Source organism: Bubalus kerabau, chromosome 18 (genome assembly GCF_029407905.1).
Source record: "Bubalus kerabau isolate K-KA32 ecotype Philippines breed swamp buffalo chromosome 18, PCC_UOA_SB_1v2, whole genome shotgun sequence".
In the NCBI taxonomy this organism is placed as follows: domain Eukaryota; kingdom Metazoa; phylum Chordata; class Mammalia; order Artiodactyla; family Bovidae; genus Bubalus; species Bubalus kerabau.
In genome coordinates this window covers 37,022,789-37,153,126 of record NC_073641.1, presented here as the reverse complement: position 1 = coordinate 37,153,126, position 130,338 = coordinate 37,022,789, and the positions used below count along the sequence as shown (strand labels likewise).

The 130,338-nt window shown below is 38.7% G+C and overlaps 1 protein-coding gene across 3 annotated transcripts; it reads right to left on the bottom strand.

The window, feature by feature from the left end:
- Positions 1-9,458: 9,458 nt before the first annotated feature.
- Positions 9,459-109,124, bottom strand: FYB1 (FYN binding protein 1). Of its 3 annotated transcripts, XM_055554739.1 has the most exons (18): positions 107,948-109,124; positions 56,863-57,019; positions 46,053-46,099; positions 43,689-43,708; positions 43,190-43,224; positions 42,081-42,201; positions 39,334-39,493; positions 38,691-38,835; positions 33,409-33,431; positions 32,298-32,364; positions 31,148-31,285; positions 29,504-29,529; positions 27,770-27,836; positions 24,510-24,600; positions 23,366-23,528; positions 14,739-14,772; positions 12,344-12,375; positions 9,459-11,557 (listed from the first exon to the last, which is right to left on the bottom strand). In XM_055554739.1, exons 1-18 carry the CDS (start codon positions 109,080-109,082, stop codon positions 11,535-11,537), a joined length of 2,484 nt encoding a protein of 827 aa, XP_055410714.1. In that variant the 5' UTR covers positions 109,083-109,124; the 3' UTR covers positions 9,459-11,534. The 3 variants fall into 3 exon arrangements, with proteins under 3 accessions (XP_055410714.1, XP_055410712.1, XP_055410713.1); XM_055554737.1 differs by lacking the exon at positions 31,148-31,285; XM_055554738.1 differs by lacking the exons at positions 12,344-12,375; positions 14,739-14,772; positions 31,148-31,285.
- Positions 109,125-130,338: the final 21,214 nt, after the last annotated feature.

Genomic DNA, 130,338 nt, shown 5'->3' with positions numbered 1-130,338 from the left:
TTGCCATCTCTGCTTAATATCTTCTGCTTTTGTTAGGTCCATACCATTTCTGTCCTTTATCGAGCCCATCTTTGCATGAAATGTTCCTTTGGTATCTCTCATTTTCTTAAAGAGATCTCTAGTCTTTCCCATTCTGTTGTTTTCCTCTATTTCTTTGCATTGATTGCTGAGGAAGGCTTTCTTATCTCTTCTTGCTATTCTTTGGAACTCTGCATTCACATGGGCATATCTTTCCTTTTCTCCTTTGCTTTTTGCTTCTCTTCTTTTCACAGCTATTTGTAAGGCCTCCCCAGACAGCCGTTTTGCTTTTTTGCATTTCTTATCCATGGGGATGCTCTTGATCCCTGTCTCCTGTACAATGTCATGAACCTCATTCCATAGTTCATCAGGCACTCTATCTATCAGATCTAGTCCCTTAAATCTATTTCTCACTTCCACTGTATAATCATAAGGGATTTGATTTAGATCATACCTGAATGGTCTAGTGGTTTTCCCTACTTTCTTCAATTTACTCAATGCTAAATTTTCTCTTTGTCATCTGTTTTGTAATGAAAAAGAACCAACAGTGTTTCTAGTTTCTGACTACTTTGTGCCCTAGTGATAGTTTTTATGTCTGCCTTCCTTCCATCTTTTAGTGTTCAGGAAACAGATGGAGAAGTATGTATCAGATGCACATGGAAAGCAGGTTATCACAGTAACAAGAACTTGGGTGCAAAGTGCAAGCCTCAGTGGCCATGTAACTTTAGAAAAGCACGGATCATCTCTGAGCCTTGTTTCTTCTAGTTGAATGAGTCAGATGTAGGACTGATGACAGGTTGATGATGTAGGTTGATAGGGTTGATGTAGGGTTTAAATGGGACAAAGCTCATAGCACTCAGTTCAGTCTAGCACATGTGAAACTTTCAATAAATGCTAATGAATGGTGATGATAATGACAATGCAGCATATATATACTGAAAAAGTTGGCTTAAGGTTCAACATTCAGAAAACGAAGATCATGGCATGCAGTCCTATCACTTCATGGCAAATAGATGGGGAAACAGTGTAAACAGTGGCTGACTTTATTTTGGGGGCTCCAAAATCACTGCAGATGGTGATTGCAGCCATGAAATTAAAAGACGCTTACTCCTTGGAAAGAAAGTTATGACCAACCTAGACAGCATATTAAAAAGAAGAGACATTACTTTGTCAACAAAAGTCCATCTAGTCAAAGCTATGGTTTTTCCAGTAGTCATATATGGATGTGAGAGTTGGACTATAAAGAAAGCTGAATGCAGAAGAATTGATGCTTTTGAACTGTGGTGTTGGAGAAGACTCTTGAGAGTCCCTTGGACTGCAAGGAGATCCAACCAGTCCATTCTAAAGGAGATCAGTCCTGGGTGTTCTCTGGAAGAACTGATATTGAAGCTGAAACTCCAGTACTTTGGCTACCTGATGCGAAGAGCTGACTCATTTGAAAAGACCAGGATGCTGGGAAAGATTGAAGGCAGGAAGAGAAGGGGATGACAGGGGATGAGATGGCTGGATGGTGTCACCGGCTCAATGGAAATGAGTTTGAGTAAACTCTGGGAGTTGGTGGTGGACAGGGAGGCCTGGCGTGCTGAGATTCATGGGGTCGCAAAGAGTCAGACACAACTGAGCGACTGAACTGAACTGAAGTCAATCACATACATGCTGCTGTTGCTGCTGCTAAGTCACGTCAGTCGTGTCCAACTCTGTGTGACCCCATAGACGGAAGCCCACCAGGCTCCTCTATCCCTGGGATTCTCCAGGCAAGAGCACTGGAGTGGGTTGCCATTTCCTTCTCCAACGTATGAAAGTGAAAAATGAAAGTGAAGTCGCTCAGTCGTGTCCAACTCTTAGCGACCCCATGGACTGTAGCCTACCTTATATGTAATTATCTCACTCTTTTAAACAGTGAGATTGGATGGCTTTACCATTTGGATGAATGTATAAAAGACATAGAATAATAATAAATAGGCTTATAATGAACATTCACCTTTAACTGCCTCTCAGCTTATTTACCCAGAGTACATTTGGTGACAGATGATGCTGTTGTTGAACTGATTCAGGGAGCTGACAGGACCCTGACAAGCCAGGACAAACCCTTAATGACGCGAGGAGGGCTTCCTTTAGCATTTGGTTCATAAAATACACACTTTTGTATCCCTTCCAATTTGATGAGAGAACCACCATTTCTGGAGAAAATTGATTTCTGATCTATTCTTGGTAAATTTTACTGGCAGGTACACCCATCCCTCAGCTACTTTAAGAAGTGACTGCTGTAAAAAAGAGTCCAATAATGCCATTTACATGGATGAACCTAGAGACGATCATACTAAGGTATGACGCAAACGAGCTTATCTACAAAAAAGAAACAGATTCACAGACAGAGAGAACAGACTTGTGGTGCCAGAGGGTGGGTCAGGGGAAGGTTGGACTCAGAGTTTGGGACTAGAAGATGCAAGCTATTGTACATAGAATGGATAAACAGCAAGGTCCTCCTGTATAGGGAACTATACTCGATATCCTGCAAAAAACTATAGTAGAAAAAACATATAAAAAACGGAATCGCTTTGCTGTACTAACACAACATTCTAAGTCAACTATACTTCAACAACAATGAAAAGGATTGTTAAGTGGCTGCTGAAGTTCACAGCTGTACCTCACTCCAGGAGTCACCCTCAGCCCGAAGGAACAATGTTCCCCCGAGATGCATTGGAGAATGAGATTGGGAGAGGAGGAAGCCTCTGGTAGCCAAAGACTGTTTACAGGGGAACAGATCCCAGATCTGTTGCTTCAGTGAGGGATGAGCACTGTTCCAGTGCTTCCCTGTGGCATCCAGCTGAGCCTGGGCTGCACCTGTATCCGTCCGTGTCTTTGCCTGCCTTCTTTTCCTGCACTATCCTGTTTCCTTTTCCCTTACAGATTTCTCCTGGGAGATCTCCCTCAACAGAAACCTCACAGAAGAATTCCAGTCTCAAGTTCTGTTCCCAGAAGACCCAACTTAAGAAACCTTCCTAGTAAGTCTACCTTGATAGCCATGTTAGGAACAGGAGAGATTCTTGTCTTCTTTCTCTTCTAGACAAATGCACAAAAAACTTTATATGTCCTTGAATGGTTTGGGGTTTTGGTTTTCCAGTCCTGTATGTTTATTTAGTTCTTGGAGGTTAGTACCCAGCATAGCTTAGCATACCTCTTTTACACCTATGCATATTAAAGACGAGAAACCAAAAGAAAACTTTGGTCCCCTGAGGTGTCCAGGTGGCAACAGCATTTCAGTGCTTTTCTTAACGCAGCTTCTATCATTTAGGGTGAAACTCCAACAAGCATATCATATTAAAGTACAACAACCTGACTTTCATCATAACTTTAAAGTTTACTTTCAATAGTTCTGCTAGCAATATGATGGTGAGGGAAGCTTCAGTAGCTCATGGCATGTGTTTGTTAAATCATAAATTTGAAAGGGAAGAGAGAATTTACATGCCTGAATAAAATTCTTCATCAACTTAAAGTTTTGGAAAAATATTAACAATATTCCAGAGATCTATTTCCGAGAACTAAGATAAGAGGGTTGACATTGGTGGTCATAGAAAGTATTTCTTTGCTCACTTTTGTTTATAAGAATCTGATCACAAATGAAGAAAATAGCTTATATTAGCAATTGAATATCATTCTCAGCTGGGCAAACCCCAAACCACAATTTTAACTAGATTTCCATTCCAGGACATGGCATTTGCAGTATATCAGAGGCTAAGGAATTTGTATGCGGCAACATTAGTTTTTTTATGATTGTATTCCAATTAGACCTCTCAGTGGCATTTAGTGTTATAATGGAATCTGGCTGTAACAGACACTAAATAAATTTAGTTCAGCATTTACACAAAAAGTCTCATCACTGGCAAGTTGGGTAGCCCTACAGTGGCTTGCGTTCCATCTCGTTGATTTCCCATCATAAATGGCTGACATTGCAGATGGACCACATGGGCCAAATCTGGCCCGTAATAATTTGGGATAATAATTAGGGTTAATTTGTTAGGTCTGAATAGTGCTTTTAAGAAAACTTGAATCAAAAGTAAAAAAAAAAAACCCTAGGAAGTATATAAACCTTGACATCACTTCTTTTGAAAAATTGAAGACTGTTGACACCAGACTCACAATCCATGAGATTTGAGTCATATATCAGGAGCGCCCAGGTGAGGATCAGATGTTGCTGTTCAGTTGTTCAGTCATGTCCGAATCTTTGTGACCCCATGGACTGCAGCATGCCAGGCTTTGCGGTCCATCACCATCTCCTGGAGTTTGCTCAAACTCATGTCCATTGAGTTGGTGATGCCATCCAACTATCTCATCCTCTGTTGTCCCCTTCTCCTCCTGCCTTCAATTTAGCCAACCATCAGGGTTTTTTTTTCCAGTGAGTCAGCTCTTTAAATCAGGTGGCCAAAGTATTGGAGTTTCAACTTCAGCATCAGTCCTTCCAGTTCAGGGTTGATTTCCTTTAGGCTTGACTGGTTTGATCTTGCAGTCCAAGGGACTCTCAAGAGTCTTCTCCAGCATCACAGTTCAAAGGCATCAATTCTTCAGTGCTTAGCCTTTTTTATTGTCCAGGTCTCACATCTGTACATGACTACTGGAAAAACAATAGCTTTGACTATACAGACCTTTGGAGGCAAAGTAATATCTCTGCTTTTTACTACACTGTCTAGCTTTTCTTCCACGGAGCAAGCATCTTTTAATTTCATGGCCGCAGTCACTGTCCACAGTGATTAAACTCAAATTGGGAAATTGGAGGAAAACAAAAAATGGATTGATTACACATGAGTGGACAGTGTGTATATGTGGGGGAACCATAAAGCAAGGAGCAGTACCCTAGAACTAGTAATCTTAGGGAGTGACTACAGTCTTGGAGGAAGGAGAGGGAGAAACAGTGGAGCCAGGGAGGCAGCATGGTGGAGAAGCCTGTCTGGCAGAGCTGTGACTTCTTATGAGGGACACAACGAGCTTGTGGACAATGCCTCAGGGAGGAAACCACAGGAATAAATAGCTAAAGTTTACTCTCTGTCCCTCTAAGTGTCTGCTAGTGCTCCTCATCAGCTGAATGAAGCTACAAGTCAAGGGAGCAGCCCATAAAGGGTAGTCCTGAGGGACACAGAGCAGAATGGAGAAGATTGGAGCAGGGATTTGGATGTCCAAGTAGGAGATACTCGGTATAATAGCAACTCACCCCTGTAAACAGGGGATTCCTCTGTAGCTCAGTCAGGAAAGAATCTGCCTGCAATTCAGGAGACCCAGGTTCAATTCCTGGGTGGGAAAGGTCCCCTGGAGAAGGAAATGGCAACCCACTCCAGTATTCTTGCCTTCAACCCACTCCATGGGAGATCCCATGGACAGAGGAGCCTGGCAGGCTATAGTCCATGGGACAAGAATCAGACATAGCTTAGCAACTAAACCACCACCACCTGTGGACAGAGCTTATATTCCACTGTTTGCCACAGTCCCCACCATTCCTTATTGTCCTCATACCAAAGATAAGTATCAGTTGCCAGTGATCATCATGTTGACATCATGGTGTTTCTTACAGAATAGAACCATTTTTCTATGTCTCTGTCAAAAGTGAGCAAGGAAAGATAGAAGAGCAAATTCTTCAAGAGAACTTAAAATATACAAATATCTATCTATACATTTTTTTATCGAGAAATATTGCTAATGTGTTTAATATGTAAACAAAATACACATTTGTCTTTCATATATATCCATGCACACATACATACCTTGACTGCTTTACTCATGAGGTCAGGTTTCCTATTCTTGGTAGCACTCTGATTTTTGTATTGGGAAATTATCTTCCCACCATTGAATATAGTCTTGGTTGAGAGGATGATTTTTGGTGACTTTCTTTAAATTGGGAGTCAAAGAAGTAAGAGCCTCCCTGCCCCCACCACGTAAGCAAGTACATGACTTAAACACAGTCAATGGATTTCTCTCTCTAGGGACTTTGATTCCATGAGTGATTCCATGAGTTATGCAAAGGCAACAGTTAATTTATGTTGCTTGCAGCCAGGAACTCTGAATTTTTATCTAAACTGGAGTAGGAAAACCATTAACAAGTTGGCCTTTAAACATGCCTTTAAAAAAATTATTTAGTTAGTCATTTTTGGCTGCGGTGGGTCTTTGTTGCTGAGCACAGGCTTTCTCTAGTTACAGCGAGTGGGGCTGGTCTCTAGATGCAATGCACAGGTTTTTCCTTGTGGTGGCTTCTGTCGTTGTGGAGTATGGGCTGTGGGCTGTAGGCTGTAGGAGCTCAGTGGTTGTGGCACACAGGTTTAGTTGCTCTGTGGCATGTAGGATCTTCCCGACCAAGGATTGAAACAGTGTCTGCTGCATTGCAACGCAGACTCTGAACCTCTGGACCATCAAGAAAGCCCCCTTTTTGACATTTGGAAAACTCTTCTAATTCAATAAGTTGTGAAGACACTTACAGAGGAATTGTTGCATGTGGAAAACCTCCCAAAGATGAGAGGTACCTGTTGCACATTCATTATTTTGCCAAATTTGCAGTTAAAGCTGAAGACTGTGACTATGCCCCAGTATACTCTAGGGGACCAAACACACAGCCTAATATTTTCCTCAGTTAAATAGAGTGAAAACTGTCACTGAATTGGAAAATAGACTTGCTGTTCAGTTGCTAAGTCATGTCCCACTCTTTGTGACCCCATAGACTGCAGCATACCAGGCTTCTCTGTCCTCCACTATCTCTGGAGTTTGCTCAAATTCATGTCCATTGAGTAGGTGATGCTATCTAACCATCTCATATTCTGCCTCATTCTAAAGAAAGTGAAAGTGAAGTTAAGTCGCTCAGTCGTGTCCAACTCTTTGCGATCCCATGGACTGTAGTCTACCAGGCTTCTCTGTCCATGGGATTTTCCAGGCAAGAGTACTGAAGTGGGTTGCCATTTCCTTCTCCAGGGGATCTTTCTGACCCAGAGATCGAACCCAGGTCTCCTGCATTACAGGCAGACGCTTTACCCTCTGAGCCACCAGGGAATCGTAAAGAAAGGTGAGCACCAAAGAATTAATGCTTTTGAATTGTGGTGCTAGAGAAAACTCTTGAGAGTCCTTTGGACTCAAGGAGATCAAACCAGTCAATCCTAAAGGAAATTAACCCTAAATATTCATTGGAAGAACTGATGCTGAAACTCCAATACTTAGGCCACTTGATTTGAAGAGCTGACTCATTGGAAAGACTAGATGCTGGGAAAGATTGAAGGCAAAAGAGAATAGATGCTTCTATTATAAAAACCAGGATGACTACCTCCCTAGGTGTTTTCAGTTCAGTTCAGTTCAGTCGCTCAGTCGTGTCTGACTCTTTGCAACCCCATGAATCGCAGCATGAGATATCAAATAAAAAAAGATGTCCACCCTGTAACCTGAAACTCAGATGTAGGAACTGGACCTGGTTGAGACATTAGGTTTATTTATTATTATATTATTTGTATTTATTGTGTTAAATCTTAAGTGTTTCAATGTTACTTCCAAATTTGTTGGTGTTGTTTAGTTGCTAAGTCATGTCCGACTCTTTTGTTACCCCATGGACTATATCCTGCCAGGCTCTTCTGTTCATGGGATTTCCCAGGCAAGAATACTGGGTTGGCTTGCTATTTCCTGTTCCAGGGAATCTTCTCAACCCAGGTATAGGAGTATAAAACAAGTAAGACAGATCTTTTGAGAAGTTCTGCTTAATGATGAGTCATTGGACATGAAAAGTGAAGGAGCAGAAGCAGAGAAACTTTTGGGTTTTGAGCTTGAGTGAATGGATGATTGATTTGTCATGGAAATAGAACCTGTAGGAGGAATCATCAGCTGAAAAGGGAAAAGAGGATGAGTTCAGTTTTGAGTCACATGAGTTAGAGATACTTGTGGGATATCCACAGACCCTTGACTTGAGAGTAATTGTAGCAGATACCAGACTGCGGTAAGTCGAAGATTGAATATAACTTGAGAATGTAGTAGAGGGTGAATAGGGGCCAGCGCTTCACATTAAATTCATATTTAGAGTCAATAAAAAATTGATTGAAACCAACAAGAATATATTGTATTGCACAGGGGATTGTACCAAATATTTTATAATAATTATCAAACAATAATTTAATAACAGATTATATATATATGTATAACTGAATCACTTTGCAGTACACCTGAAACTAACACAACATTGTAAATCAACCATACTTCAATTAAAGAAAATTGATTGAAACATTTCTTCACCAGATATTCTGATTCAGTTGATCTGAGGAGGATGTGTATTTTTACAAACTCTCCAGTGCTACAGTGGTCAGTGCAGGTCTTCTGGAAAGCAAACACCAAGATGGAGTGAAAAATGCAGTAATATGGGAGAGCGGGGAGGGGCAAATACATGTGTCAGAGGAAATGGGAGGAAGGCAGGGAAGGCTGGAGGAATCAACAGGGAGCAAGGCAAGTCTGAACCCAGAAAGGGAGGAGGAAGAGATGGCTGGGGCAAAGCATCTCAGAGTGCTATGATGGTAAGGAAGGGTTAGCCAGGCTGCTGGGAGGTTTTGTATCTTTCAGGAACAGGCCTGCCACACTCAATTGCTGGGTACATAGGAGCAGTCTGTCGGAAGGCTGGCATTGGCAGGACTGGGGCCTTTGGTTAATTAAGCTGTCTGTGATTTAAGGTCCATGAGGCACATTTTCCTGGCTCCCACACATACACTACTTTTGTGGGGGGGGCCATATCTCATGTGAGGGTCTTTCTTCCTTGACCAGGGACAGAACCCAGGCCCCAAGCATGGAGACCTAACCACTAGACCACCAGGGAATTCCATATATACCATACCATTAAAAGACAACAAGGTGAGGAAAAGAAGATAGAACAGACTGTAGGTAGAGGGGTATTTGGATGGTAGGCAAGATTTCCTGTTTTTCAAGCAGGAAAGACTTGGGTATGTTTGTAAGCCTAAAGGAGGGAATTTGCATAATGGGAGAAAAAGATAGAAAAGAGGAAATGTAGGAGGGAAAAAGGGATGGGGAAGAAGTGAGACAGGGAGGTTGAGAATGAAATAATTGTGAAAGAAGAAGACTCCAGAGAAGGCAGGAAAACATGAGATAACAGGTTGTGGCTTTGACTCTGAGTGGTGACATCTTATTTTCTGGGTTAGTGTCTGGATATGGACCAAGGCTTCACCTTGTAGGATATTTGAAGCATTTGCACTTGGTTATCTCAATTTCTATCACAAAACAGGAGGCGGCTATCAGGGACATCAGTGGTGGAAGGTTTGGTTTGAACCCGAGGTATCCCATCCTCTGAGGCCGAAGCCAAAAGAGGAAAGAATGGGCTCAAACACAGTCTTATACAGATATGGGATCAAGTTATGGGACAGAAAGCCTGCTAGCCTTGATGTCTCGATAAGCAGGAGGCAAAGTTATCTGTGAAGGTATTATTTATTTGTCACTCTTCTCACATGACAAAATTCCTTATGTAAAACCAAAACAGAAATAATATTTAGTATATTAAAATTAATACTTCAGATATTTCCTTTATATTAAGGCAATTACCTATTACATAAATGTTTCACAGGCATGTATCTGTTTCTTTGTATATGAACCAAAATTCTAAACGATTCTCTTGATATAATTTAGCATTTTTAAAACTGACATTGTCTTGAGTTTATACTATTCTCAATCAGAAGAAAAAATTACTGGAAACATTCTGTCAGTGTATTCTGTATAGTTGTTACCTGATTTAACAAACAAAAACCACATTTGGATGATGTAATTTTATCTGGTTTTAAAGTAAATTCATCACATGAGCAAATACTGTCTCTCCCTATCAAAAATTAGACATCAAAATATTTCATAATTTGAAGGGGTCTTTTAAGATCAGTGTCTTCTAATCTGGGGGCCTCAGACTCCCAGAATGTATACATGGAACGATAATAGTTGATGATCTATTTTTACATTTCAAAGTGCCTAATAGAAACCCCACTTAACCCATATGAAGACTTTGAATTCCTTTACAATTACTTGGAATTATTTCAATTCAGAGGGGCCACTCTTCAGACTCTCCAATGGGTGGGCCTTTGCAATATTAAAACATGGGTAATACATTAATCATTATTTCATCACTGAGTTTTAAAAGTCAGGAAAAGCTTCTAAAGCACAGGGCTAGGGCAGAGGAGGATTATAGAAGTTAACTGATAGTGAAAACATTGGGAAAAACTAACTTAGTCCAATCTTGAAATTTGCAAATGAGATAACTATTAATAGGAGGATTAATAATTTATCCAATATCACATCAAGGTTCATTAATAGCAGAGCCAGCGTTAGGATTTGCTCAATTCATTTTTTGTTTGTTTAGTCACTAAGTCCTGCCTGACTCTTTTGTGACCCCATGGGCTGGAGCCTGCCAGGCTCCTCTGTCTATGGGATTTTCTAGGCAGGAATACTGGAGTGGGTTGAAGTTGAAAAAGTTTCCTAATATACTTTTTTCTTGGGTTTTAGGTCTCTTCAGTTTGTGTCATGTTTAGTGTTCTTAGCATTTGGAACCCAAATGATTCACATTTTGTTTTGGGGTTGTCTTTGGTTGAGTATGTACTGATATGAAACACCCCAGCCCAAACGCTAAGATTTATTAATTTGTATCCCCTCTGTTGGCTAACTTTCCAGTAAAGTGGTTTAAAGTTTTTTCCATGGAGGTAATAGAAAAACAAAAACCTTTAAAAGAGCCTTCATAGCAAAGAGGTACATTAAAGGCTAGTTACTTTCAAACTTCATTCTTCATAATTTTAGGATAGTCTTCATTCATATCCACTCTAGTTACAATAGAACTATAAACAGAATTATACTGTTAGCATACAGTTCTACAAAAAGAAAACATTTTAGACTCTTCCACCGTTTTAATCTTAGGTATGTATAGGAATTGCATACCTTCTCATCAAATAATTAAAACATATTCACAATTAACAAATAGAGACAAACTTTATACAAAAGTTCCACTACTACTATCGTTTTTAAAAACATTTAACCCACCAATAAGAGAGGAGACAGCCCTGCCTTTTAAAGGTTGGTAATTTGAATGGAGAATATAAGATATGATCATCAGAAGTACAAACAATAGTTTTCCCTCTTAGGAAAAGTCTAAAAATTTCCTTCCTTATATTTTTTGTTTTTCTTCATATTTCTTTAGACAACACAGTCATTTCTTCTCAAATGATTTTTTTAGGAAGAGTTGTCTATTGATGGACTCAAAGAAGTGCCTTCATGGTAGCTGAGGCAGAACTGGGTTTTTAACATTTCTCACATCTCATAAATACAGTCTTCTAAGACGTTGATTAGGCAGAGCTATCGCTTTCCAAGGCCAAAATTTCAAGATGTATGAAAGGAAGTGGAATTTTTTGACAAAAGTACTAAGTAGCTTTGTGCATTCATTTTCTACGATACTCGGTAAGACAAGCCAGTTAAAACCCAGACTTCACATTGATGTCAAATAAACGTAGCAGAAGGACCAAAACTGAGAGCTAGTCATTGTCATAGATGCAACCTGAAAGAAGGAAACAAATTTAAATTAGTTACACAAAATACATATTCTCTAAGTGTTCATACATTGGAAATTGTAAATGATTCATACTCTCCTGGTTTAGGATTAAGAAAAAGTAGAATTGGCTCACTTTATGAAAAAGCAGTTAAGTGGAAGGCCATATGTTTATTTAACACTCATTGCCTAGTATACTTTTCCAAACAAAGTTTCTGGACAAATCTATTCTCTACCAAAATGAGACTCAGGATTATTTAATCTGAAACTTTATTAAATATGCTTTTTAAAAGTAATTCTGGATGAGGCTGAAAATATTAGGCATCAGTAAGAATCGTACATTTAAAAGGAGACCAAAAGGAACATTACACTATGCTTCATTTCAGGTGAGATTAAATTTTTAGATCGTAATTTAGAAGTGTTCAATGCTTAGATAATACTAATGAGTAATACATGTTATGAAATATGTACCTATTTACTGTCCAAGCACAAATATTTCTTGTGGGTAAAAGCAATCCTTATTAAGATTCATGGTCTAATGAAAAATTCACTAAATATTTTATTCTTTTATTTTTCAAAGGAAATAAAGAAGAGATTTTTCTCTTGATTTCCAGTCATTTACAAAAATAAATTTTTAAAAATTATACCAAGGTATTTACATTTCCTAACATTTTCAGATAATTCAAATTCTGATCAGATTGGAAGGCTCTTATTAATCCAGTAAGCTATTTCCAGTATTTGTAAGAACAGTAAATTCACCATTCTTCCCTGTGGTGGGTGCCACATGAGACTTACCATCAGCAATATCATCATAAATCTCTCCATCACTGTTAAGTAGAAAATAAATTTTACTTTAATGAAATAATCTTCTTAATATTAAAGTAACATTAGGTTAAAAGTTTAATAACATTATTTCATGTGATACAAGGCATTTAAGGATGAGAAGTATTATGATGATGAGTATTATGTGTTATACATTTATAGATGGGAAGAAATTTCATATACATCTGCATCTCCTTTTATTGACTTAATCTAATCTTCTGTTTCATTCTTACACACACATGCACACACACAAACTTATTCCATATCATAGACATACAGAATAGTGAAAACATGCCCCAAGAACACAGACCATGCCTTATTCATCTTTCAGTTGAACTATAAGCCTAGCATATATCTGTCCTTGGTTAAGAAATGTTTGTTGAACCGAACAAACTGAAAAATCAAAGCACAGTACTCTATTGGGGGCCCTCATCGAAAACTCTGATGAATTCTTTATGTTTGTTAATTCAGATGTATACTACTTTCATGTGAACTTCAAGTGTTGAAAGAAATACAAAAATATTTGGCATAGGAAATGGGTGTATCATTTTTACAATGTTTCTAATTATAACTTGTAAATATTAATTAAAAAATATATAAGTATTGGTTACAAAATTAGCAGCCAGGATATGGTTCATAGGTGATTCTTATGCTACATAATTAAAAAAAATGTTTGTGGTTATAGGCAGCATCCCTAATAATAGTTTGTGACTTTTACACATTTTAGGTTTTATCTGATCCTGAATCTTTGTGACATATTCTATTCCACACACACACTGAGTCCCTCCTATGTACCAGGAGATTTATAAGACATAGCCTTTGTTTCTAGAAGCTTATAAGGTAATGGAGGAGACAATGGCATGCAAGTAATTAAAATAGAATTATAAATATTAATAGAACCTTGAAATGGAGGACACGGTTTTGAAGTGCAGAAATGTGAGGTGGGTTTGTCACTTAGTCCAGACCTACTCTTGGTTCCTGTACTACCTTTGTGCATTTAGAAGCAGCAGGCTTTTCAAATTGCTGCTAACCATGGCAGATGCCGTGAGTTCCCTCTGTCTTCTGTTTGAATCCTTTTTCTGAGATTGAGGAAGGATTTGGCTAATGGAAATTTGATACAAATGCAAAGAGGACAGATTTTTTCTACCGTTCATTCAATAAACATTTATTAACTGTTCACCTCAATAGATGGTAAAGCAATAATTACTTGAGAGTACACTTTCTGAATTCTCTCTAAATCATCCTGTAATAGTCACTGATGAAGATGTGGTCCCATCATGTCACACATTCTCTCCTTGAAATTTGTATCTTTCGTAGAGTAAAGCCCATTGAGAAGTCCAATGCCTACTACTGTGATTAATGCTCTGAAGAAAACAAAAGCGTTATGATTATTTTTCTCTTGATTCTTTCCTAGTTTGCTGACAGAGCACTTAACCTTCACTTGTCTCTTTCTGATGGTGTCAGGTTGTTTATGGATACAGTTTGTGAATCCTCCTTGATTTCTTAATTATTCCGAATTCTGTAAATCTCCGGATTGGTGTATGACCTACTGTGGTAATGGAGCTCATTTCTTACACTGGTTTACTTGGAACAGAATCTTATAACATTGGTGGGGGGAGGGAGAGGGGAGTGTGCCTCTGTTAGCTCTAGTACCAGACCGTGACAATGTCCTATTCATAAAAATAGGAGAATCATTGACCGCTATCTTTTCTTTTTGGCATGCTTCCAAAAAAGGCAACTTAATATTCTATGATGCATGGCATGAATAAACAAAAGCCCTCAGTTAGGAGCCAAACTATAAGCTGTTAGCAGGTGATATTTGTACCTACTCTGCAGAAGCTATTGATCTCTGATCAATCCAATCAACTGCATTTTTGTTTTGTTTTGTTTTTTTATGGTTTTTTTTTTTTTTTTTTGGCTGTGAGGCATGTGGAATCTTAGCTCCCTGATCAGGGATCAAACCGATACCCCCTGCATCGGAAGGTGAAATCTTAACCACTGGACCGCCAGGGAAGTCCCTACATTTCACTAGCTACGTTAATAGCTAGTGAAAAGCAAAGTATTAATGAAAGTGCTAGCAATTTTGACCTGTATCCAATGTTTGCCATGTCTGTCTCCAATGAATGTATAAAACCAGCAATGGTATACTCATGAATGAGAAGGGCTCCTCTTTTAGATTTAAAAGAGTGACACTTAAAACTAACTTCATTACGGATACTACCATATTGACATTAGTATAGAGTATTGTTTTAAAATTTATTTATGATAGTTTAGTAGATTATGTTATTTAAATGATATTAGGAATCCTTCCTAAAGAAAAGAATATCATTCTTTTTGAAAGTATAGTAGGAGGAGAAAATAGGCTTACTTGTCCACCAAGTAGCTCCGAAGGACATAACCATCTAAGAAAGAAAAAGAAAATATATTTTATTAACAATATAAACTTGAAAACTCTCTGCTATTTTTAAAGAAATTGAAATAGAATTTAATAATTAAAAGAATATCATATAATATATTGAATAATTATATCTATCTCAATATGACTCATTTTTATGTGTCCACTTTTCTCTTTTTTCTCTCTCCTGTTTTTCACCATTTACAATATTTCCTCCTTCTCCCTTAAATTAAAAACCAATATTTTCTTTTCTAAGCTACTGTATGTTGTAGCCCAAGCTTCTTTCACAGTTTAATCTATTTCTTCAAGGTGTTGCCCATGTGGCACAATTTTAAGACTTTATTAAGCATAATTTCTCTAGTTACAAGAGTAGGTCACGGGGGTGTGTGCTTAGTCATTCAGTCATGTCTGACTCTTGGAGACCCCACGGACTGTAGCCTGCCAGGCTCCTCTGTCCATGGGGGTTCTTCATGCAAGAATACTGGAGTGGGTTGCATGCCCTCCTCTGGGTTGGATCTTCCCAACCCAGGAACCAAACCAGGGCCTCCTGCATTGCAGGTGGATTCTTTTATCAGCTGAACCACAAGGGAAGCCAGGTCATGGGTAGGGATTTTAAATATCTCCAGGTCTAAGACTTAACTTTTCAATTTTTTTTTTTAAACTGAACAGTCAAAATTATATTCTACTCCCCTTTCAGATCCACAATCTAGTGGTTACTTGGGGGAGTGTGCATTCGAAAAAGTTTCAAAACAGCTCTCTTATAATCAGTGTGAAAGATCTTCCACTATTGCTTTTGCCACTTGACAGAATGTCAATGTTTGTATTTTCATCTTTCATGGAACAAATAATTATCAGAAGAACAGATATCAGAGATTCCAGTGATTCCTCTGTTAAATAGAAAATAGACATTTTATACAGGAAAGCAAATTATTTTTTTCCACTTTATTTTTGCCCCTCTTGAGCAAAATACTCCTAAGAAAAAATATGGACTATTTTTCACAAGAAAGCGTCTGCTGACATCTAATTAATTTACTAACCTTTATAGCTGTTAGTTTTGTGTTAGCACCTCGTCACTATTGCATGCTTGCCATTAGTACCGTTTATAGTTTTGCCAATCACCATCTAAATAATTTCTTTCACTGAGTCAATTTATTGGTTTTGCTCCACCTCAGATCTGGTTTTAGGTTCTAAATCAGAGTAAATGTGTAAAAAATGACAAAGCAGGAAGTTCATAAACGAAAATTAATACCAATGCTAATAAACTTACTTAGACATATTAATATCATATTGCCACTGACTTAACATGCAAAAATTTTAAGTTAGAATCATATAACTGAAATTGTGCATTAAAATTTAAGGAAACAAACTTTCCCTTGAAATATTCCAGGGTAAAAATACTCCACCAAATATTCTGTCAAAGGATTCACCACTTTTTGATAAATATTTTAATCCAATTTTTTATCTTATTTTATAAGAGTCATATTTGGAAAATAAAGAATCAAAGTTATCTTTGAATTGCTGTAGCATAGAGGTAATGAAGCATGTGTCAAAATGATAAAAACAGACTAAAGTAATATTTTTTTTGGAATATGAAAAAATTAGACCACGTTATATCTTCCATTTTATTTCAATTATGGCAGATGTGGAAAAGTTAATATAAAGGTCATCTAAAATTAATATCTATGATCCTTGGGTTGCCTTTGATTCCACAGTTCTTTCGTTTCACATTAACAAACTTAAAAAAATTTAAGGTTGGACATCATCCATTTAGCATGATTTTTAAAGGGGGATAAGCTCATCTTTAACAAATTCAATTCTCTGTGTGTCTCTCAAAAGAGAAACTCTGCAAATAACAGACTTTTAGAACAAACTGCAGATTTTGTATCAGGGTTCCAATAGTGGAAATCTGTCTTTACCTGTACCTGTGTTTAGGGCTAGCATAAAGTGTGAACCATTTCTACAGACAGTAAGAGTCATAAACTTTATTTTTTCGTTAGTTAAAATTGATGGTTATGTTTTCATTTTTAATTTTCTCTTAAAACAAATTGGAAAATAAAACAATACAAGTTAAGTGTTCCCATGATATTCATATTTAAATTAATAATTTAAAAATAACGACTGAAGCCTTCAGTGATGAAGTCATGATGAAGTCAATCTCTTTGTTAGTTGTCTGGGCTTTGTAAAGTATCTGAACTAAAATTAGAATGTAGACAATTAGAGAAATATATAAGAAATAAAATATTGCCATAGATTGGAATTATTCTGGCATCAAATATATTTGTTGTCATTTGTAAAAAATATTTAGAAAGTCAAAAGAAACTAAATCCAAAATAAAGAATATAATCCTCATTTTGGAAATTAAAGGTTTTTATTTTCCAGTGCTAGAGGAGCCTGGCAGGCTACAGTCCATGGGGTTGCAAGAGTCAGACATGACTTAGCGACTACACCACCACCACTATAGAACATCTATTTTTTAAAAAACTCAATTATGCTAAAATTGTGTCAACATGGATAAAACACTATCTGTAATTAGGTGTAAAAGAGTCCTTTCAGTGATCAAAGTTAATAACTCATAATACAGTTTAATTACCTAATCTCACAAAATTAATTATAAAAAATATATTTTCTTAGCTTCTCAAACCTCTATTACATTTCCTCCTGTATCTTGTCTGTTCAAGAGTTCTAACCACATTTCTTTTTGAGGAAAGCACTAATGTTGTTGCTGTTTTTGTAGTTGTTAGAAACACAAACATCAATGATTGGGAACATTATTTGAGAGCAAACATATTAAGGGGTTGGAGCAGGGTTGGTCCTGTGCGGCTCTATTTTAGTTCCCTGAAATGATGTGATCATTTGGGGCTCGTTAGCTATAAAATCAACATTAAATAGCATTTCTACAGGGTGAACAACTTTTAATACAGCGTAGGTTTTGCTGTCTAGTACCTTTAAAAATCTCTGCTAAAACTTCATTATATTAGAAGCATGATTCCCGACAGTGTCAAAACAAGTGTCTTACCATGAATTTTTATACAATCTCTCCATTATAGTTCCTAGAAACAAATTTTTGTTTGCAGTAGAAAATGTTCTCTTTGCTCACATGTTCCACGTACAACCATCATAGGGAACATTAATGAAAAATACAAACAAATGAAATAAACAGGAAAACTCACCGTAGTTCTGAAACATGCAGAGGAGCTGCTGTGTTTAGTTAGTTCTATAATATGATGGACACTGGCACACCAGGGAGTCTCATATATCATATGAGATTATTATTTGGAAACTTCACATTCATAGAGCAGAACATAGAACACAGTGGCTTGAAACAAATGCTTTGAAATATGTGGTGGGGTAGAGCTAGTTACAGAGAGGGCAATGGCAACCCACTCCAGTACTCTTGCCTGGAAAATCCCATGGACGGAGGAGCCTGGTGGGCTGCAGTCCATGAGGTCGCTAAGAGTCGGACACGACTGAGCGACTTCACTTTCACTTTTCACTTTCATGCATTGGAGAAGGAAATGGCAACCCACTCCAGTGTTCTTGCCTGGAGAATCCCAGGGACGGGGGAGCCTGATGGGCTGCTGTCTATGGGGTCGCAGAGAGTCGGACACGACTGAAGCGACTTAGCAGCAGCAGCAGAGCTAGTTAAGGAAGTCACACCCACCCCCTATACACGCCCGTTAATTTCTTCCCCTAACGTTTACTTGGTACAGGGCAGATGTGTCCTAGAACTAATGATTGACCTTTCCGAAAGGCATTGTGAATATAAAATTACCAAGGATATGCAAAGCCGTCTTTGGAATAAAATGAAAGAGATCATTGTTCTAATATTTTCAAATTTTTTACTCAGTAAAAATGATGAATTGTATTATTTCCTTATCATTTCATTTGTTGTAAGCAAGCCCAGAAATAAAGTTAAATGTACTCAATTTGGCCTCATGCAGTTTAAAAACAATAAAGTCACATTGCATACTTTTACCCAGGCAAGTGAAACAATGTCCAATTTCAAGAGAAAATGTTCATAGTGGAATAGAAATTAAAAATGAAATGCAGTATATAATACTAAATATAAATTATTATCCTAGTGTTTCCTCTCTTTTTCTCTCTCTACTTAGTTTTAGGGTTTCAAATCAGATGAATTATTAAATTTCTGAATAAAAAATTTTTTCTTCAGTTAGCATGTGTTGTTTTAAAATGGAAAACAAAATTACCGAAGCAAAGAAATGATCAATTGGATTGGGGACATTCAAAGTACCTTTAAAATTCCCCTTCCTTTGATGCCCAAAGGAAATGGAGAACATTTTGACCACAAATACTTCATGTCTCATTCCACACATTTTTGTAGGAAAATTTTCTCTGGTGACAGGAGGTGGGAAAACTCACAGTTTATGAGACATTGACTTGAGGAAAATGCACAAATATTATCAAGAAATTCTAAACATTTGGGAATGTGCTATCAAATATATATCTAAGATCTCAATGCCTCTACAATATGCTCTTCTACAAGTCTGTGGCTGAGACTTTTTCAAATGTGCTAATGCCAGTAAAAGTGGCTTGTGCTCTACCCCACAGTGAGAAGGGATTACTGTTCATGCTTTAGCCTTGGATTTCTATCATTACAAATTATGTTTAAGTAAACTATGGTTTTCTCTCTCTCTCTCTCTTTTTTTTTTTTTTTGCCAGATTAAAAATGAATAGAAAGTAAGGAAAATGTTAGGATCACCATGGTGCTGGATTGCAAATGCTATTACTGCTAATTACATGTAGAAAAATGAACGGAAAGATTTAGAGTTTCTCAAATGATACACAATAAGTGAACGGAATCACACAAGAGAACCTGTGTCTTAAAACAAGTTAAACTATTCTACAGACTTCTTCCCACAAATGTCAGTATGTCAGATTTTCATCTGGTTAAACAATTGCAGTCTCTAAATTCTTATACTCAATTCAGCGAGTCCCAAACAAGGTATCAGGCAGTGTAGAATGTGTTGGCAATACAATGTTGAGAACATTTCGTTGAAGTTACTCTCAAACTCAGAGTTTAATAAGAGTAATATGTTGTTAAAGCAGTAAGGACATTTGCAGCAGTAACAGTAGTGGTATGGTGGAGCAAGGGAGAGATTAATCGTGTTAGGGAGGAGGGAGTGAGTGTGCTTCCAATTTTAGATGACAACTGGTTTGTTTTTAATAGATAATTTATGGGCATTCCAAATAGAATAAAATAGTATAGAAGGGTGAAATAGCACGATTTACTCAGGGAATGACAAGTCAGTAGTCTGTATTTCTGAAGTACAAGCTACAAATGGGAAATAGTTGAAGAGGGGAAGGCTAGACCATAAAGGATTTTATATACTAACCCTAAAGACTTCATGTTTTTTAAAAAATAATATTCGGTACCAGTGTGGTGAGTGGAATGGCTGAGAGTAATGGTAAGGGACACATATCTTTTGAAAGGTTATTGGGATAATTCAGTGAGGGAGGGTTAAAGCCACACAGCACCTGTCCCAAATCCTATAGTGATATTTGAGGAATGGATCAGAAATTAAGAAAATTAAAAACGTCAAGGATTCAGTTCAGGGAAAGAATAACGAGCAATTTTGGAAAAATTAAGAAAGATAAGAGATTTGGGGAAATAAAAGGGAAATGAAATAAATCTGATCATTGAATTGTGGAATAATGCAATTGAAGATGCTTTTGATGGCCCTCTCATATACTTTCACCCTCATGATTTCAGGGATTTGTGGTTCAACTTGCAACTGATAGTAATTGCATTTTCTATTTATTTACTGATGACTTTTTTTTTTCTGGCTTCCAGAACTTTCCTTGTCTGCTTTCTCAGTGTCCTGAATGACTGGTCACATGTCCAGGGGTAGGCTTCAATTCCTGATGGCCAGGAGTTGATGTATAAATACCCCTATTTGTTTCCCACCGGATGGGATAACACTGCTGCTTGAGCCTGCCAATGCAGAAATAAGAGATGTGGGTTCAATCCCTGGGCCAGGAAGATCCCCTGGAGGAGGGCATGGCAACCCACTTCAGTATTCTTGCTGGGAGAATCTCATGGACAGAGGAGCCTGGCAGGCTACAGTCTACAGGGTCGCAAAGAGTAGGACACGACTGAAGCAACTGAGCGTGCAAGCTGCACCTACCCAAGTGATGCATCTTTTTGATAACAAGGTTTTGTTAGCTGCCTTCTCTTCCCAGTCTACTCTGCCACTTGCTGATGGGAGTTTCCCAGACTCACCTTCCAGCTGGGGAGGCCAAACTAAGACAAAGTCCAGGCCAAAGAAAGTTTTTAAATAAAAAACAACTAGTACACAAGATATAATAAGATGATTTTCATTCTGTTTGAGATGAACCCCAAACCACCAAAGAATTGAATTAGTTATTTGTGAGCTTGGGAACTGCAAACTGCATTGGTCCTACACCAGGAAAAAAAGAAAAAGAAAAAAGTAACAAGGAACGCTTGGTTTTATCATGTAATGTTTTCACTTCTCATTTTTAACAGATGATACATTCTTAAGAGGATGGGAGCCCTTTGGTATTCATAGTAGTATTTAGAATGATTGATGTCCAAATAAAAAATGACAGCAGATTACAAATTATCCCTGAATGGCTGCTGCTTTTTCTCCTGTTTAAGGTCTGTTGATTCCTAGATAGGAGTCTGCTCCAAATTTCTGTTCTTGATGCTGAATCTACGTCTGCCCATCTGTATCTATACATGCTTGTTGCTGAGGTCATTTACATCCTGTTACTCAGAGTCTGTTCTGTGGACTAGCAGCATGAATTACGTGAGACCTTGGGGAAACTCCTCACCTCAGATCTACTAAATTAAAGTCTACATTTCTAACAAGATCTCTGAGAAGTGCATGTACTTTTAAGTCTAGGAGCATTGCTCTAGATGGGGTCTGTTGTTAAGGACAGGAATCTCTGGACAGCAGGTCAAAATAAGCCTGAAATTTGTTCTCTGGAGAAAGGTCCATATAACAAGCATTAGAACAATTGTCTGTTGTGAAAAATGTGACATAATTGGAAAAGCAGAGGGAAAAAAACTATCACTTAGGCCCATCACCCTGCGCATGTGTGGATGCTCATTCCCTTCAGTTTTGTCCGACTTGCTGTGACCCTATAAACTGTAGCCTGCCAGGCTCCTCTGTCCATGGGATTCTCCAAGTAAGAACACTGCAGTGGGTTGCCATGCCCTCCTCCAGGAGATCTTCCTGACCCAGGGATTGAACCAGCGTCTCTTATGTCTCCTGCATTGGCAAGTGGGTTCTTTACCTCTAGCATCACCTGGTAAGCACCCCCCTCCATCACCTTAATCAGCCATTATTAGCATTTTAGTTTCATTTACATATTTTTAAAACATGGCTGTAAAGAATTCCCATCCTTTATTAAGCAGGCTTCTTATTTCTATTACTAATGGATCATAAGCATTTCCTCATGTTATCATAATCATCCTGGAAAATATTCAATTTGGTATATTCATCATAACTTTAATAATTTAAAAATATCGAGCATTTAAAAAATATTTTGGCAGCCATTTAAAGCATGCAGTTATCCGCATTTAAGGCTATTCCTTAGGGTGTGTGTTCACAAATCCTGGATTGAATGGGGGTATTCTTTGTCTCCTGCAGCTCTGTCTTCAAATTATCTCCTGTGACCTTCTAGTCTTAACATTACATACCCCTGCCTGTTATCCTTTGTACCCACATTCCATTTTTCCCTTTAACAGCCAACCACACCTTGTCCATAAAATTTTAGATCCATTTTCCCCACCCTTGAGTCACTGTGTTTTATTCTTAAAAGATCCATTTTGGTTCCTGTTCCTGAGTCACCTCCCTGTCATTAAAATTGAACTCAGACTTTTCCGTGCAGACTTACTGGGCTGATATGGGACAGCCAGTCTGGCTATTCAGTTTTAAATATAGGACAACATAATTTTGACTTACTCTCCCTGGACTTTAAATGAAATAAGCTACCTTTTAAAATTGGACAAAAACATTTCCATCTGTCAGCTTAAGTAGCTGTCAGAGAGGAAAGGACTGTCTTGTATTTATTTGGAAGAGTAGGTTATATTAAATGTGCCAAATAGGAAATGAAAACAAGTGAATTTGCAAGGTAGGAAAACGGGAAATGCTAGGTGTGACATATGAGATATAATTTTAAAACCACACCAGAGCAAGAATCGCTCAATTCTTTAGCACAGTGATTCTCACTTTAGTGTACATAGGAACAAACTAGGGAAGACTTACAATCTCTGTCTGACCCCCAGAGTGCATGACTTAGCAAGTCAAATGTTGGGCTAGGGTATTGCAACTGTGATATTCGCAGTTTTCTGATGCTGGGGGTCTGTGGGACCATATTTCCAGAAACACTAATTTGGCATTATCTTTGCAACTCAGTGCCAAATATAGCAGGTGGGAAATGAAAAAAATTAAAATGAAATACAGTGATTCCAGCCCAGCAAGATCTCCAGTTTCTTAATGTGAATTTTCCAGAATTTACAAAGCATGGAGCAAAAAGTTTAGAGTGATCACTAAAACTTGTTTAGTTGTTAAATGCTGGAGCATCATATTTCTGAAGAGTAAGTAGTGACTTACATTTTCCTTCTTCATTCCTGCAGAGAACTTTTGTATCATCTGTGTTTTGTATAACTTCCAGGGATTCTCCAGGCTTTATCTGTAGATCTCTGTTGCCCCACTTTTTAGAAGATAAGGAGGGTGCAACTTTGGTGGAATAGAGGACTCTAATTTCACCATCATACTAGAAAAATAAGGGAAAACATTTATTATTGATTGATGTGTATTATTAAAGTAATTTACTTATTGACAGACTTATTAAGAAATTTTGTTAAAAATTTCAGCAAAATTTCAAATTTTGTTAAAAAAACTAGTTCCTTATTATCTTTTCAAAAGATAACATAAGAAGATTAAAGAAAACTTTTTTGGAGAAAAATCACTTGCAACCTCACCAACCTAATATAATAATTATTTTTAAATTAAAAAATTTAAGATGTACATGCGTTGACTTGTCACCCTCATTTTCTGCAAGATGATTACAATCAAAACTTCAATTCTATTGGTTCGATCACTTTACATAATTACCATTTCTTCTTTGTAGTGAGAACACTTAAGATGTACTCTCTTAGGAATTTTCAAGTATGTAATACAGTAATGCTGACTATAATCACCATGCTGTAATTAGATCCCTAGACTTATTCATCTTATAACTGAACATTTGTACCCTTTGACAAACAGCTCCCCCTGCTCTCCACCTCTGGTAACCACCACTTTACTCTCGGTTTCTGTGGGTTTGGTTTTTTTAGATTCTACATATAAATGATGTCATAAAGTATTTGTCTCTGCCTCTTGTCTGACAATTTACTTAGCATAATGCTCTTGAGGTCCATCCACATTGTCACAAATGGCAGGATTTTCTTGTTTTTCACGATTGAATAATATTTCATATCTCTATATATATCACATCATTTTTAATCATAATATTTTAGCTTACTTTCTTATTGAGTTTCAAAGGACAGCTAAATTTAGATGATTACCACAGTATGTATATTGGGCATGTACAAGAGTTTCTTAATTTCTTATAGGAATAAATCTAAATCTAAAACAAAGTTTGTAGAAAATAAAGGGGTTGTGATGGATAACTGTGATATTGATAATTACACAGAAAATCATCAGTTTTTTCATTAGGGCTTTGAACTTTGTATGATATTTAAATGTAACATACTTTAAATTTTTTCCTGAAGTCTTTTTCTTCTTTTTCTTGCTTTTTTAGCTTCTTAGGGTCTTTTTCTTCAGCTTTGGTCTTGGCTCCTTGACTGGGATGCAGAACATACATAAAACAGCATTTAGTTTCAAAACATAAAAAGAATAGTGTATAATGGAGAATTCATAGCATTACATTTCTGTTAAATTTCATTTTCAATTCATTATTTTTCTTAGAAATCTAGTACATTCACTGTGATAAATGATGACTTTTCTTAATGTAGAATATTCTTCAAGAGAGTACAGGCTGAGTTAAAATGGAAGCTTGAGATTATCATGTTGAACAATATAAAATGACCAAAGTATAGTTACATTGTTACATATCAGCAATTTCAGATGATCCAACCTATTCTTGAATCCCCTATATTTTCAACCCTTCCTAGATAATCAAGTGGTTTGGCTAATGTCATAGAAAAAACTTTTTAAAAAAGGAATATTAAAAAAAAAAATTGACCACACCATGCAGCTTGCAGGATCTCAGTTCCCTGACCATGGATTGAATCCGTGCCCCAGCACTGAAAGTGCTAAATCTTAACCACTAGACCATGAGGGAATTCCCCCACAAAGAACACTTTTTGAAAGACTGATTTTCATGGCTTAAAAATTTATCTATATATTAATATTTTTATATCTACTTAAAATGAAGCCAGGGTTGTATCTCATGATACCAACTAGAGTCAATTACTATAAGAGAAGTGAACTGGTCTAAGGTAGTGATTCTCCAGCCTGGACACAAATAGATCACCTGGGAAGTTTTTTAAAGATACCACTGCCCTTGTCTAAATCCTAGAAATTTTAATTACATTAAATTAATTAAAAATTCTAATTAATTAGTTTGAGTGAGGTCCAGGTACCGACACACATATTTTAAAAGCTCCCAGGTGATTTAATCTGCAACAAAGGTTGTGAACCATTCCCCAGGATTAAATATGGTTGTTAGGAAAAGGCTGTGAATCTCTGTAGAAAGGAATTTTAAAAAGCAGAATATTTGTGAATAATGACAGTTTTAAACACTGATATTAATTTTTGTTTTGATTATCTAAGATAAAGCTTTGTAACTGAGCTATTTAAAATATTTGAGTCTTAATTTTTCAATCTTAAAATTGATTTTATTCACTGGGAAGTGAATTAGTATACACTGTCCTGCCCTAAGTTCTGTGTTGTCCCTCAGTGCCTTCTGTCTGCAGGCTTCCCTGGTGGCTCAGTAGTAAAACATCTGCCTGCTAATGCAGGAGACACAGATTCCAACCTTGGGTTGGAAAGATCTCTTGGAGAAGGAAATGGCAACCCATTCCAGTATTCTTGCATGGGAAATTCCATGGACAGAGGAACCTGGTGGGCTACAGTCCACAGGGTAGGAAAGAGTCGGACCCAATTGAGCACCTAAACGATACAATCTTCTGTCTGCTGGTGTCCTGGGCAGTGATGGAATCCCTGGCCCAGATAAGTACACTGGAGCAATCAGAACACACATGAATGTTAAAAAGGCCCCACAAGTTCTCTTTAAAGATAATTTATTGAAATTTATTTTTAAAAATGCAATGCTATTTTAGAGAATACACAATTGTCTTTAACTCTGAAAACAAGCAATGGGAAAGAAAATAGTCCATATTGCATAATGTTGAATCAGCTGGGGCTTATTTTGCTTAAAAAAAAGGGCCAATGGATGACTCTGGGTTCCTAGAGAGCTATTTAGTGGAATGTGGTGGCATTTCTACAGTAATATTAAACACAAAAATGCATTTAAAACTGTCAGGGATAGAAGTGATTTCCCTATGGGGAAGACTATTAGATTTTCTTTTCACGGAGCACTAAAAAAAGAATGATTCTCCTTTCACATTTCTGGTGTGTTTTGCCTGTAGAACTTGATCTTCATATATAAATAACAACATATTTCCCCCTCAGTTTCTTTGATCTTTACATTGCATCTTGTTCCGTAAAATTAGTTTAACAATGTTGGTAAAAAATAAATATTTACTTAGAGTTCACTCATGCATTTTTTTGGCACCCCACTCCAGTACTCTTGCCTGGAGAATCCCATGGATGGAGAAGCCTGGTAGGCTGCAGTCCATGGGGTCGCTAAGAGTCGGACACGACTGAGTGACTTCACTTTCACTTTTCACTTTCATGCATTGGAGAAGGAAATGGCAACCCACTCCAGTGTTCTTGCCTGGAGAATCCCAGGGACGGGGGAGCCTGATGGGCTCCCATCTATGGGGTCGCACAGAGTTGGACACGACTGACGCAACTTAGCAGCAGCAGCAACAGCAGCAGCATGCATTTTTTACCAGTACAGCTCAGAAGACACCACTTATTATATTCCACTGATGTTACTTTCATCCTTTAACTGATCAATTCTGAGATCTTTTTATTCATCTTTCTTTTTTCTTGAAAAAGTTAAAGGTATTCTTGCTTTTAGCGTGTATCAGATCATCTCACATACTCACTGGAGTACAAGAAAGCATTCTACCATACTACATTCTATTTCAGAAGAATTTTCAAAAGGTACTCCTCTAGTATTAACTGATTTTAGATTTTCTTACAGTTTTTGTCTAAAATTAAATTGAAGCCTTAGGGAAACTAAAGAATATCACTATTCACTGTTGACTGCTTTTGTTGTTGTTGTTAGTTTGAATGGAATCTTTGAGAATCTGATGCTTTTGTAAAAGTATGATATAACTTTTAAAAGTCCTTTCAAAATACAATTCTTGCTCTCATTTTTTTCACAAAAAGAAAACAATCTTCTTGAGGAGGACAGAGGAGGTTTGAAGCAGGTGGGTTAGGATTTGAGATACAAATTAAGCAATGTCTTCAAGACAAACAATGTTGGGGAAAAGTAAAAATAAAGGGAGGGGATGAATTAGTGAGATCAACTGCTATCAGGCTTTCAGATATTTTCCCAGTGAATGAGAGAATAAATGAACGTAGACATTGGTGAGTCACAGGGCAGAGGATGACCAGGGGACCAGAAGGACCACTGGAGAAGCGGGGAGGGGAAGGGAGAAAAGTGGGGGAAGGGAGAGAGAGAAAGAGGAGGAGGACCTGGGCTATCCATCCATTCACAAACCTGGCAGAGACGGCAGAGCTGGGACCAGGGAGAGGAGAACAGAGCCAACAGGATGGCACATAATACAAACACACCCCATTGGGGTTTTATCCAGTTGAATGTTCTTGAACTGTCTGATTTTCTTTAGTTCACTGTAATGAGAGCATTTTAATTACCTTATCTCTATTGGGGGAGGAGGGAAATCAGAGGCATCCACATCGTCATAAACTTCATCTCCCATGTCTAACAAAAGACAGAATAGCAAATGGTGAAACACTGTTAGTGGACATTTTGATATGAGCATTCAGTGATATTTTTAATATAAAGGTTGTTTTGAGGACAACAAAATAATTTTCCCCAAGGTCTCTGTACATTTCTCCTGGAGGCATCATCTATTCTTTAAAGGGGAAAGATTTTTCTCTTCCTTGATGCATGTGTTAAAATTCCCTCAGCAACAACAGTGACAATGATTATAACTACTGTTATCAGGGAAAAGCCCTCAAGTAGCGACTGAGATTATTTGAAGATCCACAAGTATGATGAACGGCAGGATCAGTTGATTGCTGACAAACAAGTCAATATTTCTGGCCATCGGCAGCAGGTAAAGATATTTAAAAAGCACTCAAGAAACTTACCTTTGGGGTGCTATGATAATAGCTATCATTTTACTTATATGGTTATGTCTTTGCCTATGTATCTATTTACATATCTATCGATTTGTCTATAACTCTTTTTTACTCACTGATATGTTCTTCATTAACTTTTACCTTATAGTAATATTACCTCTGGCACTACCTGAAAATAAAAGATGCTTGGGATACCCAAATGTTTTGAGAATCAGTATTGGAGAAGGCGATGGCACCCCACTCCAGTACTCTTGCCTGGAAAATCCCATGGATGGAGGAGCCTCATAGGCTGTAGTCCATGGTGTCGCTAAGAGTCGGGCACACTGAGTGACTTCACTTTCACTTTTCACTTTCATGCATTGGAGAAGGAAATGGCAACCCACTCCCGTGTTCTTGCCTGGAGAATCCCAGGGACGAGGGAGCCTGGTGGGCTGCCGTCTATGGGGTCACACAGAGTCGGACACGACTAAAGTGACTTAGCAGCAGCAGCAGCATACCTAGTCTTTGTGGAGCTAAGTTTCTTGAGTACTTTTTAAAAATTATAAGTTAAGATATAAGTTCATCATCAGTTATTAATCAATTTGAGCTACAGCCTTACATATTTTCAAATTGTTAGATGAAAACAAAGTCAGATAAACAGTCTGGAAGAATAGATTGTGTTTGGTTTGCTTTTTCAATTTATTTATAAATTAAAATAAACTTGAAAGCCTCTGAATATTCTTGCAAGACATTTTATTTTTTTCAAAGAAAATTTAAGAAAAATCCTTTAAGTCTCAGCAGGGGTAAAAAATAAGATGATCAAAATTGTACAAAGAAAAAACTATTTTACATTTAGCAGTGGAAAAATTTCCAAAGGCAATATAAATGATACCTTTTTAAAAATCATAGAAATTTAGATTCAGAAAGATCTTGGTTGCACATAGTGTGGCATGTGTTTAGAAATCTTTTTGCAGAAATCTAATACATCAAACTCTGACTAAATTGGGGTGGGATCCATGATTGTTGGGGCCCATCTCTACTCACTCGTCCCTTTCTCCATAGTGATCCTGTGACTGGAAGAACAAATCACTGAAAGTTAAAAATTTCCTTTTCCCACTATTTTACTGTTGAGAACCTGTGAAACTGACCATCCCAGGTGCAGTTACTTGACAAAGTTACACAATTTATTATTTTCAGAGTCAGGACTTTAATTCAGATAGCATGACTAAAGCAATTGCTTCTGCTACCCTATCTGCAAGAAGTGAGATATAAAATATATTAACACAATTAGTTTTTATTACTTACCCACTTGTTTAGGAGGAGATGGGAAACTGGAAAGAAAATGAGAACATAATTATTTAGGAAAGGCATGAATAAGTAACAGCCTTGAGGCTTATAAAGGCTAATTAATCTGTTGAGTATTATTCCTTTCTCATCCTCCATTTCTCTGCTGAGTCCCAAGTTTTTGTCAATCAATTTGGAATTTAGCAAGACTTTTTGTGAACTCTGGTATTGGCCAAACAAATCAAGAATCATGACATCCAGTGGTTTATTTTTCTCACAGCCATTGGACCAATGTTTTTGAATTTGTTCTATGAAGTTTGGGCATATTATCATACCAGAGTAAATGAAATGGTCTAAATATTTCGGAGTCATTGCAGTGTAGCTCCGGACGAAAACTGTTTGTTTGACTCAAAGAATAGAAATGTAGAGTCACAACAAAAGTCACGGGAATCTTCATATGACCATAATATTGTATGGTCATATGAAGATCATAGTATGACATAATATTGTTTGATAGTATGTACATATATATCCCCAAACAGAAGAAAGGTGAATAAGAGAGGAATATCCACTGAAACTAGAGAGTGAGAACTTATTAATAGATGTGATTTGAAATCAGGATTGGATGACTTTTAGTTGCAACAGAAAAAGACCTTTGTTTTTATTACTTTCTGAACTTTAAACACACATATACACGTAACTGGAAGAATGGTGCACAGTTACACTAAAGTGTGAGAAGTCATTAGTAAAAGTGATTTAAAATCAGAATTAGCTGGTGTGTTATTGAGCAAAAAAAAAATTTGCTTTTATTTCTAAGTGAGGACTACATTTGAGTAATGATACATGAAGAGAAGATTTGCTACGTTTACTTACAATTTTAAGTATCTCGTTTATTGAGTGTTGTTTTAGTGTCTCACAAAAGGATTTAAAATTAGGTATTCTATGTGTAATTGACATCTTATAAAGACTTCTGTTAAAATGTGGTGAGTCTATTAGCGTATATAAAACAATGAAAATTTGAGTGTACTTAAGGTCCTTCAAATTTATACACATGGAACTTATGCTAAAGGATTATTTTTGTATAGAAAGATAAAATGTATGCTTTAGTCTTATTTATACAAACTGAAGATACTTAGAAGAATTTTAATATAGGACAAACATGTAATTCAAGTGGAATTAATATATCATTATTGTGAAAGTTACAAAGACTTTAGATACTGTACTTAGAGAAAAGAAATTCCAAATTTTGTCCTTTTTTTTCTATAAATTAACTTTTAAAAGAGAATGTATATTTTGAATAGTCAGTATAAAATATTATATAGTAAAATGTAGTGTTGGAATTCTGACCTTTTAGATGTGATTTACAGCTTAAAAAAAGGTCCTACTAAATGGAGGGTGAGTGTACGCATGTGTGTGTGGTGTGTGTGTGTGTGTGTGTGTGTGCATGTTTGAATGGAAAACAAAATGATGTATATGATGATTTTATGTAAATGCATGACTTTAAAAGTGACACAATAAATGAGACTAGAATGACTAATGGAAAAACACATTAAAATTTCTTAAGACTGTCAGAATTTGGTTATCGGTTATAAAATATTAGTAGCATTTGATGAAATTATTAGTGTAGTTATTGTGCACTGGATTTGGTGGTTGGTTGACTCTTACGATGGACCTTCATCATTGTCTGACTCAGAGTCTTTAGGTTTCTCTCGTATACTTTTCTTTTTGTCATCTTTTCCCTTTAACATCTTCAAAATCCCCCAGGACCAGGTGTTACTCTTCTCTTCAACCTGTAGCGTGGAGCTTTGGAGCATGCAGGCATTGATCAGATTTTTTATAATTATACTGTGTTGATCATTCAGGCTGTAAGCTACTTATTGTATTCAACAAGCTGAAGCTATTAAGTTTATAAGTCATGGTCTTTGGATACTGCTGCGACTAGGTAAATAGTAGGCAAGTTATTTTCTCCTATTTGGTAGATTTCTTAAACCTTGTTTCTTAAACCAGTGAGCTGAGTCAAAAGTTTTAAACATCAATTTAGCTTTGCTATGATTAAAAGTAAGTTGTTATTAGATTAAAATTTTAAAATATGTATTTAAATTTTAAAATGCACCACTTCAAAAGTTTAAACACCTAAAGGATTAAGTTTTCAATATTGCCACATACAGCCACAGATAAACATATGATCTCAATTTATTTGGATTGATTACAACTATGATTATTAAACAAGGGCTTCCTTGGTGGCTCAGACGGTAAAGAATCCACCTGCGATGCAGGAGACCTGGGTTCAATTCCTGGGTTGGGAAGATCCCCTGGAGGAGGGCATGGCAACCCACTCCAGTATTCTTGCCTGGAGAATCCCCATGGACAGAGAAGCCTGGCAGGCTACAGTCCATGGGATCCCAAAGAGCTGGACACGACTGAGCGACCAAGCACAGCACAGCACATGATTATTATCCAAAGGCTAGCCATGCAACTATAAACTTTCCAGAGATTGTCACAAAAATGAAGTATTGATTGATAAATAAATGATTGGGAAAAGTTTGAATACTTGTAACCCTTACCCCTTTTCCATTTCACTCCTTTTGACATAGTTGTCAAGGTTCCAAGTGGTATATTCCAAACAATATACCACTTCATTTGAAGTGTGGTATAATTACAATTCCTCATTTGCCATTGCTGTTAATTAAACATTTTTGGTTATGTAACAGGGAATGCTACTTTCTGCTTTTTATTCTAACTAGAAATCAAAACTAGTGACAATTTCAGTATATACAATACTTTGTAAAGAGGCAATTAAGCTGATTATTCTTACCCATCAGCAGCATCCTCCTCTTCTATCCCATCATAAATATCATCATCTGGGGGAGGTGGGAACATCCCTTCATGTGAATTAAGGGGAAAAAATCTGTTAATTTTGTAATTTGGTCACAAATGCTCACTCAAAATTTGGTAATAAATGTCTTATGCAGAAATAAGATGTAGAAAGCATCTTATTTTCATATCAATTATTTAAATTAAAATAGCTTTATTTTCCCACTCTTACACAGAGGTAAATTAATTTTTTAACATTATTTTATAAGGAATTCTTAAAAGTGAACTGTAATAATATGAGGGATGATATAGAATACTGTGCACTGGAGGTGACAGAGTGGGGGAAATAACTGAGAAAAAGTAAAATTAAACAGAGGATGGAGTTAAAATTTATTGTGGAAAAAGAAGGGAAAAGTTGATAAGAAAAACTTAATTAATACTAAGGAGAGATTCAGAAAAAAGCATTGATCAAGATGTAAGTAAAGGAAAGCAAATGAAAAGTGACTCTAAGCATTGATGGGAGCTGGGACAAAGAAAAGAATGGAAGGTGACTTTTTCATTTCTTTATTTTAAAAAAGTTAAACCCTTGCTTGATTTGTTATCCTATGTTTGCTATTTGACAAATATTTATTTAACAAATGTTTACTGACTACCTTCTTTGTAAATATATGTACAATAAAGTTGAAATTAGATTTTTAAGATGATAATTTCAGCACTGCCAGGTAATAGCAACCCTTATTTTGTTGATGGGATAATGAGAAGTCTTTAGGAGTCATAGCTATGGTGACTATGTAAGGTATCATCTAAATAGGGACATTTCTGAAAGGGAAGGGAGATACTACTAGAAATTGTGCTCAGACAACTGCACAAATCAAGACTGCCCTGGGCACACTGGAAGTGGAATCACCCTATGACCCATAACGTGGAAGAAAGAAGTGACTTGCTCAGGGTCACTCAGTGGCCAGGACTGGACTCCCTGTTGTTGATTCCCAGTCTATTGTTCTTTCTACCACATTAAGATCCTCCTCATTATTTGCAAACAAGAGCATTTTGTCATTAATATACACAAGAACGTCAAAGACTTGAGAAACTGATAAAAGCGTGTAGCTTACCTCCACTTCCACTCTGACTGTGGCTAGGAGAAAAAGAGTAGACATTAATTGATACATTAATTATTTAGCTATCAGGAAAAGAAGTACATATTGAGCAGTTAAATGAGAGAAAAAATAACATTCCAGTCAACAGTTATCAGGATGTTATTTACAATTGTCAAGATATAAAAACAACCTAAATGTCCACCAACAGATGAGTAGATAAAGAAGACGTAGTGTACACACACGGTGGAATGTTATTCAGCCATAAAAGAAGAACGAGATTTTGCTATTTGCAACAATACCAGTGGACCTGCGGGGTATTATATTTAGTGCAATAAGTCAGAGAGACAAATATTGTATGTTGTCACTTATATGTGGAATCTAAAAAATAAAACGAATAAATATTACAAAACAAAAAGAGACACAGATATGGAGAACAAACTACTGGGTTACCAGTGTTGGGGTGGGGATGGGAGTTTAAGGATTACAAACTACTATGTATAAAATTAATAAGCTATAAGGATATATTGTACAGTATTGAGAATATAGTCAATATTTTATAATAACTTTAAATGGAGTATAACTTATAAAAACATCGAATTACTTGTATACCTGAAACTAATATTGTAAATCAGGTACTTTTAATTAGAAAAAAAGTTATTAGATGTTATATGTGAAAAGGAAGAAAAATTGTTCCTTATTGTAATAGATGAGTAGTAACAAAGCAAAAAACAAAACAAAACTAATAAGGATCAAGTGAGATTCAGTACTCCATAAAGTTTTCTAACCAATGATATTGTTTATTTCTAGCATTTTACCATAAGGCAATTTTCAGATTATATAGTATTCCATCACTCCATAGATGGATTTATTAAAAAAAGAGAATATTATTCTAGAATTGTTACTGCATTAAATTCAATTTCCTCTCAATACCTTATAATTACAGCATTTAACTCTTAGTCCAATAGGATTACATTTTTTACAAAGGGAATACTTAAAAAAAATTTGAAATCCTATTCGTGAGGCCTTTGTAGAGTGTAGCCCCTAATTCTCTAAATCTCTATTTCTTTCTATAACATTCTATACCTCCCCTCTTTTAAAATTGTTTTCTTGCCTGTTTCCCCACTAAACTGTGAATTACGTGAAAGCAAAGGAAGTCATCTAGTTCATTTTGCAGAAAAAAAATTGAGGCTCTGAGAAATGAAGTGATATGACCATGTCCACTTTTGATTAACTGAAAAAATGAAATAATCTCAGTGTCCTGCTTTCCTGTATGGACGACGTCATTTTTACTTCACCTCGCTGTGCCCTCTGTGTCATCATTTTTGCCTTTTAGATAATCTTCCAAGAACAGATATCTGATATTACAATCGTATAGTATGTTTATACATCATATGTGACCCTTAACCTTAAAGTCACAATAACTTTAAAGTCTACTGCTAATCTAGAAATAAAAAGTACTTTCACTAATGGAACTTTGGAGAAAAACATGCTATAAATGTCTTAATATACAAATAGAAGTGATTTTTGATGAAGCTTAAGTATATTCGCTACTTGCTTACAAACTGTTTTCACACCCACTGTCTTCAACACTTTCCTCTGAGCATGAAGCAAGCATTTAGAATTATGAGAAAAACTGCAAATTGGGGTTGGCTGCCACTTCTGGCAAATACAACATATTCCACCTCGGAGATTTCATATCCAATTTCCAAAGAATTGGGTGATCACAATCAGGAACAAAGCCACTATATATTATTTGATTTCTAGAGCAGTTCTTCATTTTCTCTTTGGAATATAAACCATTGATCTGGTGAGCCAGAGGGAAGGAAGGAGAGTGTGAGAAAAGACAAGGAAAGAGAAAGAGGAAAGGAGAAATGGCAGGAAAAAGGTTGGGAAACACACCTAGAAGAAGAGTTTTTTATATGACGAAGGAGTGGTATTTGCACTTGTAATTTCCTTTTGTTCAACTTTTCATTTTTATTACAAAAAACTGCTTCATTGAGAAGAAACGGAGAAGTACAGCTGCCAGGATCTGCGCTTTTTAAGCCTCCTGTCTGCTCTCAGAGTGTGAGGTATACAGTTGGTTTTCCTAACCCTGGAGAAATTGGGAAAGAGCTGGCCAAGAACCTCCTGATAGGAGCCAGGAGGTATATGGGGGAGGGAGAGGAGAGGCTGGTGCTTTCTCTTATTCTTGCTGGAACAAGCTGCCAGCTATACTCAGCATCTTTCCTTGTTCTACTAAGGACAAAGCACGTTCTGTTACAAGAACTCTGCCAGCAGCAGCTGTAGTTTCAAAAAACAAAACAAAACAACTTGTGTAGAAGTGATGTCTCTTCTTCCATTTTCTTATTAAATATGCATAAAGAACAATCAGTTCAGTTCAGTCACTTAGTCGTGTCCGACTCTTTGCGACCCCATGAATCACAGCACGCCAGGCCTCCCTGTCCATCACCAACTCCCGGAGTTCACTCAAACTCATTTCCATTGAGTCGGTGATGCCATCCAGCCCATCTGATCCTCTGTCGTCCCCTTCTCCTTCTGCCCTCAATCCCTCCCAGCATCAGAGTCTTTTCCAATGAGTCAACTCTTCGCATGAGATGGCCAAAGTACTGGAGTTTCAGCTTCAGCATCATTCCTTCCAATGTAATAGATGCTAGTAAATATTGTGGTGCTATACGTGTTTAAATTATTAATCAGTAGAGCTATATACACTTCCTCTAACCCCGTTTTATTAAACAGAAGATTGCGTTTCTGCTACATGTTTACTAACTGGAGATGTCTTGTAGAGTTGTGGTATGTAGGGTGGTGGTGGTTTAGTCACTAAGTTGTGTCCTACTCTTTGCAACCCCTGGACTGAATGTAACCTGCCAGGCTCTTCTGTTCATGGGACTCCCCAGGCAAGAATACTGGAGTGGGTTGCCATTTCCTTCTCCAGGGGATTTTCCCAACCCAGGGCTCAAACCTGGATTTTCTGCATTGGCAGGTGGATTCCTTACTGCTGAACTATCTGGGAAGCCCTGTGGTATGTACAGACTAGTTAAAATGGAAAAGGTAGTAGCATTAATTTGGGAAACAGTCGCTTATTATGAAAATAATGCTTTATTTTAAGGATATCATCCCTTTTTTGTGGATTTATTTATTTTTTGAGTATTTTCATCAGTGTGTATATATATATATATATATATATATGCTGCTAAGTTGCTTCAGTCGTGTCTGACTGAAGACGGCTCTGCCGTCCCTGGGATTCTCCAGGCAAGAACCCTGGAGTGGGTTGCCATTTCCTTCTCCAATGCATGAAAGTGAAAAGTGAAAGTGAAGTCACTCAGTCATGCCTGACCCTTAGCGACCCCATGGACTGCAGCCTACCAGGCTCCTCCGTCCATGGGATTTTCCAGGCAAGAGTACTAGAGTGGGGTGCCATTGCCTTCTCCAATATATATATACATATATATATATGTATATATATATATATATATATATCACTGCTGCTGCTGCTGCTAAGTCGCTTCAGTCGTGTCCAACTTTGTGCGACCCCATAGACACCAGCCCACCAGACTCCCCCGGTCCCTGGGATTCTCCAGGCAAGAACACTGGAGTGGGTTGCCATTTCCTTCTCCAATGCATGTAAGTGAAAAGTGAAAGTGAAGTGGAGTTCTTTAATTCCAAAATAAGAGAAATTGTGTGTGTTTTTGTTTTTTTTTTTAAGATAAAAGACAAAAATAAGGTATAGTGAAGTAGTTCAGTCGTGCCCAACTCTTCGCAACCCCATAGACTATAGCGTGCTGGGCTCCTCCATTCATGGGATTTTCCAGGCAAGAATACTGGAGCGGGTTGCTGTTTCCTTCTCCAGGGGATCTCAGGCAGACTCTGCCATCTGAGCCACCAGGGAAGCCCAACATAAGGTATATATGCTGATAATATACATGGTAAGACACACTCATGTCCAGAAAATTCTGTAACTCTCAAAATATGGCCATTTGGAACTCTAAGATCAAATTTGACATTTGCTAACTTCAAAATAGGTCAAGGTGTTTCTTATTACTAAGGTCAATTTACAATCTGTAAACTCCAGTGCATACATGGCATGTTTTGATATGTATTGCATAATTTATGATCATAATATGTTAAGACAGCATTGCTATCAGTCATTTTAGAATGATGAACTGCCAGAAAGCAATATAAGTTTAACTGATGCCATAAGCTCAAGACCATAAAGGGAAATTTAATTCTTTATATGTTTCATAACTATTAGTATTAATAAATATTAATATATTTCTATTTTGATATTTTTACATTTTTAGAATGCTTAATAATAAAAACATTTTTTACTTTGAAATTTGAGTTATAAAGAATGCAGACACATTTTTTTCTCAAATGAAGATCTTGCATAGGTCATGTGGGGAGGTTTCCCTGTTTCACAAAGTGGGAATAGAAAAATGAGGATTCTTCACTGGGTTGGAGATTTTTCTTCTCCTTTTCCTTCAATTTAAAGGGATTATGGCTCTACCAGAAAAGGGAGATATTGGAGAAAGAAGGAATGAAAGGAGAGCAGAAAAGGAAGAAAAAGAAAGAACAAGGAAGATCAGAGCTAGGAGAAAGAGACAGAAGAGGAGGCACTATAAAGGGAGCTGGAGACTGAGAAGGAAGAGAAGGAAAGTATGAGACAGAGGTTTGCCCTCCCCTTTGATTCCTCTAGAAAGGATGTCTTGATCTGTCCCTCTGCCCCAGAAAGATGGTCCTGTAATTTTTCCAGGGAAGGTCACAAGGTCCAAGGGAAAGTTGAACCCTTAGTTGATTGCTAGGGATCATAGTGGATTCAGCTTTTACATTTTTACTCTTAAAGAGCAAAGTTGTCATAAAAAAGCATTTCTATTTGTTATACTTTCAAATAACAATGACAAATATATTTAGACTCAGATTTCAGAGAAAAATATTTTATACTTTTAGAGCTAACTTTTATATCTTATGCTTCATATTTTACAAAGTCATATGTATTCTAGGCATATCCTTAAAGTCAAATCAGAATGAATGTTGCAAACCAGTATTTTGGATTGACAACACATCTGCCAGTGGCCCATTACATTTCAAGCAGTATTTAACACAAATAGCCAAAGAGTAAAATGAAAGACTATAGAGTTTCAAATGAGTTATCATCCATATTGAAGTGATTGTAAACGGTAATTTAATTTAGTGATAGAAAGTAGTAGGAAATTAGGAAAGTAAAATTCTAGCATCTTAAAACCCACAACCTCTGACAAAGAGATGGTTTGATTTGCTTTCCCATTTGTTTTTACATATACCTGCTAACATTTTCCTGCTCTGCAACGTCATCATACACTTCCTGGTCATCTTCCAAAGGTCTTGTTGAAAGAGCACTGAGACAGCCTTTTTTCCGTTTCAAGGAGTCATAGTCAATCTCTACAGCTGTTGTTTTAATATAGCCATCTACCAAAAGGGGAACAATTTATGTTCAGATAACTGTAGTTTAAATATCATAGAGTTGTAAACAAAATATTGATTGTACACTTTCTTTTTAAATTTTCCCTTTATTTCTTTGCTCGCAATTCTGACTTAAAGACTTGTTGACACATGCTTCATTGTGCTTTGTCAAAGTCTCATGATGTTGTGCTTTGGGGTAAGTCTAGAGTCTGTTTTCAAGGCTCTAAAGTGATTCAGAAGAAACATTTTTGCTCTTTAACATCAATGAAGAACCTAATACTCTTTGCTCCTCCTTGGGATATTATATTTACATTTTTTCCCAACTAAAAATATTGCACAAATGAGGTGAAGATGGAACTATGCTTGTCATTTAAAATCTTCCTATTTTTGTCTACTCTGTAACATACTCCCAACTTAATGCTTATGACTAGCTTTGGAAGAATTTTCACATTAAGATTGGCTCAAAAGAAAACACTTTGAAGTCTTAGAAAAATATGCACTCACATGACCCCCTGGCTGTTCTGCCTAGCCATTTTCCTTCAGGGTTGTCTGTGATGCGAATTATTTCAATATTCTCTCCTTGCTTGAAGCTCAGTTCATTCTTTCCTCCTTTGACATCACAGCAAGCTTTTGCTTGATGGATGACTTGAATAGGGCCTATTAGCTGCAAAGAGGGAAAAAAAAAAATCACAACCAGCTTCTTACTATTCAGGAAATCTTTAAGGAATGCAGTTTTGAAAGACTAGGTCCACTACTTGCTAACCTGTTTGTTACCAACATTTACAGGTTTGAACTAGAAGTTGAGGGTGAATGTTATTTCTGGTGAGGGTTCCTATAGGAGGGGCTAGGGGAAAATTGCAGAGGTCAGACAGAACCAGCAAAAATGGGTAAGCACGTGTCAGGCGGCCAGGAGAGAATGGCAGTGATCTATTGACCTCAGGAACTCTGGAAGATTTGAAGAGGAAGTGACTGAAAATCAAACACCACTTATGTATGCGACATGCTGGGTGCTATGTTTTTATGGGGTATACTGGTGTTCTGCTTACTAGACAGAGGTTATTTCCCTCTCTGCTTTGTGCAATTATTCTGATGGTTCTCTGCAGGCTTACAATAGCAAGAGAGAGAAGGGTTAGTAGTGGTGGTAGGTTGTACTTGTGAGAAAAACATTTTCTTTCCTTTTTTTTGACTTCATGGTACTTGCTACCTATAAACTTGGAGTAGACATTACCTGCTATAAACAAGATAACAGTTTAGAAATAGCTTTGTGAATAAAAAAAATAGCAAACCAATATTATGTGATGTTTTTATAATTAATATCCTGAAGAGTACAGTGGTTTCTTGACAGCAGAGGAGTAATCTAGTTTAGAGTCCATGAATCCTAAAGTCCTAATTTCCTAATCTTTTGTTTTTTCAACAGAATTTCTTGAATCTTTTGATATGCAAATATGCATCATGATTTTTGAGGAGGCTCTACTTTATTTATTGAACTTGTGATGTGATGAATTGTGAGATACCATCATTAATTATATACTACCAAGAAAGTAAACTAGCTTGATTTAAACTTTGATGTGCCAACAATGTTACCATGCATCCTAATTTCAGAATTTTAAAATGTGAAATATTTTGTCATAGAATTAATGAAATGTGGAACTGTATAATGGTTCTCACATTTATTTATTTAATTTGAACATCTATTAACAATTTTGTGGAAGGAATATAGCATGTGAAGTCCTAGTCTTGACAAATGTTTGAGTTCATGTTTGGTGGTGTGATTTCATATCATATCTTTTTCTTACTAACAAATATTATTTGAATAAATGAGTGAAACCATCCAAAATGGGCTTCTCCAAAAAAAAAAAAAAAAACAAAACAAAAAAAAAAAAAACCCCACAAGGAAAAGCTTCACATAATTCCTTCAAAACTATAAACAATCTCTTCATAAAAAGTATGTTATAAAGATTTTCATTTAAGAAATTAATTTTCCATGTTTTCCCTTCTTTGGTAGCCATACATTCTGTATGAGTAAAATATTTTAATAGTCATATTGCAATCTTACTTTTGCTTATATCTAGTAAGCAAAATTGAATGACAGCCTATTATAGACACCATGTATTATTTAATCCCATAACAAACTTTCAAGAGAAATGTCATCTACTCACTTTAAAAATAAGAATCTGAGGTTCAGAGAAGTTTAGCAATATGTCCCCTATTATATAACTCACAAATGCAGCTGGAATTTGAATCCACATCTGTCCAACTGACTCTAAGTTTTACATTTTCCCTGCGCCCGCTGTTGCATCTTTGTTTCACTACAGTCAATAGACTGGGAAATTATATATAAGCCAGACTTTTATAATTCAAACCACGTATTAATGTTCTGGAGGAACTAAATGTTTAAAGGAAACTTGATATGAATCTTTTTCAAAGTGAAGAATAGTTTTGTGACTAGATAATCACTCTAAATATAGCTGACATACCAGACCCATACCAGATGGGCCGTGTCGTCAAAGCCTAGCCAAGAAAGTATAGCCTGCAAGCATAGTGGCAGTGGTGGGAGTCATAGCAGCCATCCAGTTAGAATGAAAGATCAGCGAGGACAGAGGTCAATGAGGAAGGAGAAACAGAAGGTATGAGAAGTCAGCATGTACATAGGCTTAAAGTAAAGGCACAGATGTGAGTCAGGTCTAGACAGTATCAGGCAGGGTAGCTCACGGAGTTTTATTGAGACAGGTCTGCTTAATCCAGAGACATTTCTGTCCCATGCACCATGATAATACATGCCACAGGGATATGTATGTGTGTAGTCCTGAGCCCATATTATGAGTAGGTTAATACTCGTGTCCGACTCTTCGTGACCCCTCGGACTGTAGCCCATCAGGCTCCTCCATCCATGAAATTTTCCAGGTACGATGAAACACATAACAAGGAGAGTCAGAATGGATTTGAGTAACTGAGTATTCATTCACCCAATGGACATAAAATTTCCTGAGCTCCCACCATATTTTGTTTAGATTTTATCCAAATTATAAGCCACATATTTTATTTGGATTTTATTGTATTGCATTTTTAGTGCAGGGATAATGGAGTGTAGTAGACAAAAACATTACTGTTATGAAGGAAGTTACTCTTTAGAAAACAGTGATTAAGTAGTTGTCCAACCATTTAAGGTTTCAAAAAATGGTGCCCCTTTTGTGTGAAAGTTATAAAAAGAGACATTACTCTTTTTCACCCATCAGCAAGCAAGCTCTTACTTTAAATTTCTTCTTTATTTCTTGTTCTTTCTTTTCTCTCTCTTTCTGTTCTTTTTTCTCCAGCTCTAATCTCTTCTTTTCCTCCTTTTCCCTTTTCTTCTCTTTTTCTTTGGATGTGTCTCTGTGGATAAAAATTTGGTTGTTTCAGCACCTGCAGGCATTTATGTGTTAGGGCTCACTATTTAGAGAGGTTCCTACCCCAAAGAGAAGATAGCATGTGGAATAGAGGTGAAGGTACAAAGCTAAGTCTTGTCAAAATTCCTGGGTGTGTGAGACTGTTCTTAAAACCTGCAGGAGGCATTCAAACGAGGATGCCTTCCAAAGGCCCTGCTACCTTTACAACCCCTGAGGGCAAGTGGAAGGTATTGTTATAAAGGTTCTTGTGGCCTGTCAGCATGAATACAATTAAACCCCCCCTCGCCCACTCTCTCTCACAAGAGTACACTCACTGGTAAAAGTTCACATACACATATTCACTTGTACTCATAGGTACAAATCTTCATTTAGAAACTTTACTCAGAATTAGCTGAATTCTGGGTAGGGAAGATTAACATATTTGAATCAACAAAAGATAAAATAAGAGAACATGCTCATTTTTATTTTCACTCATTTGCTAAGAAATTTCTTAATCCTGGGCTACCCAGAAACCCATTTGGGAACTCTTTTTTAACATTTTTCCTCTTAAGCAGGTTAAAACTTTGGCATCTGGTGCTGTGCTAAATCGTCTCTCAGAGCTGAATTTTGAGGTAAAGTACTGCCTAGGTGAGCACATTGTAATATATACACAAATTCATTTGCCCAAAGACACACTGAGAGCAAGAAATACAGGTTCCTGGCCCTGTAATTCCCTGCCTGTGGGCTGTCTAGTGGGTTGCAGGACTCTGACCTCTCACACAATGGCATTTTAACAGAGTCCTCTGTAAAATCCTTAGACAAGAAAGGAATCTTTAGTCCTTTGTATTGAAATAAAGGTTATCATTATACGCCCGTCACTTGAACAGTTGAACTTTCCCCCTCCTAGTATTGAATATCCATTCATTTTCCCTCATACAAATTATTATATTCATCTTAGAAGAAAAATATCATGGTAAAAAAAATGTTGCTCATACATGTCTTCATATGTTTCTCCTTCACTCTCTTGTTCCTGTTAAGAAAAACATTAAAAATGATTAATTGCAATTATTCAATAAGGGAACAAATATATACTACATTGCTCAAATACTCAGTAAAACAAACATAAATTTGTGTGTACATTTGGCATTTTTTTTTTTTTCTTTTTGGAGACAGACTGGGAAAGGAAGCACAGAAAGATTTCATTTTATATCCTGCTATGTAATTCAGATTTGTAGCCAGACTTCAGTTTCTGTTTAGTATAACAAAATTACTGAGTCAGTGAAATGACTGGTGTTTAATGTCTCAAGCATTTCAGGTGAAATAAGATTGCAAATAGAAAAATATTACCATTATTCTTAAGAGTTTTCATTTGTTGAAAAAAAAAAAAAGAGTTTTCATTTGTTGGTTTATGTCAGTAGAAAATAAATCACAGCAATTGTTACATATTCTAGTTACAGCAATATAATATGAGAAGAATAAAAAAGAGAAACTAACCTCATCTAGATTTCCAGTACCTGAAGTGTTTAAAAAAAAGGGATAGTAATTAAGAAGTGCTTTAATAGAGGATTGTTAGATGTAACATAATACTCAAAACAGTTCATAATGTTAACAGAATCTATACTTTACCAAAGGTTTAGAAGTACAGAATAGAATATGTGGTTAAGATCCTTACTATGGCTTTTCCAAACCTTGTAACTTATTATAAAACCATTTCATTAGCTTTCATAAAATAATGCAAAAGTGAAAAAAACTGAAGACACTCTTTTCTCTTTATGAATGGACGCTGAAAGCATCCACATTTGGTTTTGTGGGATTGTGTGGAACACAGGCTTTACCAGAAAGTCACAAGTTCACACTTTTTGACTCATTTGTTCCCAAGGATTTGCTTTCATGTATCAAACAAATCAAGTTAATTAGATTTTTTAAAAGATATTTTACTGCTCAAGTGTTTAATAATATCAACAAATTTTCAGGTATTAAGACATCATCTAAAACAATAACAATAAAAACCATGTGGAACTGATACATGAATGAATAGACCAGTAGAATAGAACGGAGAGCTCAGAGACAGATAAAATTTACATACACACAAATAGGAACACACATTTGTTGTTGTTTAGTTTCTAAGTCTTGTCTGACTCTTGCACCCCCAGGGACTGCAGCCTGTCTGTGAGATTTCCCAGGCAAGGATACTGGAGTGGGTTGCCATTTCCTTCTCCAGGGGATCTTCCTGACCCAGAGGTCAAACCCAGGAACATTATGTACACACAAACACACCTATGTATTAAAAGACACAAACACACCAATAGAGTTAATATAGTAAATGTGGTATTATAAATTAATGAGAAAAGGGTGAATTTCAGAGTATCATAATGGGAAAACTGACTTTGTACATGAGAAAAAAAATCTAGGTTTCTACTAATTCCTCAAAAGTGGACTGCAAACAATCAAAGACCTAACTATAAAGGATAAAGTTCATAGAAGAAAATAGAAGATAATAGTTTTATTTCCTAGGGTTAGGAATTCTTAAATAAAACTTTAAAAGTACAAATTACAAAGTAAGTATTAATAAATTTGATTATATCAAAACATATTTATGTTCAATGAAGGACAGTATGGACTAAGTTAATAGACAATGGACAGAATGAGAGAAGATATTTGCAGTCCCTACAACTGCTGCTGCTGCTGCTGAGTTGCTTCAGTCGTGTCCGACTCTGTGTGACCCCAGAGACGGCAGCCCACCAGGCTCCCCCATCCCTGGGATTCTCCAGGCAAGAACAGTGGAGTGGGTTGCCATTTCCTTCTCCAATGCATGAAAGTGAAAAGTGAAAGTGAAGTCGCTTAGTTGTGTCCGACTCTTAGTGACCCCATGGACTCCAGCCTACCAAGCTCCTCCATCCATGGGATTTTCCAGGCAAGAGTACTGGAGTGGGGTGCCATTGCCTTCTCCACCCTACAACTGACATGTTATTAATATTTGGAATACAAAGGAACTCTTGCAAGTCATCCAGAAAAGGATACCAACCCTAAGAAAAAAATGGTCAAGGAATTGGAAGTAGCAACTTACAGAAGAGAAAACCACAAAGGCTAATAAACAAATCAAGGTTTTGAACTCAATAGTAAGTTGAGATATGAAATTGAAACAAGACATTTTATACACAGAAGATTGGAAACAACTGGAAACAACAGCTGCCTCTGCACCGGTGAAAGGCAAGCATTTTGGAATCTTCATGCCCTGGAATGGGACTACACACAGATGCCTTTCTTCTGGAAAGTACTCCAGTACTACTCAGTCAAAATGAATATGCCATAGCTTACAAGCAGTCACTCTACTCCTTGATACACATCTTAAAAGAAGGCTCTCAGAGGTTCACATAGGGATATGGACAAGAAGGTGCATTGAACTATTAATATCATTTTCAGTAATAGTGAGTTGGAGGTGAAATACGCATAGGATGCATACCATGGAGAGCTGTGCAGTAGTTAACAGAAATAAATTAAATATACTTATATTCACAATAAGCCTCACAAAACACATTAGTCTGAGTGTAAAAAAATGACCAGAATGAGCTATAATATACTGTTTTTGCAAATTGAAATATATACATATACACATACAACAATATACAAAGAATGTGTACAAAATTACATATACACACTAAGTGCATTAAAATATTTTACTCTGCTAAGAGAAGGCAGGAAAGAGTGGGTCATGAAGAGAAAAGGGAATAAATAAGTAAAACAAGAGGACTTGCATGCACTAATGATGATAATGACTCACTAATGACCCTATGAGAATAATTAACTCTAACTTTCATATCTGAGGGAACAAAAAATAAAACATCATTTGCCTCTTACCATCAGAGTGCATGACACTATCTTGATTTTCTTCATTTACAGGGCCTCTGAAAACAAGAGAGAGGAAAAAGTGAAAATGGGATAAGTAGATGCTCCTCTTACAATGAAAAAGAAAAAAAAAAGAAAAGGATTATTTAAAAATAACTCTTGGGCTTCCCTGGTGGTCCAGTGGTTGGGAATCTGGCAGGGGACACATGTTTGGTCTGGGAAGGTCCCACATGTTGCGGGCAACTAAGCCTGTGTGCCACAACTGCGGAAGCCATGCTCCAGAACAAGAGAAACCCCCACCACGAGAAGCCCATGCACCGCACTGGAGAGCAGCCTCCACTCGCCACAACCAGAGAAAGGCTGCGAGCAGCGACAAAGACCCAGGGCAGCCAGTAAGAATAAGAAAATTTAAAAATAAGATAAAAATAACTCTTTTCTCTTTCATATCTACTCTGATTTAAAACTTCAGAAGTCAGTAGAACAGGTTTTAGCTTTGTACTGACGCTGCTACTGCTACCAAAAAAGTGGAGAATTGGGGAACTTGTGTCCAGCACTGTCCATTCAAAGTGAGCACCTACAATTAATGCATAGTTTCAGGGCAGTAATATGTTTTTCCGTTAAAAATGACAGTGTATCAATAAGTCAATTCTGAGTTCTGAAGGCAGATAATTGGCTGTACGGTATAGATTTCAAAGGCCATTAGTTTCATTCCTGGCTCCTCCCCCCTTTCTAGGTATTCTCCGCCTGGCTTTGCTTCCATCAGTTGTGGCTTGGACTCCAAGGTGCTTCATTTCAAACCACTTCACTCCAACTACTCATAACAGTTATCAATACCTGGGCCCCACGAATCCCTAATGATTTATGGAACCATCTATATTTTCTATTTCTGTTCTTGGGTTGATCAGCATAGCTGGGGAAAATTGCCATCTTACTGATTTGGGAGATTACAAATAATTGACATTCAGTCTCAGCTGCACTCCCAACACTATCCTATAATCTCGTTACACCTTTCTCCTAGTTGATCTTCTCTTCACTTCTTCCCTTAAATCTCCTATTTCTCTCCTTTCCTTTATCATTAGATGATTTTGTTTGTTATTTCACTATTTAGCTGTTATTGGGAGTGAACTCTCTTAAGAAAATACATTCCTTTTACTTCCAAGTTTATCTACAATTACACCCATTCTTATATCTCCTGACCAAAGTTCTTTCCATCTGTGTTCTGAATGCTATCTGAATGATCAGTTAGTTCACTCCTTTTATTCCTTTTCTTCTGTGTGTCATCATATCATTTATTTATTATTATTGTTCTTCTTCTTTCACTCCTATCCCTAAATGTCTCACTATAGTAAGTCCTCTACAAACAAATCTTCAAGTTGCAAGCTTTCAAAGATGCAAATGTGTGCATGTGTTTGCATATCCAACTACGTCAAGAGTAAGTGAAATTGCAGCTTGCCCTCCGTCTCCTATTGCTGATGATCCTTCAGCTCTGCTATCTCCCACCTCTTCTCCCTCCCCCAATTAGTATCTCTTCTTGCCTGTTCACTCAATATCAGCCCCTGTATCCCAGCTATTGTAATGTTCTAGTGTATTTTGAAGATACTGTACCGTAAGAGTAAAAATATTTTCTTTACTTTTTGTGTTTGTTTTTATGTATTATTTATTTGAAAAGTATTATAAACCTATTACAGTACAGTACTATAAAGCCCATTGTGTTAGTTGGGTACCGAGACTTGTAGTTACAGCCTAAGCAGTACTTACAACCTAGGTTAGAACAAATGAACTTATGAGCTTCCTCTCGGAATGGACCTTGTTCATATGTAAGGGACTTATTGTACTGTTTCCTCCCTCAGCCCAAGTTACTCTCATAATTTCTCTTCGCCTTTCTAAATTCTACATATCACCACAAGGACATCTCCCTCTTCCCCGTCCAAGTAGGAAAAACTGTCCGTACTCACTTTACTGGCTCTCCTCCCCTTTGTCTCGTCATTGACTGCAATCTAAGTTCCTTCGCTAATCCTTCACTGAAACTACTCTTAAAAGGCTTAATTACTGAATCCACTAAACACGTCTCAGCCTGCACCTTCCTGATTGCTTTGTGGCCCTTAACACCATATCAGCTATTTTGCCTTCCTGTAGCTTCTTTTGGTTCCATGAGAAATCTCTTAAAGCTCGTGTCTTGTATCTCTGGTCTCAATCCCACAATTTTGTTTGTGGATTAGTTTCCTCTGACTTCTCTTTTAAGTGATGGCGTTTTTCTGTGTCCTTGTCTTGGTTTCTGCATTTTTTTCCCTTCTACCTTTGCCCTAGATGGTCTTACATTCTCACATGCTTCCTCACTTTCACAAAGTATCTTAATGTTGGTGACTTCACACTGAAATCTCAAGCCCATAAAGAATCTCATATTCTTTGTTTCAGACACATCTATCTATCATCTGCCTGTCTATATATTCAACTTTCTGTGTTTGTATGTCCCACTGATGGCTTTATATTAACATCCCTGAAGTTGAGGTTTTCCTTTCTCATTTCAGCCTAAATCTGTTTTTCCTACTCAGTTTCTTACCTTGGTGAATTGCACCACAAATTCACTTCGCCACCCAAGCCTCACTCAAAAAGTGAGAGCCCTTATTTCTCACTCTTTTACAGTGCTATGTGAAATTAATCAAGTTCTGTCAGTTCTACATGTTTAATGTCTCCTATAATACACTTCCCCTTCCGTCTCTCTCCCCTGTCCTGCTAGACACAAGAGCAGGATTCTACCATCACTAGTGTGGACCCTTGCAGTGGCCTTCTGGATGGTCTTCTAGTAATGAGAACTGTGCTTCATCTTTTCTACCCTTAAAGTCCCTTCTTTATGCAGCTGCCAAAGTGATCTTTCTTATGTGAAATTAATAGCATTTGAAGAATGTGAACAGGAAGAGCCTTGCTATCACTAAGGCCATAAAAAAGGTTTAGTGGATATCCTTGTGACTCTGGAAGAAATACCTTAGATACATATATGTAGTCATAAACTTTTATCTAATAAATTCACTTAAAAAATTGAACATTTAAAAATTAACATATATGCATAGCTTACTATCTAGGTAAGTATGAACGTCCAGTGAGATTGATCATGACATGACACTTGTTTTTCTTACTTGGCCTTTTTAGATCTTAGAAGATTCAGAATTAAATACAGAAAGGATGAAGTAATTCAAACCCATGATACAAAAATCTGTGAAGTAAATTTTCTAATCATTGGGACAATAATGTTATGTTCAATATTTTAAGTGTTTGTTATGTTTAAGAAATTTGTTACATTAGATATTTGTGAGTTAGGCTTATTATTTTAGTGGAAAAGTAAGGACTCTTAAGTGTTGAATGTCTATGATTGCTGGCCTCACAAAACAGAGTCAGCTAAAACTATGAGCTCCCGATAGAAAAATCCACCATCATCTAGGAAGGAGTCTCACGTCTTACCTAAACAAAGAAAGAAGCACATTTAGAAAATAGAACGAAATATGATCAAGCGCTTGTCTATATCCAACAGCCAGTCTGCAGAGGAATGGGGAACACACAAGCTTACTATAAGGAAGCGATCAACACAGTGTAGACTGTGGGCAACTATAAGGCCCACCAACAACTTGATGTATTCAACAAATGAACTGCAATAAGTAAAACAAAAGTAATACAAGAGGTAATACTATAGCTTGAAAGAGAACTGCAAAACATATAAGCCACAGACTTTGCTTGGATTCTTACTCAAACAAACAAAAAAACCCACACAGGATTGAAGAGACAACTGAATAGTGGCTTGATGTTTTCTATTAATACAAAGGGTCTCTTTTTAGGAATACCTACTCAAATATTTATGAATGTAATTATATGATGTTTGATATTAGTTTCAAAATAATACAAGACAAGGGAAGTGGGTAGTGTATAGATAAAACAAGATTGGTAGTGAGCTTATAATTGTTGAAGTTGGGGAGGGGTATATGGGTACTCATTATATTATTCTCCTTGCCTTTTATATGCTTAACATTTAAAAAAATAAATGTTTCTTTAAAAGTATCTGAAAAATCCAATTGTAAATGCAATTGGATTATTTAAAGGACCTGGATATAATTTAATAGATTTATGCGTTGTTTACAAGTTCTTGAAAGGGTTTTGCTGAGTAAAGTTATGAAATTTGTTCAGTCAGGCATCAGAAATGCTTAAAAATAAAATTCAGTATGTAAATTCATACGTGCAATGTCAAACATGTAAACGAGTTTAATTACTTAAGTTTATTTTGAGCATAAGTACTGATATGAAAGGATTTAGTCTGAGTTGTCCAATCATTGATCAAAGATCCCCCTGAAAATAATCATTTTTATTGAAATAAAAATTACTGGGTGTATAAATAGCGTAACAAATTATGTGAATTTAAGTACTTAAAATAAATTAGGCCTTTGCACTATTAACTTTAGTAAATTGAGTATTAATTAAAAGCATACGATGTAAAGCACCTCAGACATCAAAATACGTTGACATTCTATAGAATGAAGTCTGTTGTCCTTTTCATAGTGTACAGTTCCTTAAGATCAGCCCTGCTCTTTTACAGTTTTATTTTTCATATTTCCTCTTCTTACATCATCTTCTTTTCAGATATTAACACTGAATTCATGTATTCTCTGAAGACTGGTTTCTTGTTCCTCCATGCCTAGCCCACACTATTGGCCTTCTCTGGAGCTCTGGAGTAATCCTCCCTTCTCATCATCCCCTGTGGAGGCCCTCCTTAATCTTTAAGATTCTCCTTAAACACTCCCTCCTCTGTGAAGTTATCTCAACTCTCCCAAGCTCATGTAGTTGCTACTTTCATATGTCACACATTGCTCACTACAGAGACTATTCTGGATTACTATAATTATACAGCAATTACTTGCAGGTCTCTATTCCTTCACTTCATTTCACTTCATTCCTACTATGAGACCATAAACCCTTGGTATGATGAGATTATGTCTTTGTTAGTTAATTATTATGACTGTCATTTTCAGGAAACTGTTAGAATAATTCTTGTCAGGTATAGGACTTTTGACTAAATTAATGCTGTCTTAGTAACACTAAGAAACTAGCATTTATTACTAAAGCAAACTGTTTATTATTTTTGAAAATAATATTAAGTTAAAAAGACTACTGGACTTGCAGTTAACTTCCTGAAACACACGGAAGAGTAACAAATATTTGCAAAATGAAGATCTGTGTAGCATGCTCATACATATCTACTTACACTTAATGCAAACCATTTATTGTAGATAATGTTTACATGCATGCATATATTCATGGACCCATCATTATAGCATCTAAATTTTAGTTTTATATAGGTCTGAATCCAACACATATAGAACAGCAAAATATTCACTAAGTATGAAATAATATTAAGAATAAGAATAACGGTGAAGAATAAAAGGAAGAAAGATGAGGGGGAGGAGGAGGTGAGTGTCAATGGATAGACCCAGATCAAACTGTAAGGAAAAAAAAAAAAAGTGTCACAGGCATTGAGAAAAGCCAAACAGAGAGAAACAGACAATCAATGAAACGAGTCACAACCCAAGTCCTAGAAAATGAAGCAGAGGGAGTGGGTGAAAAAGAAAAGGAGGCTTATCATTTGTTACAGTAAGGACATCTATTCAAGAAGGTCTTTTACATAGTTCTTTGTTTTTCTACTTTAGCCTACAGAATTAAAAGAGAAAAGCAAAATTAATTTAATGTTATGATTGTCATGCTCAGAAAGCTATTAGAGCTGTTATTTCCTGACTTTTAAAGATGGGAAGCTATTGACCTTTATACCTTATTTGCCATTCATGACCTTTATTCTGTGACTTTAGCATTTGTCAGTTTGATTTTTAAAGACAGAGGAAATCTAAGTGACACTTTGTTCCATGCCTGCCCTCACTGAAAATGAAATCCAGTGAATTTTTCTCTGGAACACGTCTTCCTGTATTTAACGCATGAGAAATTATACAATTATGATGACTTGTTTAAGCCAATGAACTTAGGTAAGTCTGTCTGGGAGTGCATGACTGATATGGCAAGTCTCAAATTCCGGAAAATGTTAAATATTTCTAACTAATAAAAAAGGTTACAATGGTGAATTCTTACATTTCCTCTAATTTTAGAGCCAGAAAAATCTTACACTAAGAATGATCTCAAAGTAAGATCTGGTTAAACTTTCCTTTTTCAACCTTAGTAATTTCCATTAGTTATTATTTCTTATTACTTCACTTTTCCTGTCTCATTACTATTAATAACCATGTAATTTGCTTTGTATACTAAAATATTCAACTATTGGTTCTATATTCATCTGAATAATCAGTTACATTGTTAAAATTATAATTAATTTTTTAAAGTGGCACCAAGAAATATGTTACCCTAAAGAAGTTGATTTGAACACTGAAGATTATAAACGAGCTCTTCTGAACCATTTCAGTTCCTCTTCAAACATCTGAATAAAATAGAAAATGGAGCTAGCTGCTTTCTGACCACTAGGTGGGGAAACAATACAATTTAAAATGCAGTATAATTTTGGCTTCAACTACTTTCTTTTAAAATATGTTTATTATTTTAAATTCTCACCTGCCTCCAATTCTTTACATTCTTAAGGAAAATTCTGACCTGAACAATATAATTACAAGTGACTTCTGGGAAGTAGGCAGGTAATAATGGCCATGTGATCTTCTGAAATTCTTTCTTTGATCTACATTAGAAGTTCTTTTCCTTGCCTTAAGCAACACAGACTCTACACCTTGGGGGGATATGTGAACCTTATCAGTCATTTATGCCTCTTGGGAGCCAGTCCCTCACCTGAGCCCTGGTTGTTTTTCTAACGCTTGGTTCTAGGAATGCACTTCCTCTGTGATCCTAACAGTGTCTGACTTGAAGCATGGAGTATACACCCACAACAAACATATATTTATAACTCAGAACTCCCTTCCAGCTCTTCACTTCTTACACCTAATTGCCTCCTCAACATCTCTTCCTGCATGCACACCACACGCTTTGCACAGCTGTGCTGTCCTGATTTTCCCCACTCCCAAACTTGCTCACCTTCAGCCAATCTCATTCAGTTATGGACACGTCATCCTTGGAGTTACTCAGGGTCAGAACCTTGGAGTCGCCCTGGATCCTCTTTTCCTTTCATACCCTAAGTCCAAATTCTGTGGTCTCTACCTTCAAAGTACATCCAGAATCTGGACCCCTGTCATCATCTCCACTGCACCATCCTGGTTACAATATCTTGCCTGCATTTCGGTAGGATCTGCCTAATTGGTTTTCCTTCTTCAATATTTGCCTACTACCTCTTTTCAGATAGCAATTAAGGCAATACTCATAAAACGTGAGCCTGACAACATCACTGCTCCACTCAAGCTCTTCAGCATTTCCCATGTCACTTAGGATAAGAGCCATCATCTCTATCACGACCTGCAGGGTCTGCATGAGTCTGTCTCTACTACACTTTCCATCTACTCCAGCCTCGGTTACCTCTTTCCAAGTCCCTAGACATTCGAGGACTTTGTCCTGTCTGTCCTCTCTGACTAGAATGGTCTTCCTCCAGATATCTACATGCTTTAATGCCTTTACTGCCTTGAGTCTTTTCTCAAGGATAACTTCCTATAAGGGGAGCGACCCTCATCTCTCCTTGCAACACACTGTCCCCAGCCCTCACACTGCACCACCTAACTTGCTCTACTTTATCCCATATCACTTGATATTTCCTAACATTCTATATCCTTTACTAGTTTCTTATTTTTTCCCTTATGTCTCTTGCCCCCTGCTTTATGTGAGCAGGGATCTTTATTTTGTTCGCTGATATTTCCTGAACTTCTATTACAAAGGCAGAAAATGGTGCCTTACGAAATAATTACTAGAAGGGTGGTGGTGCAAAGAAAAAGCACAGAGACACCCATCTTTCACAACTTTATTTAAAGATCATTCTATAAATTTCCCTCTCACATGAAATATAAATTTGTGAGTCTGACTATCAAGACCCATTTTACTCTCATTTCCTCTTTGTGTCTTTTCTAGCTTCCCCTACTTTCGAGAAAGTTTCCAACCTAGATATTTCTTCATTTTGGATTTTACTTGGGCTCTCTGATGGAAGCCTGAAAGTCTTACACCATATACCACATTTTTACTTTTGAAAAAATAATCATCTGACAGATATTCCTTAGCTTTCATCTTCATCTGACATTTAACTTTTAGATGTGACAGTTCCAGTGTATCTAGGCAATGTATCATCTAAATTCTTGTTTCTCAGCATCTTTTTTTTCTGAGAATATACATTTTGAGGAGTTGGTAACTCTTAAATGAATCAGACTTTTGAATTAGGAGTCCTTAATGAAATGGAAATAAGGATGAAGTTAAGTTTATTACAACTGATGGATTTCGCTAATTTCTGATGTAAGCAATGTTACAGGCAGACATTTGAACCTGGTTGGTTGGTGGATTCTTTATGACTTTGTAAGAATTTCCTAAATATGTGGGAAATTGACCAACATCGGTAGGATGCAGTAGTCCAGGCTACCGGTCTCTTTGAAATTCGTTCTTCCTTCTACGACTTTGTATTCCTCACCTTATCACAGTGGATTCTAGGGGGCAGGTTTACAGAAAAGAGTTAACGTAGCAGGCCTGAAGCTGCTATTTTAAAAAGAATTTTCTACCAAGATAGTCTGTTGGCTTATATCTGGGAACTCAGCTTCTAAAGCATTCCTTGCACTGATAGGAAAAGTTGCCTAATGATAAGAGTGCTTTGCTGTGCCTAGACTGTATAAACAACACGACTTATGGTGAACACCTGCTTTACTTCTAGAGGTCTGGTATTTTGGTAGTTGCTAGGCAGAAGGTGTCTAGGTGGCAGCTTTCAATGGAAAGATGACTCTAATAGGCTTCCCTGGGAAGCAATACCACACATGTATTGCATTTTTGTAGCTACAGAAAGGAGCAGTTTTACTCTGTCCACTGCCAAGTTTAGACGAAGAGTATGACTAGCATAAACCTCAGCCACGAGTACTCCTGTGTGCTGGGTCCTGAGTGTCCTTGCAGTTGATCCCAAACCTAGGACTGGTCCCAGGGATGCTCAAACAACAGCAATAGTGATAAACCCTCCTGCACGATTTCTTCAGTCAAAGAATCACCAGTCTTTTTGCCTTATCAATTATCAAGAATTCATACTCAAGGTACTTACTGAAATTTCTCACTAGAATTACACAGGATCCAGAAGCCTAATTAAAGCCAGCTGTTGGGATAGAGTCATATAATAAGCCTCAAAAGTACTGAGATCAAAATCTAACGGGTTAGATTCTTCAGAGTAGGATAAAGACACAGGATTTAATACATGTGAAAAGAAAGCAATTTATACAGAAATCAAGTTTATATAAGAGCACATATTAGTTATTTTAATTAAGTTAATATTTATTTGACACTCATATGTTAGTAGGCAAATGGCTCATATTCTGCTTTGGTAGCTGGTTGTCATAAACTAGGATTCATAAACTCGAATGCCTGGAAGGGCATGTGGTTAACATAAATGTAAAATGCAGGTTGTATGTAAGATAGTATACTGCTCTAACATCTTCTAGTCAGTTGGAGTTCTGTTTTTAACCAACAGCACCCCCTCACTCCCCATCAAAGCCTAATAAAGTGAAACGTAGCACTAACTGCCCATGACAAGTGTGTTTTATTTATTTTTTTTGACAAGTGTGTTTTCAACTCCTGTTCTAAATTGTAATTATCAGCATTGAAGGAAAGCTGTCAGTCAGACATGGTATTAACTGAGACTATCATAAGGCTTATGGTTATTAAGTACTTTAGAATGTAATGAACATCAATCTGGTAGGGGATTGGAGTGAAGGAAAAACAACTGTAGCTAAATATTTTTGGCATATTTGTGGTAAAGGAAAATCATACAAAACAATTTTTTTAGAAGAAGAAATAGAAGATCTACTCTGACTTGCCAACAGAATCTATGCTTGCCATTGTCTATTTTTCTTTAAAACAATATTTCATTCTATTCCAGTCTTCTGCTTGTTTTTTTTTTTTTTTCAACCAGCTCTTCTGGTAAATCATGGATACAGAGCCTGTGCATAACAACATATACAGTTTTGACATGTCTAAAAAGTACCATCTAAGAAAAATGAGAGTGGGCTTGAATAAGTTTCCTATTTTTTAAATACACAGTCAGAAATCTGATTACTCAGAGAAAACCTCCATTTTTTTTACTTATAGGACGTTATTTAGCAGAGTGGTTAAAAGTATACAGTGGACTCAGACACTATTGACAGTTATTGCTATTGAGAGTTACTTAACCTCTGTAAAGTTCCATTTACTCATCTGTGAAATGATGAAAACACTATTCACTCAATAAAGCCATAAGGATTATATATGTAAAGTGCCTAGCACATTACAGGCCGCCAATAAAATATGGTGGTGGTATTGGTGGTAATGATGGTGGTGATGCAAGTGATGGAGGCAGTGATGCTAACGGTAATGGTGGTGGAAATGATGACGAAGGTTAAGGAGATGGTGGTTGTGTTGACCTGAAGAATGCTTCAGCCCTTCTAAAAAGGCTCTAGAAATTTTCCTCAAATGAACTCTTAAGGGGAAAACCATTGCCAAAGCAGATAAATAAGAATTGCTAAAGGATATGGAGGTGTGAGAGCAGCTTGCTAAGCCATCTCTTCTCCCTGCTAACTGACCATTTTTGTGGCTCCACCAGAGTCACACGGAACCCTCAGCACTCAGCCAACCACAGTTTGAAAATTCCTGACAAGAGATTGACAAAGAAATGGCAAAATAATCTTTTGCTTACTTGAGGTCTAAGGGAGGTTTAATGTTTCTGGGAGGTAGACTTGGGGCTGGCAACTGTGTTGGGTGAGATGCTGGCAATGGTGGCTGGCTGGCTGGATGGGATGGTGGAGGTGGCGGTAGAGCAGTTGTTGAGAAAGTCATTGGTCCTTTGTTGGCACCTAAGAGGCAAAACAAAAAATACTGTGAATTAAGACAAATCTTCATCATGCAAGAACTGACCATTCCAAGTATGCAGAAATGAGGATTTTAAACATACTAATGAAGGAAATGCATTGTAGGTTGAATTAAAGCTTTAAAGAATTTAATACTCTCAGTATCATGGGACATAGATTCTTAAATGTTCCATTTCTCCCCACCCCCACCACCCAGTTTACTGATGTATAATTGACAAATAAAATTTTAAGATATTTAGACTGTATAATGTGATGATTTGATACACATATATATTGTGGAAGGTTTCTCCCCACCAAGTTAATTAATATATCTATCACTCCACGTATTTGTCTTTTTGGGAAGGGTGGCAAGAATACTTAAGTTGTACTCTTTTAACAAATTTCAATTATACAATATAGTGTTATCAACTGTAGTCACCATATTCTGTTTTATATCTCCAGACGTTATACATCTTATAAATGAAAGTTTCTACCATTTGACCAACCACCTCTCCCTCTTTCCCCCAACTCAGCCCCTGGTAACCACTTTTCTACTGCTTATATTTGATACAAAATGTTTCCTAATTCCTTTTAGATATTTCTGCCTCTTTTATGGTAATTATTAGAAATACTACCCTCTCAGGAGCCTGGCTACAGTCCATGGGGTCGCAAAGAGTTGGACACGACTAAGCAACTTTACTTCACTTGACTCTCTCCTCACTATCATAGTCCTCTTGGAGTTTTAAAAATTGTCCAGTCCCTACATCTCTGACTTGTGACACTCCTTGACAGGAGAAAATCTCACAGGATTAGCTCATGTTTTCTTTTGCCAGCCATTTTTTGGGGGTTGAGGTAGGGATAATTAGTTCCCTTATAAATCTGATAAATGAAAATTTCTGATTACATTTATATGTTAGAAATATTTTTGTTTATTTGTCATAAAGTTAAAGTTTTTTGATATTTAAGGCTAACTACTTTTTCTTGTGGAGAAGGCAATGGCAACCCACTCCAGTACTCTTGCCTGGAAAATCCCATGGACCGAGGAGCCTGGTAGGCTGCAGTCCAGGGGGTCGTGAAGAGTCGGACACGACTGAGTGACTTCACTTTCATTTTTCACTTTCACTGGAGGAGGAAATGGCAACCCACTTCAGTGTTCTTGCCTGGAGAATCCCAGGGACGGCAGAGCCTGGTGGGCTGCCGTCTATGGGGTCACACAGAGCTGGACATGACTGAAGCGACTTAGCACTTTTTCTTAAATTCGATTAGTAAATTTTTTCATGGATAATTTGTCACTAGAGTTACATTTAAGAAGGCCTTCCCTACCCTGAGAACGCATAATTATTAACCTTATATTTTCTCCTGTTTCTTATTGGATTCATGTTTTTACATTTAACTTTTAAAAATTATTAGTAATTTATTTTGGAATTAGATGTGAGATCAGGATCTATTTTTAATGGGTTTATTGTTGTTCTTAAGTTATTTACCAAAGTCCCAGGACCATTTGTCTAATAAGGTATTATTACTTACCTCTTCTTTTGTAAAACAAATATTAAAAATCCTAGTGAATGAGACAGATGAAAATGCAGCTTTGTTATTTTAATTTATAAATAATATGGTTTGATAGAATCATAAGTGACTTAAAAGCTTTCACAAAGAGAATAGGCCACTGTGAATGAATATTAATAAACCATTGGTGGTTTAGTCACCAAATTGAGTCCGATTCTTGCAACCCCATGGACTGTAGCCCGCCAGGCTCCTCTGCCCATGGGATTTCCCAGGAAGGAATACTGTAGTGCATAGCCATTTCCTTCTCCAGCATATCTTCCTGACTCAAGGATTGAACCTGGGTCTCTTGCACTGCAAGCAGATTCTTTACTGATTGAGCTACCTGCTGCTGCTGCTAAGTTGCTTCAGTCGTGTCTGACTCTGTGCGACCCCAGAGACGGCAGCCCACCAGGCTCCCCCGTCCCTGGGATTCTCCAGGCAAGAATACTGGAGTGGGTTGCCATTTCCTTCTCCAATGCATGAAAGTGAAAAGTGAAAGTGAAGTCGCTCAGTCGTGTCCGACTCTTAGCGACCCCATGGACTGCAGCCTACCAGGCTCCTCCGCCCAGGGGATTTTCCAGGCAAGAGTACTGGAGTGGGGTGCCATTGCCTTCTCCAGATTGAGCTACCAGGGAAGCCCTAATAAACCATTACCCAAAGAGAAGAAAAATTAGTTATTAGCCATTTGTGACATCTTTTCACGGAAAATGTTTTGACAAGTGGGAGACTCCACCACATGAGAGTGATCTAAGGCCTGAAGGTGAGAAATTATAGACATGGTTTGGGAAATGCTGAACTGGGTAAACTAGAACCCAACCTACCCTGAACTCCATGTGCTATGGATTTATCTTTACACAGGATTAGGAGGCTTTCTGATGGGGCCATTGGGGCGGCCCCCTGCTCTTCTTCTTGCCAGGCATCTACTCCTCCTTCCCAGGTTGTAATCACTTGAGCTGTCCAAAGAGCGGTGTGATTGCCTGGACTTGTAACTCCAAGGGGTCCTCAGGGAACTATGACAGCCATCTCACCACCACCACCACCAGAGGGCGTGCCTGAGGGCACAGTCAAACCAGAGGAAAGGAGAGCTGGGAGATGGAGAATTGGATGGGTTGTTTTTTCAAATTACTTTTGGAAAACCGTTAGAGATAATCTGACAGGCTAAATGAGACGCTAAACTGTAAGTGTCTTGTTCTTCATTAAGCTTGAGGGAACACACTAAAGTATTCCTATGTTACACTAATATTTAGCAGTGGGATATTTTGCTTTGCAAAATCTGTGGTCACTTTCAAATACTACAAGGAATATATTTGCATCCATACAAAATAATACTAAGGAAAAGCATCTTAGTTTCTCAGGGAGGCCAAAAACAGGTAGACTTGCCTTACTATAATATAATTGGTTCTAAAATCTTAATGTAAACTTCAAAAATTGTGCCAAAATATAATTAATAATATCAGAATTCTCAAAAACAAAAATCCAGTCTGATGTGATGGAAGAAAAGAATGGATATTGAATTATAATAAAGCAAATAAAGAAGAAACAGAAACAATAAATCTAGAGGAAATTTCTGAGATTAATTATAACATTAATAAATAAATTTTTTTGCTAGGAACCATTTTAGGCATTTTGCATATGGAATTTTATTTAACTTACATAACGCTTCTTTGGGTATTTGTTATCTAGTTTCCATTTGATAAGTAAGAAAACTACCCAACTTCAGAGAGTTAGTAAGCAACAGAGGTAGAATTCAAACTTAGCCAGAATATAAAACTTAGTTGATATCTTATGATGTTTGTGCCCTTTCTGCTATGTTCTGTCCATACTCTTAAAGTCATGAGATGGAAATTATTGATAAGTTCAAGTGGACATACTAACAGATTTTCATAAGTCCAGCTTTTCTAATTGGTGCCTTGCCTCTTAGTAAAATATTAAACAACTGTTTTCAGTTTTATTAGGGCAATATTAACTTTGGAGACTATAAAATAATCTATAAAGGAATTCAAATAAAGTGGTGTTTCGGATACATGTTTCAGAATTTGACAGTCAGATAGCAGGAAAGTAGACATCCAGGAGTTGGTGGAAAATGGGCCCCCAAAGATGGATGACTGATACAGGTTGACAAGGCAAAAAATGTCTCATGATTTGGAATTGAGGAGCCTGAAATAAAATCATGAAAAGATCTAAAATATATGAAATACAACAAAGGGAAAGAACAATAAGTTTAGAAATTAGTTAGTCTCAAGAATCAGAAATGTAAAATTTGAGAGTTAACAACCAAAACTCTGATCAATCTATCTATCTATATATTTGGGTTTTATCCCTCAAGTCTCAGGGATATCAATATTGCCTAGGTAGTCTGTGGCTTTACAAGAATTGAAAGACCATTTGGAATTTCTTCCTCTGAGAAATGTGCAGGGATATGGGCCTCATAGTAGCAGACAGAGCAAGACTACTGGACAGTACAGGACAGCTCAGCTGCAGTGAGCTAAGCAGGGGAATTTATATCCTACTGCCCACTCTCATCCCAAGTCAGATTCAGGAATTATGTTCCTGGGCCTTTCAATAGGAGCTTAAGGCTTAAGGCCTTAAGTATATTTTCACCCTGGTTATTTAACTTATATGCAGAGGACATCATGAGAAATGCTGGGCTGGATGAAGCACAAGCTGGAATCAAGATTGCCAGGAGAAATACCAATAACCTCAGGTATGCAGATGACACCATTTCTGGCAGAAAGCGAAGAAGAACTAAAGAGCCTCTTGATGAAAGTGAAAGGAGAGTGAAAAAGCTGACTTAAAACTCAACATTCAGAAAACTAAGATCATGGCATCTTGTCCCATCACTTCATGGCAAAAATAGATGGGGAAACAATGGAAACAGTGACAGACTTTATTTTCTTGGGCTCCAAAATCCCTGAAGATGGTGACTGCAGCCATGAAATTAAAATATCCTTGCTCGTTGGAAGAAAAGGTATGACCAACCTAGACAACATATTAAAAAGCAAAGACATTACTTTGCCAGCAAGGTCCATCTAGTCAAAGCTATGGTTTTTTCAGTAGTCATGTATGGATGTGAGACTTGGACTATAAAGAAAGCTAAGCACTGAAGAATTGATGCTTTTAAACTGTGGTTTTGGGGAAGACTCTTGAGAGTCCCTTGGACAGCAAGGAGATCCAACCAGACCATCCTAAAGGAAATCCTATCCTGAATATTCATTGGAAGGACTGATGCTAAAGCTGAAACTCCAATACTTTGGCCACCTGATGCGAAGAACTGACTCATTGGAAAAGACCCTGATGCTGGGAAAGATTGAAGATGGGAGGAGAAAGGAACAACAGAGGATGAGATGGTTGGATGGCATCACCGGCTCAATGGACATGAGTTTGAGTAAGCTACGGGAGCTGGTGATGGACAGGGAGGCCTGGTGTGCTGCAGTCCATGGGGTTGCAAAGAGCTGGACACGACTGAGCGACTGCACTGAATCGAACTAAGGCTTCAAGTAGATGCTGGCCATTTTGCTAAAAAGCTGAATGGGAGTTTGACTTACACCTAGTTGTAACACTTTAACTTCCACAAGAGATGTAATAAGTTTGATAATACAATTCTTAACCATAATTTTAAAGTATGCTTAATAGCAAAAACAAAAGAGAACTGACCGTACTTACAGCAGGGAGCAGTTCATACTGGTTACAGAAAAATGGGAAGAGTTGTGAACGAAGGGGAGAGAAATTATAGAACTGTCTAGAACATGAAAACAGCTCTCAAGAATCTGGGAAGTTAACAACCTCTGATTTGAATTTTTCATTCTCTTTAATTTTGAGAGCTTGGTAGAGGCCTTACACAAGTCATGCGCTCTGACACATGGGTGGAAGACTCGGGCCATTTACTAGGAGGAAATGCCTGGCAGGGGCCTCCATGAGTCTGCCAGCAGTGCCCAGGGGTTATCTGCCCCACCCTGAAAGGTGGTTCCAGGTTCACTGAAACACCAGCTACCCAAAGTGGTAACGTTATGTCAGGATCTAAAACTATAAATGGAAAAGCAGAATTGAAGGGGAAGGGAGGCATGAGTGGGGAGAAGGGGAGGGGATGATTCACGAAGAAACTTTGACAGTGGTAGTATACTTATATAATAGAAAACGGAAATTGTGTTATTTCACAAACTTTGTACTTAAGTTTTTTTTTTAATAAATACTGGTTCCGGGTATTGTGACAATACTCTTGTAATGTGAAGATCTATGAGGACTCAGGAAATCTACCCCTTAGATTCTGACATTTATGACTTTTGATGAAGAAGGTGCTTGTAACCTTCACAGTCCATGAGGTCTAAGGAGCATCTTGAGTTGCGGTTCTGGATTTCCTTTTCAATCCATGGATTGCTTAAGAAAACCACAGATACTATGAGGACTTCCCTGGTGGTCCAGTGGCTAAGACATCACACTCCCAATGCAGGGAGCCCGGGCTTGATCCCTGATTAGGGAACTAGATACTGTATGCCACAACTTAGAGTCCGCATGCCACAACCGAAAGGTCAGAGATCACATGTGCTGCAACTAAGCCCCAGTACAGCCAAATAAATAAAATAAATATTAAAACATCCCAAAAAACAATGTATCATATCATCCCCAATTGCCATAAAACCTTGACTGTAGACTTAATTTCTAATCATTATTTTGTTGGGATGTCTTAGAATTGAGTCAGACGTTAGAAAACTGATTTTACCACCAGCTTTACACCAAACAGTACTTTATCTTCAGCAAATCATTTAATTTCCATGTGATTTAGTTTTTCTATCCGTCAAATGGGAGTGGTATGACTCCAACTACTTCATAAAGGTTTAAAGATTAGATGAGCTGATACGTATCGAAAGCATCTTGAAAAGTGTGAAGCATAGTATAAACATAAAAGATGATCACATAAGGATGAGGGATGCGACAAATAAAAATCATTACTGAGCTCTCTTGACTTGAGTTATTTTGAAATCATAGTTTGAATTTTTATAAGGTCTTCAGTTATTTATTGGGGAATTATTATGTGCCTGCCCCAAGAATTGATGCTTTTGAACTGTGGTGTTAGAGAAGACTCTTGAGAGTCCCTTGGACTGCAAGGAGATCCAACCAGTCCATCCTAAAGGAGATCAGTCCTGGGTGTCCTTTGGAAGGACTGATGTTGAGGCTGAAACTCCAATACTTTGGCCACCTGATGTGAAGAGCTGACTCATTTGAAAATACCCTGATGCTGGGAAAGACTGAGGGCAGGAGGAGAAGTGGACGAGAGAGGATGAGATGGTTGGATGGCATCACCGACTCAAAGGACATGGGTTTGGGTAGACTCCGGCAGTTGGTGATGGATAGGGAGGCCTGGAGTGCTGTGGTTCATGGGGTCGCAAAGAGTTGGACACAACTGAGTGACTGAACTGAACTAAACTGCCCCAAGATCTAGCCACTGAACTGGCAATGTGGAATATAAACTTTTATCTTCTATACACCTGCATAGGTCGACATATGGCTATTGTTCATCCAAATGAGACAAAAAGCTCTAGCAATTGTCTGGTATTTCCTGAGTCTAGGCTGATAAACTCTGCACTAAGAACAATCTAAGTGTGTATTTGATGGGGTCTCTTGCAATTGTCTGCGCATGCCAGTCATTTACACCTAACTAAACACAGCCTCTTCAGAATCTGGTCTCACTGAGACCTTATCACGTTTACCATAATAGTTGTTTAAAAGCTCCCCACATTCCCGGACCCTCTCACTCCCTCCTCGTTCACCACAGATACTTTACCTTTTATTTTACCAAGATCATGGAGAACACTCTACTGGACCACCCCCATTTACCTTTTGTTCTAACTTAAAACCTCCTTACATCTTGCTTCCCTTATTTCCTTTGCCTCTGATTCTCTGGAAAAACGTCATTGTTACCAATACTAACTGCCATTCTTGGTTCATGACATGCCTGCTTTTTTATAGACCCTGCTCCATTAATCAATAACTCCTTCACCTTCATCAAGTAAGAAACAATTAGTAAGCATTTACTCTGTGCTCTGGACTGTGTTTCAGTCTTTATGATGCACTTCCCATCTTAAACGTGGTTTGATCGCCTGTACGTTAAAGAAACACAACAATATCCTTACTTCCTTGTCCCTCACTCTAGTTAACAGCTGCTGTTTCTCATTCCCTTCACAGCCACATTTCTCAAAACAAATGTCTTATATTTGCCACTTCTATATACATCTTTTTTGTGCTTCAGTGGCTTCATGGCCGAGGGAAGAATGAAAAGTTCTGGAATAGAGAGTTTTGAGTTCGAATTCAGACTTCACCACTCATATTCATTTAATTATTTATTACTCAATTTTGGGCCATGAGTAAGCTGCTTGACATCCCCAAGTCTTTCTTTTCTCATCTGTGAAATGGTCATATACATCCACCTTGCAGAAGCATCTGAACATTATAGTTCTTAATAAACATTCCTATTCTTAGCTATCACTTAATCTGGCTACCTCATTGATACATGGCAGTCTCCCCATCTCAACTGTAAAAACCAAAACCTCTTCCTCAAACCAATTATGCATAATTAGGATATGCATAATTACGATATCAGTTAGGATATCTTAGAATGGACTAAGAATCAGGAAGTTTAACTCCTTATCCAGCCCTTGAGGTAACGAACAAACAAACATTGCTTTTACTTTCTTGATTCCCGTGTGGTGAGCTCAGGCGTGTCTGACTGGTTGTGATCCCATAGACTATAGCCTGCCAGGCTCCTCTGTCCATGGAATTTTCCAGGCAAGAATACTGGAGTGGGTTGCCGTTTCCTTCTCAATTCTTGATTCCTGAACACCACCAGAAGCAAGTTTTCAGCATGGGAAGTGGAATGGTTTGATAGAAAGAATACTTGTGCTGGAATCATTCAGATCTAGGTTTAACTACCAATCCCAACTTGTAGTAGTTGTAGGGCACTGGATAACGTATTTTGCTTTTCTGGGTTTTATATTCCCTGCATGTTAAAATGAGACTACTGCTTCCTAACATGCAGGATGGCTATGAGAATTAGAAATAGAATGTACCTACTATTTCTACCGAACAGTGGATGTTCTGCTTAAGAAGCATCCTAACACCTAGAACCATTTTTTTCCTACCTGGGACAAGCTCTTATTAAGCCTTCAAGGGCACGTTTATGTCCCTAGGTGAGAATGCTGGAGGGGGTTGCCATGCCCTCCCCCAGGGGATCTGCCTGACCCAGGGATCAAACCCGTGTCTCCAGTGTCTGCTGCAGATTCTTTACTGCCAAGCCACTGGGGAAGCCCAAAGATCTACCTGGCAAGGCCACACACAAAAAACGTTTTCTAAACTTCAACTTGTGCTTGAAACAACATGCTATGTTGCACCTGTGACCATTTTGCTACAAGCAAGCTTCTGACAAGCCACCTGCTTTTTTTAAGTGTCGTGTGGTTGCCCCGCTTATCCTCTGGCTTGACACCACGCAGCCGAGTGCTGCTGGGAGAACTCTCTCGTCTGTATACAGAGCACTCACACATGGTTTCTTATGCTAATTTTGTTTTTTAAAGTTCCCATAAATTACTTTGTCGCTTTTTAATCTCTTCCTAGTTAAATAGTAAACTGAGGGTGGGTCTGCACGGTCACCACCTGTGTTTGCCCCACAACACTTTACATCCATCATATGTAACAGGGTATTTCATGTCTTACTGATTCGGACTTTCTTTTTCCCTCTCTTTTCCCTTAGGAAAAAAAAAAATAGTTTAAAATAGTTTATTGTGAAATAAATATATGCACAGTAAAACGCTTAAGAAGAGATAAGAGGGGATACTGAAAAGAAAAATCTCACATTCTATATCCCATCTCCCATTTCCCAAAGACAACTGTTACCAGTCTCATATGTGTCTTTCAAGAAATATTCCATGCATTTTGTCATATAAATTGGACCTTAGTACACACAGTATTCTGTACTTCGCTCTTATAACACATTTTTTTTAGAAGATTTGTCTTTACTGGCACAAATAGGGCAATGAAATTTTCATAACTGTGTCATTCTCCATTGCATAGATTTAGTATAATTTATTTGACCCATCTCATAATTGATGGAAATTTTGATTATTTTTTTGAAGATTATTTTATCAAGTAAGAAATATATTGGTTTAAAGAGTACACTTCAGGGACTTTCCTGGAGGCCCTGTGGTTAAGACTACCCCCTCCCAAGGCAGGGGGAACAGGTTCAAACCCTGGTTGGGGAACTAAGATCTGTGTGGTGCAGACCAAAAAAAAAAAAAAACGGAGTACAATTCAATGGAATCAGTATGTTTGTATTGGTGCAGTCATCATCCTAATCTAATTTTAGGATGCATGAATCACCGCAAAAATAAAGCTGACCTGTTATTTTCCTCACCCCATCCTTTCCCCCTTACTCCTGCCTTAGGCAACCACTGGTTTACTTTTGGTCTCAGTGGATTTGTTTATTCTGTGTTCTTCATACTAATAGAATCATACAATATATGGCCTTTTGTGACTGTTTTTTCACTTAGTTGTTTTTGAGGTTCAATCATGTTGCAGCAGATATCAGGACTTCATTCTTTCTATGGCTGGTTTATATCCCACTGTATGGATACCACATCTACTTATCTATTTTTCAGTTGATGGACTTTTAAATTGTTTTCACTTTTTAGCTGTTACAAATAATGTTGGTATGAACATTTGTGTACAAGTCTTTGTGTGGACATATGTTTTCATTTCTTTTTACTATTAATATATGCTTAGTAACTGTATGTTTACTATTGGGAACTTTAGTTTGTTATGTATTTTTTGATATCTTTGGATTACTAGACAAGTACAATTACAAAATTATTTTTGTACTTGTATGTTTGATCACAAGTCTAAATATATGTGTACGGTAAATTCTTAGTGGAATTCGTGGATCAAAAAATAGAACATTAAAACATTTTGGTAAACAGTGCCATTTGGTAAGAGTTTATCAATTCATGTGTCTTCTAACACAAGAGGATTACACTTATTTCACCATAACCTCACTAACAGTGAGGTATTATCACACTGTTTTGGTCTTAATTCTGATGTGTAAAAAAATGCTATGACATTTTAACTTGCATTTCAATGTTTGCAAGTGATGTTAAGGATCTTTTCATATGGTTATAAGACATTTTGTGTGTATGTGTGTTTCCTTAATATAGTATGTTAGTGATACAGCACCCTATTTAATTAAATTGCTGAAGAAAAGAACTTATCTCTTCTATGATTGACAGTTGATCGAATACGTTGCTGTTTGATCTAAAATAGAATATCATTTACAATATAGTCATTCAAGTAGATATTTTCATTTATGTCAAAGCATCTTACAAGTTTTCAGAAGATCTTCAGTAGCTTTCAAAGGTAAGGATTTGAAAGTATTTATGACCCTATTTGGGTCATAGGCTTAGAAAATCTAGTTTTGCAGAAATTTTTTTCTTGCCTAATTCAAAGTCATCTATTCTTATCTTCAAAGAATTTATAAGCCCATAGTGGATGTAAACCATAGAGGATGGGAAATTTTGGAAATCAATTTAGTGGAAAACAAAGTACTGTAACTATATTAGTGAAAAACTCTTTGCTTTGAAAGCAAACTACCAAGAAAATGTTGGTCAGCTTAGAATATTCCATCAACGTGGAAAGAAAAGTAATACTGAAACGTTCATGCTTGCATAGATAATTAAGCAGAAATTAAAATGAAGGTGAAGAAGTAGAGATCAAAACAAATACAATCAATTAGAGGAAAATAAGTAAAGAAAGGCTTTGATCACTATCTTAAACTTCCCCCATCTCAGATCTAACTTTAACATTCAATGTCTCTGAATCTTTTTTAATTCTTAAAAATTCACTTCCCCAATAACTTTGTTGGATATTCATAATTTATGTAGTTATTTTTATAATTCAATGTAATTATGAAGCGTTAAATGTTTTTATTTATTTTCAGTTCATAAAATGACATGAAATTCAAATCAGGCAGTAATTTGACTGAAGATTGCTGACTTCTGAATCTTTCTTTTTTAAAAAGGTTAAGGGATTTCCCTGGTGGTTCAGAGGTTAAGACTTGTGGCTTTTACTGCCAAGCCCTGGGTTTGATCCCTGGTCAGGCAGCCGACGGAGAAGGCAATGGCACCCCACTCCAGTACTTTTGCCTAGAAAATCCCATGGACAGAGGAGCCTGATAGGCTGCAGTCCATGGGGTCGCGAAGAGTCGGACCCAACTGAGCGACTTCACTTTCACTTTTCACTTTCATGCATTGGAGAAGGAAATGGCAACCCACTCCAGTGTTCTTGCCTGGAGAATCCCAGGGACGGCAGATCCTGGTGGGCTGCCGTCTATGGGGTCGAACAGAGTCGGACACGACTGAAGCGACTTAGCAGCAGCAGCAGCAGGCAGCTGAGATCCTGCAAGTAGTGCAGTGTGCGTGTGTGTTAGTCTTTCAGTCGTGTCCAGCTCTTTTGTGATCCCACGGACTGTAGTCCACCAGGCTCCTCTGTCCATGGAAATTCCCAGGCAAGAATACTACAGTGGGTTGCCATTTCCTTCTACAAAATATTATATTAAAAGGAAAAAAGTCAGCGTATAGGAAAAGTTTTTTGTCAGAAGCTGATACTTACAGAGTACCTTTCTTGTTTCTAAGATAGAGTGTATTGGGGCAGAAGACAATAATTGAATTTCTTTTCTTCAAGTGCTAAACTTTTTAAAAAAATATACTTAAACTTATATAGGAGTAAAGGAAGTCCTACTAGAACTCAAGGTTTAGAAAAGTCTCATATGAACTGATTGATATGTTGAAAGGATAGTGAATGCTTTGAGTCAATCATCATTTTTAAAATAAAAATCAGTATAACCCAGAAATATAACATCTATGAGCAGAGAAGGAGTAAACATTGGTGATGCAGAGATAATATTATAGCTTCAGAATATGATCAAATAGAGGGACATCTAAAGCAGATGCTCCAAAGTCAACTTTCAGTGGAAGCCAGGCAGCAACATGCATTTGTATGTGTTGCTGGGAATTGACTGGTGAGCAGGAAATTCGTGTCATCTTGATGGGGTCACTGTTACAGGATTCCAGCCTACTCTAAATATGTGGAGAACAAGTCTAGATTTTTCTGTGAAATCTTCCAATTTTTTAATGTTGGCAACTAAGTAAACAAAACAAAACAAACACATCAAACATACACCCCTCCCCCCTCAAACTCTACACACCAAACAAATCTCATTTTTGGATTACTTTGTGATAGATGTGAAATGTTTTGTGAAAGTTACTTTGCGATAGGTGCATTTTTTTTTTTTTTAAGTAAGAGGAAGTGCTATAAAGAAAAGGACTATTAAGGGAAATTGCCTGATCATAAGTTCATCCAGGAAGCCAGATTTTTCCTGCTAAAACTGTAAGGTTTTGAAAGGGGTAAATTAGACCATCAGACCAAGTAGACATGAATTGAGGAAGGAGAACCAGAACTGCCAACAAAGAAGGCAGAACTTCCTTGTAGTACATGGACAGAGCATGAAGTGACCAAGATCCAGGATAGCTGGAAGCACAGCTGTGTAGACAGACTGGTTTAAACAGAAGGTTCAATTCAGTTGCATGCTCAGTCTCTCAGTCTTGTCTGACTGTTTGTGATCCCATGGACTGTAGCCTGCCAGGCTCCTCTGTCCATGGGATATCCCAAGCAAGAATACTGGAGTGGGTTGCCATTTCCTAGGGGTTTCCCAGGTGGCACTAGTGGTAAAGAACCTGCCTGCCAGTGAAGGAGATGTAAGAGACACGGATTTGATCCCTGGGTCCAGAAGACCCCCTGGAGGAGTGCATGGCAAAGAGACGGACATGACTGAAGCGACTTAGCGTGCCATTTCCTACTCCAGGGGATCTTCCCAATGCAGGAATTGAATGCATGTCTCTTGTGTCTCCTGTATTGGCAGGCAGCTTCTGCACCAACTACGCCACCTGGGAAGCCCCTCAATTCAATTAATGTTTGCTATGACTCTTTCTGTCATTGCTATTTTAGAAGATCACCAATAGAGAAGAGAGGAGGATGCCTCAGTCAAGAGACAGCACAAAAACATCTTGTGATAAATCAAGACCTGGAGGAGGGAAAGACATAGAAGAAGAGGAGACCCAGGAGAGAAAATATAAAAGCCACAGAGAAGCCCCTACTATAGGTGTGAGCTTAGGCAGGTCTTTCCCTCTTCCTTAAAAAAAAAAAAATAAATGTATTTTAATGTACTCAGGAGGCTTCCTGAGTAGCAGATGGTAAAAAATCTGCTTACAGTGCAGGAGACCCAGGTTCCATCCCTGGGTTGGGAAGATTCACTGGAGTAGGAAATGGCAACCCACTCCAGTATTCTTGCTTGGAGAATTCCATGGACAGAGGAGCCTGGTTGGCTGTAGTCCATGGGTTTGCAAATAGTCAGACATGACTGATTGACTAACACTTTCATGCTTACATTATTTTTTTTTAGATTTTCACTAAAATGATAATATAATTAAAAATGTATACAGAAGATCTAAGGGACTCTGAGAATTTCCAAAGGCCTCACATTGAAATATACTACTTGACAGTTCACAACTCAGTCGGATTTGAGAATCACAAATAAAGATTTCCCCACCTCGTTTATCTCATCTGTATGCTTTGCTTAATGATTCTAGCTGATCAAACAATACCAAGTTTTACTCTTCCTAAGTCTAATTAATAAATTTCTTCACTATTTTATGCAAAGTAAATAATATATCATATTTACATTGTCCATCTAATTTTGCATGAAGTCCAAATATAATAGTAAATTGGTGACATTAATGTAATCAATATAATATTTAACAACCACTCATATTGATTCCTATTTTGTGTTTTATTACTCCTTATACCTAGCATGTGAACAATTTATATCAGTGCAACCCATGAAACATATTCTGAATTCGTCTTTTTGTCTCTTCCACCCTAGTCCAAGCCATGTCATTTCTCACCTGAAAGTCTTCTAATCAGTCTTCAGATTTATTCTTATGTGCCTACATTTTATGCTCCACACAGCAGTCAAAGAGAAGTCCCCAAATGTAAACTAGATTATAATATTCTTCTTCATAATGCCTCCAATTTCAGTGGCTTCCTATTACAAATTCTGAACTATGACCTTCTAGAACCCAAGGAGTTTGGTCAGTGCGTACTGTTACAGCCTCATCTGGAACCACTCTCCCTTCACACAGGTATTCTAGCTGACATAAGGGCTTGCTATTTCTTTAACCACATCAAGCTGATTCTTGCCTAAGTAATTTTCACTAACTCCTTTCTGCTCAGATATTCCTTTCCCATATCAGTGTGTAATTGGATCCTTTCATCATTCATGACTCTGCCTAAATATTATCTGCTCAGAGGCGTCTTCACTGACAATCTCATCTAAAATCACTTCACCTTGTCTGCTACCTTCTCAATCACTTGGTTGCATCATTGGTTTTATTTTATTCACAACACTAAGCATTCTCTGAATTTGTTTACCCATTTATTTGTGTTTTATCTGCTCTTCCAACTAGGATGTAGGCTATACGAAAGCAAAAACTATATACATCATTCTTATTGCTGTATTCCCAGGCATAAAACTATGGCAGTCACTCTCTAAATATTTGTTGAATAGATAAATGAATAAACAAGAGATCTTTTGCTGAAAAAAAAATAAGAAATGTCAAATGCAAGATTCTCTTGCATCTTGCTGTTCTTAGAACAAAAGCAAGGATTAAACATAATAATAAAGGATTTATTTTGTAATTCATGTTTATCACTAATATTCATACTAAGGGTCATCATCATATTTTCAGCATGAAGCAGTGAAATTGAATGCTACAGGGCACTGAACAGAAAGAATGACAGGCAAATATAGGCATAAGTGACATAAGTAGTATAAAGGTAACATTTAACATCAGACTTGGAGCTGGAATAAGAAGTCATCCAGTAGAAAAATTCACTAGGTCAAAGTACAATTAAATTTTAAATCAGTGACTGACTGAAAGACAGTAAGTCTTTGGAAATAAGAGAGTCAGGCCAGTCAGGAGTGAAGGACCGAAAGAAAGGATTTTGAACAGATAAGAAATGGATTGGTCAAAAACCACCTAGATTAGGGGTATTTATCCCAGTTGGTGGTAGTGGTAAAGAACCTGCCTGCCAGTGAAGGAGACGTAAGAGATGTAGATTCCTGGGTCAAGAAGGTCCCTTGGAGGAGGAAATAGCAACCCACTCTGGTATTCGTGCCTAGAGAATGCGGTGGACAGAGGAGCCTGCAGGCTGTGGTCCATAGGGTCACAAAGAGTCAAACACGACTAAAGCAACAGCAGGCACGTGCACACACGTCCTAGAAATAAAACGGGATTGAGGTGAGGAAACAGGTGGGATTATGGCTGGCTTCAAATACATGAAGACTAATTTGAGGATGAGTCATGTATTTGAACGTATTACAGAGGCAGTATGAACACCCAAGGAAGTTATAGAAAGATTTCAGTGGAAAATAAGGTTAAAATTTCTAGGAGACAGAACATGCTAAGAAGCGGATTCTCTAGTCACAGAAATTTCAAGGGTAAGACGATGCTTCCAGGGACTTCCCTGGTGGTCCAGTGGTTAAGAATCTGCCTTCTAATGCAAAGGATGCAGGTTTGATCCCTAGTCAGGAAACTAAGATCCCACATGCCATGAGGCAACAAAGCCCATGCTGCAAGTACTGAGCCCATGCCTCAACTAGAGAGAAGCCTGTGCAATACTGCATGTGTGCCATAACTAAGGCCGATGCAGCCAAATAAGTAAATAAATTAAAAAAAAAAAGATGATGCTTCCAGACATTTATAGCCCATTCCATTAGCATGGCTCAGTCAAAATAGCTGTTTGAGTTCTAGCCAGGCTAATTACCAAAGGTGAGACCTTAAGTCCTCTACCTTTCTCTTATTTAAAATGGGAACAGCTATACCTGCTACATAAATTGAATGAGATAATGTGCATAGCATACCAGGTACAGATTCTGCAAGCACGTAGGTACTCAATAAATAAATAATGGTCATTATGGAAACTTTGCAACTATGAGAAGACAGCCCAGGATACTGATGACTTGATAGCCTGTAGAGGCCATTCAGACTCTCCAAGGCTTCTCAGTTCCCCTGATATTGATATTGAACTATTCAATTGATATTGAACTAATCTTTGAATAGAAAGGACAAATTTATGACTATTATTTCAGACAATTTCTTTTATTTTGTTTTCAGGAAAAAAGTAATATTGCCAACATTCATATTCATTAAGACCTTAACAAAAGTTTTATATATATAATTTTAAAAAAGAATTGGGCTGGTCAAAATTCATACAAAAAGATCATCTGGGAAGGAGAAAAGGGTCTGTCAATGTAGAGTTCCAGTCAAAACCATGTACTTTGGAGTTAATCAGACTTGGAGTCAAATGCCCTTGACCTTGCCCATAAGTGCTCCTCTAGTCCACTGACTGAGTAATCATTGTTACTTGGCTGCAATGCGCCTATATATATACATATATATATATATATGTATATATATATATATAATAGTTAATCATTGTTATATAACTTGTGGACAATGAAGCAAGATAGTGCTGGTAGCCTAGTAAGAAGTCATATATGAAACAGTGATACTAGATGCAGATAATATGACTTGCTAAATGCAGATTTTGCAACCATAAAAGTTAGTGATACTGGAGTTTTAGCATGATGAAACTGGGGAGGGAAGGATAAGGGGTTTGGTAAAACCTCATTTTGTTCTTTCCACATGTGTCAAGAATTCACAACTGAAATATTTTATGTCCAACATATAATGGACACCAACCCAAAGTTATCTTGAGGAACTAGGAGATATAAGAAGCTGTGCTCATCTAAACTCCCCCAGTCTAATTTCTTCTGATATGTTTTGCTAACACTGTATTACTTATACTTATCTTGGTAAACTTTAACATCTACAACTTGTGTTATAGTGTTCATTTTGACTAAACTTCTAATGTAGTCTTTTGCAGGACTGCGTCAAAGGGGCACACTTAACTTAGATTGTGGATAACACCCTTGTTGAAGGGCCAACAGCTACTTTAGAAGCTAAGAATTATATTTAAAGAAACCCCATAAGTTAGAGGTATCTAACTAGAAATCATTAAACAGAAAAAGTACAAGCAAGTTAATTACTTAGTGACCAAAAAGTTAGTACATGATGGGACAGAATTAAGGTATGTACAGCAATCACAGAAAACCTTTCAGGGTACCCTTATTTCATTATAGGTGATACATTAATAAATTATATAGCATAGCTACATATTTATATCACATGGCTATATATTTATATTGCATAGCTATATATTTATATCACATGGCTATGTTGGGTCTCAGTTGTGGCATGCAGAATCTCTTTTTTTAGTTGCAGCATGTTGGGATCTAGGCATCTACCAGGGTTCAAACCTAGGCCCCTGCACTGGGAGCATGGAGTCTTAGCCACTGGACCACCAGAGAAGTCCCTATTATAGCTATTTTGAAACTTAAAATAGTTAATATTTTTAGATGTTTCAACTTAAATATCATCCCTAGTTCTAAATAGAAATCACCTTTTAGGCTGCTATTAACTTGTCAGAATTTTCTTGTTCAAAAATTGAGTGTAAGGCTGACTATTGAACATGGATCTATAGCAGTAGTTTTCAAAATTTAAGAATGACTTGGTGCATATTTAGTAAACAGGTTCTAGGAACCCATCTTTAGAGATTCTGGTTCAGATGCTCTCAGATGGGGCTCAGGGGTCTGCGTTCTTGCCTAGAATCTCAGGGAATTCTGATGCATGTAGACTATGGACCGTGCTTTAAGAAACACCAGTTTTGCTCTCTTCTCCTTTAAAGAAACAGTGAAACTCAAGCCAGCTAATGTTGGTACTACTGATGTGGTAAAAGGTTTAGATTAAGATAGGAAGAAATGTTTTAAGTAGATTGCTTAAAGAATCTTAAAAAAATAACTTAGAGATAGCATTTATCCATTTTCTTCTACTTAACATTGAACAATATTTCTTAAAGTGTAGACCCAATACCAGTAGTATCAGCATCATTTGAGAACTAGTTAGAAATACAAATTCTCAGGCCCCATCCCAGATCTAATGAATTTAGAGATTCTGGGGCTGGGATCCAGAAATCTGTATCTTAACAAGTTCTCCAGGTTGTTCTGATGCACGTCAAGTGTGAGAATCACTGGTGCAGACTAAATGGTGGGGACCTGGTATGATTTGAAGGACAACCAGGTAACGTAGAAGGCTGTAAAGAGACTGGTACCTTGAAGTAGTCATTGTGCTACTAAGGTGTGCAACCTGATGCCTGGAGTGTGCTGTTATCACAAATTCGCTTTCTTAAAGCACAACTTGCTTATTTTGTTTTTGACCCTCATATTGGCTACTAGCTGATGCTTTCAGTTTGTACTTTATTTTCAGTTCCTTCTGGTTATTTCTTGTACTTTCTATAGGAACCAAACCTTATAGGATCCAGCCATAGTTGTAATAAGAGAACCTGGTGATTATAAAACAAGGAAAATCTCATTAAGAGGATACCACACTGAATTAGGAGGTTGGGCTTAACATATACACACCATTAAATGCAAAATAGGTAACCACAAAATCACTGTGGATGGTGACTACAGGCATGGAATTAAAAGATGCTTGCTCCTTGGAAAGAAAGCTATGACAAACCTTGACAGCAAATTAAAAAGCAGAGACATCACTTTGCTGACAAAGATTCATATAGTCAAAGCTTTGGTTATTCCAGTAGTCATGTATGGATGTGAGAGTTGGTTTATAAAGAAGGCTAAACCACAGAGAATTCATGCTTTCAAACTGTAGTGATGGAGAAGACTCTTGAGAGTCCCTTGGACATCAAGAAGATCCAATCAGTCTATCTTAAAGGAAATCAGTCCTGAATATTCATTGCAAGGACTGATACTGAAGCTGAAGCTTCAATACTTTGGCCACCTGATGTGAAGAGCCAACTCATTTGAAAAGACCCTGATGCTGGAAAAGATTGAGGGCAGGAAGAGAAGGGGATGACAGAGGATGAGATGGTTGGATGGTATCACTGACTCAATGGAAATGAATTTGAGTAAATTTCAGGAGATATTAAACGACAGGGAAGCCTGGTGTGCTGCAGTCCATGGGGGTTCAAAGAGTTGGACATGACTTGGCAACTGAACAACAGCAACTAACCAGCACCTACTGTATAGCACAGGGAACAATACTCAAAATTTCGAAGTAGCCTATAAGAGAAAAGAGTTTGAAAAAGTATATATATACGTATATGAATCACTGTGCTGTATACCTGAAACTAACATGACATTGTAAATCAACCATACTTCAATTAAAGAAAAAAAAAACTTAAAATGATGACACCACATTACCCCTTTTATAATTGGATGGATGGGGAAATGAGAAGTAGGGGTGAAGGGTGATAATCACAAAGGTGAAGATCAGCAGATAACTTTAGGAGATGGCAGATTGAAAAGATTGGAGAAAGGAAGGCAAAGTGATTAGGAGCAATCTTTAATGAAAGTTTATAGAATACTGACTACTAGTCATCTCTCCGTAAAGGAAATAGGACCAGGCAAGGGTAGATTCACGAAGGAGATAGAATTTATTTTGGCTACCTATCCTATACCTTTCTGGAGCAAAGAGGTTAAGAATTAGGCTATTATGTCTATTTCTCAAGACAGCCATAAATTTGTAGGACTGAAAGTTCTTGTGAGTTTACTATTTTTGTGCCTTTCACATAATTTGGCATAGAAAATCTGTTGATTCATTATGAAGCTATCTTCCTGCTTCTGCATAGAACTTTGAAACAGAGAATAAGAGAATCACTTAGCCTTGTGGGTGACAAAGCACAGAATATCTCTTTAAAATGTCCTCAATTCTGATCAAAGATAAGAAATCTGAGGTCCAGATAAGTTTAGTGATTCATGAAGGAACACAAATCTTAAAATCACGAGGTCCTGATAAAAGAATCTTGTTTTCCTTAGTCAAGTCTCATGTTCTTTTTACTATCCCTGGAAACAAAATCTCTCTCTCTATATATGTAATTTGTTTCTAAACCCTAAAGTGATAACATTTTAGCATCTTCCTTTTGAAAGTTTTTTCAGTATCTCAACACTGAAATAACCAAAAATGTACATGGTACTGTCTGAATGAAAGAAGCAGCTAAGGAGAGAGTAGACAAAATAGAAAGTCAACAGCTAACACACTTATAGGTAAATGCAGCAGGCAGATATATTCCCCAATAAAGAAACAGGCTCCCAGTTGTTTTTTGTGACAGGGAGGACTGTTATAATTCCCCAAAGTCATGAGTATATGGTTGCTCACTCGCATGTATGTGTGTGCATGTGCGTGCAGAGATGATTCTGGGTGTGAGCAAGGCTGATAAACAACTTCTGGGAAAGAAGGGAACTATTCATAGCTAGATCTCTGAGTTGGAGGAAGGAAGGAGGAGCTTAGGATCGGAAGATAGAGCAGAGTGGAAATTGACCCAGGCAAACTATGTTGAAGTCTTCTTTGTGGATAATCCAAGAAAATGTCAAAGAAGGGACTTGGTTGGTGGGGGGAAGGTCATGTGTCAATGGCAATCTATTTGATGGGGTTTGGAAAAGACCTCAGTTGATCGATGTCACTGATATAAGCAGAGAGCTGGGTTTGACTGCGTTGAAATGGTTCTGAGATGAAAATGTCTCACATGGGCTGGAGCATGGGTATGTGATGGTTGGAAATAGGGACTTCTTTTGACCTCATTGAGCAAAACCCTTGCCTTCTGGAGACAAAAAGAGAAGTAGGACAGAAGTTGCTGTGATAGTATAATATGTGGAATTGCTACTCTATAAGTTCATAATGAGTTCAACTATTAGTGTGTCTTTTATGTGCAGGTTTCCTACTACATAGGATGTTTCCAAAAGATTTTAAACTGAAGACTCAGGCTGCAAAGTGCTCTTCTTGACCATCTGATAGGATGGTAGGCAGAAGAGAATATCCACATGCATCTGCTCAAGGGTCCAAATGGGGGTGGTTGGGCAGTACCAGCTTCTAAGGAAGCATTTGGAATTGGGGATGGGGGTGGGAGAGGAGGGGTTGATTTTGGCTGTTGCAGTGGCTAGTGAGTGCTACTCGCTTTTCAGTGGCTAGAGATCAGGGAGGCTAAAACTCTTGCCCTAGGCAAGACTGTTCTACTTGAGGAGGAATGGTGTGTCCCAGGCTGCTGGTGGCATTCCAAAATTCTGAAGACTTCATTTTATACATGAGATCCAGGGGTCTCCAGAGGCTGGTGCAGAGCACAGAGCAGCCCCATCTAAATACAGCAATGTAGCATCTCTGCCCCAGAGTGGCCCCCTCATGCTTGTCCTCTTTCATTCACAAAATCCCAAGTCACTTCTATATCCACCCAAGGATGGTATAATTATAAAGGCACACTGACACTGCTCTGCTCCCATAATCAGCAAAAGCAATTCTATATTTTCAAACAACTAAACATATAGTAACTCCCCACTCTGGATGATCATACGATTAGTCTTCATTTGGCATCAATGATTAGGAGTGGCTTTACTATGGAAGTGCCAATTTTTGGAAAAGATAAACCCCTCTTATCTCTCTAAATAGTCATGAATGGTAGGAAAAGAAAGTTGGAAACTTGAGAGTTTTTCAGAAGTGAGGCTTTTTGCTCGAGTTAAAAATAAAATAGAAATAGCGACACAACTTCCTGATTTTCAGATTCAAGTCATTTCATGTGCTAGTCATTTGGTCTGCCTTCCCAAGTCTGCTTTAATTGAGATGGTGTAGGCAGTGAAAAGTGTACCCGTAAAACCACGACGAAGTTTCACCTTGAGAGACAGGACAAAAACAGGAAGGTAAGAAGTCAGCCTAATTTCCAGAGACTGAGTAGTTACAATTTTAATGAGGCATTATGCACCCATGGGAGGAAGGTTGTAATCCTCCTTCTCTTATGTAGTATTTGTGACTTTAAAAAATGTGGACCCTGGCTCAGGAGCTCTGGCCCTGGCAACCCTAGAAGATCGCCTTGTGACAGCTGTCATTATTTCCAGCCATTCACGGCCTACACTTACTATTTCAGCCCATCCTGAATTTAGTAACATGACACAGCGGCCTGCAGGCTGCAGCCTAGACACCTATCTGGTTTCCTGAGGGCTGTGGCTAACCTCTGAAGTTTATTGTTTCTGTTGCTGCCTTCTTACTGCCATGCCCCTGCTATCCAGACAGGTCTCTCTTTTCCTTGAGGAATTACCAACCAATCCTGAGATCTGAGACCCACCTATTCCTTTAATTTCACAGATTTCCAGAGCTGCAAGACACCTCAGGGGTGATCCAATTCTACCCTCTCCTTTTGCAAATGAGAAGGTGGTCAAAGAAATTACTTGTCCAAGATCAACTGAAGTGGATAGCGTTGAAGGGAAGTCTTGACATTAAACCCAATTTTTACTAACTGCAGGTTGATCGGTGTCACTACTATTTATGATGCTGAAACTGGTGGGCATCACAGAATCAGGGAATCGTTTAGCATGCAAAACTACTTTTTTTCCAGTAAGTTTTTAACCTTTAGCATTACTTTACTTCCAGCCTTTGAACCTCAAATTTTATATTGAAAAGGGTGCCACCAAAATCACCAATGTCCTTCCTCACCTCTCTCCTGTCCCTGAGGTTGTGTGTGCACGTGTGTGTGCTCTCTGAGAGAAGGTGTCTTACAGAGCTGGCTCTGAACAACAAAGTTGCTGAAGCTGTTAGAAGCTGCAAGAATACCCACTTCCTACTTTACTGGTGACATATTTTTGCAAAGCTGCTCTCACTCAGCTTCCCCATCTCAAGCAAATTAAGAGTTAGAACAGTGACTTCAAATTCCTTTTTATGAAGTTTCTGCTCTGTATAGTAAAACAACTTAGCAAACAAAATATTTTTCACCAGTGAACTTGAATTGTGAGTATGGTGTTACTCTGCATTTATCTCATGCAGCATTTCCTTCAAAGCTAGTTCCTGGGAACATTGGTCCTACTGAGCTATTTTGAGAGAGGGAGGGGGGAAAAAAAGAGGTCTGTGGTCAAATATGATTTGGAAATTGCTGCAAACTATATTCTCTGCTTGATATTCATAGTGCTCAGTAGTATATTAAAGATCTGACATTAAAAAATTGCCTTTGCTTGCAATATTTCCCAAGCACACTTGAACTGCTTTTCCCCATAACATTTATTAAATCCTGCAGAACTCTCAGTAGATGGGCAATTCTGAGAAAACATTAGCCTTTCAGTATATCTCAGTGTTCCAAGCACTGAATGGGAATAAAAATTTTTTTTAAGGCTCAAATATCAGAATGCAAAATAAGATTCTGTAGTCAAAAGGCTCAGGGTTCAATTTTGGCCACATCTCTTCTAACTAGTTACATAATTTTGGGTAAATTACTTGTTTCTGCTTTATTGACTATGCCAAAGCCTTTGACTGTGTGTATCACAATCAACTGTGGAAAATTCTGAAAGAGATGGGAATAACAGACCACCTGACCTGCCTCTTGAGAAATCTGTATGGAGGTCAGGAAGCAAAAGTTAGAACTGGACATGGAACAACAGACTGGTTCCAAATCGGGAAAGGAGTACGTCAAGGCTGTCTATTGTCACCCTGCTTGTTTAACTTCTATGCAGAGTACATCATGAGAAAGGCTGGACTGGAAGAAGCACAAGCTGGAATCAAGATTGTAGAGAGAAATATCAATAACCTCAGATATGCAGATGACACCACCCCTTATGGCAGAAAGTGAAGAAAAACTAAAGAGCCTCTTGATGAAAGTGAAAGAGGAGAGTGAAGAAGTTGGCTTAAAACTCAACATTCAGAAAACTAAGATTATGGCATCCTGTCCTATCACGTCATGGCAAATATATGGGGAAACAGCGGAAGACTTTATTTTTTGGGGCTCCAAAACCACTGCAGATTGTGACTGAAGCCATGAAATTAAAAGATGCATGTTCCTTGGAATGAAAGTTATAACCAACCTAGACAGTGTATTAAAAAGCAGAGACATTACTTTGTCAGCAAAGGTCCGTCTAGTCAGGGCTATGGTTTTTCCAGTAGTCATGTATGGATATGAGAGTTGGACTCTAAAGAAAGCTGAGTGCCGAAGAATTGATATTTTTGAACTGTGGTGTTGGAGGAGACTCTTGAGAGTCCCTTGGACTGCAAGGAGATCCAACCAGTCCGTCCTAAAGGAGATCAGTCTTGCGTGTTCATTGGAAGAACTGATATTGAAGCTGAAACTCCAATACTTTGGCCACCTGATGCGAAGAACTGACTCATTTGAAAAGACTCTGATGCTGGGAAAGATTGAGGGCAGGAGAAGAAGGGGACGACAGAGGATGAGATGGTTGGATGGCATCACCAACTCAATGGACATGAGTTTGAGTAAACTCCGGGAGTTGTTGATGGACAGGGAGGCCTTGTGTGCTGCAGTCCATGGGGTTGCAAAGAGTCCATGGGGTTACACAACTGAGCGACTGAACTGAACTGAACTTAGTTTCTGAGCCTCAGTGTCTTCATTGCAAAATGGGAAAAATTGGAATGGATTATAATATAATATCAGGAGAAAAGGGAAAAAATACTGGTAGAATATCCAAATAAAATAAAGGAACATGAGCAATACTTGGGTTTTTTTAACTACATGTGTGCGTGCTAAGCTGCTTCAGTTGTGTCTGCCTCTTTGCTACCCTGTGGACTGCACCCCACCAGGCTCCTCTGTCCATTGGATTCTCCAGACAAGAATACTGGAGTGGGTTGCCATGCCTTCCTCCAGGGGATCTTCCAGACCTAGGGATCAAACCCATGTCTCTTATATCTCCTGCAATGGCAGGCGGATTCTTTACCACTAGCGCCACCTGGGAAACCCATTTTTTTTAACTACACCAAGATAAAAAAAAATACAGAAGTCCTGTCATTATGTTTCTGATAATTATTTTTAATCTTTAAAGAAATATCACTTGGGAATTTATTGCTGGATGTGATAAGACAGATTTTTTTCCCTTAAAATCTTTTACCATATTGTAATAGTTTTCTAACAGGTAGCTGATAATTTTCTCAAAATCTTAAGAAATCTCTAGGAAAAATATTATCTTGTAGAACACACAGAAAATTTGCCTAAATCTTAAAAAAAATATCTTCCTAGTTCTGACTCCTTGAGAACTGGTTCCCAGAGAAGGTTGTAAGTTGTTTCCCATGGACGTGTAGGTTAAACACTTATTTCCGTGCTATCTAACAAGAGTCTTTTTAGCCCAGGCTGATAGCAAATAACATTTGTAGGGTACTTCCTATGGGCCAGGCATATATATTCTCAAAGCTCTGCTTTTGGAAATATTCCTATAATTCCTTAAAAACCTTAGAGGTAGGTAGCCTTATTGTTCTCATTCGTAGATGAGGAAACCTGCAGATTATTATAACTTGTTCAACGTCTGACAGCTACTGGTGGGCAGAGCTGGGACTCACACCCACATAGCCTGGCTTCAGAAAGCATGTGTCTGACTGCTACGCACTGGCTGAATGGCAGATTCCTGTAGGGGAGCAAGAAACATAGGGTAGAGTAGAAAAAGAGAAAATAAAGAGATGAGATCTTTTCCATTTCTAGGGAATCAAGAACAGTGTGTAGGATTTAACCTTTTCAGTACTTTTTTGTATTTTCCACACCTCGTCACTTCTCCCACGGATACTCTTTGAGTTACAGAAAAGTCCACCGTGGGGCCCCCATCAGCTCTCACTTCTCTCCAGATATCTATATGTGCTCATCTCCCTCTCCACCAGCCCTTCTTTTCAGCCCCTTTCCTCTTCCCTCACTGACCTGATTGACACTCTTTTCTGAGAGGGGTGGGGGGTCTGCTTAGGCGTCAGTTCGTCCTCCTTTAATTCCCAAGAATGTTACGACTCACAGTACCCAGTAGCCTGTGCTCTTCTCTCCTTAGCATTTATCAGGGATAGTATCTGTGCCCACTGACTTGTCCATGGCTCCTAGCACAAGTCTAGTGTCAGGAGAACAGTGCAGCATTTGTTACCTCTCTGGCAGGTCCCTAGGGTCCCACACAGCACCTAGCACATGCTTGGTACTAAAGAACTATTTGTGGCTGTCCACAACTGTTGTTATTGTTGTCTAGTTGCTAAGACCCTCTGACTCTTTTGCAACCCCATGGACTGTGGTCTGCCAGTCTTCTCTGTCCATGGGATTCTCCAGGCAAGAATACTGGAGTGGGTTGCCATTTCCTACTCCAGGGGATCTTCCAGAATCAGGGATTGAACCCGCATCTCCTACATTGGCAGGTGGATTCTTTACTGCTGAGCCATCAGGGATGCCCCATTCCCCAGTGATTCACCATGTCCAAAATAATTATCCCTCACCTACAATTTCCTTAATCTTTGTGCTTAAACAGAAAAATCATGTTTGACCTTACATGCCACTGGGATAAAGGAGGAGGAGTACGCTTCTACTCAAGTTTTGGCTCTTCTGTCCTGTTCCATTTTCATGAGCCTCATCACCCCTCCTGGGCCCTCCACTGATGCTTAATTTTTATTCTGACCCTCTCATCCTTCTGTGTGACAAGGTAATCCTTTGTAGAAACACTGAAGAACAAATACAGGTTGGGTGTTGACTAAGACTTGGGAAAGTTCCCATAGTGACCAGTCCCAGAAAGACTATGTGGCCAGAAGGCTCAACAACATCATGGTTATCTGGCCAGGTATTCTGGCCCTTGAGGGATAGAAACACAGATGCTATAGCAACAGATGCTATTGCTGTTACTGTCTCCATGAAGTGGTACCTGGTGGTAGGGGCTACCCACTGAATGCTGTTCTCATTAAAGCTGAGTATAGTAGAGACAGAAGGCAGCTCGAGAGGACACCGTCTCCTTTCTACCACTCCTGCCTTTCCTCTGATTATGTTCTAATTATGGGTAATAAACCCTCTTACTGAAGCTGTCTTATAAACCAGGTTATATTATTCTCTGCTTCCAAATTTCAGTAGTTATCTCACCAGTATAAGAGATTACATAAGTGATTTTTTTCTTCTACATATTTTTGGAACAGAATTTTAGATATTATCTTGCTCAGTTACTCATTCATTCAAGCAGTGCTTACCAAGCACATAGTACAAAGGCCTCTGGCTGAGTGTGAGGGGACTTGGGGATGAGTAGGGTATGGTACTTGCTTTCATAGAAGTCACAGTACACAAGAGTTCAGGTATAGAAATAACTAGCACCATGTAACATGTAATTGGTTGATATTGTTGGTGATATTAATTCAGTTTTGGAGATGTAACTGAGGCACCATTAGATCAGCATGTTTGGTAGAATGTTCTGGGGTGATGAAAATTTTAAAATCTGAGCTGTCTTATACTATAGTCACTAGCCATAGATGGCTACTGAACATTTAAAATGTGATGATTGCAACTAAATAACTAAATTTTAGATTTATTTGGTCAATTTAAAGTTAAATTGCTCCCTGTGGCTAATGGCTACTGTCTTGGACAGCACAGATCTAGATAACAGAGTGTCAGACAAGCAGAAATGTGAACACTCAGAAAAGCACTGGGTCCCAAGAGTCATATTGAACTATCAACAGTGTAGAGAGAGAACTGAAAATGCTCTGAGCACCAGACCCTTGGAACTATTTGCCTTTGTGAGGGCTCAAGGACTCTCCTGATTGAACGTGTTCAAGAGAAAGATCATGGTCTTCTCACATAGCTAACCCATCATTTTCTAGTCTACATGTCTCTCTGATCCATTCTCCTTTTCCACCTCTACTGCCATCTCTTTGGTCCAAGCTCCTGCCTGGATTACTGCAGTGATCTCTTACTTCTTTATATTGCTTCTAGAACCATCCTTCCCAAACATCGAATCTAGCCAGGTGACACTCATATTTAGGCAAAAGTCTTAAGTCCTTTACATGGTTTATAAATATAAAGTTGGACCCCTGCCTACCTCCCTGGTCCCCTCTTTTACTGCTCTTATTCCTTTCTCTCCACTGCAACCTCACTTACCTTCTTTTCTTTTTTCTTTTTTTTTTTTTGCATTCTTTTTTTTGGGTCAAAATATTTTAAAACAGCATCATTCACTCATTAAAAATGTTTCTTTGAATTTCTGCCTTTTAAAAGGAATAGCCAAAAAACTTAATATTTAGCTACTAGCTGTTTTACACACTTAGGAGCATGTGCCAGAAACCTTTTTTGTCTTTAATTTTATTTTTTTAAAACTTTAAGTTTTATTTATTGTGGTAAAATACATATAACATAAACTTTACCATTTAAATCATTTTTTCTCCTTTTTTAAAAGGTTGAAGATTTACAATGCTTTAGTTTTAGGAGTTTAGCATAGCAATTCAATCATATATACATATACATATATATATATTTCAGATTCTTTTATATATATATATTTCAGATTCTTTTCCCTTATGCATGCATGCATGCTAATTTGCTTTAGTTGTGTCAGACTCTGTGACTCTATGGACTGTAGCCCACCAGGCTCCTCTAACCATGGGATTCTCCAGGCAGGAATACTGGAGTCAGTTACTGTGCCCTCCTCCAGGGGATCTTCCAGGACCAGGAATTGAACTTGCATCTCTTAATTCTCTTGCATTGGCAGGAGTGTTCTTTACCACTGGTGCCTCCTGGGAAGCCCTCTTTTCCTTATAGGAAGTTATAAAATACTGAGTATAGTTCCTGTGCTATATAATAGGTCCTTCTCACTTACCTTCTTATTGTCCATTAAACAATGCTAGTGTGAATGGAGAGCAGGTGGCCTGTACAGATGCTATTAATGTGTGAGTGTGTATGTGTGTGGTTAAATATTATCTACCATTGCCATTTGGTTTCACTAAAATTTGTGGAAGCTCCCAGAGGCACTGTGCAGGTGCGTCTAAGCAATAAAAATAGATGCTTTTATTTAGGCCTGAGGTCTATCTCTGTTTAAAACAAGTTTTAATTAAACAGAAGGCTTTCAAAGGGACTCAGGTTATATACATCATTTTAACTAGGTTAATGTGACCTATGCAGGAACAATGTGGGAAAAGTAGGCTTATTTGAGCACCATCATATCCCTCACTAACTTGTTCATCTCAGACCTAAATCAGGTGGGTGATGTGAAATATTTAGTGAAATAAAGTGCCCAGCTGGAGGCAGAAGAATGAGTAAGAGAAGACTTTCTTCACAACACTTCTCTAGAGTAGTTGGCACCTTGGTTTGATGTATTTTGTGCTATTGTTTATTTTCTGTTTGTAGTTGTTATTAATTTTTTAGGTGCTTCAGGAAAATGTCATTATCCTCAAAAGTTATTCAGGACAGAATTGTCTTCTTAGGCAAAAGGAAACAAGTGTAGGCAGGCCTAGTTCCAAGCAAAACTGAGTTGACAAAGTTCGTCTTCAAAGGTCCCTGTGTCTCCTCTTTGCAATTTTTTCTCCTTTTAGGTACTCCTAAACTCTGGTCCATGAAGAAAAGTTGTTATATTGAAGATGTCTTTTGCCACAACCAAAATCAAGCATAGTCTATGCATTTACCTGTTTGGGCCTATCCTAAGAGCACTTGACTCTTTTAGGAAGATTGGCTGAAATCCCTAGCATGATGGGAGAATAAATGTTGTCCAGAAGTTTTCTCTGATTCTACACAAGCTAATTGACAAATGCCAGCTCTAGTAGCACTTCAGGCCAGCCCAGCGTCTATGACAAAGTTCTATGGAATGATGCTGCCTGGTTTACCAGTTGTCCTTTTCTTTGATGGCTCTACCTTTCCATTCCTACTCTATCTGGGACTTACCTAAGGAAAATGAGTTTCTAACACTGCTCAAAACAACCCATTGTTTACTTTAAAACACTAAAAAAGGCATTTGCCAGGTAAAAAAGGGCTGATTTAAAAAAAAAGAAAAAACAAAACAAAACAAAAAAGATTTAAGTTTTCTCTACTGTCAATGTGCATAAGCATTTTCTGCTGCTGCTGCTGCTGCTGCTAAGTTGCTTCAGTTGTGTCCGACTCTGTGTGACCCCATAGATGGCAGCCCACCAGGCTTCCCCCATCCCTGGGATTCTCCAGGCAAGAACACTGGAGTGGGTTGCCATTTCCTTCTCCAATGCATTAAAGCGAAAAGTGAAAGTGAAGTCGCTCAGTCGTGTCTGACTCTGTGTGACCCCATAGACAGCAGCCTACCAGGCTCCTCCGCCTATGGGATTTTCTAAGCAAGAGTACTGGAGTGGGGTGCCCTTACCTTCTCCAAAGCATTTCCTGGGCAGTCATTAAAAATGGAGATAACTTGGCCTCGAAGCCAGAAGTTCTGATTCAGAAAGGTGGCTATGGTGGTGGTAGTATTGTGAGGCAGCAGTGATTTTGAGTTTTGTAAAGTGCCTAAACCCATTCTGATGTAAATGGTCAACAGGCCATACCTTAAGAAGTAACAGGTAAAAAGAAAATTTTATAACAGTTGTCAGGTGAGCTATTCTGAGAAGATGAAAATTTACTTCTAATGAAAGACCCAGTCTGCCACTTAGCAACTTAGAAGAAAACCTAATTTTCAATTATTAGAGAAAACATAGTAATGTATTATAAACTGATTTGCTAGGCTAATTTTGTGACCATATGAGAAAATGTGATTAAAACTATCTAAAGCAGATAGCTGCCAAAGTTTTAGGTGAATTGTAATTTAACAAATTGATCAGTGATGTCTAAAACATTTTGCAATGTTGTATGTGAAATAGAATAACAATAAGTTAAAGTAATAAACAATTCAAGCATTTTAACCAAAAGAAAGTTTGATGAGCCTTCTTCTACAGGTAGGTATATTTATCCTAATTAAATCAGTAATGTGGTTACCTGTTTAAATTATTTTAAATGACCAAAAGGTAAAACTTTTGGTAAGTTAAATGTGTTATTTTGGTGAATTTGAATATGAAAATAAACTATTAGATAGTACAGTTAATTCAGCTCTCTCTTTCTTCTGTTCATTCACAGAACACAAAAAAATGCCAAAGAAATTTCCAAAAAGTTTTTCCATTGGGTGATTGGTCCATTTGAAGACTATAAAAAGACTCTTTTCATATTTGCAGAGAATATTAACAAATATGCTACTGCTATTGCAAACTGGGCTTTTACTTAAATATTCTTTGTTGAATCAAGATGCTGAAGTAACTCTCATCAGTTCACTGCTGTGACTTAGAAAAAAACCAACTCTTTAGTAAATGCATATATCTTTAGACAGTTCATCTTGTGCCCCTAAATTTGTTTAATAGTGAGTGCTATAGAGAGATACCTGGTGAATATAAGTTTTGAATCAGTGTTCATTTAAAAGTGAGAGATTGGGGGGAAAGGCAAGCAGGGATAAACTGAGAGATTGGAATTAACACATGCAAACTACTATATATAAAATAGATAACTAGAAAAGACCTAATGTGTAGCACAGGGAATGTTACTCAATACTCTGTAATGCCCTATATGGGAAAACAATCTAAAAAACAGTGGACATATGTACATGTATATATAGCTGATTCATTTTGCGGTATACCTGAAACTAACAAAACATTGTAAATCAACTGTATACTCCAATAAAAACTTTAAAAAATTCCCCACCAAAATAAAAGTGAGAGATGATGCACAACCTATTCTAATCTATATACCTATAAAATCTTACAGAAATTGTGTCGATTTTACTTATCAAAGATTAATTTTTATCCCATGGGCATCTTTTGACTTTAATTTATATGATTTCCCCTCCCCCCAAGTAAATGGAAAGCACTTCAAATAAAAACAATTTTGACCCAGCTTTAATTAACTTGGATTCTGGATTATATACTGTTAGCATTTATACCTTAAGTCTGGAATCCAAGTAAAAATCCATTTTTGAGACTATGTAATTTTTACAATGCCAAATAACAAATTATGTGTCCCTTTAAGTGCTCAGATACATTTTTCAAAGCTCTTTCTTTAGATCTTATAAGTCCTTATAAATAGGGAAGAGTACTCATTATATGTAAACATTGTTTTTCTTGTAACATAATTCAAGAAGTGAAAAGCCCAGGTAAACAATTATCTTCTTTAAGATGGTTGTCGTTTATTATTACCAGGTCTACACTGACACATACATACTATCAACACGTGAGGATGGTTGCATTTTTCACTGTTTTCTACACTGTGTAAATTCAAACTTTAGATGATTCTTTTAAGACAGCCCGTTAAGCGCTTTTTCTGATCTTGATGCTTTACGACAGTTAAATGGCTTACTAACGTTTTCCCCTTAGATATATGATTAAACGTTCCTAGTCAAATGGCTGGTAGATTACCCACCCTAGCACCTCTGCTCACCTCAAATCTCTAGAAATGGTGGAAAAGATTATTGATAAAAACAAAGAAACTGTAAACATACTGTAAAGCAAGAAAGTAAATCCACCAATGGACCAGCCGTGAGGAATCCCTAAAAGCCATGAAGAATCCCTAAAAACAGATTTGAAGAAGAGATCTACTTAAAGAAGAAACAGAAGCTCAAATGGACCACAAGAGAGAGGGCTATGAAAGAGTCAGAGAGCTCTACGCTCAAAAGACAGAGATTTCTGGGGGCAAGAAGGGCCTTTGGGGGAGTACCTGGAGGGAATGAAGCAGTATAAGTATGACCAGAAATCATGGGAACAATGACAGAGTCCTTGGGTGGGAGAAGCTGAGCAGAGCTCCCGAGGTGCAATACCCAGGACAAAAGGGGTGTCCTGGTGAAGACAAGCCATCAAGGCCCTGTCCCCAGCACTCAGCTACTCCCTCATTCCACTGAACTCTGTCTTTCCCCCAGAGCCCACTGCATAAACAGAAACAGCAGTCTAACTAAATCTCCACTACCAGCCTGCGCACAAAGAATCTCCCCAAATTCAAGAAAAGCCAACACCAAGAAAGGAGGACTCTGAAATGAACAAATGGTAGAACTCACACCTAGAAGACAGCAATACTTGGATACAGGATGATAACTGCATCTCAAAGAGAACCAAGTTAAGACTGTGATAATGAAAATCTTGCATTTTGCATTGAAACAAAATAAAAAGTGATTTAAAGTCTGCAACAATTGGATGACTTTCTTATTAGTACTGGTTGATACCCGAGGTGACTGCTGATGGCTGCCATCTATTACTCATCTATTTTTCAATGAGGTCTTTATTTGAACATTATCTTCATTTCTCCTTTAATAAATGTAATTAAATTGCTGTTAATGATCTGAGTCTTCAGAATACACCAGTGTCAGGAAGCATTTAACAGGAGGCTTCCTGTGTGCTGTTTTGGATCTGTTAGGAATTCTCTGTTCCTTATTAATTCCTGAATATTCAGGAATTGTCCTGGGACTGAGGAATCCAGGCATTTCCTTCGTTAGTTTTTCTATACAGTCATAAGTACCCTCTTCCGTCTTGTGAACCATACAGTAAAAGTGATTGTTTACAAATCTCTCTCTTTAATATGGATCGCCTATGTTTTGTAAGTCTGGAATTTTAATCTTTATCTTTGCTGAGAATAACTACTATGTAAGACAGTATATATGCCCACACCATGTTGATTAAAACACCTGTGCTCCATCAGAGCTCTGGTCCCCGTGTCTTTCTCTCTCTCTCTCTCTCCCTCTCTCTCTTTTTCAGGCTGATCCCGTGGAGCGCAGAGGCTCTCTGAGTTCACTTTCCTGCCCGGGCCTCTAAGACCCTCTTGAGAAGGCTCTCTGCACCTTCACCCCATCAAGAGGGCGCCTGAGGCCTTAGTGAACAGAGCAATCCCCGTGCAGGGGCTTTATTGGCTTTCTGCGTAAACCAAGGAATATCAGCCTCTTTCTCTCTCCTTTACTTTCTTATTGGTTGACTCCGGACCACCAGGCTCCGGTCCATTAAAGGACCTCAACACACCAGGAACTTTAATAGTATATTTTACACCTTTTCATTGTATCCTCATAACAATCCCATGACACAAAATTGATTTCTTATCTCCATTAACAGATGAGAAAACTGGAGGCTTGAGAAACTAAGAACCCTCCTTAGGGTCACAGTAAGTAGTGGAGCTTGTACTAGACCCGAGTCTCTAGCAACAGATCATCTGCTCTGAATTCTCCCTGATGAAAAACAATTGTGTAAACGCTTGCGTTTTTCAAAACCAAAAAAGCACTACCGTCTTTAGAATACATCTCACTTTCTCATAGATCACAGAGTGTTCAGAGGGTTTTCTGCAAGCTCGTGTACCAACTTCAACAGTGAGATTAAAAAGAAAGTTTCCAGCTTACAAAAATACAGTGACAAGATTGAAAAAAATCGGTGTTTTTTTTCCATGCCACATCTACCCTTTGCTTCTCTCATTAGGCTTATAAGAGCAGGAATCTGTCTGTAGCATGAAAGCTTGAGACAACTTTTCTCCAAATTTGCATGGCTTTGAACATCAACTAAAACAGCATTACAGAGGAAAGACATCCTTTATTTTAAGACAAACGTTTAGTTTTCTTTTGCATTGGCTAAATTTCTAAGTTCTATGTGAACATAGGCTTATTTTGAAGGTTAGCAAATTAGCATACTCAGAGAAGGTGATGACACCCCACTCCAGAACTCTTGCCTGGAAAATCCCATGGATGGAGGAGCCTGGTAGGCTGCAGTCCATGGGGTTGATAAGAGTCGGACACGACTGAGCGACTTCACTTTCACTTTTCACTTTCATGCCTTGGAGAAGGAAATGGCAACCCACTCCAGTGTTCTTGCCTGGAGAATCCCAGCGACAGGGAGCTTGGTGGTCTGCCATCTCTGGGGTGGCACAGAGTCGGACATGACTGAAGCGACTTAGCAGCAGCAAATTAACATACTAAACATTGGCAAAGAAAAAGATGAACATTGTTACCAAGCAACGAGTTATTTATTAACAGAAAAGGCAAGTAACTGGGATTCCCAGGTGGTGCTAGCAGTAAAGAATCCGCCTGCCCCTGTAGGAGACATGGAGACATGGGTTTGATCTCTGGGATGGCCAGGGGTGGGGACAGCAGCAACCCACTCTAGTATTCTTGCCTGGAGAATCCCATGGACAGAGAAGCCTGGCAGGCTACAGTCCATAGGGTCCCACAAAGTCGTGAGGGATGACTGAAGTGACTTAGCAGGCACAGCACGCACAAGGAGGGGTAGCTAGGCCAGTACAGTTGCACTTGGGCACTGATCAGATTCAGGGCATAGAAACACCCAGTGCTTTTAACTCTGCTCATCCCTTGGCCCTCCTGGTCAGTTTCAGTGGAGGGGCCCCACAATCTCCAAGCATGGAGATCTCCCAAGGAAACAAGTGCGGCCACCCTGGGCAGGACTGTAGGCTCCCCTGTTATTCTGGCCGCCATGAATATAGTGGTAGTTCTTAGAGTGATACACAATTATTCAGGTTTCCAAAGTCTCTTTATCTGAGCACCTGCACTTTTTCCTTGGCCTTGAGTACCACTAATGGGGCTTCCCAGGTGGCACAGTGGTTAAAAAAAAAAACAGGCCTGGCAATGCAGGAGATGCAAGAGATGCGGGTTTGATCCTTGGATCAGGAAGATCCCCAGAGTAGGAAATGGTAACCCAGCCCAGTATTCTTGCCTGGAGAATCCCATGGACAGAGGAGAGACTGGGCTACAGTCCATGGGGTCACAAAGAGTCAGTGTGACTAGAACACACACACACACACACACACATACACATACCACCGGTAGTGCTAAATAAGGTTTTTTAATTTGATGAATAGTAACTATAAGTGGCATGAGTTAATCTGAGTTAATCTGACAGCCACTGTGGGGCAGAGGGAAGAAAAGAAATGGAAAGAGAAGAGAATTGAGAACAGAAAAAAGGAAGAAAGGAGATAGAGGGAGCAAGTGGCAAGAGTCCTTGATGACAGGTGTTCTGTGGGGGTACACTGCACTCCTCCAGGCTGGCCAGCAGCCGGGGTGTACCAGCCAGCTGGTGTGAATGATTTAACCACCAGCCTTTAAAACAGCCTAACTAGTTGAAGCTCCTGAGGGTTCCAAAAACCCCCAGTCACCCATGGATATCTCTGTCATCCAGCAACACACAAGTTAATGCCTGATTCACTCAGTCATTTCCATGTTTTGATGTAATCACTAACTTCTAATATCCTGTCTCATTGTTTCAGTATTCCTTTTGTTTACAGGAAAATACCTCTGGCTTAGAAATCCTTCCTCTTCCATTAGTCCCTTTACCCCTCCCCGACTGGAACAGTTCTCATAAACAGCAGTATATCTTAACTGTGGTCCAGAAACAACTTGCAGCAGAACCACTTGGTAATGTTGGTAACTATTCTGATTCTTGGGTTCCATCTCAGGCTTCTTGAACTAGAAGCTTCAGGGGCATTCCTAAGCAATTTAAAGTTTGAGAAACTTTGAAGGACTAAGACCCAACTTTGATGTTCTCTTCACTTCTTATGAATATACGACATATCCACTGTTGATTAGAACGCCTATCCATTTTGGTCATCTTTTTCTTTAGGGCCCATTTAGTGTCACGATGATCTGGAAGACAAGTAAGGGACATAGGTTTCCATGGCTGTCCTTGTAACATTTTAACTCAGGCAAAAGTGTGAAAACTTGCAAATCCCAGATCTGATAGAAGAAAACCACTCTCCAGCACTCTTAAGTTTTAAAGAATCCCTGGTTATTAGACACTGAAAGTAAACAAAAGAATAAAACAACCTGACTGACTATAGTACTATTTGGAACAATTCAGTTCCTGTACTTCTATCGGGACCAACCAAACTCTACTGGATCGATTCTATTCATCATCAATTTTTTTTCTAGTAATAAAATGCATATCAACCACAATATAAAATAAAACCATTTCTGCTGTCCCCACCCCTGGCCATCCCTTCCTGCAAACTCCTTCCACTCACAAGAGACGATGAGATGGCCTTTGAATACGAAACTCCTGCTTATGTGCAAAGGAAGACCCCAGCTGAGTTCCAGGGTTCGGATTAGAGACAACTGAACTTTTCTGAATAAGAAAATGGAAAGAGTGTTCTCATTTCTCTTTGCCATTGAGAAAGAGGAGTCAAAGAAGTGAGGAAAAGAAAGAAGAAGGTGAGTCACTGTGGTGGGGACAGAAGATTGAGTTGCAAAATGCCCAGCTACTTTTGAAGAATGATGGTTGCCAAAGTTCCATCTTACACCTCTAGCCATGTGAACTCCTCCACACACCTTTACTGAAGTCTGTCACTCACGCACACTCTTGCCTTCAGTGAGTGGTTCACAGTGAAAATTAAAGGAAAGAGTCAGGTCTTGTTTGGGTGTTGCGGTATGGAACAGGGTCAGGGCGGCAGTTGCTAAATGATCCCATTTAGACTCAGGAGCTTAAAGCAAGAAATGACCTTGAGAATTCAGGTCACATGGTTATTCCTTTATCTTCTGTGGGGACCATTAAATTTGTCCATGAAACCTAGGCTGGAGTTTGGAATGAACTTCATCCAGATTTTTCAGGAGCATGTTAGAAACTTTTATTTCCTATTTTAGCTCTTCCATTTCAAATCACGTTGACGCATGTATTAAGCCATGCTTTCTTAGTAGTTCAGAATTCAGCCACCTCTTTGAGCCTCATGCCTCCATAAACCTCAGCTTTTCTGCAGGTTTTATTCCCCAGGCTTCACTGTCCCCAAAATAAAGAGATTTGTGTTGATGGTGGAGAGGGATAGAAAAGAATAAGATTTTTAAAAAGGAAACATAGCTTAGAAGATGAGAATGAAGAACAAAGCAAGAAAATAGGAGGGAAGCTGACGGCTGGGGGAGTGGTGGGCTGTCATTTGCAAATTTGAGCGGCAGAGGAATGTTTGTGTTCCTCCAAAATTTACATGAAACCTAATCCCTATTGTGATGATATTTGGAAACTTTGGGAGGTAATTAGGTTAAGAGAGTGAAACCCTCATGAATGGGAGTAATGCCTTTAAAAAAGAGACTCCAGAGAATTTTCTATCTCCTTCTGCCATGTAAGGACACAGAGAAAACAGCCACCTATGAACCAGGAAGTGGGCTCTCACCAGACTCTGAATCTGTTGGTGCTTTGATCTTGGACTTTCCATCCTCCAGAATTGTAAGCAATAAGTGTCTGTTGTTGCAAAGTCACCAGTTGATGATATTTTTGTAATAGCAGGCTGCACTGCCTAAGAAACTATGTTCACTCAAACAGAGGGACTATTAGACAATCACTCAGAGTCAGTAGAGAAAGCGGGCGTTCCTAAGTGGTAGATAGAGATCAGCAGAAGATAGTGATCTAGAAACCTTGCATGCCACTCAGCCAGAGCACGACTAACTCCTCCTCCTGAGGGCTGAGAACTCAAGCCTTAAGAGGAATCAAAGACAGCTTCTTAAAGTGTGAGATTTCCTGCTTGTCAAACTGTTTTTATCTGGTCTACAAAATCCTCTTTAACCGAGAGTAACATGAACAACTGAACCGTATTTTATAGACTTGCCTAAAATTCCTTCCATATAAAACAGCTTTTGAAAGAAAATGGCTGAGGAGCCAGTCAAGGCTATATTGTGTGTGGGGTGTGTGTGTGTGTGTGTGTGGCCTTCTTACCCCATCTAGATGAATGAGAAGCTAAAGACTGGAGAACAGGGAGAAGTTGTAGACTAGACCCTTAATAACTGAGAACACGTGATGTATCTCAACTTGTTTAAGGTGACAATTTGGAAGAGAAATAGGAACTATTGTAGGGTTTAAAAACAAACCACTGAGAGAGACTCTTTTGGGCATTACTAGAGTAATGCCTAGAAGCTTCTTTCCCCACCTAACAACAGTTGAACAACTTTCATTCTAGATGAGGGGAACAGACACTCAAATACTCCTCGGATCTCTGTGATATTTATCTGCCTTGCCACTTTACAGGGACAGATTTTTAGCTGCCTGGTTGCAGTAATCCAATCACCACAGGGGTTGCTTCGGAAAATCAGATGAGCTATCTTATTGCTCTAAGAAAAGAAAACCAAGAAAAGAGAGTGGCGGGTGTTACGTGGCAAGAACTTCCCTGTGCCCCTCTCTACCTCAACAGACCCACTGTGGCCCCTGGAGAAACACCTGCCCCGGTTGCTGGGAGCATGCTGGCCAGAAGAGCTGTTGCGGTGTTCAGGAACACAGCTGCAGAGAGATGCAGGCTTCTGTTAACAAATGCAAACAGCTAATTCTACAATGCAAGTTCTTACTTTGGGGAAAGAAAAACCTCACATGGGTTTTTGTACAGATTGTTTTTTTCTACAACAGATGTCTCATCTTCGGTTACTTTTTCTTGATAGCATCTTTGGGTGTTTTTTTCTACCTGTGCTTTGCCAGACAACATGAAGTATAATCTGTTTTCTTTAGCGGCAATTTAAATGGAAGAGAAATAGGTTTCTTGCCTACGTATTTACTAGTTAATATAGCAGTTGGATTCTCCAGTGTATGGACTTTTTTTTCTTTTTTGTTTCTCATATGTAGGAAAAACAATCTATTGCTCTAGATGGTTCTCTGGGCTTTAGAGCCATGCCAAACCATCATGATTATGCTTCAGTTCACTTTAGTCGCTCAGTCGATTATGCTTACTCTTTTAATAAAAGGAGAAAGTATTTTCAGGTATTTTTTTACAAAATCAAGTAGCTGGATTTCTGCTCCTGAGGCATATTTTGCTTTTCTGGAGCTATTCTTGTGTTATCAAAGTTAATTCATTTTGTTTTGAGAATAAAACATACATGCACAAAGAGGTATTTTTTGCATTCGAACTCATCATATTCAAAAATAGCTATTATCGGGAGTTAAAAAAGGAGCCTTCAATGGCAAATGAATATCATGAAATTCCAATTCTTTGAAAAAAATATAAAGGGTTTCTTTGGCTTGGATTGGAAATTATTTTAGCAGATTATATGAAGCAAGAGTTCTCTTGTCCAGTAACTGGACTGAATGTATGTTTGTGCCAATCTTCCTATCTAAGGTTTTTAAAAACTTTTTAAAGTGTAAGCACAATTGAAATTAAGGAAAAGCTTGCAGGTATTTGATCATGAGACTCATATATATTTGTATTTGACTCTTAGCTGTGACTTTATTTTTTACCCCCTTCTGTCCTCAAGTAAATTGCAATTTCATTTTATTGCTTTTATCTCTATGGGTTGCATGTTTAACTTTTGCCTGTTTTATTGAAATATAATTGACATACAGTACTGTGTAGGTTTAAGGAGTCCAACAAAATAATTAGACATATACAGCATGAGAAGATTACCAAAATAGGTTTACTGAACATCCATCATGGAGTATATATAAAAATTAAAGAAATAGAAAAATAGTTTTTCCTTGTGATGAGAACTCTTAGGATTTACTCTCTGAACAGCTTTGCATGCTTATTTAAAGAATTAAATACTATGGACCACATTTGTTATATATTAAATCATTTTGTATGCATTTCATACTTTAAGAGTAAGTGAGCCAGTCAGTCATTATAAAACAATATATTCATTTATGTTATAAGTGGCCATAGCTTTTCTGATCTAGCACATATATTACGTGAATGCTAATATAATGTCAGTTGGTTGTGCAATATTTCCATATTTTGCTTTGTTAGTGGCTTTAAAATATGCCAATTTCTGCCCGTTGGTCACAGGAAGAATTATTATATCAGGGTAAGTCATGGCATGTTGCTTCAAACTGGGTTTTACCGAAATTTCTCTTCTCATAATGAGGAAAAGCAACAGTCTGTCTTACAGGCACGGTGACTATCACTGAAAGGAAACTTTTCCCTGTGAGTTAAATGATAAGAATGGATAACTGTGTCAAAATTAATAGTAAAAGACTAGCTGGTGCCTGAGCCATTAAGAATGAATTTTGATGCCCCAGCAAGAAAACAGGAACGTCAATATTCTGAGGGGACTTTTACTGGTGACAGTGGCCCTGGAGAGGGGGACTCTGCCTTCCCCAGGAGTCAGCCCGGTGGTCTTTTCCTTTTCCTGGTTCATCTTCCTAGCCAGTATTCAATTCCTCTCTTAGTCTAAATATAAACTGATTGGATGTTAAGGCTTAAAATATGACTGCTCTCAGGGTTTTGTAGTTGGTAGAGGTCAGACGCCATCACTGTCTGAGGGAAGCCTCCATCGGGTAGCCCCCTCACCCTTCTTGATTGTGTCCTGAAGACTCCCCAGAATAGGAGACTTGGTGGGGGGTAGGAGGGAGTGGTCATGCAAGTGTCCCTGACCAGTGAGCCCAGTCCAGAGGGTCCACAACAAAGCTCTCCACAGGCACTCAAAGTCACATGAGTTTCCTTTCTGTCATCTTGCTGCCTGTCTTGCCAAGGGGTGAACTTCACAAGGTCCCTTTGGAAATACTGCTGACTCCTGGATTATAGCTGAAATACTTAGTTGGTATTGAACAATGAGGGAGGGACTTACAGGATGTCTCTCTTCTAATTACCAAATAAAATAGGAAAAATGAAATAAGGCAAGATAAACATTCTCCCAAACTCAGTTGCAGCCACTGCACAAGAAAAGGAAAATAACTTCATTGAATAAACTTTAAAAATTAGTGACTAAGGAAAGAAACAGAAGAGTCTGGTGCCACAGGAGGCAAGTGAGGCTTCCCACTTGTTATGTGGGCTCAGAAGCAAGATGGCGTGGTGGTGGTGATAGGGGAGACAGTTATTCTAGGGAAGTCTGCGGATGCTCCCTAATACACTCCAGCTTGGAGAAGTGGAATGAAGCCTGGGGAAGGTCAAGGCAAAATCTATAGTATGAAGCCCTAAATACCACAACAGGATTTTCCCAGAGACAGAGTGGGGAATGAGTTGCTATGGTTGGCCTTGCCTGTGCACATGCTCTAAACAAGATGTCAGAAAATGGAACAGCATTCCTGTCCCCCACAAAGACTGCCCTCAAGACCAGCACAGCTCATCTTCATTTTGCAGTGAGCTGATTAAAAGCAATACTCAGAACTCAAATCACAGCTCTGAGGGGAAGAAACATTTATCACACTGGATTAAAGTAGACGTATTTGTCATCCATGAGTTAGATCAAAAGAAGTGGTGACCCCTCCATGTACATGGACCAGAAAATCTCTGAGAACTAAGAGGAATATTATCTCAGAAAATACTGGTGATAGAATGACTGACACAGATACATCTTGGCTAAATTTTAAACCTTAGTAAAGACAGAAATTCCTTTGGGAATCCAGACAGAAAAGCAAGTCATTTTCAAAAAGGGGAGTTCAGGGCGGTTTCATATTTCTCTACTGCAAAATTATATGCCAGGATATAAAAACAAAGACCATGAAGATTGTTTATAATAGTGTTAAAAATATTGGATAAAAACACCCAAAGCATGCTGTTATAATACAGCATGGAATAGGTTATTCAAGAGAACAGGGATTAGACTGAGGAGCTGGTTTATTTTAGAAGAACAAAAGAGGTTTAGACCTTGGAGAGGAAAGACCAAGAATGAGAAGATCATAGTATCTGATTCAGCTTTTTCAGTAATAGCGTGATGTTTCAGAGGAATTGTCCTGGGATGTTTTTAGGTACCTTGTTCTTAGATTCCAAGCGCAAAGCAGTGTAGTAATGCTTGAGGAAATCCTGCTGTTAAGGGCCCACTCAGCCTCACACTTCTTAAATGTGCTTGAGCATTGAATCCTTTTTCATGCAGTGGTTAGGATCAACACACACTGGTATTAAACATTTTTCAAATATACAATCTAATAAGGTGATTTTAAGAGAATACACATGAAAGGAGAGAGAAAGAGAAGAGACATGAGAGTTTCAGAGTCTGAGATGGAAAATCTTGCCCCTCCTAGAAACAAGTGACTTGCTGATGAAAATAACCTAAGCACCTTTTGGTTCCAAGTTAGTGCAGAATGGATTAGTTAAAGTGACACAAACGGAGAGGGAGTGGGTCAGCCATATCATTAGCCCTTGGTTATTGCCCACTGGCACCCTGGCCTTACCCCTTCAGTTGTCAAGATGATGAGGGAATCATTCTCTCTCCCTCTCTCTCTCTCTTTTTTTTTTTTTTTTTTTTGATATTTATTTATTTGACTGCACTGGGTCTTAGTTGCGGCATGAGGGATCTTTGATTTTTGTTGCAGAATCTTTTAGTTGTGGCATTTAAACTGTCAGTTGTGGCATGTGGGATCTAGGTCCCCAACCAGGGAATCTGCCCCCCTATCACTGGGAGAATGGAGTCTTAGCAACTGGACCACCAGGAAAATCCCTGAGCTGATCACTCTTAAAACTAACATATGGAAAGACGAGTTTTAGTTTCTCTCTAGCTTTAAAAATAAGACCAGAAAAAGGGTTGGATTGAATGTTTCCTGGTAGGTTTTATTAACCCCTATATGCACACCTGCAGTCCAGCTAGGGGTCCTTAACAACTCACACTTTGCTGTGAGGCACACACATTGGTGTCTTGGAGGAAGGTCTTTCACTACTAGCTCAGGAACCAAAAGGAATCAGAGAAAAGGTTAGTTCAGAGAACATTTTGATATTTGGATTTTTTTTTTTTTAAGTTTAGGCTTTTGTACCTTCAGTGATTCTAAAGAAAAGAAAAACTATTCATCCCATGCTCAGAAAAGTAACAGGTTATATTCAAGCTATGGTTACAAGTAAGTAACGGAATAGATATACCTAATGGGTCATTTCGTATAGATAAAATATTTATTTTGTATTGAAGCTTCATTCAATTGAGAATAATTCTATTGCAATGTGTTATATAGTTTGTTAAAAGTAATTGTTAAGCTATAGGGAGTATTCAGTTTCACAGCAATCCAAGTCTATGCTCCTACCAGTAACGCTGAAGAAGCTGAAGTTGAACGGTTCTATAAAGACCTCCAAGACCTTTTAGAACTAACACCCAAAAAAGATGTCCTTTTCATTATAGGGGATGGGAATGCAAAAGTAGGAAGTCAAGAAACACCTGGGCTAACAGGCAAATTTGGCCTTGGAATACGGAATGAAGCAGAGCAAAGACTAATAGAGTTTTGCCAAGAGAACACACTGATGATAGCAAACACCCTCTTCCAACAACACAAGAGAAGACTCTACACGTGGACATCACCAGATGGTCAACACCGAAATCAGATTGATTATATTCTTTGCAGCCAAAGATGGAGAAGCTCTATACAGTCAGCTGAAACAAGACCAGGAGCTGACTGTGGATAAGGATCATGAACTCCTTATTGCCAAATTCAGACTTAAATAGAAGAAAGTAGGGAAAACCACTAGACCATTCAGGTATGACCTAAATCAAATCCCTTATGATTATACAGTGGAAGTGAGAAATAGATTTAAGGGACTAGATTTGATAGACTGCTTGATGAACTATGGATGGAGGTTCGTGACATTGTACAGGAGACAGGGATCAAGACCATCCCCATGGAAAAGAAATACAAAAAAGCAAAATGGCTGTCTGGGGAGGCCTTACAAATAGCTGTGAAAAGAAGAGAAGCAAAAAGCAAAGGAGAAAAGGAAAGATATAAGCATTTGAATGCAGAGTTCCAAAGAATAGCAAAGAGAGATAAGAAAGATTTCCTCAGTGATCAGTGCAAAGAAAAGAGGAAAACAACAGAATAGGAAAGACTAGAGATCTTTTTAAGAAAATTAGAGATACCAAGGGAACATTTCATGCAAAGATGGGCTCGATAAAGGACAGAAATGGTATGGACCTAACAGAAGCAGAAGATATTAAGAAGAGGTGGCAAGAATACACAGAAGAACTGTACAAAAAAGATCTTCATGACCCAGATAATCACGATGGTGTGATCACTCACCTAGAGCCAGACATCCTGGAATGTGAAGTCAAGTGGGCCTTAGAAAACATCACTATGAACAAAGCTAGTGGAGGTGATGGATTTCCAGTTGAGCTATTTCAAATCCTGAAAGATGATGCCATACAAGTGCTACACTCAATATGCCAGGAAATTTGGAAAACTCAGCAGTGGCCACAGGACTGGAAAAGGTCAGTTTTCATTCTAATCCCAAAGAAAGGCAATGCCAAAGAATGCTCAAACTACCACACAATTGCAGTCATCTCACACGCTAGTAAAGTAATGCTCAAAATTCTCCAAGCCAGGCTTCAGCAATACGTGAACCGTGAACTTCCAGATGTTCAAGCTGGTTTTAGAAAAGGCAGAGGAACCAGAGATCATATTACCAACATCCGCTGGATCATGGAAAAAGCAAGAGAGTTCCAGAAAAACATCTATTTCTGCTTTGTTGACTATGCCAAATCCTTTGACTGTGCAGATCACAATAAACTGTGGAAAATTCTGAAAGAGATGGGAATACCAGACCACCTGATCTGCCTCTTGAGAAACCTGTATGCAGGTCAGGAAGCAACAGTAAGAACTGGACATGGAACAGCAGACTGGTTCCAAATAGGAAAAGGAGTACATCAAGGCTGTATATTGTCATCCTGCTTATTTAACTTATATGCAGAGTACATCATGAGAAACACTGGGCTGGAAGAAGCACAAGCTGGAATCAAGATTGCCGGGAGAAATATCAATAACCTCAGATATGCAGATGACACCACCCTTATGGCAGAAAGTGAAGAGGAACTAAAAAGCCTCTTGATGAAAGTGAAAGAGGAGAGTGAAAGGTTTGCTTAAAGCTCAACATTCAGAAAAGGAAGATCATGGCATCTGGTCCCATCACTTCATGGGAAATAGATGGGGAAACAGTGGACACAGTGTCAGACTTTATTTTGGGGGGCTCCAAAATCACTGCAGATGGTGACTGCAGCCATGAAATTAAAAGACGCTTACTCCTTGGAAGAAAAGTTATGACCAACCTAGATAGCATATTAAAAAGCAGAGACATTACTTTGCCAACAAAGGTCTGTCTAGTCAAGGCTATGGTTTTTCCAGTGGTCATGTATGGATATGAGAGTTGGACTGTGAAGAAAGCTGAGCGCCAGAGAATTGATGCTTTTAGACTGTGGTGTTGGAGAAGACTCTTGAGAGTCCCTTGGACTGCAAGGAGATCCAACCAGTCCATCCTAAAGGAGATCAGTCCTGGGTGTTCTTTGGAAGGACTGATGCTAAAGCTGAAACTCCAATACTTTGGCCACCTCGTGCAAAGAGTTGTCTCACTGGAAAAGACTGATGCTGGGAGGGATTGGGGGCAGGAGGAGAAGGGGATGACAGAGGATGAGATGGCTGGATAGCATCACCGACTCGATAGACATGAGTTTGAGTGAACTCTGAGAGTTGGTGATGGACAGGGAGGCCTGGCATGCTGCAATTCATGGGGTCGCGAAGAGTCAGACACGACTGAGCAACTGAACTGAACTGAACTGATAGAGTATGAATACTAAATTCCAATTAGACTTGGTTGGGAAGACAAATTTAAACAACTAACAAGAATATATTATTTCTGTGCTCCAAATAGATAATGTTAAACAGACTGTTCTCTGTCCACATGGTTATTATTTATGGTATTTATGGTGGTATTTATAGCAAAACAAAAAAATGACAATTTTTAACCAAAGGTCAGAGAAACGGAGAAGGATAAAGATTCTGTGGGTTTCATTTATGCTTGATTTATTATTTCATAATATCTTATGTTTCAAGGAGGGAGAGTAGCAGGGAGGGTGATGAGGGGGTCACAGGCTCTGAAATCAGAGAGACAGGAGGACTGTACTCAATGTCCAGGACCAATTTCTCTGCCTAGTCACATTGTGGATTTGGGCAAGTCCCCTAACCTCTCTGAGCTTTAGTTTCCAGGTAGAATTCCCATTTCCATTGGTTTCTTAGGAGGAATAAACAGAAGGCAACGGCACCCCACTCCAGTGCTCTTACCTGGAAAGTCCCATGGACAGAGGGGCCTGGTGGGCTGCAGTCCATGGGGTCGCTAGGAGTCGGACACGACTGAGCGACTTCACTTTATTTTTTCACTTTCATGCACTGGAGAAAGAAATGGCAACCCACTCCAGTGTTCTTGCCTGGAGAATCCCAGGGACGGTGGAGTCTGGTGGGCTGCTGTCTATGGGGTCGCCAGAGTCGGACACGACTGAAGCGACTTAGCAGCAGCAGCAGCGTGTATCTAATATGTAACAAGTCCTCAATCAATAATAAGCATTCTTTTTATTTTTAAAGGTTTTCTTTTTTTTTTTATGTGGACCATTTTTAAAGTTTTTATTAAATTTGTTACAATATTGCTTCTGTTTTATGATTTGGCTTTTTGGCCATGAGGCATATGGGATTTTAGCTTCCAAAACAGGGATTGAATCTGTGTCCCCCTGCACTGGAAAGCATAGTCTTAACCCCTGGACCACCAGGGAAATCTCCTTACTGGCTGATATATTGGACAAAAATGATAAAAGATGGAAGGTAGATTTGGAAAAGAGTTTTAAGGAATTAAACGTGAACCTGGAAAGGAATGAATCAAGTAGAAGGTTAAGAAAAAAGTTCTAGAGTTTTGAAAACCTACAGAGTTAGATGAAGCTTCAATTAATTTGAATACTATGATACACTTTAAAACTCTGGTATTTTTTTAACCTTCCTAAACAGAATGCTAAACTACTTAGTATGGAACCATAGCAGTGTGGGATTAGGAGTCAGCAGACCTGACTATTAAGAAAGTCTCGGTGTTCAGGAAACAAGTGTTCATTTTTGTGACGCATATACAAAGTTAATTTCTGCAGCACTGTTTTGAGGAGCAAAAGTTTAAAAACAATACAAATTGTTATATCAATTAGGTGAGTCATCCATGTACCTGAATATTATGCAGCTCAACAGTAACCTCTTATTAAAATGTGTAAAGATAGGCAGGGATTGTATTTTTATTTTAAAAATACAATCAAAGGATCAAAGCAATGCATACTGAATTTTATTTCTTCAGTAAAAGGCAAGAGGATTAATATCTATATTTATATTTGCTTGGGTAAGCATAAAGAAACTTTGGACAAATATACCAATTAGAAGAGTGGTTTCTGTGGAGACCCAGCAAATGGTGGGGACTGACTAAAAGTGCTTTTCACTGTATATCATGTTATAGCTGTTGTTTTTGAGTCAGATATAATTTCTACTTAAAAAATAAGTTAAAAATTAAATGCTTTTTTAAAATTGTGAATGCTGTAAAGGGGTGTTACTCAGAATTAGTTATGAATTGGATTGCTTTATACTGACAACAACTTGATGTCAATTCAAATTAAGAAGATTGAGTTTTGAATTTATGGTTACCTTGGGGGAAAGATGGGGGAAAAGCCAGCTAGGGAGCTTGGGACTGACATGTATATGCTGCAATATTTAAAATAGATAACCAATAAAGACCTACTGTATTAGGATAGGGACCTCTGCTCAATGTTATGGGGCAGCCTGGATGGGAGGGGAGTTTAGGGGAGAATGGACACACACATATATGTATGGCTGAGTCCCTTTGCCATTTGCCTGAAACTATCACAACATTGCTAATCACCTACACCCCAACATAAAATATTTTTCTAAAAATTCAGAATCCCACCTCCCACCAAAAGAAAAAATAAAAGATTGAGTTTTGATTTCTGGAAGAGGTGGATGAAGAGGGAACAGTTTGAAGCATAATATGTATCAAGGGATCAGAGGGTAGAGCTGGGGTACGTTGATGAGAAGATTTAGAGTCCTACTGTGTCATGGAACACTTGAGCAGTGGGGAGGCACATCAGGATGGGGACAGGGTTGCAAGGAGAAGGAGAAAGAGGGCAAGGATCAACTTGACTTCCTAAGCAATTTTGCTTGAGTCTCTGGAAGCTGTATTTCACTGAAAATCAGCTCCAGGCTGACCTTGCTGGGACTACAGAAGCCAAAGAGGGCTTCACTGGCATTCCAACAGTGCAACAGCAGACGTCTGAGTACCACCATTCAAACCAGGCAGTGCGGTGGAAATAAAGATGGCGGACGTGGAAGAAACCTCTCAAGGATTTCTATTTTGCATCAGGACAGTTTCTTTGACATGAAGTCAGAGCCATAAAATGGTGGTTATGATAGCTCATTTTTACCTGAAGCACAGAAAAATTAAGACAGGGAATTAGAAAGGGTCCTTTAGAAGATTAAAAAAAAAACCCAAACATTTCTGAGTTACGGATCAGTATTAGAATTAGCACATGATGGATGACATATGAGGACATAAGTGGAACAAGACTGACTCGTTCTAGAAAACAGATGATCGTGGGGTTATTTCAAACTTTTTCAATGTGAGTGATTAATGGGGCATTTGATTAGTAATCTGTGGTTTGACATAGAGAATACTGATCTTAGGAAAGTGACATATTGCAAAATGCTTCTACAGGACCAAAATAAAACAAACTACCTTTATACTCAGAATTGCTTTAAATAGATCACACTCTTGGAAGTAAAAAAAGATATATCTAGTAGTGGTGTGGTCACTTGTAACCATCCTTTTCCTTTTCTCATGATAAACAACAATTGCACATTCTTTTTCTAAAGTCTTAATCATTTCAAGCATAAGTGAGCTTCTTTCATCACTCAAAGGATTACCAATCTTTACCAAGTCATTCAGGATCAACTTTTATTGTTTGCCATAGCAGGGTGGTAACATCTCTGATAGAAAATTAAGCTATTTACCTAGGAGGAAAATAATGTGTCCCTCTGTCTGGCTTATTACCCTAAAGTACTACTTAAGCAATCAGGAATGTTCAGAAAACTTTATGCTGACTGAAAAACAACAGCTAAAATATAAAACAGTAAGTGCCATTTCATGAGTCCTTTGCATCTCTTCTTTGAATACTGGACTTAGGAGACACATGATCAATTTGGGGACATTTAAAATCATTTGTGACAAGGTTTCTCAACCTCTGCACGGTTGACATTCGGGCCTGGGTAATTCTTTGTTGGGAGGAGCTGTCCTGTGTACTGTAGGGTTTTTAGCAGCGTCCCTGGGCTCTACTCGCTGGATGCCAGGGCACCCTGCAGCCGTGACAGTCAAATGTCCTCCGGGCTCAGCCACTTGACTCAGAGGTTGGCTCACCTTCTAATGCCTTTGTGGTACTGGAGGGAACACATCTCACTCTAAATTCAACAGAAATGAAATCCAAGAAAGGAAGTAAAGGAAATGGTCATCATTAAGCAAAACTACCTAGTAATCAAATGGATGTATTCCTCCCCAAGCCCCCAAACCAGCCCCCTCAAGGCACTTCCTCACAGAATAGAACTAAGGATTTCAACACTCTCAGAAGTCCCATACCAGAAAAAAGAAACCACCAAGAAAAAGTCATCATAGACACAGGAGTACTTGTTACATTCCTTGTTACAAATTTTGTTACATCATTCCTTGTTACAAATTTTTACCCAGAAGCTAGAACACCCTCTGATGGGAAGCAAAACATATGAAATAACAAAGGAGAAAAGAACTCACTGTTTCCAGAAGTGGCTTTTCGGAATTTCGACAGGTCAACGTGGGGTGGTCTGCTGGGTTTTGGTGGAGGGGGTCCCAGGGTAAACAAGGAAGGCAGGGGTTTCTGCTTGGGGGTCGCTGAATTCTTGTCCCCCTTTTCCTTGTCTTGACTTTGGCTCCAGGGCCCTGTCAATGTCAGCTTCGAAGGGGTCTTCGAGAACTTGGCAGGAGGAGCCCCAGAGGCCGACTCTTCCTGAGTAATTTTGTTCAGGAAGATGTTCTTAGCTGCGTCCATCTTCCTATCTTCTCTTTTCTCTTCAGTATTTTTGGGGAGGCCTCCAGGGGCCCCTCTGTTTGCAGCAGGTTTCAGAACAACTCCAGGAAAAGGAGATACTGATGTCTCACCTCCGTGCTCTTTATTCTCTGGCTCTTCCCTGGCTGGTTTCAAAGGGCCAGACTTGGCCTTGGCTGCCAGGGGGGCCAGGGGCCCTCTCTGTGGAGCCGCAGTCTTGGTGGGGCTCTCATCTTCCTGGGGATCCTCTGTATTCATGGGTGGCTTCTGGCCAAAGACAGGTTTGGGGAAGAGGGGCTTGGGGTCCAGATCTTGTGAGGCTGACAGAAACTTGCCTTTTGCCCCAGACAACTTTGATAAGACTTGTTTTGGTTCATTTTCCAGGGCTGGAGGCATTGACCCCGGCTTGGGGCCTGGTTTTAAGTCATGGTCTTGGTTTACACTGGGAAGTGAAGGTTTAGTCCCAGGAGGCCAGGGAAATGCAGGTTTGGCGTCTTCTTTTGGTAAGTTGATGGGCTTGGGGCCTACAGGTTTCAGAAATCCTGCTTTCACCTCGGAGTCTCTGGTGGCCGAGTTAGCCTGTGGTCCAAACCTGGGACTCACTCCCGTTGGCTTTAGAAATGGGGGCTTGGGCTCCTTGTCAGGCTTTTCCTCGGGAGAAGGTTTCACCCCCAAAGGTGGCTTGGGGGATCCAAACTTGGGCACGTTGCTCAGTCCTGCAGGAGGGCTCGCGTTTCCTTGGTTGTTGAACAAGTTCTTTTTGGCTTGGACTCCTGAGGGGGAGTTTTGTCCCGGGACCTTGAAGGGCCGGTTGTTGACGGAGACCTCCTCCGTGGGGTTGCCCCCGGTGTTAAACTTCGCCATGAGGGACTTCACATCTGCTTTTCCATCCTGCAAGCACAGGGAAGAAACACTCGCTGAGAGACTGAAGTCTCACTTGCACAATTTAAAATACTACACTTTAAAGGTTTCCTGGTTTGAGGCCTTCAGTGTCGCTGATTGGTTCACGAGATATTGTAACATTTTTCTTCCTCTATGGCAAAATAAGTTGTGAGACTTTCTTCAAAGGGGAGGGCTGTGATACACAGACTTTTTTTTTTTGGTTGTCTTAGACTGACTTGGTATTTTTTTTTGTTGTTAAGTCACAACTTCTCTTTCCTTCTTTCCTCTCACTGTTTCTCTAGCTCTCTTATGGGATTTACTCTGAACTTGGTATTTATCTGTTTTGTTGAACTTGAAAAAAATGTGAAAGTGACTAACCAAAGACTTCTTCCATATTTTACAGCTGAGGCTCTTAAAGAGAAACTGTGTTTCAAAAATGAAAGCAAGCTCTTCTGTAAATTTAGGTTGCATGCTTTATACAGCATAGCCACATTTGACATCTCTGTGGTTTGCGAGCCTGTTCTTGTTCATATATATATTTAAGTCCATCTGTTTGCTCACAGGGAGATATGGCAGAAAAACCCACTCATTTTTGTATATAAGCAATAAAGTGAGTTTTGTTCTACTTATCGATACTTATTTAGTGTAAATGATTCAGCTGGAACCAGACTAGCAGGCCGACTGCACTCGTTTTCAAGGGGTATAGGATAGGGTCTGGGACACTGGAAAGGTGATGAGAAAGGGGCTGGAGACTCTCATTTCCAGAAGCTGGTTTCTCCAGTCTCCTGCTACTGTCTTTGTCCCTCTTGTCTAGAATCAGGGTGTTACCTAGGAAAGAGGGTGGGCTGTCACCTTCTCTGAGACTATAATCCTAAGTAACCTGGAAAAATTCATGGTTGATTTCCTTTTTTCTCCCAAAAGCTGGGAGTTGAACTTTTGTAGTTCTTTCAGGAAATTAAAAAAAAAAAAAAAAAAAAAATCACAGGTAACCATGACAGTTTCCATTTCTGTGCTTTAAAAATTCACTTAGAAAGGTTTTCTTATTTCCCACACTCACCGATCATTGCCACACGCCCAAGAATATTTCTTCTCTCAAGGCCCCACTCAGATACCAAGAAACCAGAGATCCTCTCTGGTTGGAAAGAACTGCTTCCTCCTCTTAAGTCATGTAGCACAGAAGGCACTGTGATGTACCCCCATGTTACTTTCTTTCATAATAATAAGAGCCACTGTTTAGTGCTTGATTCTGAACCAGGCATGTTATCTGTGTTGCCCCATGTCATTCTTTTGAAGGATGGCATCATTTAATTCCATTTCATAGGAAAGAGGTTGAAACTGCAGGAGGATGTGATGGTACGAGCATGGGAACTTGGTTGCAATCCTCATTGATTCACAGGACCTCAGTGATACAATCTATACAATGGGGATAATAGAGACTATCTGCCAGAATTGTCATATGTGTTAAAAAATGGAGTTTGTGAAGTGCCTCCCTGACCCTCAGCCTGGGCTCAATGAAAGGAAACTACTCTTATTAGCAATGTTAAGTAGCATATTCAAGGGCTCACAGCCAGAAACTGTAAGGCCAGAGATGCAGATTCAGGTCTGTCTTGAGCTACAAAGTCCAAAAACTGTCTCATTTTCCTTTGTATAGAACCCTTGGGGTTCTAATATATTTGGGGAATTGTTCAGGTTGACACTGAGCTGAATTCTGTGAATGGTGATTTTTAAAAGAAATGGTTCTTTCATTAAGAATTTCCCTCTGTACTAACCTATAATGTGTGTGTACTTGCAAGATGAGGGTAAGGAACCTAGACAGGAGGAGAAAACCAAGCAGAAGCAGCATTTTCCAGGTTGATTTTGCTCCTTTAATTTATTACCCTATATCCAAGTTGCTGAGAATATCTTGCTTTCTACCTTGCCTCCTTTGACCATTTTTCTAATCCACATGATTTTCTCAAATCCTCAAGCAATCCCTGGGGGTAACAGGCAGGAGGACCAGAGAACCAGGGAGAGTTTGGTTGCTGGAAGAGGGAACAGGTGAAGACAAGTTCTGCCTTTGCCTCCCGAGATCATAGCTATGAAAGACTAAATCTTAACACAAAATGCAAAAAGAATTATCAATACAAAAATTTCCTCAGTTTGCTTTCCTCTATTATGGGACTAGAAAAGCCATGTCATAGGGCTGTTAGGAAGACAAAACAAATCAATATCTGTAGGACATTTTAAAGAGTATCTGGAACTTGGGAGGGTTTCCTATTTTTACAAAGCAAGTAAAGCCTTGGAAATATATAGTTCACCTCTCTCACTGCATTGGTGACAGAACAGAAACCAAAGGATTTGAGTGACATCCTTTTTAGACACAGTAACTTCACATCTTGGATTTTGGCTGGGGTGGGGGAGGAGTTGGGGGAAATCCACGAAACACACTAACCCATTGTCAAACCGCATGCCCTGATTTTACTTTAAAAATATGGAAGTGGTTGACTTGGAATTGTAATTTGAGTCCCAGGTGCCAACCCAGACGCAGAAGGCAGTGTAACATCAGGGTTAATAGCCCTGGCTCTGAAATTACTGACTTGGGTTCAAACTTCGACTGGATTACTTACTTACTGTGTGACTTAGCAAGTTGGTTAACCTCTCTGAAACTCTGTTTTCTTCATCTATAAAATGAGAATTGTAACAGTACCTATTCCTCATTGGGTTTTATTTTTTTAAAAAAATAAAAGGATTAAATGAGTTAATGCATGTAAATTTTCTTAGACCAAGAATTGCAACATAATATACATTCTATGATTATCTGCCATTGTGATTTTTTTTTTCTAACTCACTAGTCACATAACATCATTTTCTCCAAGTGACCAAATTCTGAAGTTACAATCATTAATGTTATGTCCTAATTTTATATCAATGTGACTGAAACCAGCATACTGCTGGGTAACATTGTAAAGTTATGATGTTTGAGTTTGGCTTACCTCCCCACCCCCTGCACTGTGCCCCCAAAACTTTAACTGGTTGTTGAAGGACAAGGAAAAAAAGAGCCACAGATTAGCAACAGCACCTGTGTTTACTAATACTTCCCTCGTGGCTCAGTGGTAAAGAATCTGCCTGCAATGCAGGAGACCCAGGTTCAATCTCTGGGTCGGGAAGATCCCGTGGAGTAGGAAATGGCAACCCATTCAGGTATTCTTGCTTGGAGAATTCCATGGACAGAAGAGCCTTGTGGGCTATAGTCCATGGGGTCACAAAGAGTTGGACACGACTGAATGACTAATATGTTTACTTTCTGAATGGCTTGAAATCCACAACTATTAATCTATTATATGGACTACTTAGGTTTAGAAGTTTTGGTTGTTATCACTCTTAGTAAGTTTATTAGCTAAAACTTTCAACACCCAGGTTCACCCTTCATCTTAACAATAATAGTTGAATTTCTTCCTTAATAATAATGATAGAAAGGCAAAAATGGTTAATTTTTTTTTTTTTTTACATTCTCCCATTCTGATTTCATTGTAGAATGAATATTCATTCCATTTTCTAGGGTTCTTTTTACTTTGAAAAAGTTAAAAAGAGGATAAGAACAATGTATTTTATGATAAAGGGAAAAGTAATCCTGCTCTAAAACCTGACTCTCTCTCTAAACCCTCCTGCCCCAGGTCTAGGAGGGTCATATACCTAACTTAACAGTACAACACAAGTTTATGCTTATTGTTCTGGAATAATTATTAATAATGCTCCCTTTTATTCTCAAAATTGACCTGCTTTAAACAATAAATTGCATGGAGAGCTTATTCAACTCCTCTCTAGAGTCAGTCAACCACTGTTACCAGTTTCTTATGTATATTTCTAAGCTATGTCTATATTGATAAAAATGTATATAAATAAACACAGGTACATCTTTTCTGTCCCTGTGTTTTGTACATGTGGGAAGCTCTGCTTTGCACTTTACTTTTTTCCTGTGCTACACACCAGCTCAGCAAGATAAACCATCAGTAGCCATTTCTGATTGGTTCCTAAGTGATTCTAGTTGTTAAATACTTTCAGTATCAATTCTGCTTTTTTCCCTTAACAATTGACCCATATCAATGCCTATTATTTACACAGCTTTTTAAAGCCTTACTTTATTTTTTACAACAATTTTAGATTTATAGAAGAATTCAGAAGATAATATAGAAAGTTCTCACATAATTTACATCATTTCTCCTGTTATTAACACCTTACATTAGTTTGCAGGACTTTTTAAACTTTTAATGATTTAAGGATCAGGCTTCTGCTTATCCTTAAGAAAAGGTATTTCAGAATGTACTGTAGGAGATCTCAGAGTTTAAGATATTTTAAGTAAAACAAACATTTCACCTCAAATTACTAAAAATTTATTTTCCAAAGTTATTTGATGTAGTTTTCTATTTTTTTCCATCTGTTAATGTATTTGTGCAGATCTTTCTCCACTTATGATGGGGTTTGTCATTGCTGCCATTAGTCACTAAGTCTTGTGCAACTCTTTTGCGATCTTATGGACTGTAGCCTGCCAGACTCCTCTGTCCATGGGATTTCCCAGGCAAAGATTCTGGAGGGGGTTGCCATTTTCTCCTCCAGAGGATCTTTCTGACCCAGGGGTCAAACCCATGTCTCCTATAGCTCCTGCATTGGCAGGCAGATTCTTTACCACTGAGTCACCTGGGAAGCCCTATGATAGCCCTATGATCGGGTTGCATCCCAATAAATCCATCATAAACTGAAAATACCTAAAGTAGAAAATGCATATAATTCACCTCACCTACAGCACATTCTAGCTTAGCCCAGTCTCCCTTAAATATGGTCAGAACCCTTACATTAGCCCTTCGTTGGGCTAAAGCATCCAACACAAAACCTGTTTTATAATAAAGTGTTGAATATCTCATGTAATTTATTGAATATCATACTGAAAGAAAAACAAGATGGTTGTCTAGGTACAGAGTGGTTGTAAGTGTACTGGGGTTTAATCTTGTTAACCCTCCTGAATGCTCAGCTGACTGGGAGCTCTGAGCATCACCTGAGAGTATAGTACCACATATCACTAGCCTAGAGAAAAATCAAAAATCAAAGTTTGGTTTCTGCTAGATGCATCATTATAATGTTGAAAAATTTTAAATTGAACCATCTTAATTCAAGGAATGTCTGTACAATGTTTAGCCAAAACTACTACCCATTGTGCTATAATTACATAGATGTAGAAATGCTCTTGGTAGAAGTGAATTTTCTTTAGACCTCATATTTTCCCCTTTCTGAGAATTATACATCTTCACTGATATAAACTTAACATGTTTTCCACAGTCCCTGGGAAGATGCAAAAATACTTTAGCTACATCCTCTGAACTTCTAGTTAACAACTCCAGATTCCAGAAAATCTTTTTTGCTTTCAGCAACTTACATAAAGGCAGTGAATCAAATATATATACTTAAAGACTGAGATGGCATTTAGGACAGACATCAAGAAATTACACATCAAGAAAATGTTTTCCTTTGTAGCTAGTTCATCTACATATTTTCATATGGAAAAATTAGTAATACTCTATCACTGTTATTGGTAACTGGATTTTGCTTGGTTTTAAATATGTCTTGGATATTAGGTTAATCCAGTGGTTCTCAAATTGGGGCAGTTTTTGCAATGTCTGCAAACGTGTTTGATTGAAATGGCTGACTGAGAAAGTGTTCTTGACAACTCATGAATAGAGTCCAGAGCTGCTGTTAACCATCCTACAATACCCAGGACTGACCCCTGAAACTAAGAATTATCAGTCCCAACAGTGCTAAGACAGAAGCTTTGGGCTAATCCTCTTACTCCTGGATTATTAGAAACATCCTACCAGAAAGCCTGTTTTTAATTTTTATAATGCTATACACTCTAAAACCTACAAAAAACTGTAGAGAAACTAAATGATACAAGAGACAATCACTAGATTGTTTTCAAAGTTCCTTGTCTTTCAAGTCTCATTTTTGTGAAGTTTCACTTGTAAAACACAACTGAAATAAAACACCCACAAATCTTGGGTAACTAATGGATTTAAAATAATTTTGAGGATTTCTTTGGTGATGCAGTGGATAAGAATCCACCTGCCCCCTGTGCCAGGGGACACAGGTTTGATCCCTGGTTTGAGAAGGTTCCACATGCCATAGAGCAGCTAAACCTTGAGCCACGACTACTGAGCCTGCATGCCGCAACTCCTGTGGCCCGAGTGCCCAGAGCCTGTGCTCCTCAGCAAGAGAGGCCACTGCAACGAGAGGCCCATGCAATGCAACTAGAGAGTAGCCTCTGGTCACAGCTAGAGAGAGCCTGCATAGAGCAACTGAGACCCAGTGCAGCCAATAAATACATAAAATATAAAATAACTTTGAGCTTGATTTTGCTTCCTTAAGATGTGGTAGTGTCACTTCTGTAATTAACTCATGAGGAAAATGAACCCCTATTATGGATGCTCTTATTCTTTTCTAAATGGAGACCATGGAATAAGAGAAAGAAAATGATTTTACTTGATTGCATATAATGCTTTTAATCATGAGGCAAGTTGGCAAATAACAATAGTTTTTCAAATCTTTCTCTATGTCTCTGATTCTCTTTCTTCTTTCTTTAATCACTGATCGATTTTATCCTGTATAGATTTTCTTTTTTTATTGCTATGTTGAGATAACATATCATTGCTCAAATATGGTCTGAATTGTTGGTTCTACCTGTGGAACAAAATTAGTTCCTACCAGTCACTATTGCCCAGAACAGAACCCCATATAGAGTGACATCAGAGGATAATATGAGGCCGAGAGGAGATGCGTATGCAATGGGAAAGTATTCCAGGAAGTCAGCCCTACTCCTGCCCAGTGAAGAAGCCAGATGAGGGGTGGTGCTCTGCCTGGGAGAGCCCAGCTCCTGCGGAAGTGATGGCTCATGTTGTTCAAATTTAGGATCTACTCAGCCCAAGACTGACTAGAAGTATAGCAAAAAGACTGAAAAGATAGCACATTCTTCTATAAGCCAGATAAATTTACCACCCCCGAGGTAAGAATAGACTGGTGAAAATTTGGATTAGACTCACGCAATTCAAACTTTCATAGAACAATAGTAGTATTTAGCCTCATTGATTTCTGTTGCTTAGATTAAAGAAAATAAAAATATATTCTTCATGACCAAGCCAAGCCCTCCCAAACTTCACACACACACACACACACACACACACACACACACAGATAAGTTGTCTTTTCTCTTTAAAGAGACTTGATCTGCTATACCTAGTAAACTTGGAAAAGAGAATTTTTTTTGGGGGGGTGCAGTTATTTTAGTCTGAAAGTAAAATTTCTTAAAACCCCTTTTTATTAGAAATTGTATAATAAAATGACTTTCATTGTTTTTGATTGTCAAGATAGAGTTCATGGCAGCTGACTAAAACACAGTACTTATGACACAGCTTCTCAGGATGGTAGATAGCAAGTTCCACAATAGACATCGGAACTGAAGTAAAGTCTTTTCATCTCTGTTAACACTGTCTAAATATTTAGATGAATCATAATTTATGTATTTAATGTGTGTACTCTGTTTCCTTAAGGAGATGAAAAAATCAGGGACCTGTTTTTTTTTTTCCTCAAAAATGTTCCCCCTCTGTCACTCCCCACCCAAATAAGTACTCCCATATTTCCTGACACATTTCTTTTCATAATTGCTAATTTTAATTTATTTTTATTTAAATATTTAAAATATTTTTACAACGTTGTGTTGAAAAGTGAAACTTTAAGTCACTCAGTTGTGTTTAACTCTTTGTGACCCCATGGACTGTAGCCCACTAGGCTCCTCTGTCCACGAGATTGTCCAGGCAAGAATATGGAGTGGGTAGCCATTCCCTTCTCCAGGGAATCTTCCTGACCCAGGGATCAGACTCAGGTCTCCTGCATTGCCAGAAGATTCTTTACCATCTGAACCACCAGGGAAGGACCTAATGTTGTGTTGGTTTCTGCCACACAACAACACAAATCAGCCATAAATATATATACATAAACATACTGGCTGATGGGCTGAATTTGTTTGAATTTCTCCATGATTGATCAGACAGACAATAGTAGGAGAAAAGATTTTCTTAGCTTCTTAAGGAGCGTTGAACCCAGCCATGAATCTATTCTCAAAAGCTCCCTGTCTACTTCATGGCAAATGGGCTGTTACGGATTCCAGTTGGCTGAGCCTCTGATGCTGAAGGCAGCATCAAGCCCCTCTTTAACAGGATGTGGGAACGTGCCTCTCACCACAAATTGAGTTCTTGGGGAAGGAGAGGGCTGCTACAGGCTGGTCAAAGCCCAGGGAGGAGGGGCTGGCAGCGGAAGAAGCAGTGGCAGCCCCCACTGTGACAACCCCTTACATTTTTGTCAGCGACTTGAGAAGGTGGAGAGGGAACGGTAGATGACCCACCTCAGCCTCGTGTTGTGAGGTGTAATGTAGTAAGAAGAAAACAGCTGGCACGAGTGGGGTCTCTGGTAGCTGTGTGTGTGCCTGGCTTCCCTCCAGAGGCTAGACTGAGCAGCACCTTGGCAGTAAACCTCTATAGATGCCACTGTGCATCATCACTCCCTCTTCTGTGATCTCAGGCACCTGCTGCTCTGCACTCCTTCCTGGTTCCCGTTGGGTTCTCCCTTCTGGGTTGAACTGAAGTAGGGGAAGCCAGGTCACTCAGAAATTGGTAAAGTTTAGCCGGCGAAGGCCCACCTCCCAAATGCTGAGTCACCTTGAACTCTCCAGGTATATTGATCGGTTCTGCTTTTGTGTTCCCTTTGTCCTGAAAGATCAGGTCTAAAAATCACCATCATTTTACAAATTAGAACCTTCAAACATCTTCCTGGTTATCTGACCAAATAGCTCCTGCATAAGTACAATTTTGTCTTTGGCATGGCCTCTGATGGCTTAACCATTAACGGATGAGGAAATTAAATATGACTCTTTAAGTATTTCTGAAGTTTGTTCTGTAAATTTTTGACTTCTTGATGTTAGTGGAATGCTGATAGGATGTTGATAATAAACAGTTCTGAAACCATGGGGTTTTGTTATTCTGTTTCATACAGTTTTTACAGCAAATTTAGCTTACATTTGCTTAGAATATAATTCACTTCACTTCAGTCACTCAGTCATATTTGACTCATTTTGACCCCATGAATTGCAGCACGCCAGGCCTCCCTGTCCATCACCAACTCCCGGAGTTCACTCAAACTCATGTCCATCGAGTCAGTGATGCCATCCAACCATCTCATCCTCTGTCATCCCCTTCTCCTCCTGCCTTCAATCTTTCCCAGCATCAGAGTCTTTTCAAATGAGTCAGTTCTTCACATCAGGTGGCCAAAGTATTGGAGTTTCAGCTTCAGCATCAGTCCTTTGAATGAATATTCAGGACTGATCTCCTTTAGGATGGACTGGTTGGATCTCCTTGCTGTCCAAGGGACTCTCAAGAGTCTTCTCCAACACCACAGTTCAAAAGCATCAATTCTTTGGCACTCAGCTTTCTTTATGGTCCAACTCTTACATCCATACACGACTACTGCAAAAACCATAGCTTTGACTAGATGGACCTTTGTTGGAAAACTAATGTCTCTGCTTTTTAATATGATGTCTAGGTTGGTCATAGTTTTTCTTCCAAGGAGCAAGTGTCTTTTAATTTCATGGCCCTAGTCGCCATCTGCAGTAATTTTGGAGCCCCGAAAAATAAAGTCTGCCACTGTTTCCCCATTTATTTGCCATGAAGTGATGGGACCAGATGCTATGATCTTAGTTTTCTGAATTTTGAGCTTTAAGCTAACTTTTTCACTCTCCTCTTTCACTTTCATCAAGAGGCTCTTTAATTCTTCTTCACTTTCTGGCGTAAGGGTGGTGTCGTCTGCATATCTGAGGTTATTGATATTTCTCCCAGCAATCTTGATTCCAGCATGTGCTTCATCTAGCCTGGCATTTCAAATGATGTACTCTGCATATAAATTAAATAAGCAGGGTGACAATATATAGCATTGACGTACTCCTGTCTTGATTAGGAACCAGTCTGTTGTTCCATGTCCAGTTCTAACTGTTACTTCTTGGCCTGCATACAGATTTCTCAGGAGGCAGGTCAGGTGGTCTGGCATTCCCATCTCTTTAAGTAAGCAAACTAGTACAGCCACTATGGAGAACAGTGTGGAGATTCCTTAAAAAACTGGAAATAGAACTGCCTTATGATCCAGCAATCCCACTGCTGGGCATACACACTGAGGAAACCAGCAGGGAAAGAGACACGTGTACCCCAATGCTCATCGCAGCACTGTTTATAATAGCCAGGACATGGAAGCAACCTAGATGTCCATCAGCAGATGAATGGATAAGAAAGCTGTGGTACATATACATTAAAAAGAATACATTTGAATCAGTTCTAATGAGGTGGATGAAACTGGAGCCTATTATACAGAGTGAAGTAAGCCAGAAAGAAAAACACCAATACAGTATACTAACGCATATATATGGAATTTAGAAAGATGGTAACAATAACCCTGTATACGAGACAGCATAAGAGACACTGATGTATAGAACAGTCTTTTGGACTCTGTGGGAGAGGGAGAGGGTGGGATGATTTGGGAGAATGGCATTGAAATATGTATAATATCATGTATGAAACGAGTTGCCAGTCCAGGTTCGATGCACGATACTGGATGCTTGGGGCTGGTGCACTGGGACGACCCAGAGGGAGGGTATGGGGAGGGAGGAGGGAGGAGGGTTCTGTATGGGGAACACATGTATACCTGTGGTGGATTCATTTTGATATATGGCAAAACCAATACAATATTGTAAAGTTAAATAAAATAAAATTTTAAAAAAAACCACAGTAAAAAAAAAAAAGAATTTTTCACAGTTTGTTGTGATCCACACAACAAAAGCTTTGTTGTAGTCAATAAAGCAAAAGTAGATAATTCACTTAGCCTGCATTAACTATATGAAATCAGAGGGTAATCTCTGAGGAATTTATATTTTGTCTAATGAACTTATAGATAATTGAAGTGTTTTTATAAATCTCTTTCTAGGGGCTTATTTGGATCTTAGGATAATGTTTAATGTCCACATGGTAATGCAACATAAGTCGTTTCATTTTTCTGTATCTCCAAGTGTCAGCCCAAAGAAATCTTATTTTCATCTACTATTTCTAATGGCTATTCTATTTTCATATAGAAAAGAATATAAGCCAGCAAAAGAGAACTCACTGCCAAACACATGAAATTTGAAACAAAACATTCTTGATGGCTGAGAAAGATACTCCTTGGCATAGGAAAAACAGGACAGAAATGTTCTGCTCTTTTTTTTCTCAGCCCCCACATCCCTCTCAACACACGAAAACACACGTTGTCACCGAGCCTGGCAGTTGCTTTCTGCCCTTGAAGGGAAGTTAGAAACTGAAACGGTAAGGTCTACATGGAGTGGGTGGGGGTGGGGAGAGGACGCCATCTGTGGGGTTTTCTAGAGACTTCCTTCCCAGCATGGGAGAAGTTCTGTGTGACAAGAACCACTTAGAAGAGGAAGATTTCAACAGGCCCATCAAGACAGCAGCTAGCTGCCGGTCAGTGAGGGAGCCAGAGTGTGATTTGAGGGGAAAAAAAAATAAAACAACTAGACATTAGAAATGGAAAGTTATAGGAGATTCACATCCATCCACAGAGAGATGGATGATTTTTGAAACCTCACTTTACAGAATATGTGGACTCCTTCCCCCATACCTCTTTCTTCTCAACCCATTTCTGTTCCATTTCTTTTGAACATGGAAGAAAATGCACTCACTATTTCTTAATCGGGATTAAATAATATAATCACTCCACAGTCCTGACTTCACTTGTTTTCCTCTCCTGGAAGTCACAGCAGCAAGACTCTGCCATGAAATGAGCAATTTCTCTCACGTTTGTTGTCATGGGGCTCTTTACTGTCGGTTGCACCTTTTCTCATTAAAACTGTGATGTTCTCAATTTCAACCTTTCCATGGTGTATATCCTGCTCTTAATACCTAGCCACTCTCTTTTCTCAGGCGCCCTCAATTTTCAAGGTGCTGCATGACTTCAGCTGCTCTGGGTTTTCACATATGCACTCATTCATGCATTTCTTTATTTTCTCCAGAGGGTCCTAGTGATTCCTTGCTAATGTGTTAGTTTTGGTATGTGGCACTTTGCCACTAACTAGTTCAAAATCTGTGCTTTACTAAGATTGCTTATTCCAGGGTACAAATGATCTCAGTATTTTTCTTTGTTTTTGTATATATGGCAAAAAACATTCTGGAGTTTGGTATTTTATACTCATTACTAATTCTATTATTATAACTAATAATCACACTTAAAAACAAAAATTCCACATATAATATCTCATTTGATCCTCCCAAAGCCTGGTAAATTCTTCTTGTTACAGAAAGGTATACGGAGTTCAAGTACATAGTAGAACGGAGATCCAAACCCAGATTTTCTAAGTCTCATGTTCTTCTCAATACATCATAGAATCCTGACTTTCTTTCCTTCTTGTACAGTTAGTATTTGGAGTTTAGCATCTCAGCTCACATACAGAACTTTTTGTTTCTCATTCTAATCCAAAAAATTTCCCACCAAACCCTAGTAATTTACCTTCAGTTCAAGAACCCCTCATCATTGCAGATGATGTGTTAACATCTGTTCTATCAATACCCTGACATGAACAAGGAGTCAGACTGTGACACAGGGGATGTAGGTCTCTGGCCAGAATATTCTGACTGGTTTTGCAACATCACAGGTCACCTGGAAAGGGGAAACAGCTAAGAGAAGACAAACAATGCTGCCTGCTTTTTTTGATGTTTGGTCTAAGTGTGTCTGGTGTAGGAGTTGGTGTTTAAGTAGATGACTACATTGGATCTTTTGCTCTCAAAGAGCTGTTCTCTACAGTCAGTGACGTGACTCCTGTAACTGTTGGTTTAGGGGTCTGGAGCACCATTCTGGTTTATCCATTGTCCCCTGGGGCTAGTGTTGATTGTTCAGCTGACTGCAACTTCAAGTTCACTACCACAGGGAAGTTGAAGAAGGATGTGAACCAAAATGAAAATAATTGCTTTTATATTTTCACACAGTAAGATTTTTTTTTCCTTTTTTCTAAGCTACAGTGATTGAAAGAGCAAAATCAAAATGACTCCATCCCTCACACCATACACAAAAATAAATTCAAAATGGCTTGAAGACTTACATATAAGATGAAAAGTAAGAAAAGTGTTAGTTGCTTAGTTGTGTCTAACCCTTTGTGACCCCATGGACTGTAGCCTGCCAGACTCCTCCGTCCATGGAATTCTCCAGGCAAGAATACTGGAGTGAGTAGCCATTCCCTTCTCCAGGAGATCTTTCCAACACAGGAATGGAATCTGCATCTCCTGCATTGGCAGGCTGATTCTTTACCACTGAGTCACCAAGGAAACCCTCCAAAATATACAAACAGTTCATACAACTCAGTAAAAACAACAACAAAAAATCAAAAATAATCAAAAGACCTAAATAGACATTTCTCCAAAGAAGACATACAGATGGCCAACAGGTACGTGAAAAGGTGCTCACGATCACTATTAGAGAAATACAAAGCAAAACTGCAAGGAGGTATCACTTCATACCAGTTGAAATGACCGCCATTAAAAAGCTTACAAATAATAAGTACTGGAGTGGAAGGAGAGAAAAAGGAATCCTCCCACACTGTTGGTGGGAATGCAATTTGGTGCAGCCGACATGAAGAACAGTGTGGAGGTTTCTTAAAAAGCTAAAAAGAGAGTTACCATATGATCCTTCAAACCCACACCTGGGCATATATCTGGAAAAGATGACAACTCTTAATTTGAAAAGATACGAGCACCTGGGTGTTCATTGCAGTGCTATTTATAATAGGCAAGATGTGCAAGCAACCTGGGTGCCCATTAACAGATGAATGGATAAAGAAGAGGTTATATATATATATACAATGGAATATAGCTTAGCCCTAAAAAAGAATAAAATAATGACATTTGCAGCAACATGGATGGACCTAGAGATTCTTATACTGAGTGAAGTCAGTCAAATATCATATGATGGTACTTATAGGTGGAATCTAAAACATAATGAAAATGAACTTATTTATAGAACAGAAACAAACTCACGAACATAGAAAACAAATTCACGAACATAGAAAACAAATTCATGGCTACCAAAGGAGAAAGAGGGGGAAGAGATAAGAGTACAGGCTATCCTGGAGGCTCAGTGGTAAAGAATCTGCCTGTTAATGCAAGAGAGGGGGTTTGATCCCTGGGTCAGGAAGATCCCCTGGAGAAGAAAATGGCAATCCACTCCGGTATTCTTGCCTGGGAAATCCCACGGACAGAGGAACCTGGTGGGCTACAGTCCACAGGGTCACAAAATAGTTGGACCTGACTTAGCAAGTAAGCAACAACAAAAATGGGATTAACAGATACACACTACTATATACAAAACAGGTAAACAACAAGGCTTTACTGTAGAGCACAGGGAACTATATCCAATGTCTTATAATAAACTGTAATGAAAAATCATATATTTATATGTGTGTGTGTATATATATATCTCTCTGAATCAATTTGCTGTACACCTGAAACTAACACAGTATCATAAGTCAAGTATTCTTCAATTAAAAAAAAGAAAATGTCTCGAAAGGGAGGAAAAATGGTATTTCAATAATATCAAGCTTATATGTAAACATCTTACTGCTCAGATGAAATTTCGACTCAAAAAATTTTTTTTAACTTCTAGAATATTTTAAATGACACATGTAAGTGTGACTAACACAACAGTGGGCCAGTGTCAAATTTCTAATATGAATAAAAACAAAAACGACTTGAGAAGTATAAGCACGCTTGTCACTGACTAAAGTTATTTTTTGACTGATGAAGTAAATACAGATATTTTGAATGGTCTACTTTGAGGTTAAGACAAGGAAAGAGGAAGGTAAGAGGCACAGGGTGTGGTGGAATCACCCTGGGGATTTTTTCAAGCTGCACATGCTGAATGTCCCAATGCATCCTGTTTTGTTTCTTCAAAGATTTCTTTATGGAGAATGAATGACCAGCCCAGCCAGTACAAATGGGAAGGTGTGGCATCACCTGGTATATTTGGGTACAAAAATGATTCAAAACCATTGGGACCTTGGATCACTCTTGCTCTTATCCTCACATGTTTACTGAGTTGCCGAGATTCAGTAGCAAGGATTGGAATGTCTTTGGGGGTTACCGTGATTCAGCATGGGTTTCCCTGGTAGCCCAGATGGTAAAGTAACTGCCTACAATACAGGAAACCCGGGTTTGATCCCTGAGTCAGGAAGATCCCCTGAAGAGGGGAATGGCAACCCACTCCAGTGTTCTTGCCTGGAGAATTCCAGGGACAGAAGAGCCTGGTGGGCTAGAGTCAACGGGCTTGCAAAGAGTCGGACATGACTGAGTGACTTTCCCTTTTTTTAACTGATTCAGCATGGGTGAATGGAACTGGGGTGCAGAGGCTGACTGCTTGTCTTTCTAAATGTCTGCCCTGTCTTCTCTACTCAACTGAGTCATTTCAATGGTAGCAACCTCAAAATATATGTCCATGTCTCAGAACCTGTGCATGTGACCTTATTTGAAACAGAGGATTTTGTATAATTAGGATCAGATGAGGAGATCATCCTGATTTACCAGGTGGCACTAAATCCAAGGACTAGTGTCCCTGTAAGATAAGATACAGAGAAGGAAAAGACCAGAGAGGATGAGAATGCCATGTGAGGGAGGAGGCAGGCTTGGAGTGATGCAGCCACAGGCCAAAGAATGCTGGAGGCTGCCAGAAGTTTTGTGTGTGTGTGTGTGTGTGTGTGTGTTGCTCAGTCGTGTCTGAGTCTTTGTGACTCCATAAACTGTAGCCTGCCAAGCTCCTCTGTACATGGAATTCTCTAGGCAAGAGTACTGGGGTAGGTAACCATTCTCTTCTCCAGGGGATCTTCCTGACCCAGGAATCGAACTCTGGTCTTCTGTATTGTGGGCAGATTTTTACCATCTGAGCCACTAGGGAGGCCCCAGAAGTTTCCAGAAGTTGGAAAAGCCAAAAACTGGATTTTCCTCTAGAGCCTTTGGGGACAATGTGGCCTTGTGGACACCCTGATTTGAAAACTTCAGCCTCCAAAACTCTAAGAGAATAAATTTCTGTTGTTGTTAGTCACCTAGTTTGTGATTTGTGATAGGATCCACAAGGAATTAATACACCCACCCTCACAAAGATCCAGGATGCCTTTGTTCTGATTTTTCTAAATGTCTGAGCACCTGCATGGGTGCTGTTTAGGATGAAGGGCAGGAAGCATTGTTTCATAATTATCTTTTCTGGGCCACTATCGTTATCATCCCAGAGCAAGGTGTCTCCAGTGGAATGGTCCCTGGCTTGGAACAACAGAATGGGGAATTATTAATACTTATATGCAGTAGGTAAGTTTCAGTGGCATTTACAGGCCCTTGGAAGCAAGATCAGGTACTAGTTTAACCAACACGGGTGGCACAGACTTAGCAACACTACTAATAAAGTATATATTGAATTTGTACAGCTCAAAGGCTTTGTTGGTTTCCTGTCATGTTAAGGAGGCTAGTTAGCAGAGATAAAAAACAAAACAAAACACGTTCTGAACTCTTCAAACGTATGAGAAATCCTAGACCAGCTTCTGACAGAGGAATATTCTTCAGTTTCTAGGACTTTCCATTGGGTTCTCATCCTGACCAAATATATATTTGGTCTATTCCTTGTGACTGATACAGCAAAAACTGTATCAGTAGTTGTATCTATAGCTGTATCTATAGTTGCTGGCTATTTCTTATCTGCCAGCAGCTGTAGAAATAAACGCCTGGGACACCCTTGACTCTGGGCTTTGGTAAAAAGAAAGATCAAAATGAGCCTTAAAGGTGGGCCAGTTTTAATGGGAAGACTTGCCTTAGATTTACAGTTTTGAGAAAGAAAAAATAACCTTAATGATCAATGAATTCAAGCTCTTCATTTTGCAGGAAAGGAAACAGGATATGTGATCCACCCAAGGTCACACAGCTACTTTTTGGCAGAACCAGAATCTGGTTGTCCCATTTGCTCAGCCATTGGGCCCACTGTCCTGCATCACCTGACCTGTGAGATAGCAGTTTCTGCAGCATCTTCCTCTTAAAAACAGCCATGACAATAGATAATGCTATGGATTGCCTTCTTTGCTAGGAGCTCATAATAAACCACAAAGAAGTTATTGTTATCCCCATTTTATAGACAAAGAAACCAAGGCATGGGGCAGTTCAGTAATTCACTCAAGGTCCATAGCTGGTGAATGGAAGAGGCCCCATTCAAACTCATTTCTTGATTTTGGAACCATGGTCTTAACCAAAACCCCTGGGACCACAATTTTAACTTTGCCAGTGAACCACAGTCTTCTTCCACATTCTTGGTGTTAGAAATTTTCACCCAGAAGCAGCCGCTACTAATGCCTCAGACCGACGAAAGATCTTGTCTACTTGCCCTTTCTCTCCTTCTCTTTTTCTGCCTCACCCCACCCCACTTTTCTCCTTAACATGGGATTCCAATAGTAGAAAGAAAACATGATTTGGACTGCAAGGAGATCCAACTAGTCCATTCTAAAGGAGATCAGTCCTGGGATTTCTTTGGAAGGAATGATGCTAAAGCTGAAACTCTAGTACTTTGGCCACCTCATGCGAAGAGTTGACTTATTGGAAAAGACCCTGATGCTGGGAGGGATTGGGGACAAGAGGAGAAGGGGACGACAGAGGAGATGGCTGGATGGCATCACTGACTCGATGGACGTGAGTCTGAGTGAACTCCGGGAGTTGGTGATGGACAGGGAGGCCTGGCGTGCTACGATTCATGGGGTCGCAAAGAGTCGGACACGACTGAGCGACTGAACTGAACTGAAGGCTAGAGGGCTTCCTTGGTGGCTCAGCGGTAAAGAATCTGCTTGCCATGAGGGAGACCTAGGTTCGATCTCTGGGTCCTGCCCCTGGAGGAGGGCATGGCAACCCACTCCAGTATTCTTGCCTGGAGAATCCCCGTAGACAGAGGAGCCTGGCGGGCTACAGGCCATGGGGTCGCACAGGGTCAGACGTGACTAAGCAGCAGCAGCAGCAGCAACAACAAGGCGAGAACAAGCTTCAAGGCAATCGCTTGCACTTATTTAGCCTTTGCGCCACTAGGTGGCGGTGTGACTACTCAATGAGGCTGCCGGAGCTTTTAGAATTTTCCCCCAAACAGGCTTTACTAAACGCTGTCCAGAGCAGGGGCCTCTGGATTCCTACAGGAGCTGGGAAGCCTTTGAAGTGAGCTGGTAGTTAATGGATGGAAATAACAAGCAGAAACCATGGATTTGAACTTTTAAAATAATTTTCCAAGATAAATGAAGTCCTTCCCAGACATTTCTGTTTGAAACAGAAGCCTAACTTCTCCAGAATGTCCCATGAATTTACACTAAAATTCCATTGATATTCACGATCATCTTTAATGGAGCATTTTAAAAGATATAGTTTTATTGAAAGGAACCATCTAGTCCTCCTGCCCCTCATTTATCATTAATTTCTAGGAGCATCAGAATATCTAAAGTTTGTGTCCTGCCTTGTATATACATGTTTCGATCAACCTAAAATCCTTCCCAACAGTCTCTCAGCCTGTACATAAAAGCAAAGGCATGATTATGTCTTATGTTCATAAACCCATCTATTTTTCTACACAGAGTAATCTCTAATGTCAAAATACTAAAAGCAGCACATATTAGTGATCTTTAATAATACTTATTACTGTTAATACCCAATAAGTATGTATAATTTTATACTCACAACAAACCTAGGAGGTAAGTACTATTATTATTCTCATTGTTTCAGTGGAGGAAACTGAGGCACAGAGAGGTTAGGTGACTGGCCCAGAGTCATGCTGTTGGTGGGAGGCAGAGTAAGAGGTCCATTTTAATTACCTCATTGTAAGTTTAGTTAAAGGGGTGTCGTGGGGAAAAAAACACTGTGATATTTTCATGAGAGACCCTAATTCATACAAGAGGGACAAAGGCATCAACTAAATTTTGGATTTCCTCAGATGACTTGTAGCCCTTGTCATTGGTCCCACTTTGCCAGAATTCCTTTTGAGAAGGCAGGGTTGATGGTAGCATGGCCCCCTTTCCCTAGTCTGTGTAGGAATTTCACATGAATCCCCACTTCCTGTCAGCTCTTAAGCTTTGGGGAAAAAAATGAAATTTGCTCCTCTTCATCAAAAGTGTAAGACCAGGCTTGTCAGGAGCCAAGACTGAAATCAATCATCTGTGCTCAATTAGGACTGTGGTTCCGGTTTTGTTGCAAGACTTCATTTAAAGCTAGCAACAGCAGACGTTTGAAGAGCCATGTATGAGAAGCCCCATCTAGAGCAAATGACAGACACATTTTTATCTGCTTATCACCCTCTGGCTACAATGAAACTGAGCTGTGGTGTCTGATGTCCACCTCTCCTGCTGTTTGCCAACAAAACATGCCTTTCTGTCAATGATTCCAGCCAGCACAATCTGTGCTGCCAGAATTTGGAGGCAGTACATTTTCCTGCTGGGAAAAAAAAAAATAATCCCATGTTGATTTGAAAGAGGAAACCTGGGCAGAGCTGTTACCTGACTCCTGCAGAATGAAGTGGGAGATTGGTTTCATTGAGGAGGTCTTCCAGGGGCCAGGGACTGGACCACTCCTCACTTTGGGCTGTTGTGTCTGCTCAGGATGGAGAGTCCAAGCCCTGTGGCACTTTCTGAGCCCTGGCAAGGAGACGTCCAGGGGAACGGTTGAGTGATCCACGCTTCACCCCACCCCACCCCACCAGGCTGATTTAGACAAGAAAAGTCCTCTTATGCCCTCAGGATATTGTGTAAGAAGGAGGAGGAAGAGGGGAACTAAAAAGTGTCTACTCAGCCTGAAGGCTTCTGCTGACATTCCCGCCAAGCATGTGATATTTAAAAGGGTGAAACCAAGTCAAAGCTTTCCTGCTGCCGCTATGGCTGTCAAAGGGAGGAACCTGGAAGGTCTTTGGTTCCGTAACCTTGCACTCCCGGGATTGTCCGCCTGCAGTGGAGGTCAAGGACAAGGAGCTGTGATTAGGGAGGTCCTCTCCCTAATATTTGGGACCCAATTGCATCTGTGGTTGGGAGGTGAAGTGGGCTGCTTGACTCTAGGAAGCTAAGGGGGTGAAGCAGGTGGAAAACCCAGCAGATTCACTTGTCTGCTCTTGGCTAGAGGTTTTTTCAAGCTCTGGAGAAAATGGGGTCTTCAAATGACAATCTATGTTAAGAGACTATCATTGGCACAAAATGGGATTATAAGAAATGGTAGCTATTAATCTCCCCTATCTTCCATCTATTCATTCATTCATTCATCACTCATCCACATTAAGCATCTACTCTGTGGACCAAGCACTGTGCTAGCCTCGAAAGGTGAACGAGGCAAATCTCTTCCTCCAAAGTGGTTTATAATCTTGTAGAGTTCATGCTGGGAATGGGCACTTTTCTTCTTAAATACTTTTCTTTTCTTCCATAGGCTTGACACACTTTGTGTGCCCAGTCTGACTTATGACCTGTTTTACAGAGCCTCAAACTAAGAATGGGTTTCACATTTTTAAAGAGTTGTAAGAAAAACAAAAAAGAAGAACAATAATACATGACAAAGCCTGTGAGTGAGTGAGTGATAGTTGCTTAGTCGTGTCCGACTCTTTGCGACCCTATGGACTGTAGTCCACCAGGCTCCTCTGTCCATGGGATTCTCCAGGCAAGAATACTGGAGTGGGTTGCCATTTCCTTCTCCAGGGAATCTCCCCCACCCAGGGATGGAACACCAGTCTCCTGCATTGCAGGCAGATTCTTTACCACTGAGTCATCAGGGAAGCCCTGACAAAGACTGTGTGTGATCTGAAATATTTACTATTTGGCCCTTTGCAGAAAAAAGTTTGCCAACACCTGTTCTATAGGAAGAGAATTCTTGCTTTTCAGCCAGGCATAGAACTACACAAAATAGGATATTTTCCAGCCCCTCTTGACACTAGCTGGGGCCATGTGACTGAGTTCAGGCCAAGTGGGATCAAGGTGGAGGAGATCTGTAGAGCTTCTGCCTAGTGCTCTTAAGCTGGGCCTGTGATGCTTTTCTCTCCTAGAAGGCTGTGCAGGCCTAAGCAGTTCAGGTTCATTGATAACTAGGGCTTATTAATGCCCTAGCAATGG

Excerpts from the sequence above, each read along its gene's own strand:
- FYB1 (XM_055554739.1), bottom strand. The coding sequence starts at position 109,082 with ATGGCGAAGTTTAACACCGGGGGCAACCCCACGGAGGAGGTCTCCGTC. Across the intron at positions 29,530-31,147 it reads GACAATGATGAAGGTCCATC|TTTCCCATCTCCTCCTAAAC; the intron begins GTAAGAGTCAAC and ends TTTTCTTTCCAG. Across the intron at positions 12,376-14,738 it reads CGGAGCTACTTGGTGGACAA|TGATGGAGAGATTTATGATG; the intron begins GTAAGCCTATTT and ends TCTACTTAACAG.